General features: G+C 38.4%; 3 protein-coding genes and 1 pseudogene across 6 annotated transcripts; 2 read left to right on the forward strand and 2 right to left on the reverse strand.

Moving 5' to 3' along the window:
- Window positions 1-3,478: 3,478 nt before the first annotated feature.
- LOC139729207 (uncharacterized) lies at window positions 3,479-25,882 on the reverse strand. 4 transcript variants are annotated; one of them, XM_071640139.1, is made up of 10 exons: window positions 25,053-25,223; window positions 19,223-19,304; window positions 18,811-18,939; window positions 17,964-18,024; window positions 16,285-16,347; window positions 13,731-13,776; window positions 11,745-11,835; window positions 10,305-10,377; window positions 9,292-9,365; window positions 3,479-8,090 (listed from the first exon to the last, which is right to left on the reverse strand). In XM_071640139.1, the coding sequence occupies exons 1-10, from the start codon at window positions 25,199-25,201 to the stop codon at window positions 5,598-5,600; spliced, it is 3,261 nt and encodes a 1,086-aa protein (XP_071496240.1). In that variant the 5' UTR covers window positions 25,202-25,223; the 3' UTR covers window positions 3,479-5,597. The 4 variants fall into 4 exon arrangements, with proteins under 4 accessions (XP_071496240.1, XP_071496236.1, XP_071496238.1 ...); XM_071640135.1 differs by lacking the exons at window positions 19,223-19,304; window positions 25,053-25,223 and adding an exon at window positions 25,749-25,882; XM_071640137.1 differs by lacking the exons at window positions 13,731-13,776; window positions 19,223-19,304; window positions 25,053-25,223 and having other exon boundaries at window positions 18,811-18,878.
- Window positions 25,515-41,554, forward strand: LOC139729208 (uncharacterized). The gene is made up of 8 exons (XM_071640140.1): window positions 25,515-25,629; window positions 28,276-28,512; window positions 29,922-30,091; window positions 31,014-31,128; window positions 31,884-32,047; window positions 37,492-37,752; window positions 38,248-39,236; window positions 40,032-41,554. The coding sequence occupies exons 2-8, from the start codon at window positions 28,280-28,282 to the stop codon at window positions 40,296-40,298; spliced, it is 2,199 nt and encodes a 732-aa protein (XP_071496241.1). The 5' UTR covers window positions 25,515-25,629; window positions 28,276-28,279; the 3' UTR covers window positions 40,299-41,554.
- A 19,313-nt stretch (window positions 41,555-60,867) lies between these two features.
- Window positions 60,868-103,983, reverse strand: LOC139729210 (V-type proton ATPase 116 kDa subunit a 1-like; annotated as a pseudogene).
- A 717-nt stretch (window positions 103,984-104,700) lies between these two features.
- LOC139729193 (uncharacterized) lies at window positions 104,701-118,989 on the forward strand. The gene is made up of 11 exons (XM_071640122.1): window positions 104,701-105,482; window positions 106,177-106,328; window positions 106,892-107,070; window positions 107,685-107,839; window positions 109,936-110,079; window positions 110,977-111,104; window positions 111,637-111,796; window positions 112,963-113,099; window positions 115,230-115,348; window positions 117,061-117,184; window positions 118,552-118,989. The coding sequence occupies exons 1-11, from the start codon at window positions 104,758-104,760 to the stop codon at window positions 118,803-118,805; spliced, it is 2,277 nt and encodes a 758-aa protein (XP_071496223.1). The 5' UTR covers window positions 104,701-104,757; the 3' UTR covers window positions 118,806-118,989.
- The last annotated feature ends 2,907 nt before the right edge of the window (window positions 118,990-121,896 follow it).

Genomic DNA, 121,896 nt, shown 5'->3' on the forward strand with positions numbered 1-121,896 from the left:
AAAAGCTGTCGGTGTCTTTTTCTGTCATCTGGAAAAACGAAATCCTTATGGTGCACGTAACCTGCGGTCAGCTAAAGACAACCTACAATCTGACAATGTTTAATCAAAGTACATGTAGAACTGCTTCCTCTTTTGAATTAAACTTTCACCGTGAAATATTCATGTCCATCTCGTCCATGTCTTTAAATCTTTGTGTTTAGACATTCTGTGGTAGATATCTCGTACGTAATCATTCATCCACACAATGATTGATATAATATACATGTATTATGTATATATGTGTATGCATTTTATATAAATTATGAACAGTGTAAAATTATGTAAACATATATATATATATGTATATATATATATATATATATATATATATATATATACATGTATATATATATGTGTGTGTGTGTGTGTGTGCAATACATGAATACATGTATATAGAATTTCTGATTTTTTATTTGTTTTTATATATTTTGATTCAGAATCAAATCACTTCAACAAAGGACAGGGTGCCCAAATATTTCTGTGTTCTTCAAATAAACTTGGAGTACACGTAGTACTAGTACATCTATTTGACAGCGCGATACATGCCCATCCTAGGGCTCTGTTCTATCATTGACAGAGTGTATGATCATTTGACCAACACTACGAATTACTTAACACACACTGCTGTTTAATATATATATATATATATATATATATATATATATATATATATATATATATATATTGTCTGATGATTGCGCCTCATGGAGCTTGCATGAAACTCCGAGAAGCAATAAATACGGATGAACCTGCAGTCAACCGCGTGAACTTGTTCCAATACTTTTATATATATATATATATAATATTATACACACACACATGTGCATATATTATGTATAATATTGTACAGTATATATATACAGGTTGTATATACCATGTATATGAAAATATATTATACATATGAAGAGTTTGTTCGCAAAAACCGAGAAGTCCATTTTTGAAGATTTTGAAGTACGGTCTGTCATAAAGTACAAAATAATGCCTTTTAAATGATATATTGGTCACTACATATAAAGGTACACTTTTGGAGTTATGGTCAAAAGAAGCACAAATTTGCGTATTCTCATTATTCTTCAAATATCTCCATTTGGCAAATATGGACATATCGGTTTTTGCGGACAAACTTCATATATACTAGTATGTTTGTATATGTGTATGTATATATGACAGTGTATATACAATATATTACACAAAATTGTATACATACACATACCGGTACATTGTACACACACTCACACAGTAGATACAGTATATACGTACAGTGTAAATATAACGTACGAGTACGTACGTTACTGACTTGCAATAAGCCTACACACAAGCACTTGACTAATGAGCATGTTTTGAATATGTGGGCAGAGATGTTTTCACATTCAGGTTCACAGACATAGGTTTGTACAATGAAATTGCATAATCATCAATCAGAATTGTTTTCATTTTGCTACAAAAAGAAAAGAAAAATGTGTATGTGACAGTACTATAGCATCGCCTCAATTTCAATGTATTGTTGGAACTTGTATCATCGCTTCATGAAAAAATACAATGTACAACTACGCTGTAGATTTTTATCTCTCATTCACTTTCATGATTCTGTTCCTCGATGTTTTGAGTTCAATGCACTCTATTCATTCCATTTAAAGAGGTCAATGCACTCTGACACGAAAGTTTTCACACACAAAATCATACATGCATTACACACAAGCATTCATCTTCTTTTCTTTTTTTAATATTCAGTTCTGTTCATATTACAGAGAAATCTTAATTATAACAAAGTATGACTACAATTGATACAAACTTAATCAAAACTGAAGGAAACAATAATTCCAAACAAAAATGTTTACTGGGCTACAGATTAAATTCCCTTTTCATGTTTTTTTTTCACACACATCGGAACAAATTGGCCCAAAGTTACATAATTGTGCTCAGATACCGAATTTCTGTATCGCAGACAAACAGCAAAGTACAATGACAGGACATACAGGTACAGGTGTACATCTTATGTGTTTCTTTGCAACCTCAATGTACACAGCAACAAAGCCAATCACTTACAGAAACAAAATCTCAAAGATATCTAAAACAACTCTTTAAAACATGAATGCCACAAGTTGTCTTGCAAAAACTGGAGGGAAGGTAAAAACCACTAAATTATGACTACCAGCACCCTCTTTAAGCACAAAAATGTTGTCTACTTGATTTCATTACCAGTCAAAAGAGATACTGCATAACAAAATATCAAAGGTGATTGAAATTCTTTGTGCTCAATCAAAACTAAGCATTTTGTCATACAACCTGTACTAGACAAACCAGAAAATCATGCAGCACAAAGAATATTGGTTCATTCCACATCAATAACCGGCAGGTCAGATGAGCTTTCAACATCTCGGGTTACTAGATGCTACAACACAAGACACAGCACAAGACTGAAAACCTATCCTGGCAATGATTTTTTTTCCCCTTCGCCCAAACAATAGTCTCATATCATATGCCATTGAATGACCAAAAAGGAACTCAAATCAGTCTGGTGTACAGAGCATTGCTACAAAGCCTTCTGTAACCAAGTCACCAAATAGCAGATCCTGCCTGTAAGTATGCACAGTAGCACATTGTTCCAGGCCTAATTTTCACTTTTGGAACTGAATTGCAACTCTTAGAAGTAGCTCTTCCAAAGACTAGAGAGAAACCTACAGAACATGTCGAGAATTATCTCATCCACTGTTAACAAAGCGTAGTTCAACAAGACACTGGCTACAACTTGCACCTCTCAATATAGCCAAATAAGCAGACGATTCTTAGGGACCCACAATTATTTGTCATTACCTAGTCGTTGTACAGTTTTCTTTTTTTTTTCTTCTTCTTCTTCTTTTTTTTTTAAAGTGTACATTTCTGGCAGATAGAGGACCTGAAAAAAATATAACTAAACATACACTGTATATATCCAATATAAGGATGCATAACACAAGCACTACATTAATTCATCAGTTTACATTTTTTCCCTTTCTTTTCATTTTTTTTTTCTATACAGTATTTTTTTCTTTACACAATCATTCCTCTTGCAACAAGTCATCCTGAGCCATAAGCAATGTCGCCTCTATGCACTTCATAGAAATCCAAAACTATTTCATGTTTCTAATAACTTTCCTTATTTTTTTTTCTCTGTACAAATTTTGATTAAATAACTATGCACAAGTGTAACTTTGACCTTTTTTTTTTCATCTTTCCTTTTGATACATGAAAATCCTAACAATTTTTCCAAATAATGAATTAATAAACACATATTTCTCAATGTACACTGTACAGGTAAATAGATCCATGGCAATCATCTGTTGCAAGTGCCTTGAGGTTGTGTTTATAACTTTTCTACCACCCCCCCCCCCCCCCCCAATTTTATAATACGCAGAAAGTTCCAATAACAAGTGAACAGGTGAACCCATTACAACAAGACAGTTCGGCCCGCACAAATTTTCTTGTCAATCACGAATATAATGAATGAAGTAAATGAGGTAAATAAAGATGGCTTTACCGGCAAAAACTTCGCATACTTGGGAAATCTTGCACGTTTGACATAACAGGGTTCGCCTACAGTTGTCTCATAATACACTGTATACTAATTCAAATAACACATACACAAACATATATGAGCACAGGCATTCATTTTCATACAATACATCTCTACTACATGTTGGTTTTCTTTTCAAGTATGTCAACAACACATTTTTCCTCCACATGTTAAACTAAGTACTGTCATTTAAATGATAAATAACAAGCCAAAACAGCTCCAGTGTAATTTCCTCTTAATTAATCAGCTCAAACTTTTCCACTTGGACATAAATCACAGAGCAATGTTCAAAGTCAGTCTTTGATATAAAACACAAAATGCAGCAGCAACAAAGGACTAACCCTCACTGAGAAAAACACTTGGTATCTTCATAAACACCAGGTAGGCCAACTGAATGAAACAAAAATGTAATAAAAACATATCATTTCAAGCCAACTGTAAGATAAACACTACTGTGATGGCCATAAGGGTGGTGTGAAAGATACAATAACCTCTGTCTGATCAAGCCTTTCTTTTTTCCTTTGTTCTTTTTTTTTTATGGTGATGTTTCATTGTTTTGTTGTTGTTTTTTGGACAGTTCTCTGACTGTTGTGGTAAAGAGTACATGTAATGATGGGGAGTAATACTGGCGGAAATTGACAGAAATAATAATATTCATCTGAGCATCAAGGACTACATGTATTTTGCAATATGTGGTGTGACATAATAAAAGCAGACACAACAAAAACAAAAGTACTTGGGTAAAGCTTGAGGAGTAAACAAAGAGCAGGCAGGTGGCCTGTGCAAAATAATTAAGGGCCCAATTATAACTCTTCATAAAACAGGGCCCGGGTTCCACAAGGTGGTACAGCTTGTAATCTCTTATCACATCACAACACTTGGGAAATGAAAGCAAAGAAACTATTACAAGGGAACCTTGTTGCAAAGAGGTTGGATGCATTGAGATACAGTATGTCACAAAGCTTTGTGGTGTTATATGCAAAACAAACACAATCTCCTTTAAGTTCTGCAAAACACTTTCAATAATCACTTATCAAAGGTACACCCAGTTTTTTACCACTGCCAATCTGTAGCAATGCATAAATATCACACATCAAATTTTAGTACCGGGTATACAAAATTGTCTGTTTTACAAAATATTGTGCACATTGACCCCTTACATACATCATGATATACCCTGCCATATTCTGGCATTTTAGCTCATGCTCAACAAGCAAAATTTCATATTTTAAATGCTGTGATTTTTTGTCGCATATTGGATGTGTGTTTAGATAGCCCTGAAGAGTGCATTCACCTTTATAATAAAAGTGGCAAGCATACTATTCTCCATGCCCTTCATTGATGTTACCGTCTGCATGCCAGCTATGCACATCTATACACAGCTGAATGTAGAGGAGGAGCTTTCTACTATTAGGAGTCAGCTCTGCAACTTTCTGTCCTGTCAGGTACTAATGATCAATGACTTAACGTTAGATAAGTATCACTGCGGCATTCTCATTCGGCACAACAATCACCCGTGACTTCATTTAAAAAAAGTATAATCTAAGATACGGACACTCTATACACACAGGTAGTGGAGTCCTATCCAATGACTGCATGACATTACAGTCGTGTTATTATGAAACCAAATACACGAGAGGAAAAGCCAGATCTTGGTATCCTCAGTGTAAGATCCCCTTACAGGTGTAGGTAATGTCAAATATGCTATAATAAAGGCCAGGAATCCAGCAAAGCACTGACAAACTGTACCATGGGACTGAGAGGCTTTAAGTCTGTTCTTTATCCTCTACACCCAAAACTGCATCATTTCACTGTTAATTTACCAACCTGATAATAAAACATTCATTCATAATAAATTACACCTGTGACTGTAAGATATCAAATGAAAGCTGAAACTTTGTTCCTTACAGATTTCTAGTAGCTCCCATAACTTGAAAGAATTTTACAGTTTTGAAAATGCAAATAATGCCTGTATAACTATGTATCATGCTATTCTTTGTGGGTTCTACATTGGAGGTGGCCGTGGTTTTTTCTGCGAGGGAGGGTAAGGAGGAAAAGGAGGAGGAGGAGGGGGGCGGTAGTCAGTAGGGTTCCCACTGGGCAGTGGTGGCTGGAAATCACTAAAGAGACCCTGAGGATCAATGGTAGACAACATGGGAGGCAACTCACTCACTGTTGACAGTGGGGAGTACCTGGGTGGAGGGGGAGGAGGGGGCGGAGGAGGCACATCTTCCCGTGGTAGTGGGGGTTGCGGCTCTCGCTTGCGCCTGGAGTGTTTGTTGACTGGGGAGGAGAGGTGGGAAGATGACATTCTGGCTGGGTCTGGTGGCATGGGGAGGTCCAGCAAGGACTGACTGCTCTGTGAGGAGGCCTTGAACGCCTCTGGCACATCCAGGGCTCTACGCTTACTTGGAGATATGGCTGGGGACGCATCTGAAGCACCAGACACGTTGGGACTCCGTGAGTGTCTGTGGTGCCCATCTCGACTGCGGTGATGACGGGATTTGTGTTTGTGATGCGACCGGTGATGGTTGCTCTGGTCCTTGTCTCTGCCAGATTCTCTTGGTGAGCTATTATGGGGAGAATTAATCTTAAGATTCAGTTTCAGTGACACCTGGCCTGGTGACTCACAGCTGGCATTGGGAGTTTTGTTTGAGTCTTTGCCGTTCCGCTCATCACTGCCATTATTGAAGGAATTTGAGAGGCCCTTTATTTTCAGTTTGATTCCAGTGGAGGTGGTTAGGACAGTGTGCGGTGAACCAGTCTCTTCCAATCTCTGCCTCTTAGCTGGGGCCATATCACCTCCTGCCTCACTGACATCATTTTCATGGGCGTGCTTGCGGGATGAGGGTGAATGGTTGCGGTGCTTGTGAGAGCGGTGATGTTTTCTGTCATCTCTCTTGGATTTGTGACCTTCCCTCCTCTTTTCACGTTCTTCTCTTCTCTCGCTGTGATCCCTCTTGGAAGATGGTCCATCCTGACAATCTTCTGGCCTTGAGAGAGGATGAGGGTTTTCCTCCTGGGTTATATGCTCAATTAAGTCCTTATTAATTCTTAAGTGTGTCTTATCAAGTGATGACTGCTCTGCTTGCAGACTCTTCCCTGATGATGGAGGATTATCTACTGTTGTTTTAGGTTGTATTGTGACAGTTTCAGGCACTGAATTAAGCTGAGGAACATCAGAGACAGTCAACCCGCTCTCCATTTCAAGCTCTTTTTCCAAGTTTGCAGAAAGCTCTTGGAATATTTCCAGCTTGATTTGTCCTTCATTACTTGTAAGATCTGGCTTTGGTGCTTGGATGGATTCTTTCTTGATATAGGGTAGCTTTGAGATTTTGTCAGCATACTTGCTAGAGTCAGTACCACGGAGAGTGTGTTGCTCCTCTTTGACTCTCCTGTGTATTTTCTCATTCCTGTCTGAGATTCCTTTGACAGCGTGGGCATAACTCTTTTCCTTTAGCCCTGTCCCTGGAGCATCACTTACATTGCTCTGTAACAACCGAGCACTAGAAGTTGTAGGATGTTCCTCGGTCATTTCTAATGGTGCAGGGGGGTTTGCCTCTGGCCTTCTATGCTCTCTCCTGTCTCTATGGTCCCCGACAAGTCCCCTTTTGGCTGGGTCAATGCTGGCTACAGATGATAGAGCCTTGTCCTGAGATTTCACTTTGTGGGCTATTTGCGGGCCGGTTGGTTTGGCAGAGCTTGAGGGAGCCCTGCCCAGGCTTGCTGGAATCCTTTCCTGACCTGAGGAGCCACGTTCATGACCGGAGGGTAACCTCTCTGGCCCCGAAGGACCACGGGTGTGTCCTGAATGAACCTTGGGGTTTCCCGGCATTGTTTTGTCAGAGTTGGAGAGAAGCTTTTCATGACCAGAAGCATGCCGGTCATGACTGCTGGCTTGTATTCTTTCATGACCAGTGTGAGTCCTCTCATGAGGTGGATGGATTCTCTCGTGACCTGTGGAATATCTGTCACGGCCTTGAGATCCTCGCTCCTTCCCACTGACACCAGGTGGAACACCCGGCAACTTATCTGGATAGTGTTTTGAGTCTCTGTGTGACGGCCTACCAGGAATAATTCCACTGACTTCAGACTTGTCAGGACGGCCCATGGCTGGTGGATTTTGTTGCTTTTTCAGTTGCATTTCTCTCTCTTTTCGTTCTTTTTCTTTACGCTTGTACTCCTCATATGACACTTTAACAACCTCCTGTTTGGGTGGACCAGCAGCTGATGTAGACGATCCACTGCTCCGCTCCCGCGATGTCTTATCACTCTTCTGTGATGACTCCTCAAACTTTGCATCTTCAGAGTCAGAGAACTGATCGAAGCTGGACTTTGCATCGAAGGAGTACTCAAAAGGATCAACCGATGAGGTGGCGACTACCCCGCTGTCTATGGAGCCTTGAGATGATCCAGCAGTCTGGGCTTGCTGCTGCTGGCTGCCATCTCCACTGGGTTGGTTCTCCTGCTTTGGCTTCTTGTTGTCTTTCCCAGAGTGCTAATAGTGACGGGAAAAGTATAGATGGATCACAAACAGACTTGGACATCTATGACATTTATACAAGATTTACACTAAAAAGTAGAGTCAAATCTACTAAAATCAATGTCACATAGGTCAAAGTTGAAGTAAATCTTCAGACCAAATAGTAAAAAATTGTGGCCACTAAGATGAATAAGTTAATATTTAAAGTTTAGTCTCCGGTCCCCAGGGTTTCACTTATGGAGAGCACACAATATAAACCCCAGAATCTCAGACCTGCTGTATCACACATCTGCCTCATGTATAATAATAAAAAAAATAAATAAATAAAATAAAACAAAATGGTAAGAATTCCAGGAAAAAAAAAAGACATAAAAGAATTGAGTGTGCATTGCATGGTGCCCGACACAAATAAAAGACAATATCACATGTAGGCTAGTCAATCGAGTCTTGTGTCATGGGAAAATAAACCACTTGTAATTTCAATCTCAAAACCTTCTAATATTCAAATTATGATTTTAACAAAAAAAAAGAAGTTTTAAAACCCATGCTATTTCACACGTTTGTTGACTTTGCCTTACTAACAGCTGAGCTTAGAGCAGCTTTTAGTAAAACACATTCATTGTTTATGACACAGACTTCTCAAAATATGAGCTTTTTTTTTAACCACTTGCCAGAGTGGGCAAACAGATTTTCAAATTGTAGCAAAACACTTGTCCAAACATGAATTTCATTTGCCGAAAAGAAAGTCCAAAAATACGATAAAATTATAGAGAAAATCCCTTGTAAGTCAAGGGCATGATAAAACATTAGCATTTGAATGAACAGCAAACACAGTTTCAGACACTAAAACACATTGGAGAAACAAACTTAGATACACTGTTGGTGTTGCATTGCATTGGGGCTTTTTCGTGCAAGTGTTGGAAAGTTGCTGAAATGAAATTAAAGCGCATTGCATCATTAGTCATCATCTTTGGTCTTCAGTATGGTTGACTTTGTGGATATGAAGGGGAGACAGTGAAAAAAAGGTGGTTTCAAAACGTTTCACTTGCCCAATTCATGCAAGCAATTTTTCTCATTGTTCCAAAACACTTGCCTGACTTTGATTTTTCACTTCCCTTAGGAAATTGGGCAAGCATTTATGTAGCATCTTGTGGCATACAATCATGTTGCAGACACCAAGATTTACTTCCCAAGCTATGTTTGGCCATAGACATACCTTGTATCCCATAATTCTCTTCTTCAGCCGCATTGGACAGCGATCAATGATGGCGAGAAACTCTCTTGTCAGTTCTGGAAGAAAATTAAACACAATCGGGTAAACACATTGCTATTAACTTGCCCAACAGTCATTAGTGGAGAAGACACCAGGAATGCATCTACTTTTGCCCTTTCTGCTTCAAACCATCATTTCAGGTACGTAATTGATCTTTTCTTTTTATCCTTCTAACCAGATCATTCATCCACGAGACTTTCTAAGCTGAAATCATGGCTGGGAAATGACATTTTCAACAAGGTACAGTGACCCTGACATCATCTTTTCCTTTTAATATCAAAACCTGTCAAGTGATTTCTAATCTTCCTTTGAAATCGTAACACCATTAGTCATTTAACTTCAATCGACTTTAATATTATCTTACAAAAAGTGCAGTGAACTTTAGACCTGTGACCTTAAGTAATTTTGCCAAAAGTCTGATCAGCGCATCCACCTCAAGTAGCATACTTGGGCTGGGTAACAAGAAAATCATTCAGTGGTTTTTTGCAGCAACGAGCTGTGAGATAGATACCCGTACAAATCTACCCCAAAAAAAAAACAAAAACAAAATCCAACCAAACAAACAAACAAAAACAAACCAAGCCTACATGCCTAAATGCCAAAGGACATCATTCAGGGTGATTGTCATTATTGAAATTTTAATTTGTAATCAATATTTAATAATATGGTTGTGTAGATGCTACAAAACCACACCTTCACAAATATCCCCCTGACCTCTAACACCCCCCCCCCCCCCCCAAATCAACTTTATTGTATACCAGATACTGCAGTGATTGACATGGGACAAAATTGTACCTGAAATGATGAATGAATAAAATTCAGGTAATATACAAACGTCTGTGTCATACTTTCTTTTTGTCTTCATCAGAAATCACATTGCACTTCTGTATTTTCAAATCGTTTGATTTCTAATTTCAGACAAATATACGTTCAACAAAAAGTGTATTGAAACTTACCATCTAGAAGATTTTCTGTCACTGTTGGGTCAACATACTCCCACCAGCCTTTGCCATCATTGGACTTGGGAATCTGAGTTTTGAAAAATACCATAATACAGAAATCTGGGATCACCCATATCAAAGGAAACCTGTCAATCAGCACCATCTTCCAGTTTTGTGCAATGAAATTATATAACATGAGACTCAAAGACTCAGTACTGTTGGCAACAAACTTCTAGCAAGTTCTTTCATTTCCCATGACCTATAGATTAGGTAGAAGTGAGTCACCTGTGGCCACTTCTACAAGGGTACAAACTGTAACTCCAAGCACTTACATGTGTACAGTACCCCATAACCCGTTGAGGATGGACTGATTTTGCTACAACACGCATTTCCCATAGACACCTGCCCGAGTATACTCGGGACTCGTCCTCAACAGGTTAAAAACTTGCATCTCAAATAGCCCAGTCAGAAGAGGGTTAAAACCTCTCTCCTCCCTTTTCCAAGAAACTAAACCTCCCAACTTATATTTATTTCAATCACTATTAACTTGAATGGGTTTATGAATAGTCCAATTTGAACAAGTTATATCATACATCATTCTAAAGCTTAGAGAGTACTGTTTCTAACAATGCAGAAAAGTGAAAATTCATTTTGGCCTACTTTTTGTGAGTTTTGAGCTGGGCAGTCACATATGCGTGAAAAATATATACCAGTAACCAACTGAGTTGAATCTTGTTTATAATAGTACTTACACTGTACCATGACATGACAGATGTATTTAAACAATTCCTTACTTTCTGTTTTATTGACAATTATGACGAATCAAATTTGGTATTATGGACATCTTTATTATGTGATATGGAGTGAAACACGAGGGCTCATATGCCTCCAAGTAATAGTAAAGAATTTTACTTTTGTGAGCCCCGGCCCATGTGTCACTCCCTTACATTTCATACATGTATCCTTGTATCTAGTATGTTACATTGCAATTGTATGGCCAAATAAACAACTATGACAAGGATAATAATAACTAGAGTAAGGCACAGACCTCCGTCAAGCAGCTCATTGCCACCACTAATATTGTTCTTTCATGGAGATCAGTGATTTCCACCCACACGTATGCATGCTAAAAGCAGCCCGATTTCCTAAAATAGGGGCCTCTTGTTTCGTCATCCTCACTTTCATTTCCCCCTTTCCTGTAAGTGTCATCCAAATCCATTCCCAACTTTTTGAGTTTATAATTTTGCACACAAACCAACAAACAAATGCCAATGAAAAAATAACTTCCTCCCTTGGCGGAGGTAATAATGATTATAATGGTAATACTGATGATGATGACGATGATGATCCAATCATCATCATCATTATCATCATCATCATCATAACATAGAGTATTTCTATGGGCCTGGTTCAAGAAATCGATCAATTCCATGTATAATCTGGATAGGCACTGACCGTCCATTGTGTCCACTTGCAGGCAAGATGGATGCAAACACAGGCAACAACAGTCGGCTTGTACTTCAGGCAAAATGTTGTCAGATGAAGGCTAGAAAGGACAGAGACAAAAGAAAACAGGATTTGCTCATTAGAGTAAGTGTCAAACTTAAACCTTACAATGGTGTCACATGTGGTCAATGTTCTACTCATAGCATCAAGTTGAATGCACTTTGCCTGCTACTCAACCACTTGTACAATTTTTGTACCAGCTGCCCAGATGTCTCAAGGTTTATGTTAGTCTTTCCTTTGCAGGGAGGAAGCTACTACGGGGATATATTATCCATGATCAACACTTCAGCTATAGAAAGCTTGTTTTTTAATTCGAATAATATCATGTCTATACATTTTTTTTTTTCATTGGGGATGGGAAATATTTCTGTATTACATTTCCAAGACAACAACCTTGTGATGTCAGGATATTTTTCATTACATGCCAAGTGTTGGATTTTTCCCACACATCTGGAGTCATTGGAAAGACAACCAAGATTACATCTGGACAGGGTGAAATGAGCTGCTGGTAACCTGGTGTTTACAGACATAGCTCCTATGCTGCCTGTAATGTGTGCTCTCGCTGAAGAAACAAATATTTACTACTTTCTAAGTGTTAAACTAGCAGCCAGAAATTCTGACATGTTGTTACTAGGCGATGCATGAATCATGAAATTGGGAGTTGATATTTGAGGTGGTGTACAAGTCTCTCATGACTTTCTAGCTCCATCGCTGGATACACATACCTCCTGGCACCTGAAAGAAACAAGATACTGCAGATAGAAAGTATGAATTATTAAGAGCGTAATAAAATTCTCTCTTTACCTTTGTATTTTTGCCTCACTGAAAAGTGTTATACACAATACAGTTATAATTTTTTTATCAAACTCTTATACACACTTTATGAATGTAAACACCAGGTGACAATTTTTCTCATAAAATGGCACAAAGTGAATTCAACTTTCAGCTACAGCACTCATATAAGATATACCACACATTAGCTTATTTTGATCACCTACAATCACTTACCTTGACCTCTCTATTTCAAGTTTAGAAAAGATAATGTTGGAAAGTTGATCTCTTTAGCTAATGTCGATTCATATCTTAAAACAATCAAGCACTGCAGTCACCATCCAGTGCCCATACTTCATGTTCTCCTAATTTTTGCATGGAACATATCATGCTATTTTAGATTGGCATGAAACAGTATTGGTCCAATCATGATTGAGAATACAGCCAAAGTTCAGTGGGTCATGGGAGTCGGTACAAAATACCCCTTTAAAATGAAGTGGAAAAAAGACAACTTCCTCTTGAATTTTTACTAAACTGCATGAAAAGTGACTAACAATGGACATTTTTTCCTCTAATGTTATGTACTGTAAGAGCTTGCTGTTATCATTTTCATTAAAATTAAAACATACTACATTTGCTGACTTATACAAATCATAAGTCTCAGGTTAAGTGGCTGAAACACCATGACCAAAGGGGGATTAGAAAATTTCATGTTTATTTAGAAAAAAAAACAAAAGAAAATTTTGCAAGTTTTGTCACGTTAAAAAGATTTGGACTAATCACAGTCACAATGGAGCTACGCCTTCATTTGAGAGGTTAATGTTTCATAAGAAAATTACCTTGAGCTTAGGCTGCATCCTAAATCATGTTAATTTTGTTTTGTTTCTTCCCAATAAACTCTATCTCTACCGAGCTGAATGTATGAGCATTACAATCAGCACCAAATTGGCAAAAAATTTTATAATACAGTGAGACAGTTAGAGCTGATACATTACATATGATCACTGCAGCATTATATTCTTCAGAGTTTAGATGCTGCAATGGCCATACATTATATAGAGAATTATGTGATCTCCTTTTTCACATATTTTGAATCACTTTAAATGACTTTCTCTTATCACTTGAAAAGGAGAGAGTGAGAGAGAGGCAAGAGGGGCAGCCAACCTGTTGGTCGCCAAGAAATAGGAGCTCTGCGACAGGTCCTTGCTGGCTGCTCCGGGAAATATGGGTGATGTGAGCCAGGGGTCCATGGCGGCATGGATGGGGTGTCAGCACCGAGCGTCCACACGCAATGCCCGACCGAGGAGCAGAAGCGGTGCACACACCGTGACACAATGAGGTGAAGCGTCACATCACCCATGATTGGAGGGGGGAGGCAGGGGAGCAGACAGGGGGAGACAGGAGACCATTAGAAACAAATCCTTTTCCTCTCCCTCATTTTCTTACAAGTGACTGCAATCGACACTGCCTAATCAGCAGAAGTCATTTTTGATCTGGCTCAGCCTTACTGCTCATTTTGTTTCAACACATTGCACTCTAGATCTATCTAACATACCTGACCAAAACATTTCTCGGAACAATGTTGGTTCATGGACATTCACTCCAACTGACACCATATACATGTGACTGAATCACAGGATGCATATATACACACCTTGTAAAGAAGGCTTTACATTCTCTGATTATCTTGTCCAATCAGATAATTTTTCTGTGATTGATGATCACAGGAAAGAATGATACATCCCTCTTTCGTGGACAAGGGAGAGATAGAAACTCCCACCTACAAAGTCGTCCACAATACAATGAAGTGGCAGGTATTGAGTAAATTTCATCACAAATTACTGCCAAACTTATGCAATTTCCATGTTAGATAGAAATATGCCAGATCATATAACCCCTGATTAGACAGCAACAGCTGCGGCACTTTCTTAAAATCAACCATACTCTAAATTTAACATGAGCAGTAAAATAATGTGTTCTTGGAATAATCCAAGCCACGGTGCTAACAAACACTAAAGAAGAGGCCTCTCATCTGTCGAAGTTTTGAAGCTGTTTTTTTCACTTCGCATCACAAGAGTTAGCCTTCTCTTTATGAACTGAAAGAAAAAAGAATTGGAAAGTTAGAAAAATGTTTTGTATGAAGCTGAATGGGAAAATTACTGACTTGACAAGCAATATCACCATGAATCCTACTACAGTTGGCAAATACACAACTATTAATAGCCTCTGGGAAGTTTGTTGAAATGTAAGATACTAATGTGCCGAGTTTTAGTGCTTGAGCTTGGTAAGGTTCAGCTTCACCTCTTCTAAAACTGAAATGGGCACATTAAAATCTGCAGTGCAGCATTTGTCCCTTAAGAGACACTCTGAAAGGATTTTGGTATGAAAATCAAGTCAAACACTACCAAGACATGCTTTCACAAGGACAGATTTTTCAGCACAATAAAAAACAGAAAGTGTGAATACAGTACTCCTACCACATAGGCAGTCATATTCAGTGTCAACAGCATTTAATATGAACATTTATCACACTTGGATGAACAATTTTCCAACAAATAGCAGTTGCTGATGGTAAAAGCTCTGTATAACAGCTTCAGCCAACTTGGTTAAAGACAGTGGAGGCAGGATGAATTTACAGCTGCAAGCAATTAATACTGGGGTTAGATGTGCATTATTAAAACAGGGGGTAGTATACCGTGTGTACTGTATTCATCAATTCCTTGGAAATTAAAACTGTATGTCCATACACCCTTGAAAACCAGGACCCTGTTCTTTGAAGAGTTAAAATTGATTATAAAGTTGATTTCTATCATGAGTCTATGGCAGCCTGTGTGGTAAGGGAATTTACAATTGCTTTTATCTTTTGATAAAATGGGGCCTAGTAATTGCTTGTACTCCAGAGCAGGAGAAACTGAGAACTGGATACACACAGATAAGATGCTTTAGTATGACATACTGTACTTGTGAGCTTCTTCTCAACTTATCATGTAATCATAAATGTGTCATCTTAACTTTTCCATTCCATCTTTTTGATGTTACTATTAAACAAAATTGAAATAATATCTATCCACCTGGAATTTCTCCCATTTCAAAACTACACATTTAAAGCAGATCCTTGTGACTTAAAGATGAACAATACTCATACCAGAGACCTTGTCAGCTCACTATTAAATATAAACAAATCACATTCCCACACTTCACTCAGTGCAAAGACAATATAACAATAACATGCAACTTTTCTCATAGTCATAATGTCATTCGAAATGTGTTAATGTATGGGTTTTTACATTTGGGAAGTACAATGCTTAGCACACTTGACATGATTTTAAAAATGGAACTTTGCTTTCTGTTTGATGTTTAACTTGTGCAGTATACAGCATAGAGTTCATACAGAATCAACTTATTCACAATTACTTCACACTGGAAAGATTTGTCATCTTTGTTTTGAATACTATTTCGACAACAAAGCAGCATGCACACAAATAGCATTGTGTGCTTATAAAGAGTTCAAAGTTTTCATATGAAAACATATGACTGATTACAACAAAACCTGGCTACTCAGAACCATTGACAAATATGATCCAAACATTTCGTTCTTCTTGAATTTCTCTTCTCCCCTTATAATACATGTGTATGATATTTTAATTTGATCAATGGATGAATGTGTTACTTTTTGCAGGCACTGCAAAAAGGTTTGTGCCAACAAACAATACCTTACCTCTGATCATCTGTGTGCATTTAACAACGTGTGAGTGTGGGTGAACCACACCAACCTCGAAGCCTGCAAAAGATTGAAGAAAATACACAGAATGTTAAGCTTAACATGCAACTTTTTTAAAGGTGGTATAATTTTTCTTGAGTCCCTCACATGTTCACAATGCATTACAAGAATTTATGTGATAAACCAAAAATGTGTTGCAAATCTTGAATTCAAGTTATGGATATTTTAACAGCAAAAGTGAAAACAATTGTATGGATTTGCCTGGACTGTTCAAGTGTAATACACAGCTACTTTGCAGGTGTCTGAAAGTCACTTGCATCTGCAATAAATCTGATATGACAATATAATTCTTAATTTACTGTTGCAATATAAAACTAGAAATGTCGCTACAGCGACTGGTTATACCCCCGTCAAACAACATTTCATAAGCTTTGGTCAAAACAACATTTGATAAGCTTTGGTCAAAAAACTGAGGAAGTAGTTAAATCCGCAAGATCTTTCCTTGATCTTCTGCCATGAATATGCCGTTACCATGGCAACGTACTTTCGGGTACTGTTGAAAAATGCGTCTTGCACATCTACAACCAAAGGCACACGTCTGTACCAAGTTTCATGGAAATTGGGCAAAAACTGAGGAAGTAGTTTGCAACACAAAATTTTCCATCATTTTGGCTCATAATATGTGAGCTGTTACCATGGCAACATACTTTTTGTCACTGTCAAGAAATGTGTCATGCTGACCTATATCCTAAGACAAACATTCAATATGAATTCCATGAGAATTGGAAGAACACTGATGAAGCAGTTTTGCCATGAAGCATTTTGCCCTATATTTTACCAATAACATGCCGTTACCATGGCAACGCACTTTTTGCCACTGCGGAAATATGTGTCTTGCACATTAACATATTCAGATGAACATCTGTACCTAATTTCATAAAAATTGATCAAAAACTGCGGGAGGAGTTCGGGACGCAAGATTTGTACCCATTTTTGCCCATAATATGCCGTTACCATGGCAACGTACTTTTGGGTACTGTCAAAAAATACGTCTTGCACATCTACAACCCAAGGCACACATCTGTGCCAAGTTTTATGGGAATCGGTTGAAAACTGAGGAAGTAGTTCGCGACGCAAGATTTGTACCCATTTTTGCCCATAATATGCCGTTACCATGGCAACGTACTTTTGGGTACTGTCAAAAAATATGTCTTGCACATCTACAACCCAAGGCACACATCTGTGCCAAGTTTTATGGGAATCGGTTGAAAACTGAGGAAGTAGTTCGCGACGCAAGATTTGCAACGGACCGACCGCCCGACCGACCGCCCGACCGCCCGACCGACCGCCCGACCGACCGTCCGCCGATTCCTATATACCCCCTTCAAACTTCGTTTGGCGGGGGTATAATAACCTCAACAGAAAGGAAATCACATGCCTACTTTTATTTGAGGGCAGCACTGTACAGTTCTCTTACTATCTCATACAAAGCAGAATGGCAACATAATTATGACTGGTCTTAGCTCCCTACGAATAATGCTAAATTCAACATTTGTTTCAGATCATGTTGCATCCACTGAACTCAGGCAATATGACGGCATTCTTATATCAGAATCCCTCTTTAGGTTCTGCATGGTAAGCTGATTTTCTTGACTTACAAAGCAACAACCACTTACCGAGAGTTTGTAGAATAATGCTCTCATTGATGACCAACTCCTGGGCTTGCGCAGCATAGGTCTACAATGAGAACAAAATGATTGATAGAAATACACATTAAATAACAGAGAGCTAAAATTGAATGTATGACCTAATCACACAGACCTGTTTTCTACCATGTCCATCAGAAACAGGGCAGCGAATGGTGACACATCAAAATCAAGGAGGTTGAAAAGAGCTGTTAAGAAGATACTCTCTTACATTCATCTCAATTATGAATATTCCCAATCAGGGAGGTTTCTGCACATTTCTGTCAGGATATGAAGAGATAAGCTTTCACAAAGCCTCCAGCAGAATCTGTAAGCCTTGGGAAATCTGCAGATATTTTCAAAACATGACACATAACCGCATTTTCGGATTTGTAACAAATGAGTTTGTCCTCAATGAGTGCGTCATTTTATATGAACACAGCGAACATTAAAGCAGCCTGATGCAGATTTAAGAAAAGGGTAGTTACATGTATATCACACAAATTGAACTTGAACATTAATTCGAAGTTTCAACAAGGATTGTTTGACATTTCAAAACAGCTTCCATACAAGTTATATTCCTTTGTGTTGATAGTGGAAGAATTACCATTAATTCTTTATTTTCTCAAAGTAAAATTTCCCACACAACTCCAGGACATATCCAGGATATGATGCCCATACACACCTTCAGAAACAAAAACTAACATCTTCAGAAGAAGCATAAAATCTGTAACACTGCGTGATCTGGTTGTTTTGTGAAGAAGCAAATACCTGCAACATACAGTGGAGGAGACAGTTTCAAACTGCCTGTCAACACTGGTTAAAGGGTCTTACGTACATCGCTCCTTGGGTCGAGAGGGGGCTCCCCCCTGTGCAGGCAGGCGTGGCATACTCTGATAACATGCTCCAACTTGTGAGGCTGCTCCTCCACCTTGGCAGCAAGAAACAAAGCTGCTGCGGCTATGCTCTGTTGGTGACAAAAGTCAACAGACAAAAGAATATAGGGAAACAGAGTGAAGTAAAAATATGTACTCACATGTCCAAAATGACGATAGAACAGGTGTTATTCACAACTTACTGTGAAGAAGAATATGCACTTTGAAATATCAAACATGAATGCTTACATACAGTACATAATGCTATCTGGACCTTTTTTTAATCAAAACATGAAATATTTCGCAATTCATGATCAGAAACACTGTTGAAAACAAAACAATTTTCAAAGGGTTTCACAATGATTTCATACTTACATTGCGTGGAAACCGGGCGAATGTGTGATACATGTAAAATCGGTGCATGTAAACAATTGCCGTGTTGATGCATAATTGAAATCTATTCGAAGCTGTCAAGGAAAAATGTAAAAATTGCACATTGTTCATGTCCTCAAACTGCACTTGCTACAGGACCGCATATTGTGACATTTCCTTATAAAATACTGTACACTTGAGAATAATTGTAAAATTGTTTATGCTAGATGCACTAATTTGAGCATTGCGATCGAGTGCACTTTTGAATTTATTACTAACAGCTAAGATCATTTACCAATCCACATGTAAGCTATTATACTGTATACACCGAATATTTCGTGAGGTTTTTATTTTCGCATATTTCACTTATCGGGTGCTCTTCACGAAATTGAAGACACATGAAAATATTGACTCTGATCCCCGATGTGAACGTGACGTACGCGTGTACATTTCTCCGCTCAGTACAAGACTTCAGGATCGCGAATTTAACCACTCGCGAAATCGTCGGGAATTCCCGATTCGCAAAATTTAGACTCGCGAAATATATGGCGTATACAGTATTAGTTAGTAGATATTCTACAGACCTGTAGTTCTCATTTTCATTTTCAAACTGATTAGCCAAGTAGGCCTACGTGTTTTGTGAGCACAAGTGTGCGGACTGTATCCATATGCACATTGTGAGTCATTGTGATGTGATGGCAATCTGACAAGCGACAGCAGCTTTCTGCTCACCATGCATCAAGCATATTGACAGTACTTTAGTGACACGCTTACGCACATATGTACACACACACAATACATATGTACACAGTACACAAACACACACCACTAGCTCGCTGCATCTGGCGCTGCATGCACACGATATCTACTGTAAAACGAGGAATGTTCGTATGCATTTTAATTTTGCGAATTTCCCGAGCGCCAAGATTTGCAAAATTAAAACGCATGCGAAAGTTCTTGTCTACACTATATGCATTGAACACGATTGGCAATTCCTGAAAATTTCATGGCACGAAAAAGGCTGTCAGCCACAATTCGCGAAAATGTCATGCCACGAATACATCATGTTTTACAGTATACACTGCAAGGGCCATGATGTGACTGCGATAGGCGTTGAATTTACATACCGTAATAAATGATCTGAGCACCTTTGCGTGGACATTACTATGATCTTGAATACAAAGCCATGCCTAAAATGTTCGCTGTGATAAAAAATTATTACAAGGGGGTGTTTTTACACCAATTTGTTGTCAGAGTTATGTACCAGCGCTTTTTTATATGATACAACTGTATGGAGCAAAACTTCTGTTTCATATGATACCAAACTTGTTAGGATTTGATAGCGGCATGGACTGCAGATTTTGCAATAAAGGTTAAATTTGGCACAAAAATAACGGGTCAAAACAGCGTAGATGCGCCGCTCCATTTTGTGTTCTATGGTCCGTCCGACTGTGAAACTGGCCAGGCTGATGAAGGAGGATTCAGTGGTGCTGAATCCAAAAATAGCATTGGTTTTTCGCTTACCCGCGAAATAGCGATTAAGATACCCTGTTAGCATAGTAACAGCATCAGCGAACTAAACGAGGTGGGGCCTACAAGTCTTAGACACATAGTTACACGACATGACTCGTGGTTATGGCGTGCACTTACGCGAAGCTCCAGAACAGTCGAGTCGCTTAGGTCGCTTAGGTACGGTGTTCAGCCTCCACACAGCGTAGCACACCGCCAGTACGTAATGTGAGTACATGTGCGCGTCTCCATGCAATCTGTAGACCAAAAGCTATAGCCGATGCACATGCACTGGTCACTACTGTGTGCGCTTTTACTCCGCCGCGCTGTTAGACCGACGTTTATACGTTTTTATATCCCTCATGTAAAGTTTCTTGCCATGCAGAGCACGAAAATGGTGCAGTTTTAGTAGCTAGCTACAAGCAGCTGGATGCGGTGAAATTGCTTACCAGCCAGCGTGATATACTGTAAAAGTGGTTTCTTTTGCGGTGGTTTCATTTTCGCGCTTTTCGCACTTTGAGGTTGAACCACGAATTTAACATCACGCGAAAATGTCTTGAACTCGTCGCTTGTTACAACGCTATCATAACCGACCCCGAATTTAAAGGGGATGGCTAGTAACTGATCAGTGGGAATCATTGGGAATGCTGGAGGATGACTGTTCCAATCCTTGTGGGATTCATTTAAGAGTACACTATATATCTATTCTTGTGTGAGAATTATTTGCTTCAGAATGGTCTCATATTCAAGTAATGTGCAGTTTAATGTTTCCAGGTAAGCGTCCCTGGTCAGTGACGGGGCATTAATCTGCACATTACTTGAATATGAGACCGTTCTGAAGCAAATAATTTTCACATAACAGTAGATATATAATGTACTCTTAAATAAATCCCACAAGGATTGGAACAATCATCCCTCAGCATTCCCACTGATTCCCACTGATCGGTTACTAGCCATCCCCTTTAAACACATGCGAAAAAGTATGCATCGATGGAAACCGCGAAAGTTTCTGTATGCGAAAGAAACCACTTTTACAGTAGTACTTTTGGGAATCCACGGTCTACACCCAATCGTGATCGTGTGATCAATATCTAGATTTCTCACATTTGAACATAAGCAGTGCGCGTAGTAGCGATACTAGAGCAGCTAGCTAGCAGCGCGGTGTGCCGACGGCATTCCAGAAATCTGTGGTGCAATGGCGTGTGTGTGTCACGTTAGTGTGATCAATGCAGTTCAGCTCAATTGACAAAGTGACTGCTTCAAGTAACAGAGGAATGATTGCCGCAGAAGTACCAACATATCAGGTACGAATTAGGAATAAACTACAACCGATTTGATGGTGATTTGGGTAACGAAGCCGCTTTAGGCCTACTTCTAACCTAGTCCTGGACCTCCTCGATCTTTCAGAGTTCTGCACGCTGTAGTGTAGCTCGTGCATAGGAATCAACAACAGTAGCCTCTATACATACGGTGCAGCAGTGTCGTTTGCTACGCGCTGCACGCACTGTTGCTGCACTGCCACGGCCGAACGTTAGATTTAACGTTAAGCCTGCACATTTTTCCAAAAGGGAACCTTGTCATCACTCTAGTAAAATGCTCGAGAGGGATAAAAAACAAATATCGACTGCTTTCTTTCGGGCCATGGTAAAACCATTTGCCCTCGATGTTATCTCAACAGTGCCATGTCCCTCGACTTCGTCTCGGGACATAGCACTGTTGAGAAATCACCTCGGTGCAAATAGTTTTACCATCTCCCTCTGTAGCAGTCAATATTTGTATAATACGCACTGCATACAAGTTGTACCAAAGAGTATACTTTGCTGTATACTGTACTGGGTCATCGGTCTCGTAAACCCGTGTACAAATTGGTCTGTGGCCAAGAATATGTTCCACGGAGAATACACTGAACGTCTAGCTTCATGGAATCCTTTCTCATGGAAGAGAACCGTGAATGTAAAAAATGAGTAAAAATTCCTCTGGACCAAGAAATTTCTCTGTATATGACCTCCGTTGCTCACTTTCCGTGTTGTATTTTCCCAGCTAACCGTAAGTGCAGTACGGTAGTTAGCGCGATAGCGCAGTACCATGCTTATGTATTGCTGGCATTGTGCATGTACAGTGTATACTGTATGACATCAAAGAGAAAACCAGCGCGTGCGAGAGCAAGCACAAGTGCGTGCCGCGGGATCGAAGCGGGCCTCGCACAGCTAGCTTGAGTAGCTGGGTAGGTGTGTGCTAGCTGCGCGCTTCAATAGCCTTAGAAACATGCGCGCTTTGAATGTGACAAATGCAGCGAATTGCACTGCCCACTGGAGTGTGCTTGACAGTGAATTTTCATTACGCTCGTGACCCACTTTTTCGCCAAGGTTTTAACGGCGTGAGGATGAAAAATATCCTGTTTTTATTTGCTCATAACTTCACCATTACTTATGATTATGGTGAGAAATTTTGCACTCTTATGTTAACTATGGACATTATGGATATGTATGTTTTTGTGTGAAATGACGTGTATTTCTCCAGTTGCAAAAACCTACCAGACGCCCTACTACTGTCACGTTGCGTGCCATGTATGCATCGCACCTAGAACTACTCAATCACGGCTCACAAGGCCAGGGGGAATTGAAGGGCACTGAGCAACGATGTGGCGTACGAGAAGTGCTTTTATTACACATGAAAATTACACAAGTCATTGACATATTATATCACACATGCACACACATCCAGCGCGAGATCCCACACATGCAACATGCAGGGATGCCAAGTTCAAAAAAATTTTGTGAGAATGCGCGAGACTTGGTAGCTCTGAACATGCACATCTGCACACACACAGCACCAGAACACATGCTGCTGTTGACTGGCAGTGGTGTCTGATACTAGGTAGACATCTACTCAAATTCCCATGCACCGCTACTACAATAGATAGGGTAAAATCTCGCACCGATAATGTATTAGAGGCGCAAAGTGCATGACTGCCTGGAATTTTGTCACAACTGCATCTTCAACTTGATTCTCGAGAGGTCTAGGTAGTTCAGCACTACTGTAGATGGCGCTCTCACGCATGTGCATCGTTTTCTACACGCGCAGTGCTCAACTTCTGAGCCCATTCACGATGATCGCTAGCTGTAGTAGTTATGACAGGGGTGCATTAATATCACTCTTTTCAAAAGTAATACGGCCATATGTCAAACAACGTATTCGAATCACAAACCTGAACTACTTTTGCCTTCCTGTACGTGGGTTTGCGTCTGCTACCTACCGTTAGTGGTGTGGTTGCCCGAGGAGGACGATTTGTTCAGCACGCCAAGTCGAAATTTCGCACTTATTTGTCATGACCTTTGGTTGGTGTATTATGTACTTAATCCACATTGGGCAAAATATAGCATTATCGAAACTTCACTTTTTTCAAAACTGAAGTGACTTCTGATTTTTTGAAAGGAATATTTATCGACCGCAAGTAAGCGCATGTGGTAAGAACGGTACACGAAATGGACCTTGCAATGCCTGTTGAAGTGAAATTGGCTGCCCGATCGGAGCCCGTTGAGAGCTTCGCGGTTGCTGCCACGGGATTCGCTACGGGTGTTGTGTAATTTACGCCGCGCAGGCCACGTGCTGGATCAGCGCTAGCGAGCTCTCTACTAATACGATGATGGGCGAATCGAAGCCGCTACAACAATGGGAAAATCAGGAACGCGAAAAGTTATGAAAATGCGAGATTTTTTCAAGAAAACGAAAAAATTGACTGATTTAAACACTGTTCATGTCTATATAATGTATCACTCTACAGAAAATTGATCTCATTTCATGGCTTGATGTACACTGTGAGTGTTAGGCCCTAACGTTACATCTGATTTTCATATGATGAATTCTAGTCCAGGATTAATAATAAATCTAAAAATGGCAGTAAAAATATGCTATTGCTAGACTCAATTCTTTTTAAGTTCTCCTGTGATTTTGGTGCACTAGCGTTAAGCTTATGGAACTTGAGATTATCGGCAATTGTGCACTTTACGGCTAGGCCATATTACGGCGAATGAGGTACCGATAATATGGCCTAGGGCCCGGCCGTAAAGTGCTTAATTGCCAGATTATCTACATAGATACAACAGTCCATCACTCAACGCCCATCATTGCACCATTTATGTGTATTAGACCAATGCTTGTAGGCCTAAATGTAATGTTGTATTGTAAGAATGTAATTGGGAGCGGCAGACAGGACAGGTAGCGTTAGACCCGATGACATGACATGCGTTTCATTGCCATTCGCTTACATGACATGCAAGCTACGCCATGTTGGAATTACAATCTACACTTTGATCAAGGATACACTTGTAGCCGCTGCCCCATATCCTGAATCAGATTGGCAGCCTGCTGACGATAAGACAGCTCTTTCTCTGGATCCAATCCACATTTTATTGATGGGCTGTTTAACAGTTGTTCTCTTGAAAAATACCAACGGTCGGGTTTCGTCGCCATTAGTCCCCGTACCGGCGAGATATCCAAGAGACAGCGCATGCGCATTTCTTCGAATAACGTAATTTCTCGTACATTCTCGCGGTCAACGTGATGCACTTTTTACTGGTGAACCCACACATGTTCACAGCACAGGGCGGCGTTCGGTGGCGGCGTTATAGCTTTTAACCTGAAGATGTGATTACAGTCCGCACGTCCTGCTCTTTTGCGAACTGCATACACAGTGTAATAGTCAAAGGGGAAAACTTCATGGTGGTGCAATCGGTGCGTGCGCGTCACGTGCGTGTGCGCTACAGCAATTATCTATGGCGGGTCAATTGCAGTTATCGAAGTCTGAGAAATGAAATCTACTTAAAAAATCACTCAGATAGCGGCAGAAATCGAGGGTGGTCGGTATTTTTACATACTGGATGACGTGTACCAGACGTTAAGTAAGAATTTGGTGTTATTTGTTAGTGTTATTTTAGTTCTTATAAGAAACGTGAGCTCTTCGAAATTGATTTTGTTTTTTCGCAGTTACATGCAGTTACAACATGAACACTGATCATACCTTCGTAGCGTACTGCATGCAACGCGTGCTGTGTCACAGTCTCTGCTCTCGGCATGCAGTCGGTAGCCACCGCACGCTCCATCTTGCTAGCCGTGTGTACGTGTGGAGGTCGACTCCCGTGCCGAACTCCACCATGCTCAGCTTTGCACTGCATGCATTCATTGCACTGCAGTCAACTGAACGTACGTATGAGCTGTCATGTCCGATCCGCGGAGCGCGAGCTAGCTAGGCTGAAGCCGATTTACGTGGGCTGTATGTAATGCGTTAGCGCACGTTCCGTGCGCCAAGTTGTTCCTCTGTACCTGTACGATTACCATAGTACGGTACGGCATGTGTACTATCTAGTCCAATGTAGTATGGTGTGCCATGTCGTTCTGCAGACTTTATGATTGCAATTGTACGTACGTGGGATTGTACACACGTCCGTGTGTTGATCATACCAATAAGGAAGCGCCTGCCCTTGTAGTAGCATTGCTTGAGTGTTCAACACATAGGGTTCTATCGACACCCTAATGTTTAATCAGTAACCTAGATGCTTTTGATATCTCACAATTGTACTCACATGTAAAGGAAATAGGCATTCTGAATTATCAATTCACAAGCACACATTGTCATTCAAAATGCGATCTGCGGTATGTACTCTAGCAGGTTGAGGTGTCTAACAAATTGAGCTGTGTTTAACACTAGTTTCACTAAACAGTTAGATACTAGATATCTAGATCGTAGATGGTTTCTAACGTTTGATTTACATTTCATCTAAAGTTTTTACAATATACATGCTCCAACGAAGAATCAAATATCAAGATCTAATTTTATTCTCAGAATTCTTGGTTTTGAGTGTTACACAGCTTAATTCAATTGCTCTGTTTGTTTTGTTTTCCTTTTTGGGGGGCTGTCATTTTGTCAGCCTATTTGTTTTTGTTTTTTTTTTCGTTTACCTGGTTTAAATATAATTTCAATTTCATGGCAATCATTTTAGGATAATTTCAAGCCACAAAACAAAAGCGCAGTCCCATTTTTCATGCTGGCCACGCTGCACTGTGCATACGTACATTGTATCTATCTAAACACTGTCTTCACTGGACAGCAAAAGAAAGTACCCACTGCTGTCAAAAGGCCGCACACAAAAATTCTCCCCCTAGAAATAAACAATTTTTGTACACAAAGGTATGCTACAGTGCCCCTTACTAATCACATGCACTTATCATACAAGCAAGTTAATGTCTTCATAAACAAAGAAGAACTTGACATGCACAGCATCCTGGTCACTGAATCAAAAGTCCCACGCAAAAGCACTTTCCACCACGCAAAAATGACCACTGAATGGACAACATTTTTAAATAACCAATATGTCAAAGTGAACACATCTTGTGTCAAAATGATGTTAATGAGTGTATTCTGTATTTAGGGATGCTATCCTTCCTGATTATGCAAATTCTCAGAATAAAATCAGTTGGCTCTTTAGGCTGGACATCACTTTACTCGGGTCTAGGCAAGCTTCCATCAAGAAAATAATGCCACGTCCGACAAATGAACAGCGATTAAGGGAACAGCCTCCTGTCAATAGGCAAACCAGGATCTAAGCTCTGCAGGAGGAATGGACAGAACTTCCCCAGGACTACGCCAGACAGCTTGTCCAGAGCATGCGTCAGAGATGCCTGGAATGTGTCCAGGCAGGAGGAGGACATACACATTATTGAAAATCGATGTTTGTGACTGGGTTTTTTTTTTTTTTCGTCCTGTGACATTGATTTTTGCGTAAAACTTGTAAGGCTCATTCTGTTACATTTTGTGACTTTTGATTCAGTGACCAAGATGCTGTGCATGTCATTTTTTTTCTTTGTAATAAAGATAATCACTAGCTATTGGGTACGTATAGTGATTACTCATGGATATTGCAGCACACCTGTGAACAAAAATTGTTTATTTCTCGGGGGTGAATTTTTGCGTGCGGCCTTTGACAGAAGTGGGTACTTTCTTTTGCTGTCCAGTTTAGATCATAGTTGTACTTATAGTATCGTATGTAGTGCATGAATTAAAGACCCATGAAATTCATCTTACTCGGTATACCCGGAGCCAGCCGAGTACAAAATATTATTATTACTCACATGAAAATATCCACTTTTACAGTAGAAACTATACGATATTGTAGTTTGTAATCCAGCACTGGCAGCACATTTGCCACACCTGAATAGAGTGGTACAGTGGTAAATACAGTTGTATCCAATTTGTCGTGCTTAGTAACATTGGTTACTTACAATGTAGAAGCCCTCGTCTGCTTTCAAACTATATCTGTACAATGTACATAGGCATATGATCTGCAGGAACATACAATAGACTAGAGCTTATATAAAGTTATAGTAGCACATGTTTCAAATGTGAATTACCGGTACTGTGCTGCTGAGTTTTTCACTGCCTGATTATAAGAAATAATAGATGAATGCCACAAAGACTGTATTGCAGTGTTTTCCATCTGTTAACATGAGTATCTGATTTCTTTTTTTCTCTCTCTCTCTCACTCTGGCAGAATCATGTATCGGTCAAAAGCAGGTCATGGAGGTCGACGCACTACTGGAAGGTCAGAGGGCCTTTTCTGCAACTATTCTCACCGCATCTGCATGCAGGACCGACATGAGGGTTTTGAGTACTGCCTGGACCATATTCTGGAGGACAAGTCGGCTCCCTTCAAGCAGTGCAACTTTGTCTCCACCAAGACGGGCCAGAAATGCCAGAAAGCAGCCCCAAAGGCAGACCGGAAGGAGGGGTGAGCTGCCCACAACATGTTCCCCTCCATTTTCATCTTGCAATACTGTAAAACGAGGAATGTTCGCATGCATTTTAATTTTGGGAATTTTGCGAGCGCCAAGATTCGCCAAATCAAAATGCATGCGAAAGTTCTTGTCTGCACTGTATGCATTGAATGTCAGTGGCAATTTGCGAAAATTTCATGCCGCAAAAAAGGCCATCAGCTCCAATTTGCAAAATTTCATGCCGCGAATATATCATGTTTTACAGTAATCTCTGTAATGTGAACCTGGAAGTATTGCAGTATAAGTTTCTCCACTGCAGGCTGTACCCCTTTCCTGGGGGAAAATGGCACATATACGTGTACATGTATGTGATGTCATTTTCAGTTTGCACCAAATGATTGTGGATAGAAAACTTCACATTTTCCTCAGACACCAGACGGGTGATTGTTCTTTTTCAAAATGTACTAATCAATTAAATTTCCTGTTTCATTGAACATTTTTTATGTGAATTATTTTTTTTAACTTCATGTGTGTTTCTTTATCAGAACAGAGACAAATCAGCATTCTATGAGCATTTGTTGATTGTGCTTTCCATTTCCTGGAATTACTGTATTTGTCAGCGTGTAAACAGCACCCGTGTTTACAATGTAAGCTCCCCTCTTTTTGGTTTCCAACATGAGAAGAAAAAAAGAATGGGGGAAAATAGGGAGTACTATGATTAATGTTATACGAACAAATGACACTGAAATGAGAATACTCATATGATTTGTTTTAATCTCAAGAATTGTAGATATACATTGTATGCAGCAGGGTGGTCCACAACTTGAAATTTGAGCATGTTGCAAGCTCAGAATCTGAGAATATGCGCGGAGCGCACACAATGAGTACGTAGTACGCAATATTTTGCTGCTTATCTCTCTTTGTGCTGCTTACATTCAATTTTCTCTCTCATGTTTTGCACACAAACATCTAAGTACCAGGTAGTTTGATGTTTCTTATGTTATGCACATGTTTTGCACATTTTTTGAATACTTTTACTTTGAGCTTGTTGCAAATTCTTGAGGATGTTGCATAGCATGTTGCTGGCTTTTGAGGATGTTGCACAAGAATTTTAGCATGCTCCAGCGACATGCTAAAACCCCTCGTGGACCACCCTGATGCAGTGTCACATGAATAGTGGATAAATTCATGAAATTTTCCGGTTTTAGACCAATTTTCTTATAGTTGTGTAGAAGCCACACCCAATTTCTCCAACTTTATTTCCAGAATATTTATGAAGGGGTGTAGCGAATGTAGCAATGCAAAAGTATCTTATCAAAAGGAAAGTGATATTGAAGCAATAGTTGTGCAACATTATACATGATACATGAAGGGTTAGTTACCTCACAGTGAATTCTTGTGCATTTTCTTTTTTGATTACTAGCTACTGTCCTGCCCATGCAAGGAAGGCAGCTCAGATGAGACACAAAGCCGCCCTAAAGGCCAAGCCCACTGATGCTGTAAAGGACACCCTGGATGAACTGGACTACTACCGCCCTACTTCCTCCAAGTCGGTCCCAGAGACTCCCCCTTCCCTTGCCACAAAGATTCTAGGTAGGGAATGTCTCACTCTAATGGTTTATATTAAGTGAGGATTGTACAATTGTAAAACAATATTATAATACAATATAAAATCTTCCTCAAATGCCTAAAAGTAGCTTGTATTCTAGTGAAATGTTATGCTGAAATTCTAGTGAAGAAGTCTATCTTGCAGTGAGTTTCCTGAAAATGAAATCAATGTGAACTTTATTTTGTCTTGCTGTCTCTTCCTCTATTTCATAATTTCCATAGTGAGAGGTAGGATTCAGTTACACATGTCTGGCATACAAGAAAACGTCATGGGCTACCGTCAGTTTTGGCTCTAAAGTGCTGTTGACTCCTCAAAGGTCATGCTCAAGAGTACAACAACAAGATTGTTATTGACTGAATATGGCTAGTTACCTCCGCCAAGGGAGGAGGTTATGTTTTCATTACCGTTTGTTTGTTTGTTAGTCCGTGTGCAAAATAACTCAGAAAGTAGTCGGATTTGAATGAAACTTGCAGAAAAAGTTGAGAATGATACAAGAAACAGATGATTAAATTTTGGTAGTAATCCGGCACTTGTTGATTTTATGAAGGATTTTTTATATTTTGGCAGGTAGGGTCAATGAACTTGGGAGTTCAAGCTGTGCATTTTTTAGGCTTTCATACTTGCACTAAAGTGCGTGCTCTAAAGTGCGTGCTCTAGTTTCTGCTTGGGCAAGGCACGCAGCGCAGCTGGGAGTTGATGATGTAACAAAAGGCTTCTATATTGGGAAATCGGGCAACTTTCAGCATGCATACATACGAGTGGAAATCACTGATTTCTAAATGGAAGAACAAGATCAGTGGTGGAAATGAGCTGCTTGGCGGAGGTCTGCTCTACTTATCAATGAATTAAGAAGTTTTGTTTGATTTAGATTGTGATGTGATTAGACTCCCTTTTCTTCATGCCCAGATTATGGCAGTGAAAGTGAAAGTGATGGTGACCCTCTCCTGTTGGACCAGGCGTGGCGTGGGACCACCGACAGTGATGCAGAGAGTGTAGACAGTGAACAGGAGGACTCCCTCAAGTGGGTGAAAGCATCTCAATTCATTTGGGGGAAATCCCTTGTCTGCTCTCACAGGCACGATGAGAATCTGCACCCTTCCCTGCAAACATGACAAAATAAAATGTTTTCAACCATAAAATTTGTAGGATTTTCTTCCCCTAAATGAGACTATGCCCTGCTGATTGCATTAATTGAGTGATTGTCAATCCAGTTCTTAAAATATTACAAGGGCTGTCCCATTCCTATTGCAATTAGTATTATAAATTGACTTAACATGCACCTATGCCTGTTAGGTATTTATTGGTATCAAAATGAAAATGTGCATGCATTGGTTTCTTGAGGAAAATATCATGTAGACAGGTCTTTATTTCTTCTGTTCAATTTTAGGTGTTGAGTTGAAAACATCATAGTTTACATCTACGCAAAGTTCATTCCTGAGACAACTACATATTTCCAGATGTTCATTTCTCTGAACATGCTCACAAAGTTGTATTAAATCTGTGAGATCTCTTGCTAGGGCATTGCTCTCATTCATTTCTATCCATCTTCCAAGTAATTCTAAACTATGTGACTACACAAGGTGTAGTTCTTTGATAATTGTTTTACATCAATACACCCACCCCCACAATAAGAACATGTCATTTTCATTGTATATCTAAAATAATCATTGTCACTAAAATCCGTGGGAATGTTTCCAACACATTTTTAGGAGAATCTTGTGAAAAGAAATAGAAGGCTATAGTATACAAGTTTTCCTTGGTATCCTTCACTACAAGATATGCTGGGGTGTATACTGCAGAGGAGGCAGCTCTGATCACCAGAGACAAGCTGATCCGTCTCCAGTCTCTCTACATCAACCAGTTCAAACGTCTTCAGCATCTGATGCGGGAAAAACGCCGCCAGTACCTGATAGCTCAGCAGCAAGAGAGAGAGACTTACGGTAAATAATTCTGATGCCTCCTTCTTCTCCTCCTTCTTGTCCGATGGCACAGCATGCTATGCTGATGCCATTTGCTGTGCCACTCAAGGCTAAATGTCATTTCCCTAATTGTCCCCGCCGAACGAGTTCGAGCAGGGGACTATGAAACGGGCTCTGTACGTGTGTGTGTCTGTGCGTCCGTCCGTGCGTCCGTGTGTGATCAAAATGTTCAATTTGCTACTTCTCTGTCATTTATGAGCCAATTTTGATTCTGTTTGCTTTATAATGGGAGCTTTAAAACTTCTACACAGAATTTCAGTTGTGACCTTTGACCTTGACCTTTGACCTATATTATACATTTTGATACAAAATGCTACTCCTTCGCCATTTCTAACCCGATTTCGATTCCGTTTGCTTTATGTGATGGCACTAGGTGAGGGCTTCAAAACTTCTACACAGAATTTTGACCTTTGACTTCTTTGACCTTTGACCTTGATTTTGACCTATATTGTACATTTTGCTACAAAATGCTACTCCTTCGCCATTTCTAACCCGATTTCGATTCCGTTTGCTTTATATGATGGCACTAGTTGAGGGCTTCAAAACTTCTACACAGAATTTTGACCTTTGACTTCTTTGACCTTTGACCTTGATTTTGACCTATATTGTACATTTTGCTACAAAATGCTACTCCTTCGCCATTTCTAACCCGATTTCGATTGCGTTTGCTTTATATGATGGCACTAGTTGAGGGCTTCAAAACTTCTACACAGAATTTTGACCTTTGACTTCTTTGACCTTTGACCTTGATTTTCGACCTATATTGTGCATTTTGCTACAAAATGCTACTCCTTCGCCATTTCTAACCCAAGTTCGATTCCGTTTGCTTTATGTGATAGCACTAGGTGAGGGCTTCAAAGCTTCTACACATAATTTTGACCTTTGTCTTCTTTGACCTTTGACCTTGATTTTTGACCTATATTGTACATTGGCTACAAAATGCTACTCCTTCGCCATTTCTAACCCAATTTCGATTCCATTTGTTTTATGTGATGGCACTAGGTGAGGGCTTCAAAACTTCTACACAGAATTTTGACCTTTGACTTCTTTGACCTTTGACCTTCATTTTTTACCTATATTGCACATTTTGTTACAAAATGCTACTTCCGGCGGGGACATATATTACGCACCGCGTAATTTCTACTTTTCCTTGTTTTGGGAGTGTGACGTTAAGGGTTTTCGATATAAATGACTGGTGTGTTAATCTCTCATATTTGGAATATGCTCACAAGAAATGATCCAACTGAATGCAGCATAGGAAAGTCATGAGCTGGCAAGGGGGAAAGGGGTGGGAGGAGTGGTTGGGCTTGTATGCTGCTGTGTGTAGAGTCTATTGTTTAGTACAAGGAAGATGAACCTATACCAGGCATGATATTCTGTAGAATTGAATCTGATTTCCTTTTTTTCTTCTTCTTCTTCTGAAGTCTATACAGGTGATGCTATTTCCATGTATTTAAATCACCAGGAAAGTGTGATTTCTTATATATTTATATCTATCCTGAAAAAAAACTCAGCTCATTCCAATGTATGCATCAATCACATAGCATTGTGTGAGAGCAGTTCTTGTCTCTATTCATCAAGAAATTTCAAGAGTCATGCCATCTGTGAAGGTAGGAATGGATCACTGTGGTATGGTGTTATAAAAATGCCTGAAGAAAAATAGAACTGCAAAGAGAGTGTTGTATAGAGTGAAAGCAGAGATCTGAAGTAGAAAAGATGAGCTGAAAATGAAGCCAGTTGCCCATGTGTGGTTTGGTCTCTATTCCTTAACAAAGTACTAAAATAAATAAAGTTTGGCCTACAGACATTTTTGTGAGCTGTTGTCCAAGTGGTATAATTCACATCTGAGAGGTAATGTTTTGGCATCAATCATGTGTCAAGATCTACAAGATGCTGTCCATATTTGCTTTAAATACCGTATGTCCCCCCCCCCCCAAAAAAAAAAAAGAAATACAATGGCACCCTCCGCAACGATAACTTTAAGAATAATAAGTCAATCCAAATACAATCTCAGGGTATGAAACCATATCTCATTGCCCACATGTTCAGAAACCCCCATTCGATTTGCTTCAGTGGTCAAAGGGAAATTAGAAATTTTGTAGAGCATGTCAGGAATCTCTTCCCTCCAAGTTCTGTCTATTGTGTCCACACATTTATGCAGTTCCAAGAGCATCCAAGTGCTAAACTTGGAAGAATCAGACTTATGTCGTGCTCTACAACAATCCACATTTTTGTGTGGCCGCTTAACCAAATTGAATTGGGTTTTCTGCAAAATAGAGCTAAGATGTTATATTCTAAGACCCTGAAATAGCATTTAGACAGTTAAGGGGAAGTCCGGACGATTATCAGCCGTTTCCCTTGTAAAGAACAATATTTCATGAACCTATTACTCTTTTCCCGACGAGAAAGGACCATCAGAGACATTTACTATGATTTTTTTTTTTTAAATAAGGTAATTCTTCATGTTCGAATCCGTCGCAAGCAGCCCTTCGTACTATCTGTCCCAGGATGCATTGCGCGTGATGTATCAGGCTCAGTCTCCTCAGCTGAGAGCACCGTTAGCGCAGCCCAGCTACGCATCGATCTCCCAATGCACTGCTGACTGCGGCGCGGTATCTGCATGCCTGCCTAGGTCTGCCTAGTTGGCGCTACTGCAGGAGTCCATACACTGTTTTAGGAGTGCTGTTGCCAAATGCTGTATTCCTTTATTCAAATGATCTTCGGTATATATCTATGTAAAATCCGTCAAAGATTAATGTTAAATTTTTGCAATGTTATTATACAAATGATGCACAGGATAGAGTGCGTTAGTGTAGGCGTAGTGCACTCGAGGGTATTTACAATTGTGAAACATGCACGAGGCGAAGCCGAGTGCATGTTGCACTACATTGTAAATACCCGAGAGTGAGCTACGCCTACACTAACGCCACGAAATAATCCTGTGCATCATTTGTTTTATAAAATGGGTCGAAAATTCGAAAACTAACATCATTTTTCAGCGTTTTTCACGTACCTTTGTGGGTCAAGACGTCCGAAGATGTTCGTCCCAAACTTTTACGCACGTCGCACTCGCGGAAGTCCCGCACATACAGTATATTCTAATGGGGGTTTGGTTTCCGGACACCCGCATGAAAACTTACTTATTTTACATAGAATATGCACCCTTTACCTTAAAGACTTGATATAGACTCCTCATATAGGCCTACTAGACAACATACTCTGAAAACGGCGTGAGAATTAACCTGCTAAATCGTTGGATTTGCTCTTCAAAGTGACTCCATGTACGCGTCCGGTCCCATAACGCTTGGTCTACTGTACTGTACAAAGTGTACGTATAGTACGGTACAGTATACGTACGTACGCCACATATGTTATGCACAAGGGAAGACAGGCCGGCCGGCCGGCAGCCCGAACTAGAAGTTGTTTACAGGATTGACAGCGCGTACGCGTATGCATGCAATTCATCAAAGGAGCCGCCGCGCGCACAGACGATCGGCAATCTACCATAGGATTACAGGCAGTGCAATTGTACTGAAGTAAAGGAAGGAGGTGTGTCTCATTTCAGCGCTTCCTATTGGCTACATTCTTGAACCCATTTTATAAAACATTTTCATTTTAATATTGAAATATTATATGTACATTGTAATACTGCCATACTTATTAGTGTCCACCCCATCATTTACCGGTACAATTCATTGGCTATTGTTGTCATCAGAGTGATCAGGCATACATTTACGTCTGCTGCTGCCATATGCTATCACGATCGTTGTTTTTTTTTTCGACTTCTGAGTGTGAACAATCTGAAATCAGTCTGTCAAGTTCAGAATTATTGCCTCTCTTGTTGTCCAAGACTCTTGAGTATGTCTGACGGTGGTAAATTACGACAGTATAGCTTGAACCGCGGAAGAAACGTCAGCGCCAGCTTCATCATAGTACCGCCGCTGGTAACTGCGACCAGCAGTCCCATACACATAGCGTATGGGGCTGCTGGTCGCAGTTACGCTGCCGATGTGGAGTATGACGAGGCTGCATCGAGTAGTATTTGTAAGTTTTGACGACAAACTTGTCAATTGAAATATTGGAGAGCCATCTTGCGCACCTTTCCCGCTCATTTTCTGGGTTCGGAATGGCAAAAAACTCTTCTTCTGGCCATCGCCCGGTTTATTAGAACACCCAAACGCTTCACACATCGGCATTTTTGAAGTGAAGCAATAGATCATGCCGCATGCATCCGCTGCGTGGCCGGAACCACACGGAACGCTACCGCTTGCTCGGCCCGTATCGCCGTTGCTCAAGCAGGGCTCCCCGAGCCAGCTGACGCTCCAAACAAAAAGCAATGTGAGGCTAATACGTCACGCCGTCACGTGATCTTTCTCGCCGGCGTACAGGAATTGAACAGTTACGATTCAAAATTAGTGATGCTAAAAAATCGATTGTGATGAGTTGGGAGGGTATTTTTCAGTGAAACTTAGTCATTATGGTCCTTGATTTATGTAGATTATCGTGAAATTTATTCAAAATCGTCCGGACTTCTCCTTTAACCCTAACTAGGCCAGGCTATTTAAGTAGCCGGGGGGGCCTCCAGATCTCGGCCGTCGACCGCGCGATCGCGACGAAAATTGGCACACACATTGCCTGTGATGTAATCTAAAACACCTAGAAGTGAATTTTTCAAAAAATTATCATTTATGCTAAATTATGCTAATTTATGCATAATGATGCATGAAATCAGACTATTTGGTATAAATCACAAAATAAAGCTCAAAACAGGCACATTTTTTGAGTTAATATTCTTTTTAGTGTCCTTAGCAAATGTAATGAAAAAAATTGTGATATCTGAAAAAATTCTTAAGTATTTTATTGTTTGTTGAATTTCTCATGTATTTCTTTGTTTTTTCGACTTTATGATTTTCAGTGGTTTTTTTTAATGAAATTTGTCCGCAACATCGCTCCGAACAAGAAAATATGTTATTCATTGATTTTAATCAATAAAACACCAAAATAATCATGCTTTTATGAAATTTGCCTGTAAGCACAGTTTGCATTGAAATTGTACACGAATTCATGTTTTTGAGCAATTTTTGGTCTGACATGCATGTACGATGTACATATTTATGCGTAACTTCGTAATCGTGTGCCTGGGCGTCGCAAATTTGAAGTCAAAAGATGCGCGAGACTCGAAAGAAAAAAGTCATGAAACATCGCAGCAATAGCTTTTTGCGATTGCGATACATCGCGCGGAACGAGGGGGGGGGGGCCTCGGAGGTCCCCCCGGCCTAGTTAGGGTTAAATCATATTGGGTGTTATCAATGTGAAAATCCGATTGTAATTTTCTTGGGACATACTGTACTGCAGTGAAAGAGGGAAAGAAAGTCCACTCACTCCATGCTTGTTGATCCCTACAGGCATTGACTTTGGTGTCATTACTGACCCGAAGCAGAAGCGAAAATTTCGAGAGTACCAAGCTGCCAGGGGCTTCAGGCGGAGGAAGGGGAAGGAGGCCCTCTTGTATCAGAAGTCCAAACGGAGACGGATTGACGCCACGCCCGACTACCAGGGCAAGCAAAAAGTGCCCCTCATGCTGCAGTGTTGCTATACTTGCCCTACCAAGGAGAAAGAGCAGTGTAGTAGATTCAGTCTACCCATGGCCAAGTTCTGCAAAGATCGTATCCTTTCCAACTTCCTTTCCAGTTTCTAGGAAGGCATCAAATTCCCCTTATTTGTAAATACTGCTTTTAGAGGCGATTATTGGAGCTTGACATGTCTAAGGGGCAGGAAGTCATTTCTTTTTCTAATTTGCACATAACTCTTTAATGTGGAACATTCCATTAGCATTTAATTAGTCTTATGCTGTAGTTATTTCATATGTATATACTGTACATCATTTAGCCTGATCTATTTCATGTGTATATACATCATTTAGCCTGATTTGTTGCACAGGAAACTTTGTTTTTCTTTACAAGAAAACACCTGTTTATTCTTGTGAAAAATGTTCTGACTTGTATCTGTTTGTTTGTATGTTTGTTTGTTTGTTTGTTTGTTTGTTTGTTTGTTTGTTTGTTTTTGCATATCTGTTTTTTGCTTTGTCATGGTATACTGATGGATAGAATTCTTCCAGCAGTATAGTTTCAATATGATCCTTAATTCTGTGCCCATATCAGACATCCTCATGGATCCTAAGCAAGTACTTTATGTGGAGTGTACCAAGGGGAATGGCCATTGTGATAGACCAGCCTCCCTCATGGCTCCTGATGAGAGCTGTTCCCTTCACATGGGTCTTCCGGAGCACATTCCCTACAAACCTTACGAGCCTGAGCCACCCCCACCCCCTCCCCCACCACCCGCACCCAAGCAGGTGCCCGTGCCCCAACCCCCGCCCACCATCATCCCAATCCCAGAACAGGCCCTCCCACCAGCCCCCATCCTGCCCTCCCAGCTGGACTCTCAGATCGACCAGCTGCTTCAATTCCAGCCACATTTCCTTGAGCAGCAGCTGCAGCAGCACGTCTACGACACCTCTCAGCTCCTAAGTTCCTTTGCCCAGCCAGACATGGACATCCAAGTAGACAGCCAGGGGGATGTGCAGGCTGACACTAATGTAGCTGGAGCCAGTCAGGTAACACAGATGACCACAGCAGACAGCGAGGGCAGCAATCAGCTGGACATTGACAAGAGTGGTCTGCCAACAAATGAAGGCACGGCACAGTACAGTATTCAAGTTGATGCCCAGACAGACATTCATGTTGATGTGGAGACAGATCTCCCATCAGACGGTCAGCCTGAAGTGGAGGAGTCAGTACAGACTGGTCAGCAGGTTTCAGCCACATGGACATCACCCTCACCCTCAGTTGACCAAAAAGACACTGAACATACTGACAATCCAGAGAGTGCCAATGTTGGGGCACAGGAACTTGGTAGCCAAGCAGTAGATACGGCAGAGGACGTACCTATGCAGACTGAGCAAAGTTTGCCATCAGATAAGACCATGGAGTCCACTCAGGGTCAGGCAGAGACAGGAACCAACCCCAAACAGGAAGTGGAGACAACTGACCAGCACATCTCACAGGCAGATGTAACAGAGAACACACCAGAGGCTACAGACATGACTGTCCAGCCAGTCACAGAGGCTTCTCAGATGGTGGAGGATACAGTGAGTGTTTTGCCAAGTGCACACATTCTCAATTTACACTAATTTTGAGTGATAATTGAGTACTGTATTCACCAGTGATAAGGCCACATTGCCGGATTAGCCGCATCACGACTTTCGTAATGAGGAACAGAGAAAAAAAAATGAGAGAAATTTTGTTCTTATCAAAACTTCATTATTTTTCGACGTTTATGACATAACAAAGGCTTCTATATTGGGAAACTGGATGATTTTTCAGCATGCATACGTGTGGTTGGAAATCACTGATCTCTATGGAAGAGCAAAGTCATTGGTGGAAAGTAGCTGCTTGGCGGAGGTCTGCGCTCTCAGAGTGCTTCTCTAGTTTTTATTAAAAAATAATGCAGCCTTATCACCGGCGAATACGGTATTTGCCAGTACTCTTATGATTATATCATTCTAAAGCTGTTTTTATGCCTCTGCCACAAAGTGATGTCGGAGGCATTATGTTTTGGGGTTTTCCGTTCGTCCATCCGTCCGTACTCAATTCTATGGGCAAAGTAACTAAAAAACCGTTTGAGGTATCCTAATGAAACTTGGCATGTATATACTGTGAAGAATTAAGCAGAATCATGCACAGTAGATTTCTGCAGGAATATTATTTGGATATATCATAGCTTTAGAACGGATTGTCCCATTTTCCTCAAACTTCACTGATATGTTCTGCTAATGTTGCTGCATTCACAAAATATATGTTTGGGTTTCATTCCTCTTTCAAGTTACAACTATTTGAAGATAGCCAACATAGTTTGTCTTGAACCAATATGATCTCCCTTGCAGGTGATCTCAAGCACCACTGTCACTGTAGATGAACAAAGTGCCTGCCATGCCACAGGGGACCACAACTACAACCAGCAGCCATCATTGGTATCACCAGAGCCCAGTGAGCAGATCATTGATGTGACAGGGCTACCAGAAGAGAGTGTCTCAAACCAAGACTTGGATGTGGAGACAGGGCAGAGTTCAGGCCCAAGGGAGTGCTCTGTACAGGACCAGGCCACTCCAGGCAGCGAAGATCTTCTCTCTAACTCAGGCACGGGCAACTGAGTGATCTGTGAAGGACTTTCTTCAGTATCAAAATCAGATGCATTCTCCAGTTTGGACATGTTTGTACTGTTGCTTTTTATTGTTCTGCTTTGTTTGCATTACAGTTGTACATTTTAAGCACCAGTAAAAGGTGAACCTTTTGTACACAGGACTTGTTGTTGTTGTTCTGAGCGTCAGTCAAATTATTTATTGCCGATCAAGTTGAAAATGATTCAACTTTTCAATTTATTTTTCACTGCTGTTCCACTTTACACATATTGTCAAACGTCTTGTCTTGTTCACACTGGCAATAGTTGCCACAGGTCTTTTTAGCATTATGTGTTTATCTGGATAAATCAGTGTTGGACTTTACTACTACATAGAATATCTAGACAAACAGAAAATTGTGTTTACTTATAGTGAATGACAACAAAATTATGAGAGAAAGAGAGATATGAAGCAATGATGTTTGGATTCATGTTATATCTAGTTAATAGCTGAATGAATGAAACATAGGATGCACAGAACATCATGTCATATGACACACCTTTGCACTAGTGCACAAACCATGCTCAAAGTTGCCTTGCCGATTTTATTGGGGTTTATATTACTGTATACGCCATATATTTAGCAGGTCTAGATTTTTGCGAATCTGGACTTCTGACAATTTCGCGAGTGGTTAATTTCGCGATCGTGGAGTACTGAACTGAACGGAGAAAGTATGTGTGCGTCGCATTCATGTCGGATCAAAGTCAATATTTTCGCATGTCTTTACTTTTGCGAATAGCACCCGACTCCCGAAATTAGCAAAAATAAAAACCTCGTGAAATATTTGCCGTATACAATATAACATGAATGGGCAAAAAGATTGGCTTGCATTACCTATGAGTGTCAGTAATAGCCATGCTAATATTGCTTTTATGTCAATTTGCAACAGAAATGGTCCCCCTCCCCCGGTAATCATCTGTGCTGCATGCACATTCCTTATTTTTTAGGAAAAAGGGTTTATTTCAGGCTTCAATTTGGGAAAAAATCCAGAAAAAATGTTAAAATAGGGAGTTTGCCCAAATGTGCTTACTGTGCATGTTTTGCTGCAAAGCATGTCGGGCTGGGCTTGCCTTCTTTTCACAGGACATTTCGCTACATGCATTGCACATACTCTGCTTGTACAGGTACACTAGCAGACTTTCCTTCCCAAACCACTTGATAGGGGGGGTCAATATCCTATTAAACCTATTTCCATCCTTAAAGGGGGTATGTCTATATAAAGATTCTGGAGCAAGCATGTGTGTATTGTTGACCACTCGAGTGGGGAAGGGGGGGGGGGCTGGGGAAAGGATGCACTCGTCACTGTCTTTGTGAATTACTGTAAACTGCGATATTTCCGCGGCATGAAATTTTTTGCGAATTGGAGACAAGAGCCTTCTTCGCAGCATGAAATTTTTGCCAGTTGCCTCCAACATTCAATGTGTATAGTGTAGACAAGAGCTTTCACATGCATTTTAATTTCGCGCATCTTGGCTCTTGCAAAATTCATGAAATTAACATGCACGCGAACATTCCTTGTTTTACAGTAGATGATACCACAGAGCATGACTGACATTTTCAGATTCAATCCAAGTTTGAAGTCTTTCTGTTGAAGTAACTAATTGGCAAGAGAGGTAATAAACCTAATATTTGGAGTCAGGATATAGCCCCAATAGTATTAACTGTATTTCAACCAAAATTATTTTGCTTCTTGCTTTTCAGCAGTATTTGGAATGCCATTGCTCGGTATATTGAAAGATATGTCAAAGAATTCTTCCTCTAGAGATATTATTTGTATTTGAGTTCAGATGTAAGAAATGAAAGAACTTGTGATTACTATTCAAAGTTTGATGTTATCAGTGTTTGTATTGTTCAGAAATTAAGAATTCCATGGTGTTATTGCGGTTTGTCAGTGTGACGTTTTTCCATGAAAATCCCATGAAAATGACAGTGCTTTGTAGATGATTGTTGAAGGTAAGCTGAAGGAACTATAACATTACTGTGGCCGCTTTTATGTACGTGTAAATTTGTAGGGTTGTATGCCGTGTGTGTTAAATGAACAAGCCTTATACAACTGAGGAAAGTTATATCCCATTGTAGATGTTTGTAACAAGTTAAATATTTGAGATTCAGTTGACCTCCCAAAGAACCCAATTCCTGTTGTCACTTTCCCTGGGGTCCATGTCATGAAAGTCTTATAAGAGACTTCATGCAATGGATTTGAAAGTCTCATATAGCTACGTATGAGCCACTTTGGCCATTCTGAGATTTATGTAAAGACTCTGTATGTGATGACTTCATGAAACATACCCCTGGTGACTTGTAGCTCAATAACGTCAAACTCATCACTGGTATTCCAGTAGGACTAAGGAATTAGCTCATCTGCCCGGCAGAAAGGCCCTAGCATAAAATTTTGACGCCCAAATCATTCATAATTGGACAGTGGTTTGAAAACTCTCATGTGATGTAATGTCATCAATTTGTGATTTTTTTTTTTTTTTTTTTTTTGAGCCCACATGCCTTCGGGCCCCTCTGCCGAGCACTCAATATAAATCTACTCAATCAAACCACTCATACTGAATGATGTCCAGTCTGTGTGCTATTAGTTTCTATGCCAGACAAACCTTAGGCGAGTCTTCTAGCTGTGAGAAACAATTTTTGCTGGAAATAAATTATTAAAGTGCACCATTGGGTGTATGATATTGGATATGTGTGTGGTAACCAGTGTACTGAAGACCATTTTCTGCTCTGCAGAAATGATGGGTTATTTTGTTTATGAAATATTCGAAGGATGAAAGCCTTATTTTACTTGAGATGATATAAGGCTGGTGTTTTTGGTGTGTGTGTGTGTGTGTGTGTGTGTATGTGTGTGTTGTTGTTGTTGTCGTTGTTATTGTTGTTGTTGTTTTGTTAACTGGTGTATTCATTAATTGTATTTTGACAGAACCAGGACAGTATGTAATGCACAGAATGCAACATTGTGAGTGCAACAGACAAAAACTCGTCTGAAATAACGATGCTACTCACCAGTTAGCTCCCAGCTAGCAAGGAGTGAACTGGTATGAGTTTCCCAATTTTAAAAGTTTCTGCCACAGTTTTATATTGTATTCCTTGTACAAAAATTTATTGTCTTCATGCAAACAAAAAATCCCAAGGCTTGTTTATGCTTATTTACTCTGGGAGACGTTAAAGGACAAGTTCACCTTCATAGACATGTGGGTTGAGTGAATGCAGCAATATTAGGAGAACACATCAATGAGAGTTTGAGGAAAATCGGACAATCCGTTCAAAAGTTATGAATTTTCTAAGTTTCTGCTCAGTCACGGCTGGATGAGAAGACTACTATAGCTTGTGATGTCATATGAGTACAACTATATAAAGAAAGTATAAAGAAAATTCAAGATATTCTCTTTTCTCACATAATAAAATAACACTCGACTTCTCTCTTTCAGAAGTCAGGGGGAATAATATTACCCCTAACATGAGTCAGTAACAAGTTGAAAAAATATGCACTTTATTCAAAAAGTCAAGTTTTTTGAAATTCCCTTTTTATTTTCCTTATATCGTTGTACGCATGTGACATCATACACTGAAGTAGTCTTCTCCTCTAACAGTGATTGTTCAGATATTTTAAAAATTCATAACTTTTGAACAGATTGTCGGATTTTCCCCAAACTTTCACTGATGTGTTCTACTGTCTATTGTTGCCTTCACTCAATCCACATGTATATGAAGGTGAACTTGTCCTTTAAAGTATTGCTACAGCAGAGTGTGTAGTGTATGTGAAGGTATTCATGCTAGAAAGTTGACATGCTGTGATACACTGTATTGTTATGTTACAGAGTGAGTTGTGTGATGTCTCAGTACATGGAAAACCCATTATCACCTAGTGCCATCACATAAAGCAAACGGAATTGAAATCGGGTTAGAAATGGCGAAGGAGTAGCATTTGGTAGCAAAATGTACAATGCAGGTCAAAAATCAAGGTCAAAGGTCAAAGAAATCAAAGGTCAAAATTCTGTGTAGAAGTTTTGAAGCCCTCACCTAGTGCCATCACTTAAAGCAAATGGAATTGAAATCGGGTTACAAATGGCGAAGGAGTAGCATTTTGTAGCAAAATGTACAATCTAGGTCAAAAATCAAGGTCAAAGGTCAAAGAAGTCAAAGGTCAAAATTCTGTGTAGAAGTTTTGAAGCCCTCACCTAGTGCCATCACATAAAGCAAACGGAATCAAAATCGGGTTACAAATGGCGAAGGAGTAGCATTTTGTAGGCAATGTACAATATAGGTCAAAAATCAAGGTCAAAGGTCAAAGAAGTCAAAGGTCAAAATTCTGTGTAGAAGGTTTGAAGCCCTCACCTAGTGCCATCATATAAAGCAAATAACAAGTTGCTAGGACAAGCGTTTTTACCTCTATTAAACTTTACAGGTTCCTTGTAAATGTTTTTTTTTTTCAAAAAGAGAGAAAAAAGATACAGTATTACATTACATGATAGTGGAAAATTGGGACTGACAAATTCACCTTTTGAAAAGTCGTACTATCCTGTAAGGAAGCTTGTTACAAGGTTTCTGTGTGCTTGGGCAATTGCATGTGTGCTAGCTAATTGCTAGTGAATGACTTTTTATCAATACAATTTAGAGATACAAGATATATGAAGATATTTGCAGTAAATCAGTGTATACATGTGTATGAATACATGTATAGAGAAAGATAGACAGCTAGATACAGTATTAATATTGATAGATGAATACACACACACACACACACACTTTCCCACAAAATCACAACAATATGAATCTGAAGATAAAAATCTGGAAAATACAAATGAGAAAATACAGTGATAAAGATGAAGATCATTTGGGCTGTCATTGCAACATACCTTGTACTTCACACAAGATGTAGTATGTGCACAGGGCAACACTAACACCACAAGACTTCAGTCAATATGTCTTGTATATCATCCGTTGAATTTTATTGCCACAATTGTTGACACTTTGTGAATGGACAACTACACAAAAATAAGGCACAAAAAAAGAATGTTGATCATACTCTTCAAGTTGAGAACATCAGTACAGTATTGGTCATGTGACTCCTCATTTCTGAAACCAAAACTTTAGAAGATAAACACACGCTTCAAATCTGACTGTCAACTGTACTTATTTTGAGATAAGTGCATGTATTAGTGGTATTTCTTTTTTTTTTTTTATGACAGACTTCTGTGAGACCAAAATATTCCAGAAAAAAAAAAGGAACCGAAGAGTTTATTTTTTCCTTCCAATGAAACAGATAAAATATGTAGCCTCCAAAGTATTGATGTCCAAAGCTTTTCAGGAGTAACTTCTGGTGATCATCCAAACATACACAGCAAGTTGTGTTGCATATTACAATTGGAACAAGGAGAGATACAGCTGTAACTGAAAATCACAACTAAGATGCCATACTACAGATTAGAGGCATGCTAACTATACACAGCCCAGTTGCTGTTAAAACGCACAGCGTCTGGTCAGGCTCGTAGCATGCATGCAACATGTCTTTTCAGCAGTAAACACTATAATACTGCTTGCAACTCATAACATTCAGAATTTCATTAAGTAGATTTCTGTCTTCATGAAAAAGAAACATGACCTTGGCTTGTGTCTTCAATAAAGCCATTGCGAGACACTACTAGAGATGTAAATTAAGATTAAATATATTTCATTCTATTCAAATATATAAAACAGGGTACAAAGAATTTGGGATATACGACAAGCTACAACTTACAGAGTAAAAAAATAATGCATTTTCATTTCAACAGAGCAAAACATACAACTCATCTCAAACAATATTTTCATATGGAAATGTAAAAGAATTCAATAAATCAACTTATGTTTGCTCAGCATGATCAAAGCAAATCTGATACTACTGCAAAATTCAGTATCTTCACACCACTGCAATAACATTAAGATACACTATGCACTGGTATTATAAAAATCATGTACTTAAGTAAATTTTCTGCAAGTTTTAGTAGGCTGGAATTAAACTTCACTCATTGATAGATGGCATCTCATACACTCGGCTAATCCGATATCATTTCTTAGCGCTGAATTCAACAATCAAATGTTACGACGGTTGAAATGTTACACTTTCATTCCACTAGATTCGACATGAGCAAAGTAAAAAGTGATTCACCAAACTTTAAATTTCTGTGGCATTGGAATCAGACAGGAAAATGCCAAACTTTAAATAAACTGAAAATAGTGTTTTCACTTTATGTTTTTTGAAAGAAACAACCTTGTATACACAGGTAACATGAGAAGTTCTCTCATAATACACGTACATGTAGTAGAAAATCAGAAACTAGAGAACATGTTTGTGAGTAATGTTACAATGAGAACACTGCAACAACACATGAAGAGTGGCCATCACAGTACCTACATTCAGTACCACTACATGTACTGAAAAACTACAGACGTACAAATCTAGTCTCATACTACGCATCCTGAGCCACGTTACAATGTTCAATAAACATTGCCTTCTGTCAGTCTTTGCAGTGTAACTACTCTCACATTTCTGCATTATCAAAAACATAAGGGAGTATGTAAAATCAATCTATTAGAATCAATTTTGACAGTTTTCCTGTATAAACCTTCTCTACAGCTATGACAGACCATTAAGCTCCTGTGAGTATGGCTAAATTCAAGATGCTTCGAACGTGGGAAAAATTTTAATTATTTAATATACATCATACAAAATAAATCTTTAATTCAAATCAAAAATTAATTTCAGACTGATTAGATTCGAGCTGTATTTACTGGCAAGGAATAATGACACATATTACATTAAATTGTGTCAACACAAAATCAGGTATAAGATTTGTGAAGAAAATAATACATGTAACAGAGTGTGGTTGGAAATGACAAATTCAAGCATTGTCAAGTTTTCCCAAAATTCCCTTAAAAACCACATGAATCCTCCACATGGCCACAGTGTAGTCCAAGTGGTAAAAAGTGCTGAAATTACACAGCAAATCATGACAATCCCCTTGATTTTCCACAATTCTCAACACTCCATTTTCATCAACACTTTTGCTGTAATTTCAGCAAAACTTGGTAAGTGCATCTCGGAGGGTACTTACTTCTGGAGTACTGATATCAGCAGAACAAGTTTTGCTGTAATTACAGCAAATCTCTTGGACCGTTGCAGATGCACAGTGAACACCATGCAGGTGGGGGTTTTTCCTTGCACACTTTTTTTTTTTTTGGTCATTTATGTGTTGAAAATAATTGCATTTGGAACAGACTCCTGAATGTATTAAAAGAGACTTAAAGGAAACCAAAACCCAACAAGAAATGTGGGTTGAGTGAAAGCAGCAACACTTGTCGAACACATCAGTGAAAGTTTGAGGAAAATCAGAAAATCTGGTGCGAGTGATGAGTTTTTAAAATTGTTGGTGTTGGAACCCCTGGATGAGGAGACTACTAAAGGATATGATGTCATGCGTGGACAACAATATGAAGAAACTGTAAAGGGAATTCCACAAAAAGTCATTTCTCATGAAAATTACTTATTCTATCAACTTGATACTGATATATTAAAGCATGTATATACATTATATTAAGGGTAGTAATTATTCTCCCCTGCTTCCTGAAAGCGTTTAGTCAAGTGCTCTTTCATTATGCTAGAAAAGTGAGTTTTTGTGTAATTCCCTATATTTTCTTTATAGTTGTCCACACATGACATCATAGCCTCAAGTAGACTCCTCATCCAGCGGTTCCAACACCATGTTCTCAAAGGTCTATAGGTCACATATTTATATGTATTTATATTCCAGATGATCACAATTAATGCACATGATCAGCAAGATAGTGTGTCCACTAGATGTTATGGGACCACTACTTTAATTCCATATCAGATCTGCCAGTAGTCATGTCGCCAAGTCACAACCAGCACCTTTTTGGATTCTAACACTCAATTCCAGAATCCAACAGAAATTTCACACCTTTGCATTTGGAAATTCTTTACAAATTTTTACTGTCAGTCTGATGAAAGTATCATTCCAGTATCATCCAGTGAAACACCATTAGCCATGGTTCCTCTAAAGTCCCATCCTGCTCTTGACACCATTGTACCAACTGCTCATGCTCATTCTGTGTGAATGAGATGAACTGTACAACTGACGGCTTCCATGTCACCATGATATCTTCTTCGTCAGCAATACAGTATTGCCATAGTATGCTGGTTAATTGATGAGTAGCAATACGTCTTGTGGAGTGGCATACATCTCAAAGAAAACGAAGTATACAGATTTCCATATCTGCTAACGCAGGCATGAGGTAGCGCCACATTATTAGTTAACCAGTACTTCACTGTCAATTTTGGCAGGCCAGAATGAGGTATTTTCTCCAGTAAATTTGTCTTCAAAGTCACAACTCCACATAACCAATACTCTGTACTTGTATCTATATGTGGGAACAGGATTGTACTACAAAGTGTAGTCTGCCCAGTTTGGCTGCTATGCATTTGACTACATCAACTTGCACAGTCTACATCCAAGTTCAAGTAGAAAGGCCTACTGTGTAGTTACACAGGGATTAGCTCCTCCACAAACAATCCCTATAAGGATGCAAACATTTTCCTGTTGAAGCAACTACACCTAAAATGCAAGGCCTGGCCTCAGCTAATCCAAACAGTCAACACGTACTTCATAATATGTTGGATAGGCCTACATGTATTAAAAGTGTATGTGAAAAGTGTAGTTACAGTGAAGGCCGGGTACTCTCTTGCATTCTGTGTTGTGTGTGTTTTATAATGAGCAGGGAGGTGAGGCATGTGTCTCACCTGCCTTGTGCAAGAGGACAATATTAGTTTCCAACTATATCACCCTACAGTGTTACTTAAATAATATATGAAAAATATACAAAAGAATAATAAATGCTCCTTGAAACTTTGTTGTTGTCCAAGTAAATGATGTAATATAGAATAGAACATTTCTAAACAGCTCCGAAAATCTGTTGAAAATTGTGTTTACCGGTATTTGTAGCATTTCTAAACTAAGTTTAACAAAATTACCTTGGACATACAAAACTATTCTTTATAGCATTTTTGTTGGTCTATGTTGCACACACTGTACACTAATGTGAAAACTTCAGCTATAAAATGCAACTTTCAATAGAAAAGTAGGGCTGCTATCTTTTCTAACCAATGATAAGCTATTCAGATGAACAACAGCATAGATGCCAAGTTCAAAAAAATTTCATGAGTGAGATTTTCATGATTCAGCATCTCGGGGAGCGTGCATGTGCATGAGCAAGGGAGCAAAGTGACTGAACAAGGGGAGGATGTTGAAGGAGGGTGTCTGCCCTCCCACGGTAGGGAGCTTTTTCAATTTTTAGCTGGTCCATACTTAAGTGAATATTTCTTACTTATTTTGAAATACAAAAGGTAAATATGCCTTCAATTGCAGCTCTCACTTTAATCCTTTAAGCTATGCTCCCAATGTGTGAGAAAAATGGGTGTCATGCGTGAGATTGTGAGACAGACCCGAAATGCTTGAGTCTCACTCACACTGCGTGAGACTTGGTAGCTCTGCAACAGCAAAGTTTCAATGAGCATTCATTATTTGATTTTCATATGTATCTGCGTGTGTTACGCCAAAATTTTTATTTTATCGGCAAAAATTTTACTACATTGCTTCTTTGAAGCAATTTTGGGACAAAGTTATCTCTCATTCAAGTGTTCTACAAAAAGTTTGTATGATATTGGGGTATATAATGCATTGTGGAAAATAAAGGGACATCCCTGTAGTACTAGTGTTTACTGTGAAAGTGCCCATATAGATTTGGCTCAAAAAATATCAAGAGAACATGTCTTTAAAGGGATAGTACAGTTTTGGTGGAGGTGAGAATTGGGCTTTTAAATTTTTGCGAGATACCAAGAAAACACTTATGAAATAGTACAGAGCATACCATTTTAAGAGGAATTCAAAGTTTACTTGATGGAAATCGGGTTTGGAATGACGGAAACATCCAAAAACAAGGTAAAACAAAGCGATCGTGTGAAAGTGTGGGTCCCACACTTTATTAGAATCGCTCTTTTTGGATATCTCAGCTATTTCAAAACCAATTTTCATCAAATAAACGTTGAATTCCTCATAAAATTACATGCTCTTTCATATTTCATTAGAGGTTTTTCATTATCTCACCAAAAAATGTTAGAAATCTGAAGTTAGGTCTCAACCGAAACTGTACAATCCCTTTAAGCTTGTCTTGTATCAAAATAATTAGTTGATATACTATTGGTACATATACATGTATGTATAATTCCCTCCAAACTATACCAAACTAAGGCCTGCTGTCAATGATGACAAGATGTAAAAACGTGCTGACCTGAGTACATACACAGGTATATAATGAGAAAACATGACTTAAGATGATTACATAGCTTGAAATTTAAATTGCTTGATCATCATTAGTGTGGTCATGGATAATATTCCTCATTAATATCTGACAGCTTACCTTAGCACCAACCATATCATAATTATGGTCATTTTCTTGCAAATGTCATGGTAGTAAAGATAAACACATATTTTTTTCATAGACTCTTCACTGGGAATAGTCTTTTACTGTGAGAAATATGAGTCTAAACTACAGTTGTACATTAAGCAAATATCTACGGGCTTTTATTTCTACATCATAAACATTCTTTCCTGATTGGTTTGACTGCATTTCAGTTGTTACATAAGATTTCAATCATCTCTAGCGATAATAATAATATTCCACAATGAGGTGAATGACATATGTGTGCACGCTACATTTTGCACTGTTGCCTTCTAATGGACTGGTTTGTGAAGCAATCATACCAGATGCCTGTACTTTTGATGGCTACATGTATAGCTACTCCATGAATATGCTGTTTTCATTTTCTTTGTACATCAGTCTTAGCAAGTACAGTCAGGTTCATTCTGTGCAGTTTAAGCCAAGATCAAACAAACTTGCCAACTTCAAGGACAATAGCTGAGGCAGGAGGGAAGTTTGATTTAACCCTGATTGTGCAAACACCAGTCTCCTGCCATATAGATGTACAGTGTATATTCAGCTCTCTTTCATTAGCTCATGGAACAAGACAAAACTTTCTGGAATGCTTCATATAGTACTGAACGTGCTATGTGGGGAGGTATTTGGCTGCTGTCTGCTCAAACTGCAAAGGCCCATCAGGTGAGACCACAGTAATAGTGAATGATAAATGTGTAATTGCTTTTATCAGTGTCAGGCAACAGTATTTCTATCTGAATGAAGCAAGAATGTTCATGTTGTTAGCTGACATTTTACTTTTTGCATACCTCTTTGAACTAGTTTTGTTGCATGCAGAATCACACACATTGTATTGTACCTTGTTACCTCCACCAAAGTGGGAGGTTATGTTTTCATTATCGTTGGTTTGTTTGTCCGTGTGCAAAATAACTCAAAAAGTAGTTGACGGATTTGGATGAAATTTGCAGGAAAAGTTGAGAATGACACGAGTAACAAACAATTAACTTTTGGTAGTGATCCGAGAATTTTGGAAAATTTATGAAGGATTTTGATATTTTGGCAGGTACATGTAGGGTCAATGAACTTGGGAGTTCAGGCTACGCATATTTGAGGTTTGCATGCGTGCACTAAAGTGCGTGCTCTAGTTTCTGCTAGGGCAAGGTGCACCTTGCTTCTGAAGGTTTAAGACGTTACAAAAGCTTCTATATCGTGAAATCGGGCGACTTTCAGCATACTATAAACACTTGAACAGCATGCTATAAGTATGTATGGGTGGAAATCGGGGGCCCGTTGCATAAAAGTTACTATGGTGATAACTTTGCCATCCAATGGTAACCACCATGGCAACAATACTCAACAGCCAATCACAATCAAGAATTCCATGGAAGTTACCATTGTATGGCAAAGTTATCATCATTGTAACTTTTATGCAACAAACCCCAGTTATCTCTATGGAAGAACAAGATCAGTGATGGAAAAGGGCTGCATGCTTGGTGGAGGTCTGCGCTCTCAGAGTGCTTCTCTAGTTAAATTTGTTATTGAATTACAATGTAATGTGTTCATATCCATTCAATTTCCAGGTTGAGTAACGAACTTCTATGAATTTTTGAATGATTTGGAAATATAAAGTGTGCACAAGCCTCAATGATGGAGCGTATCACTTTCAGCACCAACATGAAGTTAGATTATATTTGTCTCCTAGACTCAGTTTTTCTTCATTCAAAAGTTTTTTTTTTTTTTTTTTTTTTTGGGGGGGGGGGGGGGGGGTGAATTCAAATCGATTAAATGGATAATAATGAAGATCTGCATTTCCAATGCATTGATAACGAGTGCTACTGTATTCTATTACACAGAAATATAGTTGAAATGTAGTTTGAAAAAAGAGTACAATTGTGACCCTGCACCTCAAAACAAACAAAAAGTCGCCAGACATGAATTTTTAGTTAAGACCATATTCTGAAAGAGCAGACTTTAAGCTTTAGAATGATGTATAACTCAAATCAAATGGACTATCATAACCTATTTAAATATTGGAAAGAAAGCACAAACTCAGGAAAAGTGTGAACTGAGAAAAGAGGCTCTGAAGTACAGTGTCTACTCAAGCGCTTAATCTTTACCAAACCGTGCTGGCTGTGCGATGAATGGGACAAAAACCGGGAAGTAAACCACCAGAGTAACAACAATGAAGAGATTATCAAATTAAACTGAAATTAAGCATGCCACATTAGTACATTTTGTCCATAATTAATGCCAAATTTCAAAGCAGTAGCACTATCCTTTTAAAAGTTATTAGAGTTGAAAGTGAAGAGTGTGGACAAGGTTTTTCAGAAATGAAAAAGGGGTTCTAAAGACACACCTAATCACACTATTCTACCAAAAATGTTCGAGATAAAGTGCTAAAATAACACACTTTCCTGTCTGTTTTATGATACCAAATTTTAGCATAATGTAAAATAAGACCCGCTCTTTCAGAAAATATGAAAAAGTCAAGTTCGGCTGGATTGACCCATTTCACTTATTTTCAGTCCTCAGGCAAAATCAGTGTGTGAGACTTTATGTTCGTTTTGAGGTGCACAGTCACAATTTATTTAGCATAACATTGATTTTTTTTTTCCTGTTGTTGTCAAAATGAGATGAAAAATATGGAATGAATGGCATTTTAATCCTATTCCCACCGGGGGGAGGCATTTTGCCCCCCCCCCCCCCCCCCCCTTGACGTTTCGCATGATCATTCCGCAACGCATGATGCTCTCACTGCAACATTTTATAACTTTTTACTTTCAAGTATCACATAACTTTTGAGACCAAATTTGTCGCTCTCGGACATACCGTTTTGAAGCCACCCTGTACGCTCCTTTGAAAAATATTTGTTGATCCAAAAATTGCTCTAAAACATGATTTTGTGTACAAATCCAATGTAGATTGTGTTTTTGCATTTAATTCATACAAAAATAAATATTTTTACTTCAATGGCTGACAAAACTTAATTTTAGGCTGATAATGCTTTAAAAAGTTTCTGCAACAAATTTTGACAAAAAACAACAAAGAAATATATAAGACATTCAATAAACAATAACATTCGAAAGAAGTAATTGTTAAGCCAAAATTTTTGCTTCAATATTATTGTTAAGGATATTGAAAATAGTATGTTTGAACACCTAACATTTTTTTATTTGTGTGCAAAAAAAAATTGCATGAATTAGCATTTATTAATATAAGATGCATGAATCAAAATGTGAAAAATCAAACTATACAGTCTTGTAGATTACATTGGCCTCTACCTTAGTGCAAATTTTTTCGAGGATCACGTGATCCACAACTGAGATCTGAAGTGGGGCCAAAAAGTCCCCCCCCCCCCCCCGATGGTTTTAAGTCCCTCAAAAAACCAGGCTGGTGTAGGGTTAAAGTTCTTGAACAGTCAATAATGAATATGCAAACAATGAAGTGATGTTGCCATTATACCCTCTCAACTTGCCATACAATTCAAATTTTGAATTTTCAGTTATTCATTCAAAGGCAAACATGCATCAGTCTAAAATCCTGATATATCGACCTGATCATTGAAGTTATTTAACCAGGAATAACATCACTTCAATAACAGAAAATTGAATCTTATCATTTCTTTGGACATGATCAATAGAGAATTGTAAGGTTATGACAACATCAGCTCACTCATTTGCATATTCATGTCAAATACATGTATGAAAATGCATTAAAACTGTTCTGCAGTCAACAGTTCTGCTTTCAAATGTTTGAAAACTGTTCTGCAAAAATTAGCAAAACTTCACAATTTCATAACTCCCCTATTTCACTACTTATCCAATTCTGATAAAAAATTCTCACTGTTGTCCTCCCAAGTTTTTACTCTTTACTATACAGGCTGATTTTACTGAGCATGTGAACCATTTGCAAAGGATGTAAATGTCAAAAAATGGCAAAGTCCAACATTCTGAAATTTTCACTTTCATTTTTTATTTGTTGCGACAATGGCACTGAAAATAATTCTCATCACGAGTAACACACAGCTACACATTTGTAAGTAGAAAAGCACTCTGAGAGCGCAGACCTCCATCAAGCAGCTACTTTCCATCGTGATCTTGCTCTTCCACAGAGATCAGTGATTTCCGTCCACTGAAAAATCGCCCGATTTCACAATATAGAAGCTTTTGTAACGTCGTAAACCCTCAGATGCGCAACGCGCCTTGCCCTAGCAGAGATCAGAGTGCGCACTTAAGTGCCTGCATGCAAACCTCAAATACGCGCAGCCTGAACTCCCAAGTTCATTGACCCTTCCTGCCAAAATATCAAAAATCCTTTATAAATTCTCCCAAAATTCTTGGATCACTACAAAAAGTTAATCGTTTATTACTTGTGTCGTTCTCAACCTTTCCTGCAAGTTAATCCGTTAATCCCAATCCCAATATGTTAACTACTTTTTGAGTTATTTTGCGCATGGACAAACCAACTACGTAACAAACAAACCAACGGTAATGAAAACATAACCTCCTCCCGTGGCGGAGGTAATAATGCCTCAAAAGGTATGCGAATAATTTGCAGATATTTTGTGAATGATCAGAAAAACGTCACAGATTTTGCTATTAACATACGCAAGATATTCTAAAAAACTGTTGTGTTCCATATGGAAGTTCACAAAAATTTCCAGAGCATTATGCACGTCTTGTGGAAGTTATATATGTACACATATGACAAGGCTTTAACACCCTTTTTCAGAGCAAATTATGAGCAGATCACAAACAAATGTGCAAGTGCACAAGAAATTGTCCTATTTTTTTTGTTTTATTTTAAATCAAAAACTAAAATTGGACACCCACAAATATTTCACAACACTTTCAATCCCCTGCTTAGGTTTTGCAATCATTTGGAAACTATTAAAAATGTGAATGTTGAAGTTTGCTAGTTTTTCATCCACATCCTTTGCCAGGTTTACAAGCTCTAAAATCAGCTTGAACCTGGAATGGAATTCCTGCTTAATAGCAAATGTTACAAAACAGTGTAACAAGGCACCAATATGTGATATGTGGTAGACTTACCATTATTGTGTAGGACTTAAAGATTTGAATAGAAATAATATTGTAATTAATTAAGGGTACTTGTAGAAAAATTCTTGTACAATTAGGAATCTAAGGAGCAAGCATTTTGTATTTTGTTTGTTTACCACTTTGTCTCTGGCATTAGAGCAATGTTAAGCTTTAAGGGAAGAAAATGAAAATGAAAATTAATGTAAAAATATGTTGCAGTACATTATTGTAAGCTTTACTGTACAGAGCAGCACACTGTTGCTTTGCGAAAGAATACATGTTGCAGTTTTTGCAGAACTCTCCTCCGTACAAATTTTAACTCTTCTCATTTGTTCATTTCATTTCTAGGGTATCAGTTTGATGGATTCCAGCTTCACACAACATCACCAACAAGCAGCATCAGTCCAAAGTTAGATGTAAATCCAGGAGATAATGGTCGCACCTTCAAGTATCTGGTACTAGTAGTTTAACAGATGCATCAGTTATCACAGAATGCATACTAGTGTGCCACATGATTTAGGGTAGTACAGATCATTATAACATAAGAGTAAAAAAATCTATATGGACATATGGGTTGAGTGAATGCAGCAAAATAAGATATTTCAATTTAAGTAGAACATATCAGTGAGAGTTAGAGGAAAATCGGACAATCCGTTCAAAAGTTATGAATTTTGAAGTTTCTGCTCAGCCACAGCTGGATGGAAAAACGATAGCTTGTGATGTCTCATGTGTACAATGATATAAAGAGAGAATAAAGAAAATTCAACATATTCCCATTTTTCTCGCATAACACAAGAACACTCAACTTCTCTCTTTCAGAAGACAGGGGGAATAATATTACCATTAACATACTTCAGTAACAGGTCGATTAAAAGCGCACTTTATTCAAAAAGTCAAGTTTTGTGAAATTCTTTTTTATTTTCCTTCAGTCGTTGTATGCAAGTGACATCATATACCAACACTGTAGCAGTACACATCCAGCAGTGACTGCGCAGATACTTAAAAATTTTTAGAACTTTTAAACGGATTGTCTGATTTTCCTCAAACTTTGTGTTCTACTAATACTGCTGCATTCTCTCAATCCTTATGTACATGAAGGTGGACTTATCCTTAATATTTGCCTTATCACAGAATGACACAAAGTGTGATTTATAAATCCAAGGAGGTTAAAAAGAATGGAGTCACAACCATCTTATATCCTTTGCCAGATGTTCGATGCTGCCACTCAAAAATATTTAAAGCATGTGCCAAACTGGGTCTGCCGCACAGTTTGGAATACAATGGACTTGTGTCTCATTAGGCATTTTCACATCAGCCCGATAAAAATCCAAGCTCGAGATATTTTTTGCAGAAAATAGTCAGCAAATAGCGCGCTATTTCGAAACATCGGGCTGATGTGAAAACGCCTATTGTATCACCAGCCACTCTCTGGGGAAGGTGTGTACATCTTTGTGATAGTAATTACTTTTTGCTATCCCTTCTTATTAAAGACAGGTGATATAATTATGATGGTTAAGACACAGGGATGCGCAAATAGAAATTCAAAAAAAAAAAAGGAAATAAAGATGAAAATTACCAGCCTGCACAAGTGTCATCGAAACCAGACATAAAACTTTTTGTGAACATGAAACAGCGATTTCTAACGCCATGCCCTAAATCCTATTACACTGTACTTGGTCTCGTATTATGAAGAGTTAGAATTGATTACAAAATTGACTTCTATCATAAAAGTCTGTGGCAGCAATTTAAAATCAATTACATCTTTTGATTAAACAGGGTCCTAGACTATTTTGAACCATGGAGATACAAAGGTAGATGTACAAGACACCGTTTTTGTTAGTATCGCATAATGCGTTGCCATGGCAACGGCAAATTTTCGATAAAAATTATTGATTGAACTACTCTCATTTTTTGAGCAATTAACCTCAAAAGTGGCATGTGTAACTCCTATCAAAAGAAGATGTGCAAGACACTTTCTTCATTGGTATCGCCTGGTGCATTGCCATGACAACAGCAAATAAAAAAAAAAATTACAGAATGTTGTGGATGGAACTACTCTTTCATTTTTTGAGTAATTGACCCCAAATTTGGCATGTATGACCACTTTCAAAGGAAGATGTGCAAACGCTTTTTGTTAGTGTTGCATAATGCATTGCCATGGCAACAGCAAATTTTGACAAAATCTTATACATTGTGGTTGATCAAACTACTTAATCAGTTTTACAGCAATTCAGTTCAAATTTGGGATATAAGATGCCGTCAATGTACGGTGTAGTTGTGCAAGATGCCATTTATGTATGTGTGAACAAATATGTTGCCATGGCAACAGCAGTTTTTTGTACCAATCATACAAAAAAAGTGGATTAATCTAACTCCCTGTGTTTTTGGAGTACTTGATTTGAATTTTGGCACATATGTGACGACTACTGTGTAGAAGTGCAGAACACATCTTCTATCTAGACGTTTATCAATATGTTGCCTTGGTAACAGCATTTTTTCACTAAAAAGCATACCTTTATATGCTTTTTAGCTAATTCCCTAAATCTTTGAGCATTTAGCTTGAAATTTAGCCCATGTGACTGCTATGATGTGAAAACTTTATCTTTGGTTATTGTTGAATGATGCATTGCCATGGTAACAGCATATTTTGAATGAAAATCATCCAAAATTACTGTGGATTCAGTCAACTTCCTCAGTCTTTGAGCACTTGGCTTGAAATTTTGCATATGTGACCACTATAGTACGTAGATATGTAAACTTAATCTTTCATCATTGTTGAGCTATGCGTTGCCATGCTAATATCTTTTCATTAAAAAGCATACAAAAATACTGTGGATTCAGCCAACTCCCTCAATCTTTTAGCATTTAGCTTGAAATTTGGCCCATGTGACCACTATGGTATGTACAAAATGTGGATGTGCAAACTTAATTTTTTGCCATTGTTAAACGATGAATTGCCACGGTAACAGCATATCTTGAATAAAAGTCTTACGAAAATACTGTGGAAACAGTTAACTTCCCTAGTCTTAGAGCATTTAGCTGAAATTTGGCACATGTGACTGCTGTAGTACAAAATGTGCAAATTTAATCTTTTGTCATTGTTGAACTATGCATTACTATGGTAACAATTTTTTCCCCTATAAAGCATACAAAATATTGTGGATTCAGCTTACTCCTTCAGTCTTTGAGCATTTAGATTGAAATTTGGCACATGTGACTGCCATGCTACACAGATGTGCAAACTCAATCTTTGGTCATTGTTGAACAATGTGATGCCAATGGTAACAACATGATATTTTCAATGGAAATCACGCAAAAATACTGTGGAAACCTCCCTGAGTCTTGAATATTAAGGTTGAAATTTGACACATGTGACCGCTATGTGGTGTAGATGTGTGAACTTACAGGTGTTTTAAAGGTGAGTAAAATAATATTTCTACAGGGTCATTGGCACCTCCACGCCTTCAATCGTCCCTGATGTTGGGGACTTAATAATTTCATGAAATTTTACATGCAAAAATAGATAAATAAATGAATAAAATGAATACAAACACTTAAAATATGAGAAAGAGCAAACAAACCATTTGCAAAGCTCATCAAATATTGTTGAAAGAAAAAAGAAATGTATCCATTTTCTTCCATTTTGATTTATTTTTGAGTGGGTCCCTTTTGTGTTTTACTGTTTTTTCTATAAGTTTGTTGAATAAGCCTCATAATCATGTGAAAGTATAAAAACAGCTATTTATCTCTATTTAGAAAGACTTACCACCTTTCTGAGAAGGAAACTTTTGTGAGGTCATTTTTTGTTTTGTTTTATGTGTTCAATCAATCAATGGGAGCAGTTTTATAAAATTTTTACAAATATTATTCATAAGGCCTGACTGTTAGTCAATGAAGCTATTTAAAAGTAAACAATATGACAAAATCATTTTGAATGAAATTGTATATGTCTTTTATTTATCCTAAGTTTGTATCATCTGAGCAATTCATATCCAAGATGCCATAATGATTGTAGTGTTTTTGAAATGATGAGAAAGCACATGCAGCATCCTAGTATTTGGCATGAGTTCTGCCTGTAAATGTACATATGTATATTGCCTAGATTTAACAAAGCTGTCAGTATTCTTCTTTTCTGATAAAGCATTTTTCTTTTTCTTGTATGAATTCCCATGCGTATTACAAACGCTACATATCAAGTACCAAACTGTAACACCCCCCCCCAAAAAAAAAAAAAAATGGAAATAAAGAAATGTATTTCAACGATAAACACAAATCTCACTATATCATTTATAATTATTTGGTATCTGTTGATAGATGTACATGTACTGAGCTATGCTTTGTGGTGTAAAGAGGAAATAGAATGAAAGAAAAAAAATGAGTTGATGAGTGACTTGTCTTACTTCTGCAGCTATATCATGGAGAATGAAAGCCTAAACATGTTTGAAATCCATCATATGAGACAAAGTCATCGCATTTAGTTGACAATAAGGCTAGGATTTACATACTAATATTGTCAATTTCAACAAACCATGACATATGCATAAAAAAAAAAATCACAAACATGATTAGGTCCTACAATATGCACTCCAGCATCTTTCCAAAGGCCTATATAATTTTGCTGAAATTACAGCAAAATTTGGTCTGCATGACCTGCACATACATCATGTTTCCTGAGCATGTGTGATGGTCCAAGAGATTTGCTGTAATTACAGCAAAACTTGTTCTGCTGATATCAGTACTCCAGAAGTATAGTACCCTCCTAGATGCACTCACCAAGTTTTGCTGAAATTGCAGCAAAACTGATGATGCAAGTGAATTGTTGAGAATTGTGGAAAATCAAGGGGATTGTCATGTTTTGCTGTGTAATTTCAGCACTTTTCACCTCTTGGACTAACCTGTAGCCATGTGGAGGATTCATGTGGTTTTTAAGGGAATTTTGGGAAAACTTGACAATGCTTGAATTTGTCATTTCCAACCACACTCTGTTAATGTACAACATGATTTCTCATCTAGTTTTCATAATGGTCCCACCTATAGTGTGTAGCTTTCTGTGCATACTTATCCCATACTTTTCATGTAAAGGTGCTGTCTACACAAGTCAATGAGTACTGTGTTCATGGGTAGGAAGCTCCTAAGATGGAATGGTATGCTTTTACTGTGTCTAACATTTATAACATTTTATTAAACAGGTAGGTGGTGTATTATATGTGTGAATAAAATAATTAAAAAGATTATGGAGTGCAAACATATCATTCTGCAACTACAAAATGACTAAAAGAATTTATTTTCTCTCCCTAAAAGAGTGTATTTTAACAATGTGATCAATATATCACGTGTAAGGACGTCCATCATGGATTTGTCTCGCACAGGAAACAAAAATCAAAGATTTCATGTAAAGTATCAATCTCCTAAAGGTATTCAATCTATGTCATAAAATGTAATCTGTATTCTAGGATCACTTCATATTTGCTTAAGTTTGCTCTACCTATGTCTATTTGCCTTTTTTCTTATGGATGGGAGGTAAAGGGTTGATTCACTTCTTGTATTTCTTCAACTTCGAAGAGTTTCAATTTCTTCAAAAGCTTGCATTAAAGACTTCTGACTGAAAACAAGCACAATGCACATTGCCAATATTTTGCAACAACACAGACTGCAAAGTACCGTTTGCACACTTTAACAAGAAGCAACTCCTGACTGTTCCTTTAACCCCTGTCACAGAGTGACGTCACAGGAACACCACACACAAACAAAGTTGAGCCATGCTCTGCTAAACAGGAAGACTCTAAATTTGTCCACCAGATCTTACACTCTAATGCCAAAGTGGTCATAAGCATGACCTCCTTGGACTAGTCTCTGGACAATACTGATGATAATAAGTAGCATAGAATAGAATTTATCTCTGATTTTTTTTTTTTCTGCAGTACCCCCTCAAATGTTCTTTTGTAAGAAAAACGCAAAGGACAGTAGGAAGTAATAAACATATCGAAATTAGAGGTATGGAATGGATCACTGTCTGTGAATTTACGGAAGTATGGAATGTCCACTGTTCTGATACAAATATTGGGGGGGGGGGACCTAATTTCTGTATACTTTTCTTTGCAGACGGCTCACTATAATTTGAGCCTGTTGTCACTTTGGATACAAACAATAAACATCACACTGGTAGTGCGCCCTCAGCGTCTGTTTGGTCGTTACTCTTCAGCTTCCAGATTGACGAGACTGAAAGGAGCGAAGAGGTAGCCCTCTCCACCATAAAACTTGTTCTGGAATTCAATCCTGGAAATGAGAGAATCAACATAATAAGATCACAGTTACAACACTTAACTATGTTGGTAGTATTTCTTTGGTATGCCCTTCTCATCTCATTTCATCCTGCAACTCTGCAAGAATGCCTGAAGGGCACCCCCTCTTTATTTTTTGTTGAAACAAAAGAAATAGATAGAAAAAACAAGGGGGACACGTGCTCCCCCCTTTAATTTTGTAAAGGCGCCTCCCCTTTACGGAATTCCTGGATCTGCCCCTGATAACAATACATTGGAATCATCTTGTTGATGTGCCTTCATGCACAAATTTTGTGTTTTTTCACAGGAAGGCAAAAGAAATGAGAAATACTGCTTTTATGGCTAGTTTAATTACTCGAGTCTTTGTACCCCTCTAGTCCTGATAGAACATCTGACAGAAATTGTCATCTAATTATCAGCAAACTGGCTCTTGAGGCAAGCTTTGATTCTTTGATTAAACTGGCACTTCCCAATTTCACTGCTTATCTTATAATGGAGACAGATTGAATGGGACTGGTTGAATTAGTTAAATATGCACAAAATCTTATGGAATGTTTCTTTGTTTTTGTTTTTTAGAAACTGTCAAATTGAGAGAGAAATGGAAGTTTAGAATGTAATGCCATTTAAAGAAGCAGTTGTAGATTTAGCAATTATTAAAGTGGCTTTTTGAAATTCTACTACTGAAAAAATTATGCACAAACAACAAAGGCCACCTAAGAAAGATAATTTGTTACTCTCAATCATGAAAAGCTAACAACTGTTAGTGAAAATCATAATAAAAAGATGAACCATCAACTCTAGAAATATGGTTTTAAAGACTTGATTGTTTAATCTATGAGCGTTTGCCTCAAGCTAGCCCCCAGCACCTACCAGTGAAGACGGAGAGTATGTAGGAAGGCTGACAAGCCCTCCATCATGATGAGAATGGCCACTGTCATCTCTGCCCACGTCGCAAAGACAAAGAAGAGCTCAATGCCGCCAGCAATCATGAAGACATAGCTCATGGCTCCTGTTGGGTACATCTCTATTGTGTAGAGGAACCATCCATTCTTCATGACCATGTTCCACAAGACCTCCGACAGTTCTTCATTTCAGCATCAGAAGTAAAAGGCAACAGATGAAAAAGATTAGTTATTGAATGCAACACCAAAACCTGTAACGATAACAACTATCTAGTACTATGTGTATTGTATGAAATAGTGATAAGCGTGGTGAGTGTGGTGGATGTGATGATGGTTGTGGTGGAGGTGATGGTAATGGTGGTGGTGGTACATCTGTAGTAGTGGAGGTGGTGGTATAGGTGGTGGTATTGGTGATGGTGATGGTGGTGGTATTGGTGGTGGTGGTGGTGGTGATGGTGATAATGGTGGTGGTGGTGGTGGTGGTGTCGGTGACATTGGTGGTATACGTAGTGGGGTGTCGGAAGTGATAATGGTGGTGGAGGTGGGGGTGTTGGAAGTGGTAGTGCTGGTGGTGTTGGCAGTGGTAGAAGTGGTTGTGGTGGGGTTATTCTCCCAATGTAGCTTCCTCAACAATGTCATTATGTCAGAAGACCCTGATATTATCATTACGCCATTACAGCTTGAATCCAGCTTGGGGTGCTGCCATGGGCACATGCCAAATTTGACTTTCTACACATTCTGCTTAGAGAAAATTTGCTTGGGCAGGAAAAGATATAAGACCGGCATGAAATGTTTGACAATACATCACTTGTGATAATTTCATGAATATCCTCTTTCAGTCTGAAGGCTAATCTTGCAAATGAGCACCTCCCAAAGGACATGCTCAAGTCATCCTAGGACATTCAAAATGTGTCTCAATTCTTTACCAACTACACTTCAGATAATTCTTGGACAAGTATGTGGGTATGCTTATGTGTTTACTGCATACGCTGAATATTTCGCGAGGTTTTATGTTTTTTTATTCTGCGAGTCAGGTGCTATTCGCGCAATTAAAGACACATGAATAATAATGACTCTGATCCTGATACGAATGTGACACACACGTACACATATACACATCTCCCTTCAGTACAGTACTCCACAATTGCAAATTTAACCACTCGCAAAATTATCGCAAAGTCTTATTTCACGAAAATTTAGACTCGCTAAATATATGGCGTATACAGTATTATTTGGGTCCTGCCAAACAGGCCTTTAGGGGACAAAGCTACATGTATCAATTACTTTACACATTTCTACACTCATTTTACTACATACCTGCATGGGCCAAGCTGAGTGCCCAGAGCCGTAGATAAGATGCTGTGTTAGAGACACAGCCAAGGCAGTATTCAATGGTGTGAATAGATTGGAGGGTGAATATCTCTCCCATGTCAAACTGTGTGTGGACAAATCAGAACAATAGTAATAACAATAATATGAATTTATATTGCACCAAATCCACTCTGCAAGAGTGCTCAAAGCACATACATGCTATCATCACCCCAGTCTCTGGATACATTATTTCCCGCCAGCACTGACAGCGCTCACTCTCCACTCCCTGGGGAGCATTCCAGTCAGTCGCCATTTTACAGGCGTGCGCACATGCTGATCAACAAACACAAACATTCTCATCCCACCAGGTACCTATTTATACTCCTGGGTGGAGAGCAGTAATGTGGATAAAGTGCCTTGCTGAAGGGCAAAGGTGTCATAGGTCTCGAACCCATGAACCCAAACCACGAACCCATGGAAAGTCATTCCTGCAGACAGCAGGTTTTGCTACTTGTTCATTTAGGGGCATGAAGAAAGAGACAGACAGACAGACAGACAGACAGACAGACAGACAGACAGACAGACAGACCGACGGACTGAGAGATGGGACCATGCAGGAATTATTAGACAGGTTTTTATCCTATTATCATTTTGTTTTTTACATTTAAAGTTATACTCATGCTCATCTTCTGCACATGACAGCAGAAATTCATGTACTAGATAGGGCAAGTCTTTGGCTTGTACTTTCATGCAGTGTGAATTTTGTATTGAAGGCAAAGTTAAGCTCTTCTATGCTACCCCACATATCCCAAATCAGATGACCATGATATCCACAGTAAAGATTGGTTCTAAATATGGTACAGCAACCCCAAAGTCACAAGTAGCAATGTGGATACTACTTCACAGACAAGCTGATAAGAGATGATGATGAGAAAAATATGTATCTATTGCTGATTATACAATTTGGGGTTAATAGTAAATACTGCAATGTGACTTACAACCAGTTAGGAGCAGAAAAACTGTAACGTATGCCTGCAACAGCACAGCTCATTTCCATAAAGTGCAGAACGGAAAATTTGGTGAGAGATATAGGTATATCAGTTCATCAAGAAGTTCATCAAGAAAGGGCAGCTTTGTTCTACAAGACAATTCTGTCCACAGTAAACATGACCCTGATAATGTGCACCTTCTCCAGTTCTCTCACCTCATCCTCTTGCAGCTGCTGAGAGGTTTCAAAGACATCATCGGTCATCGAATGAGACCCGCTGGAAGTTGAGGGTTTGTCCACTTCCTCTGGGGTAGGACTGACCTGCTCGACATCACCCTCATTAACGTCCGAGTTGACCGACAATTGATGAGGAGAGGACTGTAATTGTGCATAACCCTTCATACCACAAATATCACAAGAAAACAAATGGAAACGAAATTAATTGCACAATGGATGCAATGATAATGAGTGTGATGAGCAGATGTATACACCATTACGATTATGGCTGGATATTTTTAACTTTACAATGCTGGACATCCAAATAACTGTATGGAGATTTGTTGCTAACTATAAGTTGTACCTATATTGTATGTATAACAGGAAAACATTCTTTTTACATTCGGCTTTAGCACAAGCATGAGGAGTTGTAGTAGTAGAACCAACAAAAAGCAATGATAGCATTCAAAATCACAGCAGTAGTAAGAGTTAAATATTCATGGGAGAGTAAGTATTAGTTCTAGTCATAGAAGAAATATTAGTTGTAGTACGGGCAGAAATGGAGAAATTTACAGTTCAAGTAGCACAAGCAGACAAAAAGTAAGAAATACCTCTATCTCCACTAGAAAAGGTACAAAATTTATATCTCTCTGACATTTTACATATCTCTATTTGACAAATCTATGATACATGAACTGTAAGGCAAGAAATTTTTGTGGCATGAAATTTTTGCCAATTGGAGCTGGCAGCCTTTTTCATCGCATAATTTTTTAAGGAATTACCACTGGCATTAAATACAAATAGTGAAGATAAAACTATCGCCTGCAACTAATTCTGCAAATATTGGCTCTCGCATAATTTGCAGGTGGGTAAAGATGCCATTAAAAAAAAAGATGAACTAGAAATGTTGCTATGGCGACTGGTATGCCTCCGCCTTAATGCATGGTTCTCCTAATAAGTCTATACTACAATGTCTTGACAATGTGTGATGAGATTCACATAATTGGCAAAATATTCAAATGACAGGTTTGTCACAAATGTGTTGAATGTTCACTTTCCTTGAACTAGGTTTAATTGGATGGATGGCTTTACTACCTAAGAGCGCAGGTACTTGGGGATTTGAGGATTTTTACTTCACTTTTGAATTTTTTTTTATAAGTTTATGCATTGATTAACTTTCAAGGTATGGAGAAAAAGTGTAATTTTACTATCAAATAGTAAAATTTTTGCAGTTTAACTTGGCCTCTGACCCTGGACCTGTCACCCTATGACCCTAAAATTCCCAAGAGAATCACTGTCAGGTAGAACATGCATTTGTATAGATATGTACTAAGTTTCATGATGATACCTTGAGTCACTTTCGAGATATGGACGAAGAAATGAAATTTAGCACTTTCAAGCCCTTTTTACACTTGTGTTTCTTAACCCCGGACTTTCTCTGACCCAGGACTATCGTTAGTCCCGTACCAATTTTTTCAGCTTTTTACACTCGCCAATTAGTCCCGTACTAAGCTCTAGTCCAGGGCTAAGGAGAAAATTGACCTTTTTACACTCGTATTTCTTAGTCTGGTACTTTCCAAACCACATGAATATTCATGATTACGCTGTACACTGTACACGTACACGCACACACCGGCAGCACTTGATTATCTCGTTTCTGAATGGTCAGTGGGGGTCGGACTTCGTCTCCTTCGCTTAGCCCAGGATTATTTTTTCATTCTGTTTACACTCGCTTGCTTGGCACCGCAATTGCGTTGCTAACCCTGCTATTTTGCAGGGCCAGATAGTACCGGAGTATCGGTGGGGCTAGCCCACTTTGGCAAAAACGAGTGTAAACAGAAAGTGGGCTAAGGATAGTCCCGTACCAACGGTGGGGCTAAGGGGGGGCCTTAAGCAAAAATTTACAAGTGTAAAAAGCCCTTCACATGACCTTTGACGTTTGACCTTTGCGCAAGAAACTTCCCAGAGAATCTTTATTGGGTTATACATGTATATATCATGTTTCAAGAAAAATCCGGCAAGTATTGCATTTAAATATGAGGGAAAAAGTGAAATTACGAGGAATTGACCTTGACCTTTGACCCATGATCCCCACATTCCGTAGATAATCACTGCTAGTCAGTACATGCATATGTACTAAGTTCCATGAAGATAGCTTGAGCCATTTCCAAAATATGGAGAAAAAAGTGAAATTTTAACATTTCACTTGACCTCTGACCTTTGATCTCATGACTCAAAACTTTCTCTGGAGAACCTTTATTTGGTATTACATGTATACACCAAGTTTCAAGAAAACACCTCCAGGCATTGCATAGATATGGGGGAAATAGTGAAATTTTGAGCATTTGACCTTGACCTTTTGACCTTGAGCAAGGGCACTCAAAAGCTGATAGGCACAACTTTGTCCACTCATGCATATACATACCAAGTCTCATTAGGATACCTTAAATGGTTTTTTAGTTATGCTGTCCACAAAATTCATTACAGACGGACAGAAGGACGGACGGACGGACGGACGCACAACCCGAAAACATGATGCCTCCGGCGACATTTCGTGGCAGAGGCATTAAAGGACAAGTTCACCTTCATAAACATAAGGATTGAGAGAATGTAGCAATATTAGTAGAACACATCATTGAAATTTTGAGGAAAATCAGACAATCCGTTCAAAAGTTATGAATTTTTGAAGTTTTTGTGCAGTATCCGCTGGATGAGAAGACTACTGCAGTGTATGAATAACTTAGATGTCACATGCGTACAACAATATAAGGAAAATATAAAGAGAATTTCACAAAATTCCATCTTTTGAAAAAAGTACACATTCCCCTGCCTCGTTACCGACAAATGTTATGGGTAATATTATTCCCCCTGCCTTTAGAAAGAGGCAAGTCAAGTGCTCTTTTATTATGCGAAAAAAGTGAAAATATGTTGAATTTTCTTTTACATTTTCTTTATACTGTTGTACGCATATGACTCACAAGCTGTAGTAGTCTCCTCATCCAGCGGTTCCAACACAAAGATCTAAAAATTTCATAACTTTTGCATCGATTGTCCAATTTTCCTCAAACTTTCACTGATGTGCTCTACTAATGTTGTTGCATTTTCTCAATCCTTATGTTTATGAAGGTGAACTTGTCCTTTAAAATATTAGTAATCTATCAGTAACTGGGCCTTAAAAAACAAAACACAGAGGAGCCAAAGTGGGCCTCGGGGATTAAAAAAGAAAGGGTTGAGAAGCATTAAATGATTGCATTTGATGGATCTTACCCTGTTTCTAGCAGACAATCTGTGTCTGACGTAGAGGTAGATTGGTCGTCCAAACAGCATCCATGGAATACACAACACAGCTATGAAGACCAGCGCCATCTGGACAGCTTTCTGTGTGTAAAAAACCAAACCAAACCAAACAAAACAAAACAAAACAAAAACATGAAGTATTCACTGTAGGAACTATGTAGACCTGCAAAAGTAATAATGGTGTGTTTAAGGGGACAACTTTAAACCAAATATCATATGCATGCAATTCATTGGGACTTCAATTGTTGTCATTTCTCACTCTCCATCTATCTCTCTCTCTCTCTATTCATCTATCTGAATCTCTCTTCCAATGTTCAATGTGTTCCTATCAGTCTATCTACCTATCTATCTATCAATCTATGTATCTATCTATCTATAGATCTACCTATCTATCTATCTATCTATCTATCTATCTATCTATCAATCTATGTATGTATGTATCTATCTATCTATTGATCTACCTATCTATCTATCTATCTACCTACCTATCTATCTACTGTAAAACGAGGAATGTTCGCGTACATTTTAATTTCGCGAATTTCGAGAGCGCCAAGATTCGCGAAATTAAAATGCATGCGTAAGTTCTTGTCTACACTATGTGCACTGAATGCGCACTGAATGCCAGCGGCAGTTTGCGAAAATTTCATGCTGCAAAAAAGGACGTCGGCTCCAATTCGCGAAAAATTCATGCCGCGAATATATCATGTTTTACAGTATCTATCTATCTATCTATCTATCTATCTATCTATTTATCTATCTATCCATCTATCTATCTATCTATCCATCTATCTATCTATCTATCCATCCATCTATCTATCTATCTATCTATCTATCTATCCATCTATCTATCTATCTATCAATCTATCTACTTGAAAATCAGTTCTGGTGTTTCAATGTGTTCCTAATATATCTATCTATCTATCTATCTATCTATCTATCTATCTATCTATCTATCTATCTATCTATATATATATATATATCTATCTGAATCTTAATTCTAGTGTTTCAATATGTTCCTAAATAGTTTTATGTGCAATGTGATTTGATCAAAAGTTGCAATAATTTCATGCTTGCAACACAGCATATTTGGAAATCAGGCTAGGCCCATGGGCTCTTTTATAAAATGTGAATGCCCTTTATTTCTCTGTCTGTTACTACATCTTTCCCTTTTTCTCTATTAATAGCAACATGACCATTTCAAAGCCATGGATAGATAGGTAGATATAACCCCCACTCCCAAACATTTTTGTGGCAATGACCTTCAGTCACAATACACTTTATTTCTAACATTTTTATGTAATATGCCATAGCAATTCTCGCTATCGCCAATGACGTAAAAAGTATCCGGATGTGGCTTTTTCGTCAAGATGTAGTGCACTTGGTAGCAAGGGCACTTCCGGCATGGAGCATAATTTGCACAACGCTAGCGTGCGCGTACGTGTACCTTACCAGCGCCGACCACGGATACTAGTACAGTAGGCCCCTGTACCGCCTGAGCCAGCGAGTGTACTCGTACACTGTAGTCCCCTCCGGCGGCTGCCGGCCTTGCATTAGCATGCACCACGTATACTGCACGCAGCGCATAAGCTAACACATACCGGTACAGCGTACTGCTTGATCATGCGATCGATGTGCACATCACAGATCAGTCATTTCTGCATACGCTGAAAATATGCTGGAAAATATTTACCCACCTGGATATACAGTATATCGTCATGGAATGCCCATCTATTTTTTATTCGTTCTCCGTCGAAATGTCGCGAACACAATCGGGAACGAACAGTGATCTCGAACTTATCCTGTCTCCGAAGCAACTTCTTCCAAGAAAGTACGTACAATGTACGTAGGCACTAGGCCTGCTACCTAGTGCTACTACTGTACCACTACTAGTAAGTCGCGCATGCACGTACTGCGCTGTGGAGTCACCCGCAAACTTCACCCACGCGGCCACGTCACGTCTCGCATGCCGGTAAGGGTCCTATTTCTGCAGATTTTTTTTCATTTATTGTCGTGCGAACAACACATGGCAGCTTCGCAGCAACAACCAATAGTCGTATTAACAGCAATTTCTTAAGAATGGAGAAATTTCAAATCATATTAAAGCTGTAATTCAAGTCGAGAAAACCGGAAGTACACGTAGAATACAGTCGGTTGTGTGTGTAAATAGCATAGTCACGTATCACGCGCGTACGAACGGAAGTGACTTTGCTACCGGACTTTCCCATAATGCACCGTAAATGACGCTTAAATCAACATCTGGGTACTTTTCACGTCATAGGCGATAGCGAGAATTCAGTCTTAGGACTGTGAGTGGGAATTTGTGTGAATAAATGTACACCTCACACTTTGCTCAAAGGAAAACCCATACAATGCTTTGCTTTACAACTACCCTACATTCAATTACCACTAAGAAAATTTCCCTTCCAATAATTTCACCGGAGAAGATAGTGTGACATTTACTGTTTGGATGACTTCTCCAGGGAAGTCCCCATTTCTGACATTTACTGCCCTTAGTGACCAGGACACCAAGAGTTCAATCCCAATGGTCAAGTTTGACTAACTCACCTGACTGCTGTACATAGGTGGGGAAGGCACTTGGAACTGAAACATGTAGATGAGTACGTTGATGAGGCTGGGGGCGATATCTGAATTCTGGGGGCCATAGGCAAACCACTTGTAGAAGATGAGGAAGACGAGGTAGCCAAAGATGGAGAGCATGAAGAGAATCTGGGGGATGAACTCCAGGACGATGCGATGGAACTGACGTGATACACTGAGAGAGATTCCAAGAAAATGGAGTGGGATTTACAATACAGCAATCAATTGTTTAAATCTACAGTCTATAGAGCTACTCAGTCTTAAAACACAGTAACATTAACAAACTATCACATTACTATGGTCCCACACCTGCACCCGTTATGGTGATAAGGTTTTTTTCTGTTATTTCCCCATCTCTTTGGAATAAACTCCCTCTCCATATTCGTAATGCTGAAAGTGTTGATAAGTTCAAATCATTGCTGAAAACTTATTTATTCACTCAATCCTAATGTTTTTTTGTTACATCATATGTCCCGGATTAATGTGCTTAGAAACATTAGTATTAAGCACTATATGTGTTATTCATTATCATTATTCATTATCAATTAACATATGTCAACCACACCTGGGAGGCTGTCAAAATAAGAAGAAAAGATGATTCAATGGATTATGCAATGAGTGAGGTGCATTGCTACATCAGTGCATAAATAAGCTATTGTTTGGCATACTGAAGCCCCCAAGTTATGACTGAAATAATCTTTAACAAAAACAACAGCACGTCGATTCAGATTACAGGCAGATTTTCCCTTGTTATTACAATTTAAAGAAAGGTGGTGAATAAAGCTTTTACTTCTTCATATATGTCAGGTTTACTAAGGACAGCTTAAAAATCAAATAATTAAAGGGACTGTATAATTTTGGTTGAGACCTAACTTCAGATTTCTATTTTTTTCCTCGGTGGGCTCAAGAGAGATTTCTTATGAAATATGAAAGAGCATGTAATTCCAAGAGGGATTTAATGTTTATTTGATAAAAACAGCTTTTGAATGGCTGAGATATCCAATACAGAGTAATTGTAATAAAAGGTGGGACCCACCTTTTATTATGATCACTTTGTTAATTACTTTGTTTTTGGATGTCTCAGCTATTTCAAAACCAAGTTTAATCTCAAACTTTGTATTCCTCTCAGAATGGTATGCTTTGTATCATATCCTAAGTAGTTTCTTGGTATCTCACAAAAGTCAAAAGCCCAAATCCTCATCTCCACCAATACTGTATCATCCCTTTAAATGATCTGCTCTACATGACACAAGATATAATGGTAGGCCATCACTTTTACCACTAACGACTTTTGTTGAAATAAGTTGAATGTGATGGCTTATTGTTTGGAACATTATCCTGATTCTGATTTTGAGATTATCAAGTGACTCTAGAAGGCAACCTGAATTTGGTCAAGTCATACCAACATAGAGAAGGATATTGTCAGTAATGTTGGTTTTAAATGTCTACATCGTACGTTCACACTGAGAATACAAGAGGATGACATTTATACTGTGGTAAAGACTAGAGCCTGGGGTGCTCACACTGAGAAAGCTGTAACAGTATCTACGATTCTACATATGGCTTAATTTGCCTGAAAGCATGGTATTGTGTTCACACAGAAGAATAAAAAAGTAATTGTCTAAATGCCATTTAGAATGTGCAGAACCTAGTTAACTTACTTTAAGAGTGAAAAGATGATGTTAATGAAGACAATACTCACATATGGTTGATAAGGCTAAGGAATACACCAAAAGTCATTTGAGTGATTCCTAAGATTACAGACAATCTCATTTTCAAGGAGTTGATGAAATTCAGGGAGTTATCTGCCATCTGCCATACCTGTAGCAACAAAACAGAAACAGATATAACATCAAGGATAACACTCAGGTACTCTTGCAACTTCAAAATTTACTCATTATTCTACATGTTGAAAAGAAAACAAAACACAAACAAAGCATGTGATGTGCAGACACACACACACACACACACACACACACACACACGTACACACAAATTCACTATCCCTTTTTTGCATAATATTGAGCGTGATTGACAATAAAATTCATATCTAGTTGCAAAATAATGTACTTTTTTACAATCGTATGTTTTTGTGGCGACTGTCAAACTTCGAAGCCATGAACCTTAACACAGAATTCTAGCAGAAAGATCACTAGTACTTAAGATGTCATAAACCCAAAAAACAAGAACGAAACTTGAGGTAACAGGTCTGATGAATTTCACTACCTGAATTTCTGAACACCATGTGACAGTTATTTATATTCAAAATTAATCAAATCATACGGACTCGGATTTCATTAAATCGACCCTTTTCATTGCACAAACTGGCTGTCCATGCAAACATTCTGCAATACTTACAGGGTCTAGTCCAAAAGGGTATGGGTTACCGTCGTAGCATGTTTTGGGGTCCAGCATCAAACTCTGATCTTTGTTCAGGTCTGCATCACTGTGATGGTAAAGAGAAGAATGGGACTGACAATGATAATTTATCTCCTCAATGCAGAAATTCTGTTAACAGAAATAAAACATGAATGAAAGCTTTGCTATTTACATAAATGTCTCAAGAATACCAAGCTCAGCTTTGATTCACCAGCATTCTGTGCGTAAACAACCAAATCTTAAAGAGAAGCAGTTATGAGTGCATCCAAACTTTTGAAACTAATTGACATATCGCCATACATTACTGTAAATAAGCACTGAATTGATCAGTGTTTAATAATAGCCATGAACTTAGAAACTTTAGGCATACATACCTAAGCAGGATTCAAATTAACCTACAATCTCACGCATCTAATCCACTAGACCATCGAGCATCCGCCTGAAAGCCAGTGCTCGTTCCAATTCTTTAGTGCAAACTTGTCTCTTCCTAACATCAAAGGACCATTTCATAAAAAAATGTTCGGATGGCAACTCTTGCTGGAATGACAACTTCCCACAGCAACAGCCAATCAGGAAGCTGGATCCTTGTTGTTACCATGACAACTGGCATTCCTGCAAGAGTTGCTATCATATCAACTTTTTACAAAATGGGGCCCAGAACTCTGTTTATGCAGTAAACGATTTTCCATGCAATCACATGCAATTATAACTTACACTAAACCTTTCAGATGAAGACAATGCTGCACTACTCAACATCCACACCAACTTTTCTCCTCTGTAATCATGGCATTGGCAGCAAAAATCTCAAATGTCTTTTCAGCAACTCACTTAATACATGATGTGTTCCATTTGGATCCAAAGAAATTCATGGATTTGGAGACAAAGTCGTTGTACATGAGGCCACAGTAGATTGAGAATAGTCCCATCAGGAGGATGAGGTAACGACCACCGTAGATCGGACCAAACATCTACCAAGAAACACCAGAGAGTATTGGTAAATCATAGTCAAATGTAAATTTCACCTAAAAATATGATCAAACATGTTATTAACACAGAAAAAGTACTATTAATGATGTAATACAGACCCTACCTGTAAAAGCTGCCCCTGATTATGTAAACTAAAGAATCTTGAACACTATTGTTTCAGCTACAAACAGTCAACAATCATTATTTCTACGGGACTCCTAATACACTGTACTTCTTTTGTTACTTCTATAAGAATGTTTTTAATGAAAATATTATCAGTAGCATCTTCGTATCTACTGTATGTTCATGTATGCCTGATATAACTTTGTGAGAGGGACATTATATGACTGCTTGAACTCAATATCAATACTTAGTGTTTTAAAAAGACATTGCAGAGATGGACTTAACAATAACAAGCAAACTAGAAAAACAATCGGAGAGCACAGACCTCGGCCAAGCCAGCGAATCATTTCCACCCTTACATGCATGCAATTTCCCAAAATAGAAGCATTTGTTTACGTCATCGCACGGCACCATGCCCGAGCAGAGCACCGATTTAGTGCGTGTTTGTAAATCTCCAGTACAGTACACACAGCTTGAACCACAAGTTCATTGACCTTATACGCCAAAAAAAGGAAAATCCTTCAGAAATCCATAAAAAATTCTTGGATTACTACCAAAATTGAATGAGGTGTTCCTTGTGTCAATATCGACTTTTTTTTACATGTTTCATTTTAATCCGTGCACAAATTTTGAGCTATTTTGCAAATAGACAAACAAATGCTGATGATCACTTAACCCTCTCCTTCCTTGGCAGAGGTAAAAATATTGAATGAAGTATGCTGGTTGTTCCCCCATAAATGGGAAGAGAAATGAGGAAGTGTATGAAGATAGGAGGCAATGGACAAACTCACATCACTGGTTCCCATTGTGTACTTGAGTTTCTGCTCCTTCAAGACCATCAGAGACCAAAAAGGAAGAGGAGAATCCCGTGTCCCGTATCACCAAACATGACACCAAAGAGGAACGGGAACGTGATGATACAGAAAGGAGCTGTTGGCAGACATACACACAAAACCTTTGATGATTACACATCTACATATTTATCCTTTTTTGGGGGAATAGTGATAATGATAATGATAGTAGTAATAGTAATAGTAATAGTAATAGTAACAGTAATAGTAATAGTAATAGTAGTAGCAGTAGTAGTAGTAGTAGTAGTAGTAGTAGTAATAATAATAATAATAATAATAATAATAATAATAATGATAATAATAATACATTTTTAGAGCACATTTTCTATAAAACATACTTGTTCAAATGCGCTTTACCATAGGATTATTAACATTAATGAAACAAGTGGGAGGAATGTACTCCTCTTAATTACTCATCAGCCTTGAAGCAAGACTGATGACCTAAGATCACTGATTGCATTAAAGGTTGGAAGAAAGTTCACACCCAAGACAATCCTTCAGAGAAGGAGAAGGAGAACTGCTAAATAAAATAATACGATGCATCTATATTGCCTTGAAGAACTATTCCAAGGTGCAGGTGCACAGTGAAGCACAAGGAGAAGAAGTAGGGATACAATAAGCTACAGGTAATGACAACCTTGAGTCAGCTATGTACTGTATGCTTATGTAAAAAGGACCATTTTCAGGTTAGCTTTGATAGAATCAAATGTCTGCGAAGAACAGATATAACAAATAATGAGCTGGGCATCTCAACACACCTGGATTGACTTCCCTGTAGGTGGCCACTCCGTAAGCATCCGTGATATTCTGGTAGCCTTCTGTGAACTTGTTGGTCTTGTTGAAAGTCGGAGCCTCGCTCGTCGTGGAAATCACATTCAAGATGGACGGCAACGAGGATCCACTCTTTTGCTACCAATGTGCGAAAAATCAAGAGAAAGCAGACGTACTTTCAGTAAATTTTGTGAGAGTTTTCACTCAGCAGTCCTAACATTATTCCAGATTTTTACTGCTCCACCATTAATGACAATAAAGCTTTTCAAAGACAAATCATATTCCACAAATTAAACAGAATGTCAAAGACATGTGACTATCAATTTTTCAATTGTCAGTGCGAGGATGACTAAGCTACCATGTATAACATAGTAGATGCTAGCTCAATTTTCTCCAGAATCTTGCACTCTATAGGAGCAGATCAATCAATAGGAGCCTCATTTGCTCAGAGAAGCCATTTTCAAATAATTACTGTAAAACATGATATATTCGCGGCATGAAATTTTCGCGAATTGGAGCCGATGGCCTTTTTTGTGACATGAAATTTTCTCAAATTGCCACTGGCATTCAATGCATATAGCATACACAAGAACTTTCGCGTGCATTTTAATTTTGCGAAATGCACGAGAGCATTCCTTGTTATACAGTGTAATGACCTATCAAATTATGAAGTGTCAAGAAGCTCACCGTTCCCCTCTGCAGAGCAAGTCGGATGGTCCCAAGTTCATCAACCGGACACCAACACTCCCCGATCAGACACCGACTCGTCACGTCAAAGTTGAACATGTTGAGGGCGTGATAGATTGCCTTCAGCTTGCGCACCTTGTGTATATTTGTTGTTGCTTGGTGATTCACAGATACGGTATGCCTCTAATTATGGCATATCCAAAAACACATCAGATCCCCGCTTCTCAGCCAGCGTGCCTCTCAAGTCTCAGGTGGGGTCGCAATGTCAGTCCAAAAAATAAATGAAAAATATTAATATTGTATGATTTTATCTAACTGACCCTCAAAAATAAAACTTACAGGAACCAAAGTGGGCCCTGGGATTAAAAAAAAAAAAAAAAAAGAAGGTTGAGAAGCATTGCATTAGACTACAATGACTGACAGAAGTGATATACACATTAATATATTTTGAGTATAAAATGAGCACTTGGATAACTGTGCTCAATCGTGTTCCCTCTCACTGCACTCTTTACAGAATCAGTAAATGATGAAACTCACACAGTCAGGTTTTCCAGAAGAAGTCTTTCATTCCTCTTTACCGTTAAAAATCATGATCTTCCTTTTTTTCCTTTCCGTTTTCTAGTGCTCTATTATTCAAACCGGGAGCCCATGAAACAAACAGCTTCTTGGGATTCATATCATTGGCTCAATGTGTCTTGCCAATACTATGTGCTTACTATTGCTATTCACATGGAGCAAACCACAAGGGGTCAGCATCAGTTGGCAGTTTTTTGGTGCAAGTTTGTGGGGTGGATCATTTCACTATTTAAAGTTTGCACCCTGCTCTCTGACAGAAGTGAAGTGTGATCTTTTACTTCTGTGAGTCATTAATCCCTAACACACATGTCCTCCATCAAATATCCAATCCAAGGGACAGTGCATCTTTAGCCTCTGACAAGAGGGTATGGCATGATTACACACAGCATTGCTCAGCTAGACTCACTGGAACACAAACCCAAACCATTTTATTGCAAGGCAGACTCGCTACCAACTGAGCAACCTCACTGCTCTCAACTCATATCCATGGACCAGGGAATAAATTCTCGGTATTCCATAGCAATTTGCCCTGCATTTTAGTGTGACTGCTATACAAAAGTCTTTGCTCAGTAATTTCATTGCATAAAATTGTAAATCATTTTGTTCAAAATATATGTCCATCGACTACAATCACTATTCATTTTCAAGAAAAGATATCATTCCCTTATGTACACTGGTCAATGTTTCCTGGGAAACAAGTTTTCATAACTGAACAGAAATATTCCCCTTTGAAGCTTGAATCCTCACTATTTGTAGGTCCTGGAGGCGAACAGCGATCCCCTGGGCCATCTCTCGTCTCTCAGCAGGATCTTCTGGGCAAGGGTATTGGGAGGCACGAAACCTGTGACCAGCATGATCAGGGAGGGATAAAGGAGATAGAGGTTTTCATACAGGGTTTGTGTGTTTTAGTGAGGCATATGTAAGGCCTGGCTTGTGCATATGTGTGCTTTGTGTAACTATGAAACAATGTCCATCTTAGTTGTCCCAACTCTAATCATTAATGGCTACTGTAAAAGTGGATATTTTTTGTGCGACTAATTTTTTTGCGCTTAGCCAGGTAAGAAGAGTTTCGCATGTTTTTAATTCCGCAGAATCAAGACATGAACTACTGGAACATGTGGCAAGCAAAAATATTCACGTGCTTTTATTTTCACTGTAGTTTCTGCTTGCGCGAAGTGTGCGAAAATTTCAACACCGTGAAAATTTCCACTTTTGCAGTATGCCAGTAATGCTATTTTTCCTTTTCCTTTAAATAAGGTAAAAAGCAATGCCATCAAATTGCTTATCTATCTCTAAAACAAAATGATGTACATATTGAATACTATTCCATAACTGCAGCCAATGCCAGATGGAGATCATCACTCCTGGTTTCACATCATTTGCACTGGGCACAAATTGTGTCCACAAAATAACTCTTAAACCAACTACTAACAAGTGGATACTTGCAAGAGAATATTGCGTAAAACGGTGAAGGTCGAGGTTTGAATTTTCTTCAGTTTAGAGGGAGACAAACTCAAGAAAATTCAAACCTCAAGTGGATACTTGTTGCTCATTTTGTCACAACTGGGTAAGAATTGTATATAGGAAATGAAAATATACAAATAATGCACATAAAATTTACACAGGAAGCTAGTAATCATCCACCCAATAGTGACATTGGAACAGTCCAAAGACATGAGGTGAAGCAAAGCGTGTTTAGGCCTGTTCATAAGATACAGAAGGTGGATAATTTTACTCACGCCCAACTGAGTAATGTGCACTATTTGTTTTATGAAATGGTGATATGAGTAATGTGCACTATTTGTTTTATGAAATGGTAACATGATTAAAATTCTGCAGCAGCCATTTTAGCAAGATTCACAGGCCAGAACTAGGTCCAAACTAAATGGACTTCACAGAAAAACGATTGCAGTGCATTTATAGTACACAGGCAATGCAGTTGAGTGCAGACTAGCAGTTGCTAGTACCAATCATTAGTATACTAACGCCCGGTGAAATGTACATTTGGGCCTTTAGGCAAAATAAAAGACTGGTCAAGGTAGCTCTCAGCAATTTATTTGGTATGAATCCACATCACCACATCATAGCACAGACTTACAAACACTCAACACCTCTCAACATCCCCCAAACATTTCCTGTTCCCTTTAGTTGAATAGAAATTTGAAAGTATTTTGAAGTCATTGAATTCCCTTGAAAGTGCATCATGTCTCTTGCTGTCCAGTGAATTGTTAATAACACTGAGTTTCCTCAGGATCTTGAGTCTATCCTTCGTTGACTAGTGAAGCTCTGATATCACGAAACTTCCTGTATATGTTGTTCAATAGTACACCCCATACAGAATATTAAAGGCAACTCCATTCCACACTCTAGTCGACTATTATGAAGGTTGATGCCCACAAATAAGAAAGTGAAAGTACCTTCATTAAACTGACACCAGGAACTAGACACAGGTCTTGATTTATAAAGTCAAATAAACTTAACACCGCGCTACAGAATCGGTCATATCCGCAATTATACAAATTAGACCTAGATGAGGAAATTACATCATACATGTAGCTTCACAACTCTCACATCACAAAAGAATTTTGTCAATAATCTGGTAACTGTGTACGACTGGTCTTTACAAAGTTATTGTTACAAGCACAATATGATATCATGTACAGGATGGCATTTCCTCTTGATAACAACATTACTGTTTTAAAAGATTTAACTTGTGAAGGGTTGTTTGCATGACAATAAATGCATTGCAGAGTCATGATGATGATAATTTTGTTTTGCTACTATTATGTTATTGTCACTGTTTAATTTGTGTGATTTTTCTCTCATAAGTACAGACAATGTGAACATAGAGCAGAGTTTTCTTTTATTATCATTCCACTTCCTCTTCTTGTTTATCCACATACTGGTCATAAAGAAAATACAGAAGAAACAATGCTCTAGCTACTTAATGCTGTTCAGCATGAAAACCGTGGGAAAATGTTTCAACTGAATATAATCCTAACCACACTAGATGAAACGGCTCTTTGTACTTACCCTTCACAGATTCTCTTGACTCTATAGCCAAGCTGGGATCCTTGGTAAAACAGGATGAACACAAACTTGTGAATCTCATTGCCCTGAAAATATGTAAGAATAGAAAGAGAAACATTTGAAAGGTGACAATACAAGAGTACACATGGATTTACATTTTTCACAAACATTTTTACTTGATTGCACCACAAGCACAACTGATGACTGATTCCACAGGCAGATGTACAGATACACATACACTGTATGTATCATAAAATAAAGCATTTGATAAACTCCAATACAAGTACATGGAAAAAGACAGGCAAGAAAGAAATAGACAAGTTTGGAAGTTTACTTCAGAAAATAGCTACATGGTCATTTTTGACAGAAGCAAGATATGTGTAGTTTATTTACCATACAAACCAGAGTAGACGCAACGTTTCTGGAACTTGAACATGTAAATAGGGTTAAGCACTTTCAACCATCCTGATGAATCGATTTCTACAATGAATGCAATCATTTCTGCAACATATTTTCCTTTCAATAATGAAGTGAAAGTAGATTGTGCTTTTAATCATTGAGATTTTATGACAATCCAGAGTACCGTAATTTATATATTTACACAGAAAGGAACACATTTGAAGCAAAATTGAGATTGTAAGGCCTTATCAATATCATGCTTACTGTGGCTGGATCACTGAAAGGTGTAGGGATTTCAGTGTAGCGAAGAAAGACGTTGCCACGGGATACACGCCATAGCATTTGCTCAAAGGCAGGAACTCGCTCCCTCTCAATGACTCCTGCTACAAAGCTGTGTGAAAGGAACACAAGATGTGAACATATAAAGAATTTCTTCATCTAATTCAAGGGCCCCCCCCCCCTCCATTCCATTAATTTCAATTTACTTCTCCACTTGTCTCTTTCAGAAATCACACACTAAGCTAGCATCCTTTAAACGGTCTTGCCCAGATCACCTTTAAAGTTATACTGACCGCCTGTGACTGTAAAATGGCACTTCCTCTTCCGGAATTCATCCTCTGAACTCCTCATGAGTAAACTAACTGTAGCATCCATGCAAAGGCATTTTGGTACCTTGAAGCCAAACTCACCATACCATCAGGAAATTGTAATAGAAGAGAATTCGTTTAAAGTTGGCTCTAAACAGTCAATTGTTTCTAACTCAAATAGGTGTTACCAACACAGTCTCAGGAACCAGGGATTATTATTATGACCAGATCGAGAATAAATGTTGCTACATAGTTGAGCATGTACAGGTGAACCACATTAGAGCAAACACTGACACAACAAGATTTTACTACTGCAAGAGAATTTTCCCAGGATGTATTTCTTATCATACATGTCATGTCAAGGGCACAACACACTTGACATAGTGACCAAATTTCAGAAACACATAACAAGATTTTGTTATCAATACAAGAGGATCATACAAATAAAACTGTTAACATTTCCTGTACTTGATTTGATCGTTACGAGGAAATTGAAATAACAGCGAAAAAATGTGTGTCTTCTCAATATAAGCTTCAAAGATTCACAAGGCACATATATTTTGTACACATTAAATGCACACTAAAATGTGGCTCATGTCGCACCTCATCACAAACAAAGCAGAGAAGTAACACGCACTGTGCAACATGTGCAAGTTTTGCATATATGTGTGGCGCTCCGACAAAATGAGTCATAAGTCGCACGGGGAGTTTTCCCGTAATGAGCCGAAAATGAAGGGGAAGCACTGCTCCGGTTGAAATTTTTTTTATGACGGATTTTGATTCCTTGATGTTTTATTTGTTTGTACAGAGAATTTCAGCGTGTAAAAATGAGTACAAGTGTCCCAAATCACAGTTTTTCTGAGACAATTTTTTTCGGTTACATTTTTGTCGAACGCTCGCCTTTGCGTTGCGTTTCGCACCTATTGTTCTTGTCCGATCGAGACTCCGCCTCCGTTGCTAGGGTGTATGCTAATGAGGCATTGCTCTTAACCCCATTGAAGACAAAACAAAGCATGGTGCGCGCGGCGGCGTCGGCGGCCAAGCGGCGAGGGCTTTAAGAATTACGCAATAATAGTGAGCTGACCAAGGCCATCGATTGCATGACCAGCGAGTTTCCTTTGATACATGCACTCCATTTCATGAAGTGGTGATTGATGTGACGCACAAATCGCGCTGAAAAAAAAATTAATTCCAACGAACGATCACGCAAAATTTATGATACGTTATCTATGAGCTAATACAATGATCACATATCGAACTTGAAACCTCTTTATGCGTGTGTGTACTTTTACAACGGTTATTAATTGGCCTCATTAATGAATTCATTCAAATAATCATTACTTTCGTTCCCTGGTATGTGACTTGCTGTTTAAAGTTCATCTCTGGAGATAAAGTACTAGAATCAAAGATGTCAATTATTCTCGTTTTTATAAAGTCGACAATTCGTGTGATAATTCGCCAAATGTAAGTAATGCGTACAATTATTTCCCCGGTTAATAAAACTTATTGCCCTATTTCTTATGATGGTTTGGGCCGTGACGGCATGGAGAGAAATCGGAAGACAAACATTATTAATGCCTAAATAGCTCGTGTTCCCTTTGGAGGATATTCTGACTCTTGTCATCTGTGTATTTTTTAGAAGTAGGACCTATTTGAGAAAGGGACAGAAAGCTGTGTCGCTACTCAAAAGTGTGCTTCTTCATTTTGTTTTGTTTTTTAATCAGAATGTTTGTAATGATAACTGTTTGTCGTGTATTGCGTGTAGCTGACATGTGAGAGGTCAAGTCTGCAAAGAATTTGGCTAACAGCTTTGCAAAGTAGCAGCGCTAATTGCCCATTGAATTGCGTATTCTGAGGAATTTCGAATGAAAGAACTCGGACGACACTGTTCACGCCTTGTATACGAGTAAACCCCGCATCAACGAAGCCTTAAACAATGAAAGGTAAACTTCCTGCTATCAAGGGGTGGATAATCACGCAACCAGTATTCTTTCTTCGCCATTGATAGCAGAATCAGTGAAGGAATGGAGCAACAGTGTTGGAGGATCGGCATTATGTCTTCTAATTTGTATAAGAATTTTTCAGTCCCCTTTTGTGTTCAGAACCACAGTCAGGGACGCTAACTTATTCTATCTCCTACAAGCTATCGTTACTATCTTAAAACGTGAATTTTATGAAAGGTTAAAAGTGATCGCGGAATCAGTTCTTCTGCATGACTCATGCAGGCTTTTATAATAGCATACCAAACTTAAATCATTTACCTGTATAGAAAGGGCGGGGATACACACTTATCGCAATCATCCGGATTTGAGGGTGATACACTCTACTACTTTTCTTCATCTTTCCCCCGACAAAGACCATGGTAATTCAAAACAAACAAACAAACAAACAAACAAGCAGTTGCATTATATCAGAACGTACAAAATTTTTGTGTTTCATGTATGTATATGGGTCATCTCTTGATGTATAGTACATGTAGTAGGCATTTGTTGTCGTTTTTACAGCGTTTCCTAATAAATGCCTATCTCAGATAGCGAAAACCCAACACAACATTTATCAAGGAGGGAAGGGAACTTAAATTTAAATATAACATACATGTAGTTTACAGAAATCAGACATGTAAATAAGGCAATCATAATACATCCGCACGGCCGATTGTAATCTCTTACTTTGATTATCAAACATGATCGCCTGCATTTACGTGTTTTTTTCTAATTTCTTGAACTTTGCCTCATTTTCTCTTTTTTTTAAACAATTGCTCGAAACATTTAAAAATCGTAACACAGTCTGCTATCCCCCAACATAATATTCCATTTGATTCGTCACTTCTTGTTAGTCGGGTGACGCCAAATGTTGGAATCTCGAGCGATGATACACGGCATTTTGTTTGTTGGTTTTCGTCTCATCGCTCAAAAGAATTTTGACTACGATTACAGAGGTATCATCTACAAGACATAACTGATGGTTTACAGAAGTGATCATCAATTCAGTAAGGATTAGTCAAGTCATGAATTCACTTTACCCATCATGTCTAATCGAACTGCGACATTGTTTGGGTAACCGCACCTTTTTATTCTCATAGTTCAAACTTATTCTTGACATAATCAAAACAAATGATTCTTCATATAATTTCTCAAAATACCCAAAAGATGGCCTAAGTCAAAACTTTCTACAAAGATTGCATACGGCAATCTTTACTAGCCTAAACAAGTTTTCTAGAGCTATCAGTTCCCCCTATGACGATGACTTCGATTGCGTTTTGAACTTGTATCGAACTACTTTCAAAACAGCTATTACCTTTATAGTTCGATTAATGAACCAGTCTTTTGAATTCATAACCAACATTCGTAATCGTAACCATACAGTAACATAATACTGCATGTCAATAAAAGTTGGAAAATGTAAATGCTATAATAGTAGCGCAAAATAAATGAGTAACGATTATCTTCATACATTCTAATTCCTAAGTGATGGCGCTATGAAAATGACACATGGTTTGACGACTACTTCAAGTAAATAAAAAAAAAGGAATGGGATATACTTCTAATGATAGTACCCCGCCGTACAATGCATATCACTGTATTTGGTAACGTTTGGTTACGTTTCTGTGCGCTTTACGTACGGAAAATAAAAGGCAGATTGATGCTATTAACATGCTAACACACAACGCATTCAAAATGTTTTTTGAAATACACCGTGTACAATATAATGTTTTAGTATACGGTTTGAAACTTTTAATTTGCGAGTCCTTTATAAAGTTATAAGCAGGATTATTACATTGTCAAGCAAAAATTAAAGTATTCAGGGATTCGGATTTGCGCAGAAGATTATATAATATGGCGATCGTTCGCAACAGAGACAATCCTCTTTAATAGATATACAATGTAATTCTGTTTTCATGAATTGAAAGAGAAACGAAAAGAAGTCAACTTTTTAACTTCATTTAGCTTTCTCACCAATTGAACTTGATTTGATCTGCCACGCATGATCGCTGTGTGTTCTATTAATTCTATTCAATTATTTAAATCGGCGTGCTTGTTTTTTATGCAGAATATCACAGGTAAGTTTAATTCATTGAAGTTCATAATGTTTGTACATATGGCGTGTTCGTTGTTTTGTATTTTCATTTTTATAATAGATCATGTGTCCATTATCTGATTCTGACCACGAAAATATGGCGACTGTTTAAATGCGGAGCATGTACTGGAAAACCGTAAAGTCTCCTGCCAGTATAGACAAACTAATTTCTAGTCTATTCCCGCTTGAGGTGGAAATGAAATTGAAAAAAAAAACCGAAGTTCGACTTTCAGTAGATTTCAACCGTTTTGTATAGTGCCTGATTCATGTAATGGACACAATTCTTAAGCACATAAGCAATCACACAACTTTCGGGAATAGATGTGTGTCTTAATGATTGTATCTCACGGAAGAAAACTCGTCTCCTTGCCTGAATTTTAGCTTCTTCCTGTTCAAGCTTGCGTGAAAGAAATAGTTGAACATCAATCGCAATCATTAAGAGGGGCACATCCTTAAAAATAAGCACAGGAGTACTGAGACACACTACGAAATAAAAACGGGCCTTTTATCACTATTGACAACGCATGACATTGAAATGCTTTTTTTTTTCCTCGGGGGAGGGGGGGGGGGGGTTGGTTAATACAACTGATTATTCTGAAGGTTCGTTAATCACACAATGAAATATGGTTCGCTATTAGCTTAGGTTCGTTAACAAGAGAATTAAATGCGGTTCCTTTCCGGAGGTTCCTTTACCCGAAAGTAATCAAGCAATCATTTTTTTTTCCAATAAGGTTTGTGAATACAAAACGAAATGAAGAAGGCCTAAGTATTAATTCTGAATATTTGTCAGTATCATTATCTATACTCGACTTCGCAGAAAGATTGTAACTGCAAATGTGATGTAAAAAAAAAAATCAGCTTAAGCTACAAGTTAATGGTTTTTTTTATATGCTATGGTATTACAAAAGTGACTGAGAACAAGAAGTATATTTATGATACAATCATTGTAAACCCAACGTGAAGCTGTCAAGTCTACATCAACCTTTGCTTCTGATACGTATAATATGTGCAGCATTGGCAAGCGTGATAAGCGATAATTATGTACTGCGCACGCAACGCCTATAAAGGAAATGTGCCTAATATGGCAGGAATTCAGAATGTTACGGCTGTATACAGCTGCAGCAGAACAGACGCGAAAGCAGTCTTTGCTCTGCAACATTACGACCATGTGCGTAATTTGAGGGTTTTTAGTACACACAAAGAACACGATCTCAAAAGACAACCATCGTTAATTAACTTCATTGACTTTTTCTACCGATGCTGTCTTTTGAACCCCCGCCTACAATAGGTTCTCAGGTTCTATTTAGGTATTGGTACTTGTATGCTAAACGCATCCTCTTTAGTTTCCATTGACAAAAACATCGGAGGAGAATGGAAGCGATGAACGCCCTCGCTAAAAGACGCTTCTCGTAAGACGCATTGCGTGCCCGCCTACAATAGGTTCTCAGGTTCTATTTAGGTATTGGTACAGTACTCTCCGCGTAATCGGGTATCGCTTTAACGGGTACTCCGTTTGATTGGGTAGTAATGTCAAAATCAGTTCCAGTGCACATTAAAATTACCTGATAATCGGGTTGCCTCTCCGCATAAATGGGTAAATAATTTTCTTCTTATCTAATTTCTACCAACATATTTTCGCATATACTTTAAGAAATCACGAATGTCAAAATTTCCATGGCTAATTGCATTAATTCTCTGCTTAATTTGCAAAGAAGACTGATCGTTATAATTGGGGAGTGATTTAACATGAAAACACATGCACCAGCACGACTTGCCACAGGTAAAAGAACATTACACATGTAGCTGGCACTCACATATCAATTGCATAGACAGACAGGAGTTGAACACACTAAATGCGCTCATTCCTTGCTCTGCAACAACATTAACAATACAAGATGTTTGCAACAAAAATCAGGCCATGCACCAACTCCAAAATTTGCTTTTCCCCAGTTACTTCTCGAAAAATAACCCGACGTTCTACATGACTAATGCACGCAAAGAGACGTGTTCATTTCGGGAAACGCCTGCATGTTAGCGAGGAGTCCATAGTCAAACGACAAAGTTTTCTTAAGACATATTGTCCATAAAAAGAGTGTAAATTATTACTCGTGACTGAGCAAGCATAAGGTATGTATGTGCCCTGAAAACACGCGCGTTAAGCATATAACAGTGTAGGTGTTTGGTGCAGTGTACAATGCACGTACATACACATTGTGTGTGTCAATTTTGAATGAGACGTGTTCTTCTGTTAATCGGGTACTCCGCTCAATCGGGTAAGAAACACTCTGCTCGAGCCTACCCGATTAAGCGGAGAGTACTGTACTTGCTAAACGCATCCTCTTTAGTTTCCATTGACAACAGCATGGGAGGAGAATGGAAGCGATCAACGCCCTCGCTAAAAGACGCTTCTCGTAAGACGCATTGCGTGCCTTTTTTCTTTCTACTGTTTCCTATTGTTTGTGAGTTAAAAACTTGCGGTAAACCACAACGCAGCCGACACACAACGCATACCGACTCATTCATGCGGCGGCAGCGGCACGGACACAAACGCGCCGAAGTTTACATTCGGGCTGCCGTATTGGTCAGAATCGTTAATGACAGACCTGTCCTGCGATTGGTTAATTATCTTACATACCCAAGCTATCGCCTTATACGGTAGTGCGTGCAATGGAGCGTAAACGCCATCGCTAAGCAGGACTGTTGTATTGTTTCGTCCCTTGAAAGAAACAGGTTGTGAGCTTGAACGTATCCTGAACTTTGAGAGCGATTTTCTCCGTTATTTAGAAAATGGACTGACATCATAAACGTAGTTAATATTCATTTTTATGATCTATAGGGATATCGAAATGAGTTGTATTACATATCAGTGTAAAGCTTAGAGTCTGTAGAATTCACATATAGGCATAACTACGATTTCATTTTTTGCGACTTTTGACTCATTCCGACGGAGCGCATCACATATATGAAGCACGCAATACACAACATACCATTCACCAATTATGCAATGTGGTCATAGGAGATGGTGTGACTGATTTTCTGGCTGTGATGAATAGATGCTCCCATTTCCACATGGATGAACAAGACCCACAAACAGCTTTTTATTAGAAAACAAATATATAACACCTCCCCTCCCTCATCTTTTTATACGGTGTGTTTATACTCATACAGTGTAGATTCACAATAGTCAAATCTATAAACAGAAAACTAAACAGTGGGGTTTTTATATTCTTCATGACTTACTCTGATGGAAACTCTGTTTTTATTTGTTAATACCCCTGACTTACTTCAAAGAGACAGTAATGGTTTCTTACAAATCTAACTGAGGCTTTCATTCCCCCCCCCCCAACCCAACCTATTCTAAGAAGATACTGATGCTTTCTGAAAACTAAGCAGGGTATTATTTCTAATCATCCATGACTTCCATGTACTCAAGGTCACATAGGTTGTTTGGTTTTTTTTAAAGTTTTTTTTGTTTATCTCCCTTGACTTACTCTAAGGTGACACTGGCACGCCTGTTGAGGGATCCATGACCCTCTTCATCCATGAGGATAGGATAGTGGCTTCCATCTTCATGAATCTAAACAGCACAGAAGAAAGACAAGATCCACATCACACACCATCTGAGAAAGCTTCATACAACCCATGTAAGATTTACAGCCATTCAAAAAATCATGGCAATGAAAAAAAGGAAAGAAAAGTTGTCTCAAGTCCTGTACATGATTCATCAAGTATTTTGAATAAAGTCAGCAAACCAGGAAAAAAAATATATATACCTTGGCACATATCAACCAACAAATGATCCCCCGTATTTGTGTTGTTGCCATGTTTGTAAAATAACAAACTTAATTTGAGATTATTGTGAGTTCTACAAGGTACCAGACCCATGACCCTGAGAAAGATTATAGTGTTTTTGGCAATCTTGTTTCCTCTTCACACTGAGGTGATAATATTTACATACCAGACAGATTTAAGTTGTACTGATGTTTGAACGAAAGAAGTAGTTTGGTATGCAAATTGTAGACATGAGAAAAAATGATAGGATAAAGACAACCATACTAATCAGGATATTTTCTCTAACCCATCAATTATTATTATTATTATTATTATTATTATTATTATTATCATCATTATTATTATCAATATTATTATCATTATTATTATTATTATTATTATTATTATTATTATTACTATTACTATTACTATTATTATCATCATCATCATCATCATCATCCATCATCACAGATTTAAACAAAAATAGTTTTCAAACAAGAGACCCGCGGGTCTAGCGCTCACCTGAGTATCGCAAGTTCACCTTTCACGCAGTCACTAATCTAAATCACAGCTCTACCAAAATTTGACCAGGCATTCTCAAGTAGAAGATGAAAATGTACAATAAGGGCCCAATTTTTTTAAGATTCCTTAATTTGGGGGGATTGGGGGCCCCCTGGGGCCCTCTGGGTGGGGCATGGTGCCCATTTTGATAAATTGAGATCCTGACCCCCTAGGGATGCTACCTGCCAAGTTTGACAAAAATCCATCATGAGGTTTTCAGGAAGAAGATGAAAATGTACAATTCAGGCCCCCATTTGGACCCTTCCAACCACCCCCCCCCCCCCCTACCCAAGAGGGGCACCCCTGGATCTCCTATGAACAAACTTGAAACTACAGTCATTAATGTACTCACTCATAATATTATCTCAGCTCTATAACTTCTGATTCTAGAGAAGATTTATAAAGATTCCTTCATTTGGGGGGTTTGGGACCCCTGGGGGCCCCCTGGGTGGGGCATGGTGCCCATTTTAACAAATTGAGATCCTAACCCCCTAGGGATGCTACCTGCCAAGTTTGGTGAAAATGGGTCATGGGGTTTTCAAGAAGAAGATAAAAATGTACAATTTAGGCCCCATTAGGACCCCTCCTCACCCCCTCCCCTGGGTCCCAAAGGGGGCACCCTTGATATTGCCATGAACAAACTTGAAACTACAGTCATCAATGTACTAACTCATAGTATTAACTTAGCTCTATCACTTCTGGTTCTAGAGAAGAAGATTTTTGCGGATTCCTTAATTTTGGGGGGTTTGGGCCCCCTGGGGGCCCCCCGGGTGGGGCATGGTGCCCATTTTAACAAATTGAGTTCCTAACCCCCTAGGGATGCTACCTGCCAAGTTTGGTGAAAATGGGTCATGGGGTTCTCAAGAAGAAGATGAAAATGTACAATTTAGGCCCTATTAGAACCCTTCCCCACCCCCCTCCCCTGGGTCCCAAGGGGGGCACCCCTGATTCTGCCATGAACTCTAGGGATGCTACCTGCCAAGTTTGATGAAAATCGGTCTTGGGGTTTTCAAGAAGAAGATGAAAATGTAAAAAGTTTACGCACAACGCACGACGGACGACGGACGACGCACGACGCACGACGCACGACGCACGACGCACGACGGACGCCGGACGAAGGGCGATCGCAATAGCTCACTTGAGCCTTTGGCTCAGGTGAGCTAAAAAGGGGGTGGCCACCTGTTAGAGAAACCATGACTGGTAGAGTGTAACAACAAAGGCTGGGACCAGTAGGAATAGTGTAAAAGTGGAAATTAAAAGCACGCGAAACTCTTCTTACCGGGCCGAGAGCGAAAAATTAGTCGTGGGAAAATATCCACTTTTACAGTACTTAGTAAAGTTGTACTCACACTGACATTGGCAAAGAACTCCTCGGCATTGGCCAAGACCCTCTGATGTTCCATCAGCTCTAGGTAATTCCGCTGCAAGACCTCATTATTCTGGTTCACCTCTCGCAGCTCATTTTCAGTCTTCTCAAACGTAGCCTGTCAGACAGGGAACAGTCAAAGAATTTATCACAACGTCACTTAACTACATTTTTGTCAATTTGCGATATTTGTGACTAAACCCGTTACAAACAAAGAATGTGGTGAGAAAATACAGAATTTTTTATCAGTGATTTTCAAGAACATTCCTTGTTAAACGCAACAGGTAGGGTAGCATTGGAAAGGTTTTTGTTTGGTCTATCTGATCATGGACTTACTCTGAAATGTTTAAAAAATATTGCATAACATATTTTTCAATAAAACTCTTCAATTCTTAAACTTTTAGCTCATGGACCAAAATCACTCATAAGAGTGATTCCTCTTTTCTGTTGTTATTTTCTCGAATGAAATTTAAAGTGGTTTGTCACTTCTACAACAACTCTTAGATGTAAGTACCACTGTATATGTGCTACCACTACTACCAGTACCATTACTTTACTCACTACTACATTTCACATACTATCATTATCATTAATAAAACCACTTCCACCAATGCTAGCAGCAGCAGCATTTGTAGCTGTATTATAGTACAGTTGTATATGAAAAATACTACAATGTACATTAAATCATCCCCATATAAAAATCATTTTAAATGACTCCAATGAAAATTATCTAATATCAGTGTTAAAGTACAGATCATTTCAACTCTCTTTTCATGCAAAAATATTGTGCCTAACCTTATAGAACATTAAATCACAATACAGCACTACTACAATAGGGCCAGGTAGTTAAACACATACATGTACAAGTACTTTTTTATACGTGCTCTTTTTTTTTAACATCGATTTGTATAAATTGTTAATGACCCATTTATTTCCTGTACAAATTCTCTGACACAGGGCGGTATATTATCCCGTTGAGGACGGTTCATTTTGCTACAACACGCATTTCCCATAGACATCTGCCCGAGTATACTCGGGACTCGTCCTCAAGGGGTTAATAGTAATGGGCAATATACCATATCTTTCACTATTTATGTCCAATAGCTTCCTCTGACGGCACTTGGACTTTGCACGCTGTGAACAAAGGAAGCCTTAAGTAAACTAATGTCCTTTTGCTGCAATGATAAAACATCCCACTCACATGGCCTTTAATACATTGTACACTAATGGGAGGAAAATGCAACAGAGTGACTGCAGTGATTTTTGTTTTCTTTTTTTTAATATACTGTGCCTGGTACTCAAGGTTACTGTACTCAGAATGATAATGTATCATGTGATCTAGCGATCACACATTTTTTATGGCTCTTCTTTCACACGGTGAACCAGCAACCCTTTCAGCATAGATCTCCAAAACACTTCTATTACTGTTGGTAATAATCTGTCACACACTTTTAGTGTCAATGAGATTTTGGCAAATCAATCATGTTCAAGTATTACACCAAAAAAAAAAAACAACAACAACAGGTTATTTTCCACACTCAAAAGAAACAAACAATGTCACTGATTCTAAGATGACAAGGGAAATACAATGTTCTATGTATCATTAACATGTATTGATACACAAAAACTGTGTGAAGTTAAATGTACCAACAGCATTATGACTCAGTCACTTACAAGATACTAGAAAATATCACACAGTGAATCAAAGAGAAATTGTTTACCAAATGCACGAATCTACCAAGATGCATAATACCAATATATCTTTGTAAAGGAATTAGAATTCAGAAGAGTAAGTGACCCAGTGCCTATTCAAAAAGAGAAGATCCTCCTTTCAATGGAGTATCATCACCCTTAATTCTTTCCAATTTTAATAATTGATGTGAATTGTGAGAATAGGAGTCATATCACTGCTAAGATTTTTAATTTACGCTTTCACGGAACACAAATGTCTGTATGTGTACCTACATGTCCTTCAGACTAACCTGCTGTCTCCTTCAGATGTATCAAAACATGAAATTGAGGTATGAATCATCAGGAAGGCATTATTCATCTCAGATATTCAAACACTGAATAGTTTGCTTTCACGGAATACAAATAAATGCCTGTATACCCAGGACTAACCTGTTGTTTCCTTCAATAAAGAACAGTACCTGTAGGTGGCTAACTTTCCACATGATACACATCCATTATACATATTGCAACTTTGAATTAAATATGGTTATAGATGTTAACTTCAGAATAGAGTGCAAGCAAGATGCTGTGCAGCGGCCTGCAAATGTTGATACACAGTGGGCAGCATGAACAAAAACGTTACATGAACCTTGAGTGCCCAACTATACAACTCCATATCCAGTTTGAATAAAATCCAGTATGACAACCAATTACAAATATTCAGCTGGTCACCGTGACCCTTGACCTTGCAAGTGATGGATCACTGAGAACAGGCTCAACAAAATCTTCTTGTAGACCACATGTCTTCAAAAACTCATACTGTATACGCTATATATTTCGTGGGGGTTTTATTTTCACGAATTTCGCGAGTCGGGAGCTATTCGCGAAATTAACAACACGCGAAAATATTATCTTCCAAAATGAATCCCTTGCCTTGATGATACGAACATTTCAGTACTAGTATACCATGTCATGGCTTACCGAACAGACCATGCTGGCTAAGCTTGTTTACGTACATATAGCACGTCCACATCTACTTACGAATACTGTAACGTTAGAGAGCCAATCCATTATCGTAAGGGGACCACTCGTCAGAAATCTAGCGCGATGGACTTACATGTAAATTTCAAAAATGTTGAATTCTAACTTACTAGTTCGCAGAGTTTGGTAAAGTATTTTTCATGCAGTGTATATCTAGTATCATTCTTATTTGCTAGTAAGTTGAAAATTCACACTTTCTTTGCCACTTCATATTTTCTCTGGTCCCCCAATCGCGAATTTAACCATCGCGAAAATGTGTGACAGCGGCAATTCGCAAAAATTTATGTCTACCATGCGAAAATTATAGCGTATACAGTAATACGGCCTGAAGCAAAATTTGAAGAAAATTCATGTTATGATGAACACCAGGCTGAGTCCTTAAAAGATATGTTCCAAATGCCATCTTTTTGCCTCTCTATTAAAGTCAGAATACTTTAGTGTGCTGTGACTACACACAATGAGTGATTAGACTTTATTATCATGTCTCCATGATAAATCTGCATAGAATTTGTCCAGAAATGTGTTTAAAAAGCACACATAAGATGTGGTGTCAAGGTGGCATGTCACCAAGGAACCCCACGTATCCCCCAGAGACTTTGTCTTCCCTCTGATACAATAATGAGAAACTCACAAAGGCCGACTCTTACTGAGTATTAAAGATGCTCAAGGCATATATTATTTTTCTAGAAAAAACAATTGTCCATGTGCTTGATAAAGCAAACAAATTACCAGTGAGAGGATTAATTCACTCTTACTCTTACTGAGTATGAAGATGCTCAAGACATAAATCATTTTACTAGAAAAAACAATTGTCAATGTGCTTGACAAAGCAAACAAATCACCAGTGAGAAGATGAATTCACTGCAAATGCTTGCACAATTGGGCAAGGCAACTTGCAGATTGACAAGAAGGAGAGTTTGAGAGAACTGCTCTCGATATTTGAATTCAATCACAAACCTCAAATACGCACAAGTAATTCTAATCAAGTTCTGCTTTTAACAGCATCAGTAGAGAGTAAAGTTTGCATCCAAATTTTTTTGCAGAGTCCTAGAATTTAATTCAAAACCATATATCTGCCCATCACATATTACATATATCATAAGTTCTATTCATAAATTGGATAATTGATATCATAGACACTCTAAGTTACTTAAGTTCACTTTTCTGTTCGATACTTTTTTTTTTCTTTTGCAAGGAATTTACATTCCTGGGATGGCTGTTGGATACTCCTTTATAAAATTCAATCTGGAGTAGCATAAACAAAGTTTGCCTCTTTTGGATATCAGTGCCAAGTTACTTTGTCATCTAGCACGTGTTGATACTCTTACCTCTAGATCGATCATGGCTTTAGGCACTGGGGCAGGTATGAATGAGAGATTTTCCTGAATCTTGATACCAGCAAGTTTGACCTCTTTCTCCACATAGCCTGTAATCAAAAAGAGGAATCAAAGCATTTATAGTAATACATGAAGTTTAAACTCCTGTTTGATCTTCTGATGATATCAAACTTAATCTTGTAGGGATACACACTTGTGATTTTCACTTCCAAAAAGAAGGCAATTGGTGGAAAGAGTCAGTATGCCACCCATTGCTTTCTAGCCTGAAGCTAAAACGTATCTACTGTAAAAGTGGACATTTTCGCACTCCGCCGGATAAGAAGAGTTTAGCATGTTTTTAATTCCACGGAAACAAGACATCAAACACTGGAACATATGGCAAGCAAAAATATTGACATGCTTTTCTTTTCGCGCTAGCTTCTGGTTACGCAAAATGAACAAAAATTTAAACACCATGAATATGGTTTTGAATATTTATTATTTGAATATATATTATATTATTATTTATTGAATATTTCCACTTTTACAGTACTTAATCGTTCAGCATATTTGCAGCTCTGTCTTGAATCATTTGAAATAACTTCTACAAAATTGCAAAAAAAAAAAGAAAGAAAGATTTTTCAGAGGTCAGAATTGATAGTCATATCCAATAAACAAGATTTTTCTCCTTAGCCCTAGCTTTGCTGTACAACATTTACCACACCACAACATTTCTTTTCCTCTTGTGCTTTCGCAAGAGTATGATATGAGAACAATCGGAACTGACAACATTTCACCATCTCAACTAAAACTGACATCAAGTCACATATAAATCAATAGCGTAAAATTTGTCAGGGAGTTAAGATGGGAATGTATGACACTGGAAACCAAGTGAAGGGGAAGAATGTCGAGACTCAAAACCCAGCACAGTACTCACAGTACTTCCTCTTTTAGACAAATGCTACAGAGTTTTGATCACCATACCTTAAAGTAGGTAGGTTCAATGGGTCCATCAGACCACTGTATGAGGACTTGTGAAAATATGCTGAAGCTTGCAATAACAGCTTACCGTACACATATTGACACACAACTCCTTTTGTTCGTCATAGGGGCACAAGAAATGCATTTGTAAGCATCAAAATAGCCCTGTTATAATCAGATTAATTTAGAATCTCAGTACATTATGAAGTCTAGGGACAAGAATACAATACTAAACATCCAAAAACTGAATATTGTAAAATGACTTCACTTGTGAGCACTCTTAGAAAAATATGTGAAAAGAAACCATTTTCTTTACTATTTTCTTTTTCACAATCCTATTCATTTCTGATATACTTAGTATCCTAATGTAGTATTGCTGATTACCAAAAAAAAAAAAAAAAAAAAGGAGGGATTGCCAACATCACACATAAGTTACATGAGGAAATTTGAGGGAAATTGGAGAATTGCTGTGATGTCACACTCTGAAGCCCAAACTGCCAAAAATAAATTTTGGCTCAGAGATATTCAGTGTAAGGAATCTTGTGATCTGTAGACCAAAACATTGGAGAAAACTGAAGTTCTCATAAACAGAAACCCTCTTTTTTTTTTCTTTTCTTTTTTAATGCAACATTACAAGTGTATATCACATGAAACTATGCTGGTTTGAAATACACTGTCATATTTGTAAGGTAGTTGCTGTATGATCTATCAGTAGGCCAGATTTTCATACATGTGAGTTTACATTTGCACTTACGGATTTTTCTTTCCATTTCATCACAGCGCCGCACTTCACTCACAAACTTGCGATGAAAAGCACTGACATTGGGATTGAGCTGCAAAGACAAGAGGCATGAAATACGATCAAATTAATTCAAAATGTCGGTATGTAATTAAAGTAGGCTGTTTTGATGATCATATAAATTATTTTTTTATCAGACTATGTGATGGGCTAATTTTCTGTAAGAGCCCTTGCGCCATTGCTGTACACACACACACTGAATGGTTGATGGCACAATACAATTTCTGCTATTGATGAATAAATTCTTACAGATACAATTTGTATCATGGACCATCCAATCCCCTTATTTTACAGTGAGAGGTTAGGGAAATATAGAATAGATTCTTTTTTTTCTTCCATTTTAGTGACCATTATCAACTTGCTGATTATTTTGTCATTTTCAGTTGTAATGGAATGGACGACACACATTATCTTCATCCACTGAAGTTAAAGGTAAAAACTCTGCAATAATTTGAAAACCTTTTTAATCTGCGAACATTAACCAGAAGGCATCTTTAAGCTTCTAAAATGACCAAAAAAATTGTATAATGACAAACAGTATATGCAAATTTCTCTCTTTAATATTCCACATCAATGAACTTAACATTGAGCAAAAAACAAACAAACAAACAAGCAAAATCCATCGTAAAAACATCCAGTTGTAATGTAAGCTCTGATTTGAGCATAATATTTTTAACAACCAAAGTAAATTATACCGGTGGGATTTAACTCTTACATCTCTGAACTGAACCAGGCCCAGTTCACCAAGTTCCGATGCACACATGTATGCTGCCTCAGACTGCACAAAGAGCTGAGCCAAACACATCTTTTCTCCACGAAACAGCGACCCCATCTTGGCTGGGATTCACAACTACTCCTTTCCAAGACACTGTAATCAGGAACTGCTCAATGAGCTGGGAAAATAAAAAGGAAATCAAGAACAGAGATCTATGACTTGACTGATCATATGTTATACCTCATGATCAATGGTGAAGTAAACAACATGCATTCTTTTATGCTGTGTGCTACTTAAACTTTTTTTTTCTTTTACTACTTGTCTGGTCAGGTAAGCAGATTTTCATATCATTTCAGAACACTTGCCTTAAAATGAATTTTACTTGCCCAGAAAAAATTCTAATGATTTTTAAGTCAAGGGCTTATAAAACACACTCTTTTGAATGAACAGCACATGTTGATTTGCATGATAAACACATTGGAGTAAGTAGCCTATATCTAACGTTAGTAACATTTGCATGATAAACACATTGGAGTAATATGATCAAACTTGGTTCAAGCATGTGTTGGTGTTGCATTGCATTTATTGGGGCTTCTTCACATAAGTGTTGGAAAGTTACTGATGATATCAAATTTAAGCATTCCATTACACGGGCTTCTGAATGGCCGACTTCATGGGCTTGTTAGTACTAGTAGCAATGTAGGGAGAAAGTGAAAAAAGAAAGAAAAAGGTAGCACTCTTCAAGAGTAAAAGTTTTTTCTTGCCCAATTCACACAAGCATTTTTTCTCATTGTAACATATTAGGCCAAGTAAAAAAAGAAAGTAGTTTCTCGTCCGGGTTTTTTGAGCAAGGCGATGAGGGAGGTCCTTACTATTTGATATCTTACTATTTTTTCAAGGATCGTCAAAATGAAAGTAATATGTGTTTCTCGTCCGGTAATTCTGAGAAAGGTAACGAGAGAGGGTTTTACAATTTTCTATATTCAATTTATGAAATGAAATATCACTCTGGTAGCTGTGTTATGAAACCAGGTCCCAAGTGTACGTCTTGCCTGCACTCTGTGCATTTTCAAACAAATAGATATATGGCCATACTTGAAATGAAACTTCATGCATGCAAAAATACATTTGCTTTTTCTTTCCACTACAGATGTCAAGGGAAAATGACCATCTTAATACTGGTATTTAGTGTTGTACGAGGTAATGGCTTTTCTGATACCCCGTACCAGTGTACTTGCAATTCTGATGTATTGTGCTATTAATTGAAACAGGTATAAAACATGTCTTTCAACAAATGTACGACTGAAATAAATTCCATGATATTCAAAACACTTGCTTTATTTATTGGTGCTTGTGACTTTTTGTGTCCACACAGCTGGTATGTATATCTGCAGTTCTTCACAGTACAATTGTAGCACATTCAACTGGAAACTGGCTTGTACAATTGCAGATGGATGTCAAAATGATACTGATATGGCATTCTAGCATTAAACGTTTAAAGATGTTTCTTCATGTTCTAAGAAGACATTTGATAATCACTCATTATTTGGATGATGAATGATTGTATAACAGTCCTACACTACAGATGATACCACTCACGGCTGTGTCCGTGAATTTACATCGTGAAGAAAAGTATCCCGCAGAAATACGAGACAAACCAGAATCCGTGGAAAAGTTATTTATTTTGTAGATACACCCATTTAATAATTCTACATTTGCTGGAAAAGCTCATTCATTTTCTCTTCAAAATAGAATGTATCGCCGTGACAGACCAGAGGATGGGGACCCTGGACAGCTACAAAACACGCACACTTTGCCGATATACGGTGCGGCACGGCCACTGCACTGGCAATGGCACCAGGGAGGTGTGGACCTCCCTGCTCACCTCACCGTACCTTCCGACACTGCACACACATGCACATAGTCACAATGACATGAAAATGTATACAAACTCGATACCGTACAATCCTCACAAGCATTTGTACAGTACAATTCATCAGCTTAAAATATCAGAACGGGGAAAAATACGAACAACGCGCGAAATATGCATGGAATATCAGCGATTGTTCGCAAAAATGTTGCCGCTATCGCGTTCACGACGTACCGAGTGCGCTGTATCACAGCCCAGTAGGCCGGCCCGCCGCGCCGCCCATCCAACTACAGAGCAGGGGCCTGTTTCACAAAGGTCGCACTTAGTAAGTCAGACTTAGCGCTAGTCAATCTTAGTCTAAGTGCGACTTTTTAAGTCTGTTTCACAAAGTCAATCTTAGGCTAAGACTGACTTATTCGATTTGAATAATAATGTACGAGCCAAAACTATGCAAATTAGCCATTTGTTGTCTGCTGATGATTTTTGAGTAATTTCTGGAAGGGAAATTGCTTTGATTTTCTGCAACTACGATTCATATGACATTACTGTATCATTCGTTATTCACAGTGCTCATTTACTGACTCATATTATTTCTCTTTTGTACATGAATAGCCGCTCGTTTGATGATTATTTTGATATAAGAGATGTTTTGTGCATGAGGCCTTTTTAATCCAGTCCCACATGTTTATATTGGACTGTGTGAAAGTTAGGATTAATGGGGTTGCTCGCGCAGCTCGCAGCAGCTAGCTGGCACTGATATGATCTCTGCATTCTGTACAACCATTCACATTGCACAATTGGTAACTGTGGACCTTGGTAGAAGAGGATTCTGGCTAGCCTCTTGTTGCACACGAAGAGAAGTTTTCTTTTCCAACTAGCTAGGGTTGGTCGTAACTACAGTACAGAAGTGAGTGTATCTTAATCTGTTAGTCATTAGGTAGGTCCTTGAAATTATGTAATTTGAGCAAGAGATGATTCATCGAAGGTTAGCATGGTTAGGAAGGGACTGAATATTATGAACTCTGTGTGTGTTGTACCGGTACTTGTATTGTAATTTGTAGAGTCTGCTCATTACTAATATCATGTCATTAGACAATGTCTACATTAGCCCGACCAGACGTGCGAATAACTGGGCTGTGTATAGTTATGTCTACATATAAACTCTTATCAGTTCTACGTTGTAGTATTACTATTAGTATAACTATCAATTAAACACGGCTATGCCTAACTACAGTTTAGTGTAGAGTCTGTGCACTGTGTTATTAATCAAGATAGAGGCACAGTGCCACATCTTCATGATTTTGAAGAAAACAAAGTGCATGATTGCCCTAGACTGCATGTATAAGGTTAGTTAGAACCATAATAAATCATGGCTAATGGCTACCTTGGTATCAATTGGTCAAATTTTAAAGTCCAATTGCTGGGCCCTGAGTTGAATTGGGAAGTAATTGATGAATTTATGCGTTTTCGGATTTTGGCATGTGTTTGAGAACTGCATCAATCGAGATTAAGCATAGAAACTACTAGACCTCTAATGTTTTCCATTTATACGTTACTGTAGCCTTTGATGCGAGGCACTGCGAGGCAGAGGTGACTGTCTATTGGCTGACCGTTTCCTCTAACTGACACAAAATGCTGGGGGGGGGGGGTTGTTATGTCTTATTTTGTTTTGTTTTTTGCTTCCAGGAAAAAAAAAGCATTCATTAAGATGTAACGTTAACTGGTACCGTAGAAATGGAAACTTGGCTAATTTCATTGGCAGTCATGTGTAGAGGTAGACCAATAAATCTGCCTCTTGTTGGGTAGCCTCTTGTTACCTGTATTTATACGGTCGCGAATGCAGTCGACCGTATTACAGACTGTACAGATACAATTAGGCTACCGAACAAGAGACAAATTTATCGGTCTAACCAGTTAGTGTAGATAGACACAGCCTCGTCCTGTACACAAGAGGTATATTATTTCTAACAAGTATAGATCTTACTAATTTGTTAGGTTTTTCTAATTTGTTGTGAATGCATGATATTTATAATGGATAGGCATGCATTAATATTCATGGGTAAGCAGCTAAGAAGATAACACAGGCAAGAAAGGATTGGTAGAAATATAATTAATTTCCGAAGTCCAGATATATGTAGATTATATAGCTCTTTATGAGCTAAAATTTTGGTTTAACTTAACAGTTCAAACTATCAGTACATTTGTAGGTAGGGATCTATTTTTATGACTATTTTTAATTTGGACCATTGTTCAGTGAATAGTGTAGGAGTAGACCCTCTACGAAACTAGTGATTCTCTAGTTTGTTAAAAATACTGCCATCTCACTCAGGATAAGATAAAGTGGAAGAAATTAATGAATATTAGGAGTTGATTATGCTTTTGAACTTCCCATTTTGGAATTTAAGTCTGACTTTACGCATGGCTTCAGGCCATGCGTAGAGTTACGCAGGACTTGGTGGGACTTACGCATGACTTAAGCTTTGTGAAACAGGATTCAAAGTCCTGCGTAAATTTACGCAGGACTTAGGGATTTACGCAGGGTTTGGGGATTTACGCATGAGTTAAGTCAAACTTAAATCTTTGTGAAACACCCCCCAGTTCGACTGCTTTGTGGGTCATTCCTTCTTGCCGATCGGCCGAGCTCGCAGTGTGAAATGCATGCGTTATTACATACGCACTACACACAGAAGCTACAGCTGTACTACAGTACAGTCTACAGCTAAGTAGAGGACGCAAGGCGTAAAAATTAGAAATGAGACGTCACGATTGGTAGGTGAATTGTCGATCTTCTTTTTTTTTCGGCGGCCTAAAAAAATAGTTAATATAAAAAATGTCGATGCGGCAACTGAAAATCGATGCGGGCGGGGAGCGGGCTGGGACGAGAATTATGAATTTCTTGGTATTTTCAGCGCCATTTTGAAAATAGTAAATAGTAAAAAAATCGATGCGCGCGAGGACGAGAAACTGGTTTCTTTTTTTACTTGGCCTTACATTCACACTTGCCTGATTTTAATTTTCACTTGCACTTGCCACGGGCAACCCGGCAAGCACTTATCTCAGTCCGGGAAACCCGCTCATGAAGACCGCTCCCGCGTACGAGGACTGCCCCGCCTCATGAGGACCGCCCCCATGCCTCATGAGGCCCGGGGGGAACGCCTCATGAGGCCCCCCTATTCACTTCTATTCATCTCATATCTGACGTATAAATTGTCGCAACTTTGCACGGTGATTTTTTGTTACACACACATGTCCACTATCCATGATGAAAAGAAGAAAAAATCCTATCTTTTTTTTTTTTCAAAAATCGAGTTTTAATCAACCGATGCAGAGCGCCCATCAAAACACACGTGTGTGGGGGCGGTCCTCATGAGGCGGGGCAGTCCTCGTACGCGGGAGTGGTCCTCATGAGCGGGTTTCCCGGACTGATCTAGCTAACTATACACAGCCCACCAGTCGCTGTAGCTGTATTCGCACAGCGTACTTACAGCGTCTGGTCAGGCTATTATCTAGCTAACACTTAACACTCACAGGTTAGCACCTTCCTTTAAAAAAAAAATAAATAAAAATACGTTTACATAATTACATTAATTACAATACAATATCCATGCTTTTACCTTGATTTACCTTCACAATACAATATCCATGCTTCCAAGAACTGTATCAAGAATATTGAGTTTACACTTTGTCACTTGGTTCCTTAACAAAGGCAACCTTAAAAAAGTTAAATTATCAAATTTAGTGTGACAAGAAAAGACTGAGCCGATTTTCAACAATGGATATTTCGTTTACGTCAAATTACGGTAACTTTCAAATCTTACTTTCTCACAATGTAAATCCTTAATTCACCTTTTAGTTGTCGTCTCTTCGTTTTCAAGTGAAATAGATGATCGGCATACCAGACATCATTCATGCAACACAGTGCTAGCTAGTGTGCTGGCTCCTCAGTCAGTCTAAAGTCTTTCCACTCAGCTCAGCAGCTCTTTGCCTCAACACTCTAGCTCTGCTCTTAACTGCATGCAACCTCTTTTTGCGCCTGTATTGCATGGGCAGTCAGTCTTGCTTGTCCGTCGTCACATGACACAGCGATACACACTACCACGGTATTTGTGACGTACGTGATGTTGATTTAGCTGTATTATGGAAAGCTCAGAACTCTCCGGCCGACCATGTACACATAGATGATCTAGATGGAACTGGCAACATTTTGGACATTTCTATATCTACTAGATGGAATAGTCAAGATAAAAAAAAAATATTTGCTAATGATTTTCAGGAGATTTACAATGTATTATGTTATAAAGCTAGATTTTTTTTTTCTTTTTAACGGTCACGGGCTGTATGCAACTTTCATAGTATTTGGCTTGTCATACTACCAAATACCACATGACTACAGGAGCAGTCACCTGACGAGAGGCGAAGCGTGTTAGGTAACACTAACACTCCAGTAGCAGGGACACTGAGTGGAGTAATTGCGCTCAGCTACAGCTCCAACCTAGCCTCGGGCGTGGGCGACAACATGGAATCCATCCGGCAAAAATAGACCAGGTCGATTGCCAGCTAGCTCCACCATTTCGATCTCATCACATTTATATACTACTTTACTACATGTTGCTGTCTACAAGAGATAAAAGAAAGAGACGGAAGTAAGATTCAATGGAGCCTGCTGCGCCTGCTGCAACAAAGCCTCACTAGTAAGAAGTGCCGGTCTGACACCGAGTCCGAGTTTATGAGCACTCCACAACTTTCACTGGCACTGCGCAACATCTGACATAGACATGGAGTCCCAAGGATGGCTCTTCCTGTACTGCTGCCTGTACGTCTCCAGTGCCTTTGCCTCTTGGCCATATCCTGGTAAGGTAGATCCAAGGAGATATGCTGGAAATGATTACCACGTTGTCAGCGAAAGTCCAAATCATAATATCTACAGCATCAGTGATTTCAAGGTTGAACATGATGAAGATTTGGGAGCTGGAATAGGTCCTGCATATGACATAGAATGGCCCACAATCAAACGCAGGAATAAGGAGTCCAACAGCGTTGAGGCTTATTATCGCGAGACTCACACCACAAGTGTCTCCTCCACACGCTCCAAGAATTTGAGCTGGCAAACACTGAATGCAAAAATCAAGACGGCAACAGCAAACCTGCATACCAGAAGAGTTGGTTTTGAAGGGGAGAAAGATGTCCCTCGTGTCAAAGGTGAATATCTTCCAGGACAACCAGCTGGTCCCTTCACTCTCGACACCCTTAATGGAACTCTGTCATATCCCTCTGAAGAACTTTCCAATAAGTCGCTCATATTTCACACATTTGACAACAGATCTGCCTTTCTGGAGTGTCTGTGGACATCCGAGAGCTCTCTGCAGTCTCTTGCAGCCAGTCCAGACAGTGTCCATTATGTGTTCATGTCGCCTAGCAACCAGGCTAAGCAGGATGCAGCATGGATGCATCATCAGTTGTATGGTGTCCTTGGAGTAATGAGAAGAAATAAGAAACTGAGGTGAAGATTAGAAATCAAGATGAACTGCATGTATTAACAACCCATATTACCCATAATTATCAAAATTAGATTTAGGAATTGTTCAGTTTGCTTGTCTACAGTTTCTAATGTTACAGTGTACTTGCAGAATTCAATTTGCAATACAGTACATGTGTACTGTCTACCATAAATGTACAATGGTTTACTATTTATTTAATAAGAAAAAGACAGTTTAAGGTTATTTTTTTCTAAGTTTCCAAAATTATTTAATAGCAGATATCTCAGTGGACATTGGTGTGTTGCAAAATTTACAGGTACTGTCAGACCATATTGTAAAGGTTGACCAGTTGATCCTGTCAATGAAATTAAAGATATACTTAATGTGATATACTATAGTATAAGATATTTATGAAAAACAACTTCTTTTATCAATGTGCAAAGTCTGCACATAAAGCAAAATGGTCTGATGTCTAGATGTATATACAGCTGTCAATAATCAATAATTTTATGTTATTCTCCATGAAATTTATATTTGACTAAAATGTGTAATTCAGGAGGTACAATAAAGTGCAACATTATTTTATATTCTATTAAACAGATTTATCCATATTATGTAGCTAAAGGAAAAAAAAAAACTTTGCATGCTGCTTGTATTGTTGAAATGAAACTGAAGAGCAAAATAAATTTCTGATTTCCTTTCTATTCATCTATTCAGTGACTGTGCAGCGAGAAGCCTGAAAGCCAGACTCCACTTTGTGACCACGCCCACCTATCAGCTGGGCAACTGGATACCAGGGGTGCTGATGGAATGGGCGTGTCAGGACCATGGGTGTGGTCTATCACAAGCTGTCTTCAAGTCCACAGATGGTAAATCAGAGAAAGACTTTCTTTTCATGCATGATTATATGCCACATCAACCTTAACATTTTTCAGTTCATGGCATCATCAACCCAAGCTAATAATAGTAATATCCATCTATAGGCAATTGCAATTGTTATCACTATTCAGTAAAAGCATGTGAAACATCTAAGGTCAGTCTATAACTTCTATATTTGACATTCAATTATGATAAAATTTGACCATTCTATTCTTCGGATTTTACTTTATTATCAAAATGAACTTACGTGTAGTGTTAATTGCAATTTGCATTATTAACCTTATGATAATAGTGTATTTGTATTTTTTGTCCTTTGCTGTTACAACAAAGTGAAAATTCAACATCATGCCCTTCATGTTTATTATTGCTTCTTTGTTTAGTTATAACAAATTTGATATACATGATGTAACGACAGAAAACTGCTGGTCCCGAGGACTTCGTTATAATGGGAACCCACTGTATAGGAACCTTTTAAAAGTTTGTCTACTCTATTTTCTTTATTAAAGTATCAAGTCAATCTTTACCAAGATCATTGATATTGTTTTTTTCCCAGGTGGAAAGTCCCTGAATATCCTGAAGCGTCTGGATGCTCGTTATGACTGGCTCCCATCCCCAGCCTCCTTCTCCTCTCCCAAGACTGTCACACTTGCTGCTGATGGCTGCACAGTCAGAAATGATGTATCAGATAAAGTCACCGTCATTGAGAATGGAAATTGTAGCTTCAGCACCAAGGTTTGAAGCCTCATGTTTCTATCCAATAGTAGCCTTTGCACAAAATTTTGAGATTTCACTTTTTAATAATGATGCTAATGATAATAATAATAATAATAATAATAATAATAATAATGATAATAATAATAATAATGATAGTAGTAGTAGTAGTAATAATAATAATAATAATAATAGTAGATATTTTTAGAGCGCCTTTTCCACTGGATACAAAGCACTATGAGATGTCATCCCTGGTCGCCATAATAGGAGATAAATATATACAAATTACCAAATATTACCAAAAAATTACAAAATAGCTGACTGGAGTGCATAGCTTGCTAGGATTAGGCCTACTGTCCTTCTTCGAACTGCTCTCTTTCCCAGTCACCATGTGTAATGGTATGCTCTGTGTGCTGATTATCATATGTGCCCTATTGTAGATCCACTATGGAATTATGTAATCATCCAAATCTCTTTAGTACACCAGGGGTCTTTGTAACTATGAAGTTGTCAAACCTGAATTGATACATCTAACAAAGACTTGAGCAGAATAATAATTGCACAACAATAATTATGAGTCAATACTGTATTTCATATTTCAAAGTAAATTCTACATTTTTGTGTTTCATTTAAAGGTCAGTAACATGGAATCATCCGGAGCTGTAGGGGTCATCGTCTACAGTAGGCCAGGAGAGCCTGTACAGGATATGAACTGTGAGGGCGCCGAGTGTGATTCGCCACCGAGCATCCCAGCTACAATGATTCCTCACAATGATGAACTTCTAGACAGGTAATGAGAACCTGTTTGATGGGTGGTAACAGTAAACTCATGGCTCAGATCAGTGTGTTGATTCTTGATTCTGTCTCCAATTCACTTCCCCCTGTCAAGAAGCAAGTTGTATGAAAGGCTAGATAGATGAATAAACCCTCTGCTCACATCATAAATCCCTTCCAAGGAGAACTTGCCCTCCAGAAAAGTTTGTGGCAGAAAGCAGTTGACTTAAGTCAATGATAATTTTTTTTTTTTGTGGCAAAATGAAATATACACATGAAAATGTATAAATGGCAGTTAAACTGTCAAGTAATCATCTTCACAGTGTAGTGCATTATCAATATTGCTATCATGGTTTTTTGACTGCGGTATCCTCTCGACTATTGCTCATCATTTTCCATGCTTACAAGACTGAAATAAAAAATGAAAAAAAAAATGTTTTATGACCTCTATGTGAAAGGATGATTTCTTCTGTCTTGGAGATTTAAAAAACATACTGATCTTGATTTGTTTTGAGCTGAGTAAGGGAGAAATAATTTTAGGTGATGACATAAGCAAAATGAATTAAGGGTACAGAACTTTCCGCATAATCGGGTAGGCTCGAGCAGAGCGTTTCTTACCCGATTAAGCGGAGTACCTGATTAACAGAAGAACACGTCTCACTCACAATTGACACACACAATGTGTATGTACCATGCATTGTACACTGCACCAACCACCTACACTGTATGCTTAACACGTGTGCTTTCACGGCACATTCTACCTTACACTTGCTCAGTGCAGTCACGAGCAATGATTTACACTCTTCTTATGGACAAATATGTCTTCAGAAAACTTGGTCGTTTGACTATAGACTCCTCGCTAACACGCAGGCGTTTTCCAAAATGAACACATCTCTTTGCGTGCGCCAGTCACATAGAATGTTGGGTTACTTTTCGAGAGGTGACTGGGGAAAAGCAAAATTATGGATCTGGTGCATGGCCTGATTTTCGTTGCAAACTTTTCGTATTGTGAATGTTGTTGTGGAGTGAGGGAGGAGCACAAGTGTGTTCAACTCTTGTCTGTCTATGCAATTATGATTGCCAGCCACATGTGTAGTGTTTATTTACATGTGGCAAGTCAGTACTGGTACATGTGTTTTCATGTTTAATCACTCCCCAAATGATCAGTCTTCTTTGCAAATTAAGCAGAGAATGCGATTAGCCGTGGAAAATTTGACATTCATGATTTCTTAAATAAAGTGTTGTATCTGCCATAAAATGTGGGTAGAAATTAGATTAGAAGAAAATTATTTACCCATTTGTGCGGAGAGGCAACCCGATTATCAGGTAATTTTAATGTGCATTGGAACTGATTTTGACATTAATACTACCCAATTGAATAGAGTACCCGTTTAAGCGATACCCGATTACACGGAGAGTACAGTACTACGCAAGTAATGTCATACTAATAATTTGGGTGCTTTTAGAACAACTAGGTAGCAGAGTCACAGTTATAGAATTTGTCCAAATATCACCTTTAATTTCTCTTGATTTTTACCCAATCTGCATAGTGTGCTTATGTTTTTGCCATCATTGTTCTTTAAAACATTTTGCTATTGAGCTGTGATCTTGATGCTGATATACTGTGGCAAGGAATGAATTTATTGAAAAAAGGAGAACATCCAATTCAGGCAAATGAATGTGTGTATGTCACGAATAGTATGTGAATATTGGCTAGCTCAATCATTAGAACAAATTGCATCCAGGTTATTTCATCATTTTTATAAGTTTTTCTCACTACGACACAAAATGGAGTTTTAACGCCAACTCTCATATCTGCAGAAGACGCGTCCCAAGTTTCATCCTGGCAGTAAATCTGTTTATCTGTAAAACTGCTTGCTATGTTTCTTCCACAGAATGAAGGCACCTTCTTCAAAATATGGGTCACTGTAAAACATGACATATTTGCAGCATGAAATTTTTGCGTATTGGAGCCGACAGCCCTTTTCTTGGCATGTAATTTTTGCGAATTGCCACTGGCAATTAAATTGAATTAAAGTGCATGTGAACATTCCTCATTTACTCATTTACGATATTCTGTGTGATTTGTGGACTGCATCTTTTCCAACACAGCCTGGAGAATGGACAGTGGAATGTCAGCTTCCAAACCACACCCAGTGAAAACTTCTACTTCGCTATCGATGCCCAGGGCCTCCTGGCTGAGATGGGGTGGCTTCTCTTCCCCTCTTTCCAGTTCTTCGTCTGGCAGGCCCAGTGGTAAGCAACATGGGACTATGGTTAACTCTCTATGTCCCTTCAGCAACTTGTTTCTACAAAATCCCAAGGACACCTAGACCCGAATTCACAAAGGTGGTCTAAATTTAAATCATGGATTATGTATATTTCTTCTGCGTAGATATGATTGACAGATTGCGTATGCTAACAGGCATCCAGTTAAAAAAACGTGCATTGATACGCGGATGTATTGGTACGCCTATTTAACGCTTATTTTAGATCATGGTCTAAATTTGTACCATGGTCTAAGTTTAAACCACCTTCGTGAATTCGGGCCTTTAAAATGATGGTGTCATAAGGGTAAATACCTTTGATCATGCCACATTAGATACCTTGTATCAACCAAAGGCTCAAGGGAGCTACACTATATTACGATCATTTATCATCCAGGATCCATCTTGCATAAACTTTTTACATTTTCAGCTTCTTGAAAACCCTGTGATGGATTTTCACTAAACTTGACATGTGTTATTCCTAGGGTGAAAATGTCATTGTTTTCAAATGGACACCAGGCCCCATGTGAGGCTGCAGGGGGCCTAAAACCCTCAAATTAAGGAATCTTTAAAATGTCTTTCCGCCAGAGGTGGCGGACCACATTTGGGCCCAATTTTCACATTTTCAGCTTCTGCCTGAAAACCCTGTGATGGATTTTTACCAAACTTTGCAGGTAGAATCCCCAGGCTGATGGGATCTTTTGTTCAAATGGACTCAATACTCCTCCCCAGGGAGGACTAATTTGGGGCCCAATCTTCACAGCCCCCCCCCCCCCCCCCCCATTTTCACATGAACACCACATTTCTGTCCAACCTCTTGGAGTTGGTAGTTAAGTTAGACAAGTATCATAACCATCATGGTTCCATGTTTCTGTGTGTTGGATAGGTTTGACTATCGGACTGAGTTGCTAAGAAACCTCTCCCAGGAAGTTCTCCTCGTTCCAGTCGTCAATGATACCATCATGCAGGGTCATCAAGGGGTTGTCAAGACGATCAAGATGCCCTCCCTTGAAAGTAAGTCCCCACTCTCATCCCCCAAGGAAAAATACTAGGGAGCTTTAGACTTTTTTGTGACTAGGACGTTCAGAATAGAAAAACCTGATCTGTGCATGCACAAAATCGCTTATCAAAAGTGATCTATTCATAGCTCATGTCGTCTGAATTTTCACGCCCGCTTAATTCATGACGCAGAGAGCTACTTGATGCACTGATCATATCAGGGCACCATTATATTTTTTAATGGATTGTGTCCTCACGTAATCTACAGCTACTTTTCAGCATGACGTAGGGAGAGAGGAGAACCTCCAGCGCAATCGTCTCAAACGTCTGCATCGCAAATCTAAAGCTCCCTATTGTTTCTACTGAGGACACACACTATTGTGGGAATCATTCTCATGTCCTTCGATGTGTGGTAAAATTTAAACAATTTCACCCATATGTCACAAAATACTGTTCTTTATAAATGCACAAATCACGGACACACAAATATTAGTTAGCATCTGTGAGTAATATTGATTTTTTTCTCTCTCTCTCTCTCTGTTTATAGATGTGACAGGTATTGAGCTGGATGCTGCCCTCTCTTGTCCAGGTACAAGAGATGAGAGCTGTCCCCCATGGGATCACACTGTCCAGCTCTATTTGTGCTGTGATGAAAACTCTCCGCTCTGTGGTATGGAGCTTGGCCGCTGGATCACACCTTTCAGGAGGTAAACAGAAGCATCAATTTAAAGGGACTGTACAGTACTGGTTGAGGTAGGGATTCATGTTTTGAACAGTCCTAAGTGAAATAATGAAAAGCCTCTTACGAAATATGAAAGAGCATGTAATTTTAAGAAGGATTCAACGTTTATTTGATGAAAATCGGTTTTCAAATGGCTGAGATATCCAAAAAAGTGCTAATAATAAAAGGCGACATGCCACAACTTTATTAGGATCTCTTTGTTTCAACTTGTTTTTGGATATCTCAGCCATTTCAAAATCAATTTTCATCGAATAAACTTTTGATACCCCTTAGAACTGCATGCTCTTTGACATCTCATAGAGTGGTTTCTGAATATCTTGCAAAACGTTAAAGGCTAAATCTACACCTCGACCAGAACTGTACACACCCTTTAATTTTTTTTATCCCCAAATTCCTTTATAATGATCACCAGTAAATCAGGAAGAATGCCTTTTTCAAATCTCTTCTGTGTTACTTTCTTTGATATTCTGCGCCATGCACCCTTCAGACTGCATCATTACTGGGAGGACTCTAAAGACCTGAGCTTTATTATTGTCATGACAGCAGTACACGGTTCCTAATTTTTACACTTTTTTCAAGAGAAACATCAGGAATTTATGAATGCAACAGCTGCTCAGTGAACACACTTGGCAGGATTCATACTGTGATTTAGTTTGTTTTTGTTTTTGTTTTTGTTTTTGTTTGTTTTTAGTTGTTTGGGTTTTTTTTTTGTTTCTTACAGAGAAGAGCTCTGTTCACTCGACCATAGGATGTAAAAAAAAAAATGAGACTGAATGTAATGAATTGTCACTCACTTAGTATTCATTGCAGTTTGTACTATTTCATACAATTTTAGAATAAACAAATGATAATACTGGATGAAAACAGACTTACCATGTTACCCATAAGCAACATTGCATAATACTACAAGTGCATTATAGGTATTCAGTATTTCTTTGAGTCAGTGGTTTGTGAATGTGGAGGAGAATTTTCCTCACAACGTGAAAGGCAAGTCTCGAACATTTTGTAAGCATTTTCCCTCACAAGTAATTTACATATCCTAAAAAAACACACAATTTGTTTTGACAATCCCTACAAATAGTAAAGATATCACAGCAGGCGTATTCTCCATTGACTGTGTTTTTCCTGCAGGCGCATCGGACGCTGGCTGACGGACGTGTCCCCCCTAGCTCCCCTGTTCACCTCTGACACCTGTACCTTCACCATGCAGACAGCCTGGTGGGCCCAGGCATGGACCGCATCACTCAATCTCAGGATTCACCGGGCAGGTAATCCGAGAGCCCATCCCCCTCTCTCTCTCTTTGCCCCTGTTTTCCCTGCTTACTCTATACAGGGGCAGATCCAGGAATTCCGTAAAGAGGGGGTGCTTTTACAAAATTAAAGGGGGATCACACGCACCCCACCCCCAATTTTTCCTTTTTATTTCTTTTGTTTATTTAAAAAAAAAAGGGGGCGCGCGCCCGATGCACCCCCACCTGGATCTGCCACTGCTCTATTACATTGCTGTCTTGGTAGAGAACAGGTTGGATATTCAAAGTGACTTACTGAATGTGATGGAGATAATAAAAGTGAACCCAAGTCGTATTTATTTATATTTCATTTATATTATTCATTGTAACAGATGGATGACACATTAATATTGAATGGAAGGACACTAAAGCAAGCAAGTCTCATGATGCTAGACTTGATATATAACTTTATCACATGCTACAGTGAAACGCTGGCAAGGATATGTCTTTGATGCAATTCAATTCAATTCAACTTTATTTTCATTTCCATTAAATAAACAGGAAAATTACGTACAATGCATTAACAGAACATATATTTGTAATAATTTCTAAAAAGGAAATTAACAAAATACATGTGATCATGAGTAACAACGTAATTGCATTTTTTAAGGTATATACATATGCATAGTACAAGGATGGGAATGGAAATGGAGGGTCCCACTAAAAAGTAAAGCTTGTATGATATGGGACACTCTGAAAATACTGTAAGAAAACAAATAATGTCTTAGTGAAACTACAAAAGATATATGAAACAAAATCAAAGAAACTAATGTCAGCAGACATGAAATCAAATTACGAAGGAAAGGAAAAAAAAAGGAAAAAGAAAGAAAAAAGAAAAAAATGAAAGTGCAACACGCGTCATCGTGGACACAAGCAAACTGGATTCCATGATGTAATAAGAGTAATGATAAGACGCACCCTGGATTGATATTGCGAAGAATTGGGTACATATTGCAAAGAATTGGGTACATCATTGTGTACAATGTGTTGAGAGAGAATGGTAGACAGAGAAATGGACAGAAAAAAAAAATCTGGAGCGAGGATGTAAGATAGAGATACATAATTATTTTTATTGAATAAATCGCATTTGTTTGAATGGTGACATTTGGTGCCACACTGCCATTGGTGCTTGTACAGCACAGCATGTTATACACGCAGGGAATACTACCATTTCACTTCATGTAAAAAGCAGGGTGAAGACCTGCTGAAGTGGTCTGTTTTACAGGCCTCGAATTACCCGGGAGGCAAAAGGCAATTTGCCGCAATGCCTATCTCAAAATTACCATGATTACTGCAACTTTTCCTTGCTGCCCTTAAAAATTTTGAGAGAGAATGCCCCTAAAACCAAAAATTGCCTGTCCCTAAAACTGGTGAAATTCGAGGCCTGGTTTTATACACTTTCTAGTAGTAGCTGACTACTTAAGATTAACCCCAGGTGACTAGTGCTAGTGAGCAAACTAGGTCAGCCAGCCAAGGATGTGTAATATGAGAAGGAAACCCCACTCAAAGAACTCAACAAAGTTGAAATTAATACTACATTCAATTGCATTCATCTATTTCACTTTGATTTTTCACCTGCAAATGTGCCCATTGCATACAAGTTACTGCCTAGCAGAAAGATGAGACTGGTGTTTGTGGCAAACGAGATGCACACTTCCTTTCCTTTGATGATTCTTCTCCAACAAATCATCTTATGTGTGATTGTGTCACATAACGTCACTAATTTTTAACCCGTTGAGGATGGACTGATTTTGCTACAACACGCATTTTCCATATGCATCTGCCCATGTATACTCGAGACTCGTCTTCAACGGGTTAAAGGTTGATTTTAGTTTTGGTCATGAGGAGTCCATTCATACCTGGGAGTTCTTTTAAAGCATGAATTTCAAAATTTCTTTAATATTTCACAAGGTATAACTAAATTCCAGTGTGATACCATGATGGTTATATTCACAGCTAGACTCAAAGGACAGGGGTTTTCACCTCCTGAGCCACTTTCTTTATATTCATAGTATCAACATTTGGCATTTTGCAGAGCAATGGTATATCTGACCTGAAAGGGCTATGGTTTGTTTGTGTAACATTCTTTCATCTTTTTGTTTTTCCCAGAATCTGCTGACAGTGGACCAAAGCAAATCATCCCCCTCTTCCGTGGAGGTACTTTTAATCAGACATACAATTCCCATCGGAAGCCGATCAATTTCACAGTTGCAGAAGAAGTCAGGAAGGTAAAACTGGCCTAACAGTTGAAATTCAGTGAAAGGACATGCCCTCCAATGTTAGACAGGCCTGCCTTAAGGTGTTTGTTTGTTTGTTTGTCTGTTTGTTTGTTTGTTTGTTTGTTTGTTTGTTTGTTTGTTTGTTTGTTTGTTTGTTTGTTTGTTTTTCTTTCATTCCTGTCAGTACAAGAGATTTGTCATTTAATATTTCTTGATATGAAAATGAATTCGTCATTAGATAAGAGCATATATACTTTTTAGGAAAAGTGAAAGTAAAGTTACCGTAAAAGATGAATGTAAAAGAACCTAGATGATGATATTTTATTTAAAATTTTGATTGTAAGAATTGAAAGAATCGTGGACTTGTGGGTTAGTTTCAATTTATCTGATATTGCTTTTGAGCAGTCACATATGCATTGTTCAAGTTGAAAGTAAAAACAGATAAGCACATCAGCAACTCCAGCGTATGTGTCTGTGTGTGTGTGTGTCTGTGTGCGTGTCTACCCAGCACTGTATGTAATCAGGAATGAGCTATAACAAAGAAACAGTTGAAGCACAAATGCAAGTACAAAATAGATATATGTGATTGCAATTTGTGCCATTTTCCCACCAAATATTGTAGAGCATTACCATGATTAGTTTCCAAAATTCTGATTAAGCCACCACCCTGAATCTCTTTGGTCATGTTTAGAAGATTTTCTGTAATATGGCATCCTCCATGCAACCAAAGAGATAAGTGGATTTTTATTATATTTAGAACAATTGAAATGCTCCTTTTTTATAGTTGCTAGAATTTAGTAATTGTCTGTTTTCATTTGGGTGATATCATGAGCTTATTGGTATATTGTTGACATTAATTTTTCATGTAAAATCAGAACTACTGATCTGAAACCTTTAAAGCCTAGAATAAATGTACTGCAGGTTTTTCACTTGTTTTAATGGTTTGATTTCAGACTTATACAAAATATGTGACCGTGCACCTCAAAACGAACATAAAGTCGCACACACTGATTTTGCGTGAGGACTGAAAATAAGTGAAATGGGTCAACCTAGCCGTACTTGACTTTACATGTTCTCTGAAAGAGCGGGTCTTCTTTTACATTATGCTAAAATTTGGTATCATAAAACGGGCAGGAAAGTGTGTTTTTTAGCAGTTTATCTCGAACATTGTTGGTAGAATAGTGTGATTAAGTGTGTCTTTGGAATCCCTTTTTCATTTCTGAAAAAACCTTGTACACACTCTTCACTTTCAACTCTAATAACTTTTGAAAGAATAGTGCTACTGCTTTGAAAGTTGGCATTAATTATGGACAGAATGTGTTAATGAGGCATGCTTAATTTCAGTTTAATCTGATAATCCCTTCATTGTTGTTACTCTGGGGGTTTACTTCCTGTTTTTTGTCCCATTCATGAACAACCAGCACGGTTTGGTAAAGATTAAGCGCTTGATTAGACACTGCACTTCAGAGCCTCTTTTCTCAGTTCACACTTTTCCTGAGTTTGTGCTTTCTTTCCAATATTTAGATAGGTTAGGAGAGTCCATTTGATTTGAGTTATACATCATTTTAAAGCTTAAAGTCTGCTCTTTCAGAATATGGTCTTAACTAAAAATTCATGTCTGGCGACTTTTTGTTTGTTTTGAGGTGCAGGGTCACATATGATACCAGTAAATCAATGAGATGGTAAATTGGCAACTCCTAATTATCCTATGTGCATGCTAGGTGGTGCTGTATGCAGTAATCACAGGTCATGGTAGCGATAACAATGGCTGTGGAGAATTCTGCGTCACCTCTCACCATTTCGTAGTCAATGACCACCCCAATGTCAACAAGTTCACCAATGCTGGTAGGTTTACGACGTGGTTTCCCGATTGGGTTTCCAGTTCACCAATGACAAGAGAGTATCTTTGTGTGTTCTGTGCTCTCATTTCATGTGAAGTACCCAAAGAGTCAAATTTTCCATTTCTGAGAAGAATACTGAACCATCGTTTTTGACATGCCCTTGAATACAACAGGGCTGACAGGATATTTGCAATGTATTGGCAGCTAATTGTGTTCCCATTGAGACTGTATGCATATGTCCAAAGAAAGCTCATAAGTCAGTGTAACTGATATAGGGCCTAATGTGAATATATCACTAAATAAAGAGTAGAGATTGTTGATGTTTGAAATGTTTCTCATGAAGATGGATTTATGACTCATTTTGTAATATCTATCCATAGATTTTCATGATATAACAAAGATTAATTTGTGCATAAGGTAAAAAAAAAAGGAAATTTGAGTTTGTCAAATGCTCAGTTGAAGAGAGCTATCAATACTGCGTAAATTTTTGACAAGGTAAAACATGATTTTTCTAATTCATTATATAGATTTAAATGACTGGTCTGAAAGTGGTACAGTCCTTATGATATATCCTTATATGTTTCATGAACTTGTATGCGCCAAAGAGATTGGAAAGAATACAATCAAGCGCCTCGTTTACATAAATTCTGTATTGATACAAATGAAACCAGATACTATGCATGCAAGGAACCAAGCTATGACCCCCCCCCCCAAAAAAAAAAAAAAAAAAAAAAAATTGTTTGACAAGTATCTCAGGAAAAGATTATGAAGAATTAAAAAATGTTGGATATGACTCAGATACAGACTGATTATTGTACATATGAATGATATGTGGATCAATATACTGTCAAACATGCTACATTCATGGCATGAAATTTTTGGCAAATTGGAGCTGATGGCCTTTTTAGCGGCATGAAATTTTCACGAATTGCCACAGGCATTCAATGCATATAATGTTGACAACTTTCATGTGCATTTTAATTTCGCACGTCTTGGCTCTCTTGAAATTTGCAAAATTAAAATGCATGCAAACATTCCTTGTTTTACAGTATATTTGTAGACTATGTGGAGTCTTTTCAATGGATTTTCTCACAGTTGTCCACTTTCTCAAGAACAAAGTGGTGGTACAAAGTCAAATAAGATTCTGAAGACTAACCAAAGTTGCTTCACTGCAAAATTTGACAACAGACTAAACATTTCATCTTAATAACTGCTAAGAGACACAGAAAAAGAAATGACATGAAGTATAAAGCTAAAAGGTACATATTGATATGAGTGTGTGTACATGATAACATTGAGCGTTATTATATTCTTCACCAAATTATATGTGATAATCATTTACTGGATGCTTGTTTACTCCCCCACCTTAAGGAACACCTGAAGGCTGCGCTGACAGGACACCCACGGGAGTGGAGCCAAATGAACATGGCACCTGGCTTTACGGACGGGATGGCTGGTGTGATGGCAGGGAGGTTGACCCCTGGGTAGTGGACATTACAGCTCAGGTCAAGCTCGGGACAGCTAATACCATCACGTATTTTGGTTGGTTCAACGGGACGGACCCCAATCCTACCACCAACCCGGGGGAAATCATCATGTATTCCTATCTCGTCTATTACATGTAGATGTTTCGCCATATCATCTGAGAATGGGGATGAAAATAAAGCTTCTCCCACTCTGAACCACACCAAAAGTTGTCTTTCTCAAAAAACATGGAGCCTCTTACAGACAGAAGTTTGCAACAACTGCAAGTCACTTAGATTATAGTTATCTTTCATACAAATATGTCAAATGTAAGAAGTTTAATACTGTATACCCCATATATTCAGCGAGTCTAAATTTTCACAAATCGGGACTTCCCTACGATTTTGCGAATGGTTAAATTCGCCATCGCGGAGAACAAGACTGTACAGAGAAATACATACGCCTGTGTCACATTCACATCATTATCAGAGTTATTACTTTCTTGTGTCTTTAATTTCACGAATAACACCTGACTCGCGAAATTCACGAAAATAAAAACCTCACGAAATATTCTGCATTTACAGTAGTTGTTGCAGAGCTGAAAAGTCTCACTGATAGTGCTGGAGGCTCCATTTCTGTATTTTCAAAGTGTAAATGCATGTTGTATGTATCCAGTCTGGATCAAAAAGCAAATATGTACAGTGTGTGAGTAGTTGAGGTAAGTGGTTATTCCTATACTTTCTACAAATTTAGGTTTGAAATTCAAGAGGCAGCAGATATAAAGCAGAACATGAAAGTATGGCCTAAAAACACAATAAAACGTAATCTTTTGAATCGAGTTGAATATCCCCCATGGATGCCTTGTGCTGTGTAATGTAATGCAATATAATTGATGTAATGTAGTGTAGTGTAATGTAATGTAATGTAATGTAATGTAATGTAATGTAATGTAATGTAATGTAATGTAATGTAATGTAATGTAATGTAATGTAATGTAATGTAATGTAATGTAATGTAATGTAATGTAATGTAATTAATGTAATGTAATGTGATAATGTGTAATGTTTTTGATGATTCTATGTGTGCTCTGTATGACTCCAGTATCAATACCTCAATCAATACCTCAATACTAAGAAGACACAATGTGGTAAGTTATTAAGATTCACCCTGCTATTTGTGTGCTGGTACCTTAGACACTCATTCAGGAAGTCATATTCTATGGTGACACAATTCTGTTAATGCAGTCTACTGCAGTTTAGCCTCATAACAAGCCGCTTGAGACCACAAAATTTCCTCATTATATCAGGTATCTTGTTATATCAGGGATAAAAACAGAATGATATAAAAAGAATGGGACCTTCAAAATTACCTTGTTATATCAGGCAGGTGTCTCACTATATCTAACCTCATTATAACAAAATTCCCCTGTATTTTTGAAAAGTAGTGGCCATTAATCACAATACAGTTTGTACACATGTCTTGGTGATAGATGGGCCTACTGCAAACTGAAATGAAAATCAGTGAGGAACATCCATACGTCTCCTAGCTATTGAAATCAGCAGGTGTCATAGGTTTAATTAATTTTGACAAGTGCATTTTTGTGTGTGTGTGATGATGATGAATCTACTGGTAAAATTTGGTCAACATGGGCATTGATTATGTCACTGGTAGGTATACCTCGCACAAAGTGTATATTCAAGTGCTGTTTTAATGTTCTCAATATCTCTCTTTTAAAAATGCATTATGCCATTTTAAACATCTATTATTTCATGGACAAAGTTGCTGATTTTTTTTTTTTTTTTGTAAAATAAGCTGAAGGAGACCATAATGAAAAGATCCCTATTAGCATAAAGAGGTTTACTGGTTTCTGTTTCAGTATTTATACCACACACCTTGATTGAGTTATCTTTCTTTATGCATTCTGCAATGAGAGTACTTATGCTATTTAAGTTTGTCATGCAACAGATTAAGAGCACCCTTGTAATGCCTGTAAGAACTTAAATGATTTGTGGTTGATGTACTGTAAAACGAGGATTTTCGCGTGCATTTTAATTTCGCGAATTTCGCGAGCGCCAAGATTCGCGAAATTAAAATGCACGCGAAAGTTCTTGTCTACACTATATGCATTAATTGCCAGTGGCAATTCGTGAAAATTTCATGCCGCAAAAAAGGCCGTCGGCTCCAATTCGCGAAAAATTCATGCCGCGAATATATCATGTTTTACAGTAACTTTCTCGCCGTGCTTTGTACATAACATGGGCATTAATTATGTCACTATAGATATGTTATGCACAAAGTGTATGTTTGAGTATGGGTGTAATGTTCTCAGTATCTCTCCACAAAGTGCATAATGCTATTTCAAATGTTTATTGTTTCAAGAACAAAGTTGCCTTATTTTTTTTGGGACAAATATGAGCTGGTTTAAACCATTATGAAACAATTTAACCTAAAGAGGTTTACTGGTTGAATTATTTTTGCTTGATGTAACTTTTTCACCATTCTTTGTACATTGGTGGTGCAATGTAATCTTAAGAGATACAGTATATGCATGTAAGTTGTAATAACTTCTTATGTGACTATATGATAGTCACTTTTTCTGTAATAATGTTGGTTATTACATGTGATGTAAAGAACCATGTTTGAGGAACATGACTGCATAAACATTATGCTGAAAACTGATCAAATTACGTTTGGAAAGGCCTAAAATTCTAACCCTATCACAAAGTACAGGGACCTGTACAAGGGAGGAATAGAGCCACTGTGTCAGGTGACTTTCATGTTGTGATATCATTCCTTTCTTTTCCTTTTTATGCCTCCACCACGAAGTGGTGCCGGAGGCATTATGTTTTCGGGTTGTCCGTCCGTACGTACGCTACGTCCGTCCGTACGTACTTCCGTCCGTACGTCCATCCGTACGTCCGTCCGTATTCGTTTACGCGATAACTTGAGTAATATTGACTGGAATTTTACCAAACTTGGTCCAAGTATAAAGTATGATAGGGCAATGACTTGATTAGATTTTGGATGAAATCAGCCAAAGGTCAAAGGTCAAGGTCAAATCATGAAATTGTATCTGTTTACGCGATAACTCAAGACTGGATCAAGCAAATTTCACCAAACTTTGTCCAAGGATGATGTATGGTGGGACAATTACTTCGGACAGAGGTCAAGGGTCAAAGATCAAGGTCAAATCCTAAAATTTATCTTTATACGTGATAACTCAAAACTGGATGAAGCAGCTTTCACCAAACT

The sequence above is a fragment of the Diadema antillarum genome, unplaced genomic scaffold, assembly GCF_040938485.1.
Source record: "Diadema antillarum isolate AM-2024a unplaced genomic scaffold, OU_Dant_1.0 seq00000225_RagTag, whole genome shotgun sequence".
Lineage (NCBI taxonomy): Eukaryota > Metazoa > Echinodermata > Echinoidea > Diadematoida > Diadematidae > Diadema > Diadema antillarum.

Coding starts and splice junctions, on each gene's coding strand:
- LOC139729207 (XM_071640139.1), bottom strand. CDS start 25,201: ATGGCGACGAAACCCGACCGTTGGTATTTTTCAAGAGAACAACTGTTA. Junction 16,348..17,963: donor CATTATTCTACAAACTCTCG/GTAAGTGGTTGT, acceptor AATCTTTTGCAG/GCTTCGAGGTTGGTGTGGTT. Junction 8,091..9,291: donor AGAGAATTATGGGATACAAG/GTATGTCTATGG, acceptor CGTCACTATTAG/CACTCTGGGAAAGACAACAA.
- LOC139729193 (XM_071640122.1), top strand. CDS start 104,758: ATGGAGTCCCAAGGATGGCTCTTCCTGTACTGCTGCCTGTACGTCTCC. Junction 105,483..106,176: donor AGAAGAAATAAGAAACTGAG/GTGAAGATTAGA, acceptor TCATCTATTCAG/TGACTGTGCAGCGAGAAGCC. Junction 117,185..118,551: donor CAACAAGTTCACCAATGCTG/GTAGGTTTACGA, acceptor CCCCACCTTAAG/GAACACCTGAAGGCTGCGCT.
- LOC139729208 (XM_071640140.1), top strand. CDS start 28,280: ATGTATCGGTCAAAAGCAGGTCATGGAGGTCGACGCACTACTGGAAGG. Junction 28,513..29,921: donor AAGGCAGACCGGAAGGAGGG/GTGAGCTGCCCA, acceptor TTTGATTACTAG/CTACTGTCCTGCCCATGCAA. Junction 32,048..37,491: donor GCAAGAGAGAGAGACTTACG/GTAAATAATTCT, acceptor TGATCCCTACAG/GCATTGACTTTGGTGTCATT.